The sequence below is a fragment of the Vanellus vanellus genome (genome assembly GCF_965231255.1).
Source record: "Vanellus vanellus genome assembly, chromosome: 6".
NCBI lineage: Eukaryota > Metazoa > Chordata > Aves > Charadriiformes > Charadriidae > Vanellus > Vanellus vanellus.
Window position 1 is genome coordinate 25,789,931 of NC_138911.1, and position 128,242 is coordinate 25,918,172.

The 128,242-nt window shown below is 41.7% G+C and overlaps 3 protein-coding genes across 3 annotated transcripts; all 3 read left to right on the forward strand.

Moving 5' to 3' along the window:
- Positions 1-13,181: 13,181 nt before the first annotated feature.
- LOC309673324 (uncharacterized protein) lies at positions 13,182-15,393 on the forward strand (the record flags this gene model as incomplete). The annotated part of the gene is made up of 3 exons (XM_082485067.1): positions 13,182-13,819; positions 14,959-15,248; positions 15,361-15,393. The coding sequence occupies exons 1-3, from the start codon at positions 13,183-13,185 to the stop codon at positions 15,391-15,393; spliced, it is 960 nt and encodes a 319-aa protein (XP_082341193.1). The 5' UTR covers position 13,182.
- Positions 15,394-15,423: 30 nt separating this feature from the next.
- Positions 15,424-28,127, forward strand: ACCS (1-aminocyclopropane-1-carboxylate synthase homolog (inactive)). The gene is made up of 15 exons (XM_082485068.1): positions 15,424-15,572; positions 17,078-17,137; positions 19,856-19,926; positions 20,363-20,432; positions 21,563-21,629; positions 22,046-22,143; positions 22,727-22,804; positions 23,812-23,912; positions 24,610-24,699; positions 25,457-25,467; positions 25,689-25,783; positions 25,920-26,061; positions 26,654-26,796; positions 27,179-27,332; positions 27,554-28,127. The coding sequence occupies exons 1-15, from the start codon at positions 15,426-15,428 to the stop codon at positions 27,850-27,852; spliced, it is 1,626 nt and encodes a 541-aa protein (XP_082341194.1). The 5' UTR covers positions 15,424-15,425; the 3' UTR covers positions 27,853-28,127.
- An 11,865-nt stretch (positions 28,128-39,992) lies between these two features.
- Positions 39,993-117,902, forward strand: EXT2 (exostosin glycosyltransferase 2; the record flags this gene model as incomplete). The annotated part of the gene is made up of 13 exons (XM_082485291.1): positions 39,993-40,528; positions 40,710-40,799; positions 45,814-45,930; positions 49,661-49,856; positions 52,221-52,360; positions 53,787-53,880; positions 74,663-74,794; positions 85,257-85,446; positions 99,410-99,576; positions 106,667-106,810; positions 107,308-107,436; positions 108,630-108,712; positions 115,027-117,902. The coding sequence occupies 13 exons, from the start codon at positions 39,993-39,995 to the stop codon at positions 115,163-115,165; spliced, it is 2,157 nt and encodes a 718-aa protein (XP_082341417.1). The 3' UTR covers positions 115,166-117,902.
- Between the last annotated feature and the right edge of the window lie 10,340 nt (positions 117,903-128,242).

Below are 128,242 nucleotides of genomic sequence, written 5' to 3' on the forward strand. Positions count from 1 at the left end.
AGAGGTACCCTTGTGTCTGCAAAGAGGTTCGAAGTATGCTAACAAGGAGAGCTGGTTTGGAAATCTGTACTGTCCCTCTGAACATAACTATACTCTGATTTCTCTCTTTTTGCATATTTGAGTTTAGTGAATTTTAAGGAGTTTCATGGAGATAGAGTGAATGAAATCCCATCCATCAGACTGAAGCATCCTGGGCGCAGGCAGAGCACAGTTCTATATAAGCTGCCTCTGCTTGCCAAAATATTTCTTGCTTCCAATTGGAAAGAAGCAGGTTTCCTTGTGGGACAAACAAACCGCTTCAGTCATGACCTCTGGGCCAGCAACAGACTTAATGGTTTTTCTGTGAGGTATTCATAATTTCTAAATAACTGGCTTGAAACGTAACTAATTTCCTTCATAAAAGTTACTATAATTTTGGTCACTTCTGAACCAAAGCATTTCCAGTCAGTCAAACTGAAAAATGGGAAAGCAGAGGGAAGAAAGATGGTGACAATGCACACATTTCAAGGGGAAGGTTTATGTGTGTCTTCCTTGATAATTACCCTATTCAGCTGCAATGGATCCAAACCTGCAGAGGAGAAGGAGTGAAGGGACATGAACTAAATGTGGACAGTAAGATAACTTTTTAAGGGTAGACTCAAATTTGGGTTCAATTAAAGAAAAGTCTCTTAAGTGTGAAGAAGATACTCCTGGGGTGTGCAGTCGGATGATAACAGGACAGACTAAAAGGCTGAGAAATTGGGAATGTGATGTGAAGGCTCCTGTTCGTAAGTCTTTGATAGTACTGCAGGTGAGATCATGTTTCCTCTCTCCCACCTGTCCTTGATTTACAAGGGATGGAGGCTGCTACTGCAGTCTTGGTTATAGACACCTGCTTCAAGTTCAAGCCAAGCAGCTCACGTCTTTAACACTGGTGATCTCCTTTTCTTTTCCTGTGTCAGCTAGTGTGGTGATGGTCCTGGACACGTTCCAGTAGTCTGGACAGGAGGTTTGGGTGGAACTGGCCTCTGCTCAGTTTCTGCTGCTCAATCCCATAGCACAGAAGCAGTTCCCTTTCTGAAGTCTTGCCAGATGCATTGTAGACTTAAATAGAGACTGAAAAAAATTCTTTCATCTCTTGCAGTCACCCACCAGTTTCAAGCTGTGCAACCATGGCAGGGTGACATTGGAAAAGTTTCCTTTGTCAACTGAGTATGACATGTCCCTTCTGACTGTATTCAGGGCACGAGTACCCTGACTCAGTTCACTGGCACTATACTTAACTACTATTTTTAAAAATTACTTACAAAACCAGAGCAGATTCTTTTGCTCCCACCATGTATCATATTTGGAAAATGATGCCAACATGTCAGCAGCAGAGACTGGCTTATGGCAGGCTTGAGAGACCCTGCAAGGGGTGCTGGGCCTCAATTTGCAAGAGACTTACTAGCTTTGGAAAGGGGTCTCAAGTATTCCCTCAGGCTTTGGGCTGGGAATTTGCTGTGACAGTCTCAGGTTAGGAGGTGATCTCTGCAGAAACCTTCTAGTCTTTGCAAATCTGAAGTTAGGGGTTGGAAAATGTAGTTAGCATTGACATTCTTCAAGGCACTGACATCTGATTATTATTGACATGTGGACCAGTGAGAAGCTAAACAGCCTGTCACTTGAAGATCTAAAAGTATTTTCTTAAATGTTTTTAGAACCTTTTGTGAAGTTCCCTAGAATGAATCACTGTTTAACAACAGCTCAGTAAACATCATATAGCGGAAATGACTGAACACAGTACAGTCTGAACTGTAATTGAGTTCTCAAAGAAAAGGTTTGCCAAAAAACTGCAAAACAAACTCTGTTCTTTTCCTTAATGCAATAAACCCCCTGTCAGCCCCTGAGGAATCAGATTTTCAGAAATTTCTAGCAATAGCTGTGATTTCTGAATGTTCTCTTCCACTCCAGAAGGCTCATGCCCAATGATTGATAACCAGTGCACACGCTGCTCTTTAAATACTGCAAGGAAGGCACGTGACCCTAAGCCAAGGGCGCAAGGACACAGCCTCTGATTGGGAAAAGCTTGCAAGGGGGGGGTGTGATTCTCACACATGCTTTTCTGGGAGCTCCTTGATGCAATCTGAGTCTAATGAACACACCTGACAAAGTAAACAAACATGAAAAAGAGCAATTCCTCAGCCTTTTTGCCAGAGTTATAACTGCGGCTGTGCCTAGGATCCCAAGGCAAAATCTGACTGACTGCCCACCAGCTCATTTCTATTTCTGCCAGCAAACTTCACAGGTAAGAGCAAAATTTCGGTATCTTACTCCAAATGTGTTTTACTTCAGCTGTATGATATGGGGAGATATTTTTTGTTTGCTTTAAACAATGGGTATTGCTCATTTCTGGATTACCCTCATTCTGGATAAATGATGCTGCTGTCGTTGGGGCACTGAACTGGGATGAGACAGCCAGCATCTCTTGTTGGCAATTCTCTGCACGTGTTCTTTTTGACCTGGGGCAAGTCACTGAATCGCTCCGTGCCTTTCTTTCTTGGACATAAAGCAGGAGCAAGTTACATGACTATGTTGTAAGGTTACAGTCATAAACACGCGTGAGACATTTGCCTATTATAGAGTAAAAAAGAAGATTGGAATGACCAACAGCTATATTTTTAACAGTCATTTTTTCCCTTTTCCAACTTTTTTGGAACTGGACCAGTGTAGAGGGGATGACTGTTAGTCAACTCACCCTTATTTGGCTGATAGGGGAGATTATGCTGGGTATTGGGATGGAGGAGCTGCCTGTTGGACCAAACCAGCTCAGGACCAGCAGATCTGATTAGCTTTGTGGCAACCTTCTGGACAGGTCTGCAGCACTGTGATGCACTGTAGTGCAAAGAGTGAGAAGAAACAGTGGGGTCTGGAGGAGATAATAAGGTCAGACCCAGTGCTACACGGACGTGGCTGTTCAGCTTTGAGGACTGGGCTGGCTCAGGACCAATGTTGGAGGGAATGGACCTCTGACAGATTGGAGCTGGCTTCGTGTAGCACTGCTGAGATTCCTGCACACAGCGCAGTCCTAGGATTGCTCAGGCACTGCTTAGATGCATGCCTTCGTGTTCACTTGATGAAGCCCAGGGTTGAGGGAACTGGCTGAGACAGCTACAGGAGTCTTAGGAATTATTTCTGAGGTATGATGGGAAATGGATGAGATCCCACAATGTAGGGAAAGGATGCACGTAATGATGGTCTTTGAAGACAGGAGAGGGAGAAAGAGGTGAAAGAACTGCATAGTAGTCACCCCAGTTCCGATTCCTGGAAAAAGTGGAACAAATGAGCCATGCGTAAGCATCTAGAAGATAACAAGGTGATAAGTTGCAGGCATGCAGCCCTGTCAGGAAGAAATCCTATCAGAGCAGCCTGCCCTCTTTTTTCTGATAGAGTAACCAACTGGGGAAGAAAAAGGAGATGTCCTATATTCTGAGGTGGGTAAGGTTTTCCATGCTCCTTCACATGATACTCATAAGTCAGATACGGACACACGCGCCAGGTGAAACTTGCAGAATACGGGTGCACAGCCTCATGGAAAAGCCCATTCACTGAACAGCCCTGGGTGCTTTGCATCAAATGGGAAGGGAGCAATGAGGGGACTGCAGCGTCTCTCCCTGGTCAGTCAGTCTTGTCATTAATGGCTTTATAGGTGCAATAGAGATAATGCTTATCAAATGTGATGGCGGTGTCATGCCAGGAGGCATGCAAGCACGCAGCAGAACAGGGTCAGAATTCAATGGGGTTTTCAAGTGCTGGAGGACCAAATGGAAAAATGTTTGATATGGACGGGCTCAAAATAGGAATGAATAACCCACTGAACAAAGACAAGGTAGGCGATGGCTTGCAAGACAGCAGGTAGGGAAGGTTTTACTGGTTATAATCGGTCACAAAATGAATGTGTTTCAAATGCCTTGCTACTGTTAAGAGACTGACATTATCCCAGGACAAACAGACACGAGTATAGTGTCTTTTCTCTGCTTAGCACTGGCTGGAGTGTTATGCCTTAACAGTGAGTACCACACTTCCCAAAAGCTGTAGATCGGTTTGAGTTGAGAGAAGAAAAGCAAAAATAATCACAAGTCTAGAGAAGACATTCTCTAAGTTTTTTGAGTTTGTTGAGAAGTCTGTATGCTAACATCTCAGCTTGCTGCAAAAGAAAGAAGGCAAACAGTTTTCCTTGTCAGGGGTAGGTAGGTCAATAAGTCTCCCTTACAACTTATACTGTAGCCGGGGAGAAATGGGTTAGACATTAGGAAACCCTTCTCATGAGAAATGCAGTAAAGCACTGAATAGGTTGCTTAGGGAAGCTGGGAGTCTCTTACAGGAGATTTCAAAAACTTTGCATCTTCCAGGAATTATGTCACAGTAGAGCTGCCACAAGTAGAGACAGGAATAACAGAAGAGGACAACAGAGAACACAGATGGCATAGCTGCGAAAACCAGGCAAACCTTTGGGCAAATAAGTTTCTCTTCCAGTCTCAAGCTACTGGTGTAACCTTGTTGTGGAATGGACCAGACAGTGTTGCTGCCAGCTGGTGCCAGACAAGCGGCAGAGGCAGGAGAAATCGCTCAATAAGAAAAGAGATGCTTGGCAGTCCTTTTAGAAACAAAGGTAGCAGAAGCACCCACATGCTTTTGTTGACTGTTTCTGCTTTATTTTATTTTCCAAGTACTAATGACAGGTTGCACAACTGTCAGGACGTGAGGATCCTCTCCTGGGCTTCAATTTAAGTGTCTGGGGACCACCGGCTTTAAAGGGATTTGAGGTTCTGGTTTAGGGTCCATGTGGGAAATTGGAAGGCTTTCAAGTCTTGGGAGACCTGACTTCAATCCCAAACACCTCCATGTTTCTTTCCCTGACCAATTTATTTTCATCCATACACTACTCTGAAGGGAAGGTAGACTCTTAGCAGCACTGACAAATACCTACTTAAAGGTATCAGACCCTTGTGCTATTGTAACTTCTGATTATGTCTCCTTTCCAGGCAGCAATCAATCCAATGTGCTTGGTTGAATTTAAATGCTAGCATAAAATTTCTGCTGGCCTTACTTAAATATTTATTTCAGGCAGCTCAAAAACCTCCCTGTCATTCACTCCCTTGCACGGACAGACAGCGATGATTTCCCCAGCCTGTTCTCAGGAAGTTTGCATTAGAATACTATTTAAAAATTGGAATTTCTTTTCTGGGCCACATCAAGTTCAGATAAACACAGCTTATCTGGATGAGGCACCAAAAAGCTGTACAGCTCAGGCAGCTAACGTTACGCAGTTCAGCAGGACTGACGTTGTCCCACAGAGTCCCAGGCTGTTTCCTGAATATGCTGGTAGTTACACAAGGACAATCAATGTTCCTGGGAGCAATTACTGACTTTTTAAGGGCAACATCACTGAAACTTTTGCACAAGATGGGGAGAATGAGCGAAGGAGAAGAGAAAGGTCTCCACCCCTCATGAACTGACTGTAAAGGAAAGCTTTTTTTTTTTTTTAAAAAAAAGGAGTATTTATTAGCAGTTACTAAGAAAAGATAGATACCACTGACGACATGTGAGGGGAACAGTCCCTTTTGAGGATTATACTTGGTTCAGGAAAGCAGAAGCTGAGCACAGCTGAGCTGGATGGGTACACCGATGCTGCCTTTGTAGCACTCTGTTCGAGGCAAGCAGTGATAGGAGTTTTGTGGCCTCAGCCTCAGATACAAGGCTACCAGTGAATGTTAGCATCATTTGCTACTCTCAGGCCTGGCAGAGCAGAAAAGAAGGTCAGGATGGGGACGATGATCCGCTGTCACTGCAGCGAGGCTAGAGCAGAATAGCCGCGGGGCTCTGGCACGTCAGGATTGAGTCTCACTGGCAGAGCCCGGTGAAAACCAGGGATACCCGTAGCAGTGGGTACTGCAGGCCAGCATTACAGCTCTGTGGGAAGGTCTTCTTTACATACATGGTTGGCCACTGTATATGCATATGCAAATATGTGTATCCCACTGTATATGTATAAGCAAAGAACTACACTGATGCCCCCCTGGTTAGAAAAGACTCAGTGTGAATGAACAGGTCTTGCTGGGGGCACATTAAAAGTAACCTGCTTGGCTTTTAGTCATGCTACAGGAAACAAGATCCCAATTTCACCTCATGTAGTTGTTTCAGGCAGAAGCGGTGTAAACTCCTTACTATTATAAATGAAAATACAGAAGAATTCTCACCCATGGTTTTATCTAGAAATTTAATCCCAACTGTTTTCTATATCAGACCAAACATGGAGGTCTCTGTGTCTATCTTTAGCATCAGATAAGGGCCAGTTAGCATGCTCTTTTCCTTGCCTTTGGCTTTTCTCTTTTAAGGCAGATGGTGACAGATCCTGAATATGCCTTACTTAAAACTAGAGGGATTAAAAAAACTTATGGCAACTGAAGGGCACAGTCCAGCCAGCCACGGAGAGGGAAATGGGTTGATACTTGGTTTTGTCGTGTCATTACTTGGGGAATTTTATCTCTTGTATTTACCTCAGTGATGCAATTTTGGTGTTAGCAATTTTGGTGTTATCATGTCCTGATTTTGCAGAGCAATATAGCAACACATATATCCCTGCAGGTTGTTGCTGTGTTCCCGAGCATATTAGCTACTCTTTTAATATCTCTTTCAGGATAAGGGATACTACCATTGAAACGTGTAATTTTCTGTGATAAACACAGTGACATCTTATTGAGCTGAGATTTTTGTGACCTGCAGATGTGAGTTTGGAGGCCACAAAAGGGGCTGAGGCGTTCTTGGCTTGGTGTCTGTGGGTTCTGAAATGACCCATGTTGTTTCCTGGCAGCAGAGAGGGAGAAAACATTTGCATGTCTCCTTGCAAAGAACTCACAGTACAGACCAGAGCCAGCCCAAGAAGCAGCAATGGCCAAAAAAGAAAGAAACCAGACAAATAAAAATGCATGACTGGCTAATATAAACAGCATGTCAAGAGGGAAGCAACTTTGAGTGCTCATTTTCCAGCTAGACCTAGTACCTCTTCTTTTCCTCTACTCTCTTCAACGTGGCTTTTCCCTGCAGTCCCCTTTCAATATCAGTGACCATGAAGAAGCTACAAACAGAGGTCAGTCACTTTGTCAGCTGCCGCACCATGTGTCCTTCATGGAGAAGCCTCTCAGGGTTTCCTTCTCTAGGGCAATGCGCAATCTCTGCATTTAGTAAGGGAAAGTTTCAACCAGCCCTGCAAGGAGATTAAATGTACATGTGAATCTGCAAGTGAGCAGTGCCTTTGGTTGCCTGGGCCACGACGTGCCTGGCAAACCTTAGCAGAGGGATGCCCAGGACGTGAAGCACTACAAGAACTTTCTCTACATCTAGTATGACAAGTGTCAGTGTCATATGGAAAGCTAAATTTATTTGTTCTAATAGACATGTTTGGTTTGTTTTCTTCCCCGGAGCATCAGCCACTGTTACTTCACCCTGAAGAAGAAAACACAGACCCTGTCGCTCCCCAGTTAACTGTGGTGTGCTCATCCGTTTAGCAGAAATGCAATCTGCTCCTGCCCTGAAATTTGTCACCATTCCATCTGTAGCGTAGACACTTACTCAGTCACAACTTACAGAAATTGTATTATGGCAGCTGAATCTACAGGAATTTAGATATCTTTGACGAGAATTCGTATCCTTTCATTTTAGCCCCGTCTGGACCCGAAATTGCAGAAATAGGCTTGGTCCTAGGAATCTGGAACCACTTCCTTTCTTGAATCCATCTAATGTATGAATGTAGACACTCAGATTCAGTTTATTTCTGTTTGGTTTTAGTCACGGGATTAGTCAGTACTTAAAACGCCCCCAACCCAATCCCTGCTTCCTGCTCCAGGGAATACCATTAACTGGTTGCATAGGATGAGTAAGGAGGCCTGGCTCTTATCAAAGTAACTTGCACAGAAAGTAGGAGAAACAGTTTCTTAGTTGTTTGTGTGGATGTTATGCTGACTGTGAGGGTGGAAAACACTCAGCACTTCCAATAGCTCCCTCTGCCCTCAATGGGACAGGTCCTGTGGGTCTGCCCAGGGTTTCACAGAAAATGCAACGTGCTGTTTAAGCAGTTACAAAACAGACAATTGGAAAAATAAAATAAAATAAAATAAAGGTCCCAGAAAATCTAAGTGCTTAACAACCAAACTCTTCTTTTCTTCTGCAGTTTTCCTTGTCCAGCTCTGCTTCGCAATAGGTTTTTAAAGACTGTCCTACTGCCCTCTGTGGGCTTTACTGTAAAGTACCTTAAGTAACCTTTAGGGCATGAGTTGGGAGCACGAGTCCCCCAGAAACTTTTGCTTCTCTTCTTTCATGTCCATGTAGTGAAGCTGCTTATTAAAATGATGTCTTAATTTAACAAGACTAACTGTACCCGTGCTGTGCCTGCCAGTGCAATAAGGAGCCTAAGAGAAGGCATCTGTAGTGGTTGTTGGGGCTTGCTTGCTCTGAAAGCCAGTGAGATATAAACTCATCTCCAAAGAAACAGGCAGAGATGGAAGAATTAGTAATGAGTTAGAAAGGAAGATTGTAGTACATATAAGATCCTGCCTTAGTTTTGGTTTAAGTAAGTGATTTAGTCATTATTTTGTGGTTTTCAGGGCTTGGGCTGAGGGTTTTTGCAGGAGGATTGAGTGGATAATCAATACTACTAATAAGATTTATTCATCAAAAACTCTTTGTGAAGCAGAAGAGGTGTTTTCCAGCAGTTCTCTACAATGGCCAGTTTTTAAAGAATGTAAAAATAAATGCTGTGTGATGGTTTCAGCTGCGTAGTGCCCCTTGGAAATGTGGGGAATGAGATGCAGGACAGTGCCTGGGGGTGGTCTTCCGCACCATCTCTGGCCAGGGCATCCGCTCACATCCAGAGAAACCAACAGAATTGAGAGAGTTTCCATTTGTTGTGGTTTGTCCAACAACATGGCAAAATCTTCTATTTATTTATACTACCTACTAAACTAAGGAGATGTAAGGATGGTTTGGTCTCAACGGTCTATTTGGACTTTAATTTCTAAACTGCAATTATTGCAAAGAATTTTTACCAGTGTCATCGCTTAGGAACTAGACCTGAGTCTGCTCAACTCATCTCACTCCAAGTCAGTATGGAAACAGACGGTTGTGGTTGTGGTAGTGGTTTTGGTCATGGACTTCAAGCAAAGCGCTGCCAGCAGCCAGTACGCATCCCAGGGAACTAACCTTCCTCTGCTCTACAGCATTGTAAGAGCCAAACCAGCATCCTTTTCCATGTCAGAAGCTGTTGAAGAGTAGTATTTCTCTCAACTGCAGCAGAAGCTTCCTTTTCACCGTAGAGAGCCATGTACCAAACTGGAAAACAGGCCCGCCGGGCAGCTAACCCTCCGCTTCAATCTCTCCCCGATGCATTCCCGCCCTGCCAAGGTGCTCCTTCCCACCCGTGGGTTTCCACCAACACCCGAAGCAGGTTGCAGACCCTGGAGGAAGGTAGCCGGGGCTGGAGCACCCTCTGCAGGGACCTTGTCCCCATCGCTGCGCCGGCCGCCCAGCTGCCAGCCCGGGCAGGGACCGGCCAGAAACACCCTCTCGGTCCCCCCCCAACCACGTCCCACCTCGGGTCCTCCCGCAGAGAGGAGATGGGGATGAGCCAAAAGGCCAGAGAGCTTGGCTTTGCTTTGCGAAGCTTCGGCTGCAGGTGTGACAGCAGTGGGAACTGCCAAGCGCCCACTCTGCTGGGAGGGGACGCGAGTGACTTTCTTTGGGAGAGGGGTAGAGAGCAGGATGACTGCAGCGATGCTAACCCAAACTGCTGCTCGTTATTAGACATCCTCTTTGCAGCACGAAGGCCTCTAATTTTAAGGCTTTTTAAAAAATTATTATTATTATTAAAAAAATAAAAGCTACAGTAGTTACGACAAATGAATTTGTTGTTACCATCTGACACCTAACCGAGCTGCAAGGCCTCCAGTTGCTTTTGTGAAAGTTTTCCCTACCAAACCCACTGTGATGGTTGTCACATTTCCCAGCTGAAGGCCTAACGTTCAGCGGGCCCACTTCCGCTCAGCTTGCAAATGTGCTGTAAATAAACAGAAATTTCGGCTTCCAGGGCTTTCACTTCAGTGCTGTCTGTGACCATGCCATTGAGCTAGACTCCAAATTTAATGAAAATTTATTTTGAATTCAGTGCTTATGGGCACTGGCAGAAGAGCACAGCCCTCTGCTCTGATAGCCTGCAAGGGTCTGATGGCAAACGCTGCTGATCGTCGACTAGTTGCATCAATGACTTGGAGACCTATAATAAACTAAACAGAATAGTGGAGCTAATGCCATTTTTAAAGGGGGTATTTTCAGGATCACGTGTCCCGGCTTGTTAGAAGAGGGGAGGTGGTATGCAGTTTGTTCAGGGAAGGAATGCCCTGTGACTGCGGCACTCGGCTGTCGTCTGCTGAGATGAAACTGAGGCATGAAATTCTCTGAGAATAAGGAAGGTACTCTATGATAGCATTCAGTTTGCACTCCTGAGCTTACTGCATGAAAAGGAAAGGTAGAGAGGGGCTTTTGTCAAACAAGCGTTAAAAGAATTAGCCTGTCTTGGATACATAAAATTAGGTGGCACCTACACTTTTGTCACTAATATAGGTATACAAACCAGTTCAGAAAATAAAATCTTGTGGCTTGCACTGTGCATATTTCAACACCATCACTTGTTGCGCTTTGTGAACACAGCCCCTGTTACTCTTCTTTTCCATCTGAATTGGAAAAGCAGCTGAAAGAACTGGCAGCTCAAACAATTATCTCAGCAATATAACACCATGTTTGTTCTCAATGCCATAAGCGCCCGACTTATGTGATTGCAAGGGAAGCTCTCAATTTCATTTAAAAAATCAAGTTTCCGCTTCATGTGACATAAAAAGGTGGAAACAACTGAACCATGAACAATAGTTCAAGGTTTATTATTATTGTTTTATATCACAAATCTAGGTTCCATCCCTTTTTATTGCTTGCATTTTGAAAATAGCGTCTCTTTCTGAAGCCAGGGCATATGTCGAGTTACTTTTGAGAATGTTCTACTGCTGCCTGCCTAAGTTATGGCCCTCGGGTATAACAGGCTGCAGCCAGGCTCTCGGGCTTTCTTTGAAAAGCTTTTTAAAAAGACTATTCCATGCTGCCTTTAATCTATTTATATTTACTATTAAACTTCTATCATCAATGGCTCTATTCATTGTTGCCCTGGTCTTTGTGTACTGCAGTACACAGGCAATGTAAATGTCCTTATGTAATTAAGTCTGTATTTGTAGAACATAGAGTGCCGTTCCCATGAAGAACCCTAGGAAAGTAAAAGCACATCTCTTTTTATGGCGGTGTGGAAGTACAAACTCCAGTTAAGCAGACCACTGGAAAAAATCCAAACTACAATCTGATCAGAAGTTATTAGGAAAGGTAGTATCATGTTTAAAGCTGTCTTATGTCTTCCTCCCCACCCCGAGACAGCATTCAAAGTATGTCACAAAATATCACGCAGACCAAGATTTTTATTTCCATTTCACAGACTGAGAATGACTCGAGTCTGTGAATGACTTATTAAAACCCAGAGGGAAGTTAATAAGAGTTGGATAAAAAACCCACAGTGCTGCGATGAAGCTATCTTTTGATCTAAAAGGCAAATCACGAAGCTGGTGTGTGCTTCCCAACCTGTACACTTGCTGTGAGACCTGCGATACGGGCTACGGACACGGTTGTGTTTTGTTCCGTTTTTCCCAGAAATTACTGTTTTTATGTTCCTGCTCGCTGCCTTAGCGCTCAGCCCTTCTCCTGCCGGGATCAGGTCCTGAAATTTCCAAACCGATGCGCCACGGTGCAGCACAAGAGCATCCGCCCTGCGGCGCGGCTTGGGGCCACCTTCGTGGCCGATGCGGCAGGACAGCTCTTGCGGAGACTCCAGTTCTGCAGCTACAGACACCCCCCCCCGGGATTTCACTTGGTGGCGCGGAGGGGAAAGTTAAGGAATTCCGCGTTCGCCCTCTGCCGTCCTCCGCCCCATCCAGGGAGGTGGCAGAGGACGGGGGGTACTTGGAAGGGTTTGAAGCCCGCAGCTAACCGACGGGGCGGGCAAATGGAAGCGTCTGGTCCCTCCGTCCCCGCTGCTCGCCAAGCGCTCCGGCTCTGGGAGAAGGCAGACAAACTGGACGCTGTTGTCTGGAGACGGCAGGCAGTGACCTGTCCCCCAAACCCTGCCCGGGTGACCCAGGGGGGCGGCCGGGCACAGCCGCTATCACCGGCTGATGCCGTACACGCCGCAGCCCCGGCCGAGCCGGTCCCGCCTCCCGCCCCGCCGCTAAACCGGGCCGGGGGGACCGGCTCCGCGGGGGCAGCCTGAGGGGGGGTGTCGCCCCCTCCACCGCCGACTATCGCCTATGGAGGGGGGGGGGGGGCTGCCCCCCGCCAGCTCAGCTCCCGAGGGCGGGCGAGGCCGTGCCGTGCCGAGCCGTGCCTGGCAGCGCCGGGCGGGGCGGGGACGGGACGGGACGGGGCAGCGGGCGCCTCCCCCGGGCGGCGCGGCTGCGGCCCGTCCCGTCCCGGCGTGGTACGGCGCTGCCTGCCGGCGGGGCGGGGGAGGGACCCCGCGGGGCCCGTCACGGCCCCCCGGGGGGGCGGCGAGCGCCTGGCACGGACTAAAGTTATCCCGGAATAAGGCCGCACGCATGTGCGTCACCCCGGATGTGAACATGCCGGCCCGGCTCGCCGCTAGCTCGCTCCGCCCGGCTCCAGCGGACGGGCTAAGCCGAGCCGTGCCCAGCCGAGCCGTGCCCAGCCGTGCCGGCGGCCGCCCAGCCCGCTAGGGGCCGGGGGGAGGCAGGCCCGCCCGGGCGCCCTCCAGGGCCGAGGTGCGAGAGCCCCCTCCCGGCGGGGGGCGCGGCCCCCCGGGCGGGGCGGGGGCCGGGGCCGGGGCAGGTGCGGGTGCGGGTGCGCCGCCCGGGCGGGGCCGGGCCGGGCCGAGCGGCGGGCGGGACCCCCGGCGCAGCCCGCCCCGGGCGCCCCCGCGGTGCCGCCTCCCCGGCCCCCCTCGGCGCCCCTTCCCGCCGCTGGCCCGGCGGGGCTCGGCCCGGGGGGGCTGGGCAGGGCGGGGGCCGAGCCCCCGGCACCCCCCGACCCCGGCCCGGCCCGCCCCGCCGCCGGGGCCCGGGAGCGATGGATTTTCGGGGGAAGAAGTACGAGCGCGGCAGTAACTGGTCGGACCCCGAGGTGGTGGAGCTGCTGCAGCTCTGGGCCGACGAGTCGGTGCAGATGGAGCTGGAGAGCTGCCTGCGCAACCAGCACGTCTTCAACCGCATCGCCGAGGTGCTGCGGGAGAAGGGCATCCACCGGACGGGCGATCAGTGCCGGGAGAAGATCAAGAAGATGAAGCTGGAGTACCGGCGCATCAAGGACAACAGCAAGGCCCCGAGGGGCGGCCGGACGTGGAAGTTCTACGAGGTGATGGACCGGGTGCTGACCAGCCGGCCGGCCCTGGCCTACGGCTCCCTGAGCGGCAGCATGATGGCTCAGCAGGTGCTGCAGGGCAGCATGGTGGAGAGCTACCATCACCAGTTCGCCCCCTCCGCCCTGCCCTTTGGACACTCCCAGCACCCCGAACTGATGGAAATCAAATGTGAGGAGGTGAACTCTGATGAGCACTGCTTGACCCCAGAGCCCCCACCATCCATGTCTTACCAGCAGGGCTCCCCTGAAGAACATGAGATGGAGAGAGCCTTCTTGGAGAGGGCCCAGAACGACTCTCCCATCTCCAGGGTGGAGGTTCCCATTGAAACCAGTGTTTCACCTTCAGGTAGGGATAGCCTTTTACATTCCAGCATAAGGTTTCTGCCCGGTTTCACAGAAAGAGTGATTATTTCTGGTGCAGAGATAGACACCTGGTTTTCGCACTGACGTTTGGATCCTTGTTTTTCCACATCCCAAAAAGCTTTAAAGTGGAAGGCTGGTATCTGCATTCATAGTCTTCTGGTCATTCCCGAAACGTATCTTGCTGCAGATAAATAAAATCTAAAATTACTGCGCTAGGCTAAATATTGTGTGTGGAATCCAAAGGGCTGACATGGCTGCCATAAGCCGGGCTAGGCATTTGTGCTAGATTTCTGCATATAATGCAGACAGAACTTACCTTATTGAAAAAAAAAATTGCATGCTTTTTGGTATTGTTTGAACATCACCAGGGCTGTCTGCGGTCCTCATGCTGAATTGTATCAGGAGACCCTCGTCTGCCATGGCTACACTATAAACCTGCAGGTGAAACTTTCCTTGCGTTCTTTTAAAATATTTTCTGGATCTAATCTTTTAGGACACTCAACAATGAAGAATACTTGGGAATAGTCGTTGCCTGGCTTTCTAAGCTATCCATTAGGACTTGGAAAGAAGATAGTTTTGAAAGTCACTGGCAGAAACAGCTCATGGGTTTGCAGGAGATGAGACTTCTACACTGAAAGTGCAGTTGGTTGTTGCTTGGCTGCTGCAAAGGGTACAGTGTGGAAATTGGAGGGATTTCAAACCAGTCGAGAACAGGTTGATGGAAGAGCACAGCATGACTGAAAAAAAGGAGACGATAACCAGTGTGAGGTTAATGTCAGAGATCAGGAAAAACTGCTATGTTCTCTTCATCATGGTGGTTGCTTAGTTAGGGCAGCGGAGGGAATTGATGATCATTAAGTTTAATTCAGAGGCTGAGAACGGAGCTAGGGCTGGGGCTGGCAGCCTAATGGGGTGCCCAATGTATGAAGTTAAAAACAAACTTCAAACAAACTCGCAAATCTCAAGATGTACCTGACAGCTTTTACTTTGGTTTTCCCGTAAAACCCTACAGTAGGTCAAAGGGTGTTTACGAGGAAGGGTAGAGGAAGTCAGCAAAGCGCGTCCACACCACTTTTGTTGATGTGTGTTTAATTTTTCTTCCTTGTTTTTACATATTCACAGGTTTCAGTGAACCCAACATGGCAAACTCATCACGGATCCAGAATGTGGTTCCCCGGCCCAGCTTCTCTGCCTTGCATCGGCTGAGAAAAAAGCGGAAAGGCCAACGTGTGAAGGACCCGCTCGATGACCTCTTGCTGAAGACCCTGACCTCTCAGCGGGCCATGGAAGAGCGCTTTTTGCAGATGGAAGAACGCCGATTTCAGCGAGATTTGGATGTGGAGGAGCGTCGGATGCAACTGGAGCAGCGCCGGTTTGAACTGGAGCGGGAGCACGAGTTTCGCATGTTCAATGTCTTTGCTCAGATGCTCAGCATCCTAAAGCAGAGCCATAGCGGCTCCTCCTCTTCCGTTGCGATGCCTCGGGGCTTGGACTTCAGCCAGGCACTGTCCGAAATTGCGGGAGTGGGAGGAGGAGGGGGCGACCTGCAAGAGATGAGGGCTCGTCCGCTTGCTGAGAGGAGGGTTGACATGCACGGCTTCTGTAAACCCAGTGACTTCCAGAGAAGCCCCTACCTCTCTGCTCGCGGCAACTTTGCCAACATTTTTCGTGGCTCCACTGAGGAAGGGTACAAAGCTTATCATGCCGACAAGTATGATGAAGACAAGAACCCCAATGTGAGTGAGAACCTCAAAGCGTTTTCCTGGCGTCCTTGCTAGGAAAAAAAACTTTCTTAGAGGTTTGCTGACAGATACGCTAGAAGTGTGGAGTTTTTCTTGATCTCGCTAATACGTGGTGGGTCAAGCTGTTTGTTTGAGGAAAAGAAATAAAAAGTAGCTTTGCAAATCATCTGCATATCAAAGATGAGTGACATGTTCAGCTCAGGTTTGCATGCTCTGATTTCCCTATTGGGGAAATAATAGCGGTAGTAGAGCTTGAAAGGTGTAAGAAATATGCAGGAACAGACCTTCTGTTCCTCCTTTCATTTCACCATCTCTGTTGCCCACTGAAGACCATCTCTGATTATCTGATTATATCTGATTATTGCAGGTCATGGGTGCAGGAGATACAACAACTAACTAGTAGACTTTTTTTAAAAAATGACTTTAAACTAACACTCAGCACTTTTTCTGCCTGTTTACGCTCGGCTGCTCGGTTGTAAGTAGCTCATCATACCCCCCTTGTGGCACAACAGCTCAGTGTTAATACTTCGTGGCGAATTATTACTGAGTTACAAGTATAATGAATATAATGATTTATATGTGGATGAGTTTTAAATAGATTCCGAATTCACATGCTGACTTATTTGAAACTTTAAAAACATTTTATTATTAGCCCTCACTTTAGTCACATTGTGTTGGTAGGCCAAAACTAGATTTTTAAGGTACAAAAACACAGTGAAGTTTTGAGACAAGGTGCATTATGAGGCACAGATTGCCTCTTCTACCAGCTGTTGTCTATATAGGAGGTAGCTTTTTAAACAAATACCTAAAATTGGACTTCTACTTTGGTAACATCATAAACGTACAATTGCTTAGATTTTCTTTAGCATTTTTTAAATTTTATTTACCCAGCCTCTTCTAATAATGAAAATGTGCTAGTAGATTTGAACTCTTCAAGATCTAATGTAGTGCTAACTAAGCAGGGCCAAATCCTAAACCTGGAACTGTAGGGTCATCTCTCCAGAGGGGAAAATTTAGTGTTTTAATCACTTTTCATGACTACATGTTTATGTGGTTTCTGAGCAAATCAGTGGAGTGGAATGGTAATGACTGATAAACAAATGCTTTTAGATAAAGAAGTGTATCCAAAACCTTGTTTAAAACTGCTGCTGAAGGGTAAATCTGTTTTCTCAGAATTGGTTTAGGGTTTCTTTTGTTGTTAGATATATACCAGTGAGTGAATTCAAAATTAAGTTAAACATATTCTGTAAAGAAGTATAAACTGTTAGTACATATTCATTTACAGACAGTTTAATGCCTAAGAAGCTGAGTGCCTGTGATATGTATGTAAACATACACAGATAAATACGTGTCTCGAGTTATATATGGTGAAGTTTGTGAAGTGTGTTTTGACTTTTCCTTGGTAAGTTTTTTGGAGGCAATTTAGTGAAGTGGTAGCTAAGGTGATGTATGCATGTGTTTTTTTGTGTCTATAAACAATAAATTATTTCTTTTTCTAGGGTATAATAAACTTTGGCACCAGTGAGAATAAACTCTGCTTTGACCTGATGTCTAAGCGGGTAAGTCCTATTCTAGAAAGAAATACTGAATTTGTTGTGTAGTTCCTCTTTAGTGCTTGCACTTTCCTAGAGTTATTGCTGTTCCTCAGGTTTCTCTGGCAAAGTTTTTCATCATGAATTTTTTTATTTGTGGGAAGTCACTTTTGTGACTTCTAGTCACCAGCTATTTGTACATTTATTTATGCTCTTTTTCCAGGAGGATAGGAACAAGGGTGTTTTTCTGTTCCTCTTCATGATGGGTTTCCCTTTGGGGATGTACTTGGCTCAGAAAACTAAATGAAAATAAGATGCATTTTATCTTCTCCTGCTGACAGTAGTTGACTTTATACAGAGGTTTTGAAATTAGTTTTGAACTCTATTTAATGTCAAGGATCTTCACACCTGTCCGTTATAAAGTCACGCAATTTGGACACCCGGTTCTGAATTCACCCGAAATGTGTGAGGGTGGCAGGAGTAAACGGTGGCAGCTTTTGAAATCTCTCAAAATCAGACTGGGTCAGCTGCTGCCTGCTTACTTTGTTCAGTTGCACCAGGGAGAGGTGTGAAACACGTGGTCGCACTCAAAAATTACAAAAAGTCAAAAGAAAACAGCAAAACCGTGCTGTAGAGGAATGTTTCTCAGTTCCCATTAAAGTCACTGCCCAGGTGCAGCCTGCGAGGCGGGCAGGTGTTGGTTTCTCCTACTTGAAGTTGTCTGCGGGGAGGGAAGGTGACTCAGGGACGGACAGTTGGCCTCGGTGGTTTGAAGTTCATGGTTGCTCCCGTTCCACCAATTCCCACCCTCAAAATGTTCCTTGTTTTATTTCTGCCTGCCACTCCACTGACTCGGGGGGACGCTACCCCACCACTGCGCCTTCCAGCTAAAAGAACAGGTAAGGCAGAGCTGCTGCCTGCACGAAAAAGGTGCCTTCTAGGATGCATAGGTGGTACCTTCCTTCCTCCGCTGTCCTTTCCCCTTAAAACTAACACCAAGCCTGCAGTAAGTAGTGCAGAGGGAGATGGTAGTCAGCCGCATCTTAATTAGCCTTATTATGAAAATGAGCTAAGACTTCGTCGGCTCTATTGAGATGAGCCATCTCGCTTGTGGCAGAAAGCTGAACAAAGATATTGTTGCCAGCTTCTCAGTCGTCGCAGCCTGGAGTTACAGTATGGATTCACTGAATGCAGCACCAGCTGGCATTGTAGGCAAATAATTTGTTGCTATTTGGGACAACAACTTACTGTTTCCACTGAATAAAGTAATGTATCAGATTTCTGTCTTCAACTTTTGACCCTTAAATTAGAGACTATTCCGTGGTGTGACATCTTGGATGGTCTTCCTTCCAGTTGGCCCATCTGGTTTCCTTGGCCCTTAATGCATTACCTTTAAGGGTTCTCCTCTTTATTGTTGCATAGTGATTTTTGGCCAAGTCTGCTGATATGTTCTATGTTGCATTCTCCAGATAAGTTTAGGAGAGAGATCTAAGGAGGCACAGTTCTGTGCTACATAGGCTTCAAGAACATCTACAGATGAATAAAGGAACTTTAATCCTATAATATCAGGTTGTAATTCTGCATGGGATAAGGACAGTGTCTTTAAACTCCAGAGCTTGGCACCAGTTATTAAAACACCAATACGGAATGTTGTGGTTTTGTTATTATGTGAGAAACTTTCACACTGCATGTTGAATTTCGCTCCTCCCTTGCACTATCACTTACTTGTGCCTACCCACCCTCACCTTTTTTAATATTAACTCATAGATTTGGTTGCCATTAAATATTTGGAAGGTACGTTGTACATAATATTAGTTTATTCCCTTTTTGTTTATGTAAAATGTCCTCTTCTCTCTGCCTGTATCACCGCTGTGCTTTCCTTTGCAACTTCATAGAACTGGATTATGTGAAACCCTGATATTTACAACCTTGAAAATATTTAGATAAAAGCAGTGTGCATACTTTATCTAAATATAAACATTAAAAAGGGCTCAACAGTTCAGGTGAATCTGTCTTTGAGATCAGAATTAACTCCTAATAAGGAACAAAGTGCCTGCCCCAGGGAAGATTTATCAAGAAGATAATTTCATTTTTCTCCTGTCTTTTGAAAGTTCTCGTTATGCTTCAGCTCTTATCAAAACTTATCAGAATTCTAGATCTGAAGGAGCTGCAGTAACTTGGAACCGAGGAATAAATGAAAGCTAGAATTCATTAAAAAAATAACATATTGAAACTTTATTAAAGAAAATAGGTACCTGACTGTGATTCAAAATCCTTTCTATCTCTTTCTGACAGTCTAGACCTGAGCTTTCACAATTGGGACTTACTTCCCAGCTGAAAGCTGTTGTCCTCCCAAAACACGCTTTGGGACTCTTTGGGTTGCTTCATTTGCCGAGAAAGTCTTCTGCAGGCATCTTGGTTATGGGCATCCTGTGTATTGCCCGTTCTGCATCCTTTTTGTAGATTGCTGTGCAGCGAAGTTTTGGCTGCAGTAACTTAGCAGAAGCCCGTACTTCACATAACCTGAGGTTAGTGCTGATCAGTTTGCTGGTCCTTCCTTCTCCAAGCTGCGTTAATTTTGATCGTCAGTGGCTTTCTCAATCCAGTTTTAGAGCTGTTGAAGTTGCACGTGTGTGTGTGTGTGTGTGTGTTTATGCAGGTATGTGCCTGTACATGGATCCCTTCTATCTCCATGTTTCCCATAGCAGTGATTGTGCTTTTAATGGTTCTTCTCCTTGCTCCCAGCTGACGCAGACTGATATGAATCTGATGGAGCCTCCGCTGCTTCAGTATCCTGACTGGAAGGGACATATGTTGTAAGTCTTCCCTTTTCTGTTATGTGTCACTTTTTGACTACTTGTCTGATAAGCAGAATGGATGAATATAAACCGCTTCTGCTACACTTGCTAGTTAAAACTTTTCTAAGTCATTTAATCACTGTATACATTAACAAATTAGGTAACTCCAAACAGTTCTTTGAAACATAGTGAACACTTGAGGACTTTAATCCTTCTCTTCTGTGCCTTAATTAAAGCTCATCAGAAATGTATGCACCATTATAGACATTACCTGTGACACCTTTGCCATGTGTAAAAGTCATGTCTGTGTCATGGGCCTGAGCTATCCTGTTTTCTAGGTATTTTCACCAGGCTTTACTTTGCCCTGGATTTATTTTTCTGAGATGTGGACCTGGGGAAACCCAGCTTCTTGGAGAATAAGCTGAATCAATATTTGCTTTTGTGTCTTTCTCAGTTTACGGGAGGAAGTGGCTCGATTTTTGACCTATTACTGCAAGGCCCCTGCACCTCTTAAGGCAGAAAATGTGGGTAACCCACTTTCCATTGGTGTCTATTCTAATGTATTGCCATTTGTTGTCAAACAGTTTCATCTTCTTTTTTTTAAACAAATGATTTGGTAAGATGAAAGCCTTTTATCATGTAAATGAGATTGATTCGTAGCCATTTCAGCAGCTTTTGATGCACACTTCAGCCAAAACACTTCGGGTCTACTGTATATTTGTGTCATGCTTTACTTTTGTGTGCCAGCTCTTCATGCTAGTTTTCATCTCCTCATTCACCTCTGGGACCTACTGTGCCTGTATCCCTCAGCCTTGACAAAGAGTGCCCATTGTTTCAGTCGAGTTTAATTTCATCCCATTCTGCTGTTACACCCCAGGACAAAAGTCTGTAATTGAGCCAAGAGTCATTTTAGCCTGTAAAAACAGACCTTTTCAGACTTTGCAGCCGCGTTGGAAGGAAGGCATCAAGACCCAAGTATCTGCAGGATTTGCTGACTTGGGAGAGATGCATGTTGGGCACAGGCGCCCGTGGAGATCAGGGACTCCTGCCTCTGCTGAGTGCTGGAGGCAGCAGGAGCTGGTGCAGCTGTTGCTTTTCTGGCTGCAATAATTCAGCAGAAGCCCATATTTCACGTGAAGTGAAGTTACCACTGATCAGTGTGCTCATCACTGCTTCTCCGAGGCAGCAGATTCTGCCTGATACTTGGATGGAAACTCATGGGACCTGTGAGCATGAGTCTTGTAGGAGTCAAATCTGCTCCTGTACGAGACACTGTTTTCCTCTTTTGTACAAATTTGGTAGGAGGTCGGAGCTGCTGTTACCACAAAGAGATGATAACACATATTAGCTGATGAAAAGTAGTTTGGTTTTCTAGTAGTTCAGAATTGGTCCCCAATTTTTTCCCTACTTCAACCCTACTCTTTTTCTAAATTGCTTATTAGAATCAAGAATGGCACTGGAACAAAGCGTCTCTGAAGCAAAGAACAGGATTAAAGTTATTTCTGGTAGAAGTGGGATTTCAGCAGGGAAATTCTGGGAACATCCATGCTAGATAATTGGGGAGAAAACATATTTCAGTGATTTGGTCAGAAATTATTATTTTATAGTGTTGTCATGGATGGATTTATCACTACCCTCTCTCTTTCTTCTGTAGGTGATTGTTTTAAATGGCTGTGGCTCTTTATTTTCTGCATTAGCTACAGTCCTTTGTGATCCAGGGGGTAAGTGGATGTTTGGAAGATGTTTTTAATGTTTATTTTTGCTGGAAGATAATGTGTTACTCTAAATACTGTTTGACGGGAGTGAAATAGTGGCATTGGCATTGGCGTACTGCAACGTTCTTGTTTCCTGCAAGATTGTCCTGTGAAATTCATCATCTCCATGGTCTGCAGTTGTCATGCACCCACACTTGGTGTCTTGCCCTGTCTGCCTTCCCTTTCAGGGTGTCCTATTTACCTGGATACTTGCAGAAGATTAAAGAATTAATGTAAAAATAAAGTGGAGGGAAAGGCAGTAACATTACAGTGTTTCCAGAGGGCACAGCTGTAAAAAAGCTTTCACGTTTAGCTGAAGTACATAGGAAGAGAGAGAAGGACCTTGATATGTTGGTAACCAATTTTTGTTTTCTCGGTTCCAGAAGCTGTTCTGATTGCTACTCCCTTTTACGGTGGTATCACCCAGAGTGTCTTCCTCTATGGTAATGTCAAGCTGGTGTATGCCTATTTAGACAGTAAGGTAAGATCTGAGGGAAGGGAATACCAACCTCTGTAGTTAAAAAATAATTGATACTGGAAAGTGCTGAGCTTTGGGAATCTCTGAAAGCAGTCTTCAGAACAAGGGTAGGCTGCAGCCCGTGGACATTTCCCCAATTTATTGCTGGGAAACTGGGCACACAATTTGCAAGGAAGTTGTTCGAGACCATAAATCTGTATTCCAGTCTTGTCCTTTTCTTGTATCTTACTCCCAATAATGGCCCTTGAGAGGAAAAAAAATGGCCATTTTGAGCTTTGGAGACAGAAGTATGTACTGTCCTACTAAAGATGGTCCCAGGGGTGGAAGAGCAGATGGAGATCTTGCATTGTTTCAGTTATTCAAGAATAACCAGAGAATTCTGTGTGTGTGGCCAGTCTGTGATGAACATTTCTTTGATTTTTTTTATTTTTTTTTCCTCTCTCTAGTATAAAAGGATAAGAAGATGGATGCTAGGTCACTATTGTTAGGTTTTTATTTTCTTTTGGGGAACATTCCTGAGGGGATTGGCTCAAGGCAGACTCTATTGAAATAACTTGGCCTCTTTTACCTTTGTGATGTCTTTCAGATTACTGGAACAAGCACTCGGCCTTTTCAGCTTACAGTGGAAAAACTGGAAAAGGCCTTGCAGGATGCCCGGGCAGAGGTGAGTGTAGCTGAGTTTCATATTGCCAGTTAAGTCTACAATATGTTTGAGACAGCAGGTACCAGAAGGGGCCTAAAGATCAAAACTTTTTCAAAACCTAGCACCTGGCTTTCTGGTTGTCCTTGTAGACCACCTGAGATTAGATTGCTTGCAAACTCAGAGGCAGTCTTAGGGGGAATCCCCCGGTGTTGTGTCTGTCCAATTTTGGCCACAGCAGAAAGGATAAACCAGGAGTACCAGACCATTCACAGAGCACTGGAACCCATTCATATCAATCAAAAAAAATGTACTTGGGTATGAACTAAAAAGTAGGTACTACCCAGGGTTTCTCCTTCAGGATGGCCAGCTGAGTTACCCCCAAAATGATTGCTCTACACAGTAGTGCAGATGAACCCACTAAGACCACCGAGAGTTTTTGCAGGAGGGAGAGAGGTGCAAATCTAGAGAATAAGTGCAGATGAGTGCGACCTTTCTGAAGAGTTAGTCTGTAAGCCCTATATATGTTTAGCTGCATCTTTAGATCATTACTGGCTCTGACATCTCCAGCCAAGTGTGCTCTAAATGAGAACAGTTTGCATCCATGTAGCTCAAATTCCTATCTTTCTTGCCTCATTCATGGGCAATCTTCAGTGATTTGTTACTTCCCAATTACTGATACAGCTCAGAGAAAGTTCTCTTCCATGCTGAGAACGTGTGAGAGCACCTTTCTCATTAATTGGTTGCTCAGATGGCAACAGTTGTGGCAGACTCCCTCTTTTGAAAATCATGGATTCAGTCTGTAATCTTTTCCTCAGTTCACTTTGCAAGTAATATAATGTAAAAAAAAAAAAAAAAAAGGTGTTAATTTGTGGCTAAAAGTTTTCTCAAACAAATCTAACCTTTGAGGTGAAAAGTCATGGTTGAAGTTTAAGGGGAATCTTGTGTCACACTCACTGCTCAGGCAGAGGGACTGAAAATTTATCCCATGATGGGCGCTTTCTTAATACTGTGTTATTTGTGTTCTGCAGGGTGTTACTGTAAGGGCCTTAATTCTTCTGAATCCCCAAAATCCCCTCGGGGACATCTACTCCTTGTCAGAGCTACGGGATTACCTGGAATTTGCTAAAAGGTATGTCAGTTTGGAAGGCTGAGGCATCCTGAGTCGGATACGGCTTCCAGAATCTGGTGGAATACTCGCTGTCCCTGAATTTATCTGTGAATATCTTTTAAGTCAGGCAGACAGTCTATTATTCACACACAGTGGTGGGCTTAAGAGAGGAGAGAGGAGTGGTGGGGACAAGGGAACGTGGACCATGCAGTCATCTGGACTTGCATCAAGGAATGCAAGTTTTATTTGTTTGTAGTCCTAACAAACACTATGGTGCTGTGCTTCTCCGGTAGGGAGCCAAGTTCCTTTCCTCTCAATTTCTCTGTATGTGCAAAGACAAAGAAATACATGAATACAGGTTCCCAGCTTCATCATGGATCACAGATACTCTCTGAGATTCAGAATCCATGAGGTTCTGAGTGGATAATGATACAGCTTATTCTAGACGGGTAGTACATACAGGAGTTAATTTTCACCAGTGCATTGGAAATGACTGAATTTTTATCTCATTATATGGTTGCAGTGGGTGACAGGCAGATATATCTCAAATCGCTTCAATGTACACATAGTAGACCTTCTGAGTTGTGAAAAAAATGCTTTACTTCTGCAAATTTGGTGTCCTTCTTTGTATAAAGCAAGTCTTTGCAGGCCTGAATTTCTCTCTGCTTCTAAACCAGGAGCAGCCTTCTTTCATAATCTCCATTTTGTCCTTTTGCAGACATGAATTGCATGTGATAGTAGATGAGATCTACATGCTGTCAGTTTTTGATGAATCAGCCACGTTTCACAGTGTCCTAGGCATGGACAGGTAAAATCAGCTCCTACTTCCCTGGCCATCTTCCAGTGACAGTTCAACATGATGCCTTGCTGAGAACTTGTGACTGGAAGTTAAGTCATGAGCTAGCAAATTCTGAATCTGCCTTACACTGATTTCTATTTTTTTGTGATTTCTGAATGGCAAATGCATTTTGTCAAGTGCAATCTAGCAAGTAAAAACGGTAGTTAGTTTTCTGTTCTGGTACACTTTTCAATGTGTGCTTTAGTATTTGCTTGTGGCGGTCCCCAAAATGGGAAACATGTTTCATTTGTTGAGAGTGAGGCTTTTCTTCCTACCTAAACATTGTTACCTCTTTCCCACATTTCTGTTGATGCCTGTAAAGACTTTCTGTTGCTGTTTACTTTCTTTTTCTTTTTTTCATACAGTAGTCATGGATCACAGTGTTAGTACAGACTGCAGAATGAGTTTTATTAGGTATCAATTTAATAAGATGAAAAACTTTTCAAATCTCACCTTTTAAAAATATGGTGTGTTTTTGGTTTGTTGTTTATTTAAAAAAAAAAAAATCTAGTTTTTACCAGTGGTGCTATCTTTCTTTTTGTGCTCAGTTGCAAGGAAGTAGAATACACTTGGTTAAGTGTTAGCGCAGCGTTGCTGGGCTTGGATGTACAACATTGCAAAAGAAGAACTTTATCTCCTTCTGCAAAATATTTGGGTTTGAAAGAAAGCAAATTACTTTTAGTTCCTGGAAAATACATTGGCACAGTCCTGATTTCTAGCATTATAGGTACAAGCTTGGTAGGTACAGGAAATCTGCACATGAAATACAGCACTTGCAAGTATCTGTATATCTGAAATATTTAAAAATTGTGTCTAAAATGAGTTCCAGGGAGTTCCTAGCTTCTAAAGTTAGGTCAGATTTGAATTTTCCCTAGTTGACTGATGTTCCATGCTGCACTGTTTGTCATTGTGTAATGCTGCCTCTCTGTTTCTGCAATGCTGCACTGGTGATCCAAAAGCTTCAGCACCTATGACACTAACTGCCCATCTGCATCCTTCTACATACAGATTGCCTGATCCACAGCGGACTCATGTGATGTGGGGAATAAGCAAGGTGAGTGCTGGTTGCCATCATGGCTGGTAGGGTTGGCCTGGTGTCCTCAGGTTCTTCATGCTGGAAAGAACAAAGCAGTAGTAATAGGATCCCGGTCTTCCTGTGTAATAAAGTAGTCTCTCTGTGTCTTCTGCAGGATTTTGCTGTCTCTGGGATTCGTTTTGGTACTTTATATACAGAGAACCAAGATGTTGCTAATGCAGTGGCTTCTTTGTGTTATTTCCACGGGGTTTGTGGACCTGTCCAGCACAAGGTTGCACAGCTGCTTAGAGACAGAGGTGAGTTAGTAGCTCCATGTATGATCTTCTGCTGTTCTGTTTGTCTTGGTAGCTGGGTGATCCCCTCCCCTTACTTTCCCAAGTGGTGTCCTGTTTGTGCAGCTTAATTGACAGTCTTCTGTAATCCTGAAGCTGCCCATGTAACATGAGGCTGACAGTTCTGCAGAAAAGGACCATTTCTGGAGCCCCTGATCAGCAGAATTAGAGGAGCAGCTTTGAAGAAGTGTGATAGGTATTTGTACAGAAATAGCCAGTGTTGTGTAGAACCAGCTGAGCAGAATATAGGCTTGTGGGATGAGGGAAACGGAACTGGATTTCTAGCTTTGCCCTGGATGGAGTGCTAACAGTCCACAATAACTAAGAGCTATGAATGCGGGGAAACTTCCTCCAGAAGGTGAAGAAGATACTCTTCTGCACAGACATGAAACTTAAATAATTCTTGCCCCTCTGTTTGCTGTTTGAGGAAACAGAAAACAGAAGAAGGAGGTGAAGGGTGAAATGGAAAAAGGGAATGTAGTGTTTTGGAAACTTGAACAGATCTGAATTCTTTCTCGGTTTGTGATTTTTTTCTTTTTGTTCTCCTTCTGGTCAGACTGGATCAACCAGGTGTACCTGAGGGCCAACCATGCCCGCCTAAAAGCTGCCCATACGTTTGTGACAGATGAGTTGAAGACTCTTGGGGTTCCTTTTCTCAACCGCAATGCAGGCTTCTTTGTCTGGATTGATTTCCGAAAGGTTGGTAGTCTTAGGAAGGGAGGCTTCTCCGGGAATGAGGGCAGGCACATGGTGCAACTGCGTCTAGAGGAAAGTTTAAAATTGTGATAGGCATTTTGTTTTAACAATTCTGTTCTCCGATGAGCAGAGGAAAGGGCTGCCTGGTATTTCTGTCCGTTCTTTTCCTTTCGTCTGTCTGTGCATTTCCCTCCTTGCAGGAATCTTACTGCTCTCAAGCCACTTTCCTCCCCATTTCTTCCTTTATATCACAACTGCTGTACTTCAGAGGTAAAAGGTGTCTCCCCTGGCCTTTGCAGACCTCATGGGAATCACAAATTCATGAGGATCTGAGTGAGTTAGCCTACATGTTACTAACCTCTGGCTATTCTGCTGACTCTCCTAGTACCTTAAGACAGGCACATTTGAGGAGGAGATGCTACTCTGGAGGCGTTTTCTGGATAACAAGGTCCTCCTGTCCTGCGGTAAAGCCTTTGAATGCAGTGAACCTGGATGGTTCCGCATCATCTTTGCTGACAAGACCCACCGGCTACAGTTAGGTGAGTAATGTTTTCTTCTCCTTTTCTTCCCACCAGAATTTCTGCAGCACTGTGTCCTTCTCAATCCTAAACTTATTCTATTATTATTATTATCCTCTTGTCTTCTCCGTTCTTCCTCCCTTTTCTTCCATCCTCCAAATTTTTCTGGATCGGACCAATTTGGGGACGCTTGTGGTTAAGCTAATCCACTAGTATTTCTCCTTCTGCTTATACCACTGCAGGTATGCAACGGATCCGCAAGGTTTTGGAAGAGCGGGAGCAGGAGATACTGGCTGAGGAGAAGGAGCAGCCTTGTCAGTCAGATCAGGATGGCAAAGCAGATAGCACAGATGAAGTCATTTTTGTGTCCCGCCACCAGGAGCCTACCTGTGCTGGTAGCTCCAATCTTGGTGACCTCATTGGCCTGCTGCAGCAACAGATGCGTTCATCTGACTGGCTACAGAAAAATACAGCCGAGCAGTTTGCCCAGGAAAAGCCAGAGATCTACGATGTGTTCACCAAACTGGTGGGGAAACAGTAGGGGTCAGTGTGCCTTCAGGGGGTTTCCTGAGCAGTGACTGACCCTGGGCCCCTAACAGCTCAGCAGTGACTTCCAGCAAATAATATATTTTCTGTATAGCAAGAAAATCACTTTGTAAAACCCCTCCTCTCCCCCCTGTTTGAGATCTCTAATTTGTATTATATAGGTACATTCCTTGGATTGGGGTGAGGGTAGGGAATGGTGCGGGTCTTGTTCGCCTGCTGCCCCCTATCCTGCAGCATCATTGTATTTTGTATTTCATTTCTAATGAATATGCTCTAAATTCTCTTAAAAGATCCTGTGGTGTCATTTTTTTATGCTGCTTATTTCATGCTTTCCAGGAAGACAGAGACTTGAGATTAAAATGTGTAAAGGTTCCCTTTTCCTGAATGATGAGCAGATGTAACTATTTCAGAACCAGGTGACTGCTTTCACAAAGTGGTGTTTTTGGGAGATAGAACCCAGTGTCAGCCCTAACTTAGCCTCAGCTAAGGGTAAATAAGCATGTGTATGCATTCATCTGCATGGATGAGGCTCTTAGGACTGTGGTCATCTAGTCTGAGCTCTGTAAAGCTTTTCATTTTGAGTTGGTTTCCAGTCTAACCATAGATCAGACAGTACCCAACACTCTTGCTTGATGAAATGCCCGTTTTTGTTTCTATCCTTCTTTTTTGTATTCATATAAATAAACAGCATCCATTGGCCTCTTAGCACAGTATCCACAAACCAGCTAGGAACCGAGAGCCGATTGAAAGTAGATGTTCTTTCTGCAGCCTTCCTATTCCTGGAAGTCCCTCGCTTCTGGTTAGCAGTGAGGTATATTGGCAGGACAATACAGATAATGCTTCTGCCACCATGCTAGATGTACCTACTTTAAGCCCACAGGCTTCCAAGGTGGCACCTTCCACCATTATCAGGGTAATTAAGGCAATTTTTTAACTATGTTTGTCAATTTGCACAGTAACTTTTTAACTAAACAGTATTTTTCAGTCTCCTTCCTCTTTTTTTTTTTTTTCCATTTTAAAAGGCACTGTTTCCTGTATGATAGTGATAAAGCGTTTCAGTTGGAAAGCTTCTTTCACACATACAAAGTTCTTTAATTTCTGGTACTATACAATTTTATGTATCTTAAAGGAATTTAAGCTGGGTTTTTTGCATACATATTAATCCAGAGTTCAAGAAAATTGCCCATGAAAACTGAATGCAAGCGTGCCTTTCTCCTCTTGTAATTTGTTCTAATAGTAAACAAGTTTCATCCTGGTGGCATTATGGAATCTGTTTATATAATGAGTTGGAGAGGTGGAAGATGAAATTTAGGCTAAATTCTGTGCTGTCAAAGCAGTTGGAATTTGCTGATCCCAAGTGAAGAACCATCTTCTGCTCTTCTGATCAAACCCCCAATATGAAATTGGACAGGCAGGAAAAAAAATTCCTTGGTCCCATGAAATGCATGCATCTTGCTTAGATTTCTTCTCTGTAGGTCATTGAGGAGAAGGGTAGTATTGAGAATTAACAGGAAATTCATATTATTCTTTGGTTCAATATTCAAGTAAAACAGCTTTTATTTTAAAGTTAGTTTGTGAGGTGGGATGTTGCTGATTGATGGCTCACAGCAGTACCAGTGTAGCTCTGCTGGTTTTGTTCTTGGGCATGTCATAATGAGTGACAAAAGCATATGTCTATACCATAAACCAAATTACCAAGGCATAGGTAGCAAAGAATTAATGTTACTGCACTTTGGTGAGGTGACAGTGGAGAATTGCCTGGACAGTGAGAAGGAGAGTCTGACCAGTGGCTGAGGAGAAGACTGTGCTGCATGTGGCAGCTGTTAAAAGTAACTGGTCCCTCTCTCAGATGCCAGTGATGACGCAGGGTTGGTGAGGTGATAGCTGTAAGTGTCATATTTGCTTATTAGTTTGGCATTTGTCCATCTACAGTATTTTAAGTATGTACTTTGATTATTATAACTTATTTTCCATTTGATGTTGGGTGTCCACAAAGAAAGCTATAGCACGGGACAGGTCTCCTTAATGGAATGGGAGGTGAGATGTACAGCCAAAACACAAATAGATGTACTGGTTTGCACCTTCTTATTTATGTATTCCAAGGAGGGTCTCGGGAACAAAAATTTAGGGACAAACCTCTTTGAAATGAAGAACCAGGTAAGAGCGTGTAGGTGTTAGTTGAAGTGGTCCACTCTCCTGAGACCCCACTTGGAGTACTGCATCCAGCTCTGGAGTCCCCAGCATAAGAAGGACATGGACCTGCTGGAGCATGTCCAGAGGAGAGCCACGAGGATGATCTGAGGGCTGGAGCACCTCTCCTATGAGGAGAGGCTGAAAGAGTTGGGGCTGTTCAGCCTGGAGAAGAGAAGGCTCTGGGGAGATCTTATTGTGGCCTTCCAGTACCTAAAGGGGGCCTACAGGAGAGCCGGGGAAGGACTTTTTACTAGGGCATGTAGCGATAGGACGAGGGGGAATGGCTTTAAACTGGAAGAGGGCAGGTTTAGATTGAACATTAGGAAGGAATAGCTTAAACATTAGGAAGAAGTTTTTCACTTTGAGGGTGGTGAGGCACTGGAACATGTTGCCCAGAGAGGTTGTTGAGGCCCCATCCCTGGAGGTGTTCAAGGCCAGGCTGGACGTGGCCTTGGGCAACCTGGTCTAGTGGGAGGTGTCCCTGTCTACGGCAGGGGGGTTGGAACTCGATGATCTTCCGGGTCCTTTCCAACCTAAACCGTTCTATGATTCTATGATTCAGGGGATTCGTATAACAAACTCAATGCCTTAATTACTCCCGATTTTCTTTCCTTGTGGTGTTCTGGTCACTCCTGTGGTTGGAGTATGTTAATATATAATAGTAACAATTAATATAAGATGATGTTTTTCACACGTAGGCATTTACTGCTCAGAAAGCAGGTTTATCGTCCTGTCTCTGTGTGGAAGCAGCTAGTAACGTACGTCTCTGTAGGAGAGAGGGTATAATACACTTTCAAAATCCTCACAGCTTGCTGTAACTCAAAATAACAGGACAGACACACACTTTGTCGCAAGGAATATTTTTCCATGTTTTTTTCAGGTTTAACACTTGCCTGAGGAGCTCTCCACTGAGAGATGTTAGCTCGGTCACAGAAACTCAAAATATAAGTGGCAATGAGGCTAGAGAGAAATGTGATGTTATGTGTCTGCTGTTGGAATAAGCAACAATTGTTTTGACTGTGCAAGCCCCATAAATTTTGAAAATGGCCTTTCCTGGCTGAAAAGAATTGGTAAACATTTAGAAAGTCCTGTGTGTACCTATATAGAAGTTAAATCGACTCTTATTTGCTGTAAGAATACCCTGACAGAAAAAACACAGTCTCTGCCTGTACAAATTGTTTGTTCCTTCTGCTACCTCCATGTTAGATGTTCCCTCTGCTCACTGTTTCTCATCCGTATTATTAATGGCCTTTTTTTTTTTTCTGTGTGGCAAATCTCTACAGGAAAAAAAAAAAAAAAAGATAGAGAAATGATTAAGGACTGTCCCCCTCCCACATTTCTTTCTTTTACCAGTTTGTCAAGCAATAGGCAAACAGAGCAGTACCTGAAATGATGAAGCCAGTCAGATCTATATTTTTAAAAATTGCTGCATTTTGCCTAAAATAAGAAATGCCATCACGATAACACTGTGCCTTCATTGCTTGTGTCCACTGTAATTAAACAAGATGATAAAATCCACTTTGCGTACAGTTTTTGTGTTCAGATTATCATTCATTTGAGCACAGAGAGGATCCTAAATGGCTTCATGGTCCTTGCCATGTGCCAGTATCTCTGTCTTCCACCACCCCTACCACCCACTCCCCCCTCTTTCTCTCTCTACTGCAGTGAGATGTTCAGCATTTTCAGGCTAGAGACAGCAATTTCCCATCCAGCACAGCTCTTGGTCATAGAAACTTCCCTACCATCCATTTCAGGTCTACCCTTGATGTGCCCATGTTTGTAGGAGGGGAGAATCTGTGAATCTCCAAATTATTAACCTGTGTTACACTATAGTTAAGTGAACAGCATAGGTGGGACCCATTCGAGATAAATATTTATGAAGGATCATGCATGTTTAAGGAACGAATCTGTGAAGATGAGTTTTCCCTTACAGAATTGAATAGATCCCAAGAAAAATATCTATAAGGGAAAATACTCACTAAAAACTTAATAGTCCTCTACCTTAACTGAAGAAGGGCAGCTGCTTAAATGCACTTTATGATAGATTTTTTTTTCTAAATAAATGCTAATACCTTAATTGTTGTCTTTCTCTATTAGAATGCATCCAACAGAGCATACAGCTGGGCTGACTGCTGTGTGCTCCCCCCATCCTTAAAACCACCCCGTTCCTTAAAACCTGCCTTGGGGTCAAATTAACATTTATATTGACAATTTCTCTGCAGTCCTTCTCCAGTTACTTGGTTACAGAATTCCTCTGCCGCTCTCGTGCTGCTGGCAGAGCGGTGATTTCATTTCGTCAGAGAGATGGTGGCACACAAGGGCTGGATAAAAAACCTTCTCATGGAGGAAGCTACATGAATCACCCCCTGAAAATTTCTGTGTCTAAAGTATCAGGCGTGCAACAGGGTAAAGACGCTTTTGCGCTTGTAATTGCATATACAGCTTTTTTTGTAAGATTGGCTGACCTAACAGGGGACTAGTTTGGTTCTTTCTGAAGCAATTCAGACCGCATCATGAAGAACAGGGCAAGGTAACCTACAAGGATATATGTGCAAAGAGATGTGTGTTCCATCTGAGAAAATCACAGTGGGAAGATACACTCGTTCTTCATTCCAATTAATGCTTTATTTATTACTGACTTACATAAAACACTGGCAACCGACCGATGACAAGATCCTAGATTATCTGCAGCCGACAAATGTACTAAAGAGTCTGAGATGGTTATAAATACTCTACTTTTTGTCCTCAGTTTGCCGGGATTGGTTATTTTTAGCAAATAGCCAGTCGACCTTATCAAAATGAAGAATCAAAAATAGTCTGGAAAAACACTGCAAGGAAAGGCTATTTTTAGCTCTCTGTCTATTCGCTGCTGCTATCCAGCAAGGTCTGATGGCACAGCTCATGCACGAGCGCTTAGTTATTCTAGGCGAACGCTTGTCATGACCTGTTCTTTCCCTGAATACCTCACTGCAGAAAGCATTCAATTGATTAAAGATTAATGCATCTGCAAACCGTGACAGCTGAAAGCTTTAGGGAGGGGGGAATGTACACTGACAGAGCATTTCTATCTGCATGTTTCTGCCATATTATAGTTTCTTTGACGGGAACACTTGCCTAACTGAATATCCTCATGTCTCACACCCTTCAGTGGGAGCTGTAGCAGCAGACCTCCAAAGTATATTTACATTTCTTTTTCCTTTCAATTCTGGAAAGCAGTAGAGGACATAGAGTTACAGACATCAGGCAGATCGCTGTATTGACCAGCACCATCAGTCACAAACCAGCAGCACTGGAGATGTACGATGGACTGGCTCAAAGATAGAACTGTGCAATTGGTTGATAGATACAGTTTATTGATGAGACTAATTATAAACTCAACTGATATAAATGAGGGTATCATTTGGTTATAAGACTTACTTAAACCAAAGTAGCAAACCAAGGCAATGACCTGGCTGTTACAATATGCTGCTTTCTTTTATATTAGAGACTCTCTCATTTAGTCCAATGCCTTATATATTGGTAGTAGCCATTAAGAATTTTTTCAGAAGAAACAACTGAGCTATGATTTTTTTGAGTTATGCTATGCCATAGGGTGAAAATAAGGTGGAAAAGATATCCCCAAGCCATTAGTTTCCCTTCTTCATATCTGCCTTTTAAAATTATCTCCTTTTATTATAAGGGTGTTTTCAGAACATGCTGCTTCCAGCACTGACTGCAGAAGATGCACCATGATCTTACGTGCAGCTGCTTTACGTGTGTGGAGACACAGTAGCATTTCTTTCTCTTCTGTATACTGATCATCCCAGCAGAAAATACAGGATGCGGTATGCGACAGTAGGCAAATGTATGGCGTGATGGTAAAGCCCTTAAAAACAAATTCCCAGATGATCCCTGAAGAGTCATATAAGGCAGGACATAAAAGGGCAAAGCAAAGAGAGATAAAATATCTGATTTCTCCTGTGCATTTATAAAAATTGATAGCCCGTTATCCAGATGCTGATGAATATTTTTACAAGCTATAAATGGCAACCTGGAGTCTAAAAATAGACGCTGTGCTGCAGACTTGTCTGGCTTAGCTACATCACTAGAATATAAACAGGCTCCCTGATGTGGTTTCAGGGAAACCTCTATCAAAACAGACTACATCCTCCATTTTTCTTGCTATTTTGAAATAAAATAGCTGATGCTGCTTGCATTTCTTTAATTCTAGCTTTTAATAAAATTGCATTGCTTTCCAAATTTTCCTACAGGGATGAAACAATCCTCAAGCCCCTACGAATATTTCAGCTACAATTGATTCGATGCACTTTCTTCTCCCTGGCAGAGCAAGGAGGCAGAGGAAGCGCCCGTGGGCACTGCAGGGGCTGATGCAGGCTGCGTTCAGCAGCCCCTGGCCCCCCCAGCCGCACGTGGACCAGCCAGTGTCCCTGTCACGCGACAGGGCTCTGGATCCCCCTCCCCGGTGCAGTAACATCCAGGCTCATGCTGATGTGTTCTATTGCTGCAGAGATCCCCGTGCTCGTCCCAGGAGCCCCAGCACATGAATGGTGCCCCTTCCAATTCACAAAATCAGACACAGCCCATTCATCCCCCAGAAGGAGAGTTCCTGCCTCTGGTTTATGAACAGGGCAGCTCACAGAAATTTCAAGCTGATGGGTTAAAACCAGAAACATCATATGCTGTAGCAAACACTAGCAACTTGCACTAGGGAGGAGGAAAAAGCCAGTACCAGCTCAGAAGAGACACTTTAAGATCTGTGTCCTTTCTGTTGTTGGCTTTGAATGTCACGGATAGTATGAAGAAGGTAGCAGTGTGTCTGAGGAGAACGCTACATCACCTGCTATGCAACGTGTGAGAGAAGAGCTTGAGAGAAAGAAGAGAAAGCACTGCAGTAGCAGCGTTTCTCCTTTCTTGTGGGAGTACTGAGCTGTCTCTGTGCGTGCATGTGGATGGCTTTGCAGAAAGCGTTTTTTCCCAAGGGCAGGTGAAGTGAAAGAGAACTAACCCATTGCTGACAGTCAAGGCTCTGTGAGGACACTGTACTCTGTGAGTGTGTGACAGAGACTCAGTTTAGAGGTTTAGAGCAGGGACAGGTACAAACCCCCCACCTTTTCACAGACACACATCATAGGATAGTACACCATCGTACCTAAGATACAAACATATAAAAATGGATAGATACAAGAAAAACTGAAGAGGGGAATAATACAATTCAGGCCAGCAAAAACTGACACTGTAGATACACAGGGTAAGAGTCTTTTAAACAGCCAGGGATTACAGGATAGGACCAGAGCTGGCCTGTCTCCCCATCCTGCACCCCTTGTATCCCAGGCAGTAGAAAGCAGGTAGCAGACTGGAGATGCTTCTGGCTCAGAAGTCAGGCAGCTGAAGGGGCTACAGCAGGAGAAGTTAGCATGGCAGGATATTGCTGAGCTCTGGTAGCTCCATGCCTGTTCCCTGGAGACCTGCAGCTTTACAAAACAGAGGACTTGCTCCTCAAACAGCCCCTATCTGTCCTCAGATTGGCAGAAGAGGGGAGCCAGTAAACAGGTGAGAACCATTTACAGGTGGGAGATGTAAAGTCATCCTTGTTTCTACCTCAGTGGCACTGAACACAATCAGGGTCTGCTGGTAGCAGCCCAGAGAGCAGGGAAAGGTAAAGAACATGGGTGCCACATGCAGGGACACTACACTGCTACTGCTGAAATGTCTCTGCTGCATGGTTGCAGTGTGTACAGTTCAGCTGCAGCATCTTACCCACTTATTCATTTCTTTTGCAAAGGGTCAGTTTGCCTACATGCCAAGTCAGCTTCTGGTTTTGGGAATGAAACCAATGACTGTGATCCTGGCACAGCCGGAATTTTTGTGCAACAAAGTTGTCCTGCCCTCTCTTCTGTCAAGAGAGGGGTTGATTCAAGTTACTCTTGGGAAGGGTTTGGGAAAGGTGTGGGTTTGATTTTTTTTCTCACTTAAGTAGTGTCATCCAGCAGGTTGGAAAGTGACAAAAAGTCATCGGTCAATGAGAAAGCCCAAAATGGTTTTGGAAAGGCACACAGAACTGGAAGAAAGTGAGCCAGGAATGCAAATGTATGGAAAAACAGGGCAGTGGTGGTACAAATGTTGTACACCCAGATAAACACTAACATTGTCCCAGTACCCTTTCTGAGCGGGGAAGTGTCCCTTCAGTTGGGAAAGGCCTTCCCGAATCCTGCAGCTGGGCTTCTGTCACTGGGGGGGGGGGGGGGGGGGGGGGGAGGAGCTAAATATGGTGCAGTGTCGGAAGGAAAGTCACCAACAGTTGAGACAACTGTCCAAAATGTACAGCAGGCTTTGGAGGGGGGCCAGGGCAAGGAGCCCGCACGGTGCGGATGGGCTGCACATGGCTGTGGTGGCTGTGGCTGTTGAGGCAGGAAGGTGAGGTAGGGGAGGAGGAGCAGGCACAGCCTTCTCCTGGAAATCATAGAATCATAGAATCATCTAGGTTGGAAGAGACCTTGTAAGATTGGAAGATCATTGAGTCCAACCATTAACCTAACACTGCCAAAACCACCACTAACCCATGTCCTTCAGCACCACATGGAGATTCCACCACTTCCCTGGGCAGCCTGTTCCAGTGCTTGACAACCCTTTCTGTGAAGTAATTTTCCTAATATCCATCCTAAACCTCCCCTGGCGTAATTTGAGGCCGTTTTCTCTTGTCTTATCTCTTGTTACTTGGAACAAGAGACCGACCCTCACCTCGCTATAACCTCCTTTAAGGTAGTTGTAAAGAGACATAAGGTCTGCCCTCAGCATCCTTTTCTCCAGGCTAAACAGCCCCAGTTCCCCCAGCCGCTCCTCATAAGACTTGTTCTCCAGACCCCTCACAGCTTTGTTGCCCTTCTCTGGACATGCTCCAGCACCTCAACGTCTTTCTTGTAGTGAGAGGCCTAAAACTGAACGCAGTACTCGAGGTGGGGCCTCACCAGTGCCGAGTACAGGGGGATGATCACTTCCCTAGTCCGGCTCACCACACCATTCCTGATACAGGCCAGGATGCTGTTGGCCTTCTTGGCCACCTGGGCACGCTGCCGGCTCATGCTCAGCCGGCTGTCCACCAACACCCCCAGGTCCTTCTCCACCAGGCAGCTTTCCAGCCACTCTTCCCCAGGTCTGTAGCGCTGCATGGGGTTGTTGTGACCCAAGTGCAGGACCCGGCACTTGGCCTTGTTGAAGCTCATACCATTGGCCTCGGCCCATCAGTCCAGCCTGTCCAGATCCCTCTGCAGAGCCTTCCTACCCTCAAGCAGGTTGACATTCCTGCCTAACTTGGTGTCATCTGCAAACTTACCGAGGGTGCACTCGATCCCCTCGTCCAGGTCACTGATAAAGACATTACACAGAACCGACCCCAGTACTGAGCCCTGGGGGACACCACATGCGACCAGCCACAAACTGGATTTAAGTCCATTCACCACCACTCTCTGGGCACGGCCACCCAGCCAGGTCTTTTGTGTTGGCAGTTTGCACAGACTGGCTTTCTTCCCCTAAAACCGGGCTACAGTCACAGGCTGTGACAGCCCCGCACCCGGCGGGCCCTGGGGCTGAGCAGCACGGCGGCCCTGGCCCGCCCCGGCCCGCCGCGGCCCGCCGCCTCCCCTGCAGCTCCGACCTCCCCGCCGTGGGGGGGCGCCCTTCCCGCTGCAGATGCCGGCCCGTGTCGCTCTTCGGCCGCGGCGGCGGCGGGCCGTGCGCCTGCGCAGGCCGCCCCTGCCAGGCCGGGAGGCGGCGGCGGCGGCTGAGGGCGGCAGGGAACGGCGGTGGCGGTGGCGGCTGCCGCCGGGCGAGCCCCGCTCCGTGGGGCCGCCAGCGAGCTGGCGGCGCGGGCGGTGGGGCCCGAGCGACTGCGGGCGGAGGTGAGTGTGGACGGCGCGGGGCACGGCCCGCCCTGGCCCCGGCGCTGTGTGGGGAGGCCGGGCCGGGCCGGGCCGGGCCGGGCCGGGCCGGGCCGGGCCGGGCCGGGCCGGGCCGGGCCGGGCCGGGCCGGGCCGGGCTGGGCCGGGCTGGGCTGGGCTGTGGCGGGCGTTGCCGGCAGCCCCGGCCGTGCCTCCTGCCCTTTGCCCGCGGCGGTTCCGTCCGCTGGGCTGCCGCGGGTGGGCAGTCAAAGCAGGAGGTGGAGGGTCTGGTCCCGGCTCCTGCCGGTTGTGATGGGGGCAGCGCGGCGCCCGGGTCAGCCCGGGCCCTCCCGAGCCTCCGGCGTCCCTCGAACGGCGGCTGTTACCGCGGCTGTTACATCCCCTAACTTTTTTTGCTACCTCGTTGTCTGCTGTGTCTTCTTCCCGTTACTTGTAATACTCCAAACGCTGGTAGGCCTTGTCTGCTGCCTGCGGGTTGCCCGAGTGGGTTGCGTGCAGGGCAAAAGTGATTAAATGGTTCCACGGAGGGACAGTTACATTGAGGTTTTCTTTCCCCCCAGGCTTAGATATAGACGGCTTTGCTGAGTGACTCAAATGCTTGCTGCAAATGTGTAATCTTCGTCACAGTGCGAGCGCTTCTGACACTATATCGGGAAGGTGGAATAACATGGTTAACCGTCAGAAGCACATGCAAAGTTTTTAGTTATAAAACTGACTGTGATGTTGCATCCTGGCATCTGTATTGATAAGCAGCATCACGTGTGTATTGTCTTGTACAGTAGGCTTTAAAAGCTGTTTACAGAATCATAATGTCAACATAAATTAACGAGAACAATTGTTAGAAGTGGGATATTTATTCGCATTTGAGATTATTTTTGTGCCGCTGTGTCTAAGTGCAGTCACTTCGTGCGTTAGGCGCCCCGTCCTAACAGTCTTTTGTTAAGAACTGCCAAATAAACATAACCCAATTTGTTATAAGGAGGATTTAATGCCTTAATGATACTTCTTTTATTCGTATTGGTTGTCTACTGTACAGTTGACTGTCAGACTTCTTTTCTTGCTCTCAAAGCAAGAAAACATCCCATATGTCCAAAAGGAAAACATATGATTATACCATCCACGTTCTTCTTCAGGAAAAACATGCTTACTGCCTTTCAAAGCTCCTGCTGCGGGGAGTTTGGGTTGCATGTATTTATTATGGAAGCTTTAGTTGAAAACCTAAACAGGTTTTTGCGTGCAACAAGTAGCTGAATCTTCAATCTGTAGTTAATATAAGTTGCCTCTTGCTGGAACCACAACTTTGTGTGTAAAAGCTTGTAAGAAACATCAAAGATGACAGTAATTGTGTAACTCTGGTTTTGATACTTTATATTACATCATGGTTTTCACTACAAGTGTTATTTGGAGTACAGTGAACTATTATTTAAATGCTTTTCTTAATGTGGCTGCAGTGGCAGCTTATGGAATGCTTTTACCCCAAAAGGCACATTGACAAAGATGAAATTCCTTTTTCTTGCCATAAGTAGTTTAGCATCATTATAGTTGGATATGGTGGGGCTCCTGTAAAATTCAGTTTGAAAGCACCTTTACATTAGAAGCAGCATCATGATCCTAAGTTCTGTGTGATGCCCCATTATAAGCCTTTTGCAGGGTATCCAGGTTGTTTCTCTCACTTAGATGTAGATGGAGCGGCACCTACAAGGACTCGCTGCTTCTGTAGCTTCTGAGATTTCTCCCTCCCCTCGCTGCCCAAGCCATGTATTTTTCTGATTTGTGGTTGTTAACTGGCCCACATCATTCCCTTCCAGCCAGGTCCAGCAGGCCAGCCTCATGTTGCGGCACTTGAGTGGCAGTCCCAGTTGGCGTCTTATGTTCTGGTGGGACATGTGAGCCTCTGAAGAAATTCTACTGTAATCTGCTGAGGCAAAGAACCTGTCTTGAAAGGGTTAACTGGATGTTTCTTTGTGTTGTGATAACTATGTATCTCTTCCAGACTTCATCCTAAAACCTCTCTCTATTGCAGAGACAAGAGATAATTGATTCCATTATGTGTGCCTCGGCCAAATATAACACCCGGGGTCCAGCCCTCATCCCAAGGATGAAAACCAAGCATCGCATCTACTACATCACTCTTTTTTCCATAGTTCTGCTTGGCTTAATTGCCACGGGAATGTTCCAGTTCTGGCCTCACTCCATTGAGTCATCCAATGACTGGACGGTTGAAAAACGCAGTGTCCATGATGTCCCTGTGGTCAAGCTTCCTGCTGATAGCCCCATTCCAGAGCGGGGAGACCTCAGCTGCAGGATGCACACCTGCTTTGATGTCTATCGATGTGGCTTCAATCCCAAAAACAAAATCAAGGTATACATCTACTCGCTGAAAAAGTATGTTGATGAATATGGGACATCGGTGAGCAACACCATTTCCAGGGAATACAATGAGCTGCTAACTGCCATCTCTGACAGCGAATTCTACACTGATGATGTCAACCGGGCCTGCCTTTTTGTGCCATCCATAGATGTCCTCAATCAGAACGCACTCCGTATCAAGGAGACAGCTCAGGCTTTGGCACAGTTATCCAGGTACTTACTGAAGCTTCAGTGTGTGAATTTAAAGAACACAAAGTGGAAAAAAAATAAGGTTAATGCTGGAGGGGAAGATGCAGTGAGTCAATGGCAGAGCTAGGCTTTGACAGAACTTAACCATCTGTGCATAGAGAACACCTTTCTAATTGTTTGTTGTCTGTTTCTTCTTTTGCCTTAGGTGGGATCGGGGCACAAATCACTTGCTCTTCAATATGCTGCCTGGAGGGCCACCAGATTATAACACTGCCCTAGATGTTCCTAGAGATAGGTATGTGTTTTTGCTGTGTTTGAATGCACAGATCTGGGTTTAAATGCCATTGAAGAAGCAACAAGCTCACAAGTGTGGCTGATAGCTAAGGACACGCTCCTTAACCTTTAAAAAGCTGGAATGTGACTTCATCCCATCTCAAAAAAGGGAAGTAGAGAAGTCCCTGCCTTGTATAGGACAAGTATTTGTTCCTGAGATCTGACAGTTTAGCCCCATCCTTAATTTTGTAAGGGATGTGGCTGGCAGTGTTTGCTCTTAACTGTTGGGCTTAACTCTTGGGTAAGGAGGGAGAATCTTGAGGTTAGACCTGTATCGTGTGTGTTACTGAACCTGAATGCTTTACAGAATGTCCCATTTGATGCAAATTAGAAGTTGAAGATTGATTGTAGCTGCAGCTTTCTGATGGAAGTCAGATGCTTCAAAGGCATTTTAATACACCTGCTCTACTTGCCAAAACTGTGGTGAATTTCAATAGTTTTTGTTATCTTAACAATTACACTGTATTAGTAATTGGACAAATGCTCTTAGTTACTCTCTGACAAGTGTGTTTTGAAAATATTTGCCAGAAATGTAAAAGGCGTGAATCCTGAGATTACTTTTCACTGGCACAATAGTTTACTTTTGGAAGAGGGAAGGAGGTTGTAAAGCAAAGAAAATTGTAATAAGAGTAAGACAAACTTATTTAGCTTAGATACTGTTACTGAATATGTTTCTGCTAGATTAGCCTATATGTGCTTAGTTCTGCTGAGTTAGGTCCCGTGTAACCGGTCCCTCTCTTGAAGGTCAAGGTTAACTTTCTTCTGCCAAGTGTCAACAAAGTCTTGCCTGAGATATGGGATCTTTGCTAAGATGATTGTGTATGGAGTATATCTTGATTTCTTTGCACCAAAGATAATTTAAAACATCCTTCAGTGCCAGAACAGAACATGGTTTTTCTGGACATGTTGGAAGAGTAAGTTTACTCATTGTAATTACATCACTGACTGTGAAGTAAGGCTTTAGTTTTTTACATCTCTGTATGAAAAATGTTATTTGCATGTGGGTTAGCCTGAAGAGGGCAGTCAAGCATCATTCTTACATAACTAAACCTGTTAATCTGTTAGTTAATACTTGTATTTACTGTCTTAAGATTTATACTTCTTAAGGGGAATTCTCATTTGACAATGCTCTGTTAAATGGAATGGACTGTGTGTTTATGGATGCATGTGTCTATCAAAGAAGTAGATTTATTAATTGAATGCAATAGATTTCTTACCCCGCACAACTTTTTTTTTCTCTTTTTTGTGTCAAATGCCGCTTTATATTTGGCCTTATGTGTCTTGGCTTAATGTGCAGGAAATGTATTATTTTGGTAGGTATTTGTTCTAAGTGTTTGTCATGCTAACATGGAAAGCCAAGTAATTTGAATTAAAAAATCAAATCTTTTTTGACATACAGCTGCTGTTGTAGCTTGCCAAACTGACTCACCCTGCAGGTGTACAATCACTGAGTGTAATACGTGAGAGGCAATAACAGTGCTTGGGATGGAGAAAAGATGGAAACTCCTTTTTATAGGCAGCCAACAGTTAGGCTGTATTCAATGTAGTACAGAACCTGTACTACAGGTCAAGGTGTGAAGACAAATGATCTGGCAAATAGTCAGTTGTGTGAACCTAGTCCTGGAAGGGCCTGAGTGGTGCGGTATGAGGTTACAGTATGGATTTGGAGACCTCTGGAGATCTTAGTTCATGTTTAACAGAACAAGTGACCTGTGTGTGTTTTCTTAATTTGAGAAGGTCCTCATGTGTTACAGAATGGGTAGTTAACAGAGCATGAAGGACAGTTGTTTGTAGCATCACAGGGTGAGAGGCTGCAGGCCAAAATAAAGGTATGTTGGCAGAGTTCAGTTGCTTTTGAATGACTGGTCCGAACTTTACCAGTATGACTCCAGGAAGACTAGATTTGTGGGATTTTGTAGATCGCTCATGAAATACCCAGGTAATACTTGTGAAGTTTGCACAGGGGGTGTGGCCTGCCTCCTCTGTTCAGCACATACCGGAGATCATACACAGTTGAACAGTAGTGGATCAGGGGGTTTAAGAGAGTTGTGTTCTGTTGATTTGCTGCAGAATATTAATCCAGGTAAAAGGCCTTATACACAAAGGGGAGTTCAGTTATGAGATATTTTTATGTCTGGAAAAGTCTTAGGCTAAGTTACCTCACTAAGGGGTTGGTTGTTTATTAAATCTTTAAATCCAATTTCCAAATACAGTGTAAAGTGTTTTATTTCATAATTTCAAAAGTGGATGTCTGCCTTGTGGGCATGGAGACTACGTTGCTAGTATTAGCTGCCATAACATATGTAAACTCCTGCTATAAAACTAAAAAAATAAGCTCTTTATTATTTGTTCATAAGTGCTATTGAATTTGGTACAATAATGATGATGAAAGGACTTCTTTTGCAAAGCTACTAAAACATATGAACTAAGATACTTTTTCGTTCTGCTTCAGTTGATGAATTGGGTTTCAGTGACTTGTGAAGTTTGGCAGAAAGCTGATGATGATGGCAGCTGGGCAGAAACAGTACAGACCAGTTGGGGCACTTCCTGGAGAGAAAGAAGGATCAATATCTGAAAAGTGGTGAAAAGTTACTCAGGAACACGGTCATTCCTCACTGATCAGTGCAATTTAAAGATTATTTGTCTTGAGTACATTAGGAATTAATATCTTTACTCCCTTCTTGCACTGTTAAATGAAAATCTGAGTGGAGTTATTTAACTGGTGTTAGTTCCCTGTGGGTTTATTTAGGTAAAAGTCTGCATGACACACACCTGTTTTCTCAAGGCTGATGAGGTGCTGTCATGTTTTCACCGGATCCAATTATAACAATCTGGTTGTAGTTTCCCAATTAGGGAGGGTTAAAAAATGAAGAGGGGGATATGAAGTGCAAGAATGGCAACACCCAAGCCAATTTTTTCTTCCTGCTTGTAACTGAGTTAATATGGGTAAGACACAGAACATGCACCTTCAAGGGTGAGACCTAGTCATAGCAGCCTTGTACATGTCACCAAAGGTGTGGCATTGGAAAGGAATCCAAAATAATCACTTGATTTGGAATATAAATTCTCACTCAGCACATACTTGATTTATCATCCTGTTCTTGAGTTGACTTCTGCTGCTACCATAGTTTGTGTTCTGAGTGAAGAGTAATAAAGGGCAAATTGTTTTGATTTTGTAATTGTCATCAAGCTGAAATGCATCTCTAATCCAGATCCTCTAATCCAGAGTTTGGGATTTTCTGAGAGCTTCTTAAACCATGCTTAGGACTACTTGCTTGAAGTCACTTTTATGGCAAAGTGTGATCGGGGTATTGAACACTGACCAACTGTGCTGCAGGTCAGAGCAGGAGGTGAAATAACCCATGGGACATCTGAGGGAGGTTAGAACAGGCAGAATATACTGGTGTTTATCTGGGGAGTCATGTTCTGATGGGAAAAAATGATAGGTCTTGGATGATACTTAGGTTTAACGATAATCTGTTGTATAACAGCTGTGGAAAAACTGCTTCTCAAACCACTATACTAAGGATTACATTCAGTGATATCTGAAAACAAGAATATCGGCTAATGGATTGTCAGTATGTCTTCCAGTCTCACGTTGACTTTTTGTTCTGATGTGTCTGTTGTGATTATTGATGAGACATGTGCCTGCTCCAGTCTGATCTGTGACAATATGCAAGCTTGTGATAAATAAGGCTTTTGGCTGTGATCATAGCTGCTACAATGGGTACAGCGCCTCAAGATCCTTTCTGTAGTGCCTAGTGTAGTGGTGTATTTGTGTTCTGCTTCTTTCCACAGAGAAGGAGAGAAACGGGAATGTTTTTCTCCAAACAACTTTGTGTGGTACCTTAAGCAAGCCCAGTATCCCCAGGGCAATTTAAATTATGGCACACCCTGCTATTTGGTGACAAAGGACCGAAACTTTGATCAGCTGTCTGAGAAGTCTCACTAAAGGAGCTGTATCTGAACTTCTTTTGGAAATAGGATGATGTGCTCATGGTGCCACCTGGTCACTGGAGATGAAATGGCAACTGAAAAGCTGATGTACTCTACTAGCATATTTCAAAGAAGCCTGATTTAGGATAGGAGATAGTAACAAGTCTGTTTTTTCTGGTATTGTGAATGATGCATTACTTTCTTCTGTACACGTTGCTCTCTTCTGTTTCTTAAAGCTCTTCTGTGTGGCAAAAGGTTTTCCCATCTAGGAAAAGCAACAGAGAATCAGGGTTGTGCTGTTGGGAGGTTGAATTACGTTACATCAGTCTTTGATTCCCATGCTCTCTAGCACATAGAGCTGCCGCAGCCTCTACTGTTGGAAGTTAGTTTCAGAACATACAGAGATCTTGTCATGTTTTCTGTTTCTGGCATTTTTTGTAGAATATAGAAGTGAAATAAATTTCACTAGTTTGTATGATCACTTTGAAAATAACAGTTGCAAGTAACTCCATTTTATTTTCTAGCCTGAGAAGTCCATAGTCGCTGTACGCTGCCAAAATACTGTTGTTGTACGTGGACTTGTATCTGAAGTATAGCTTGTCTCTAACACTTCGAGCTGTGCTAATCCCTATTTTAGTGCAAGCATCAAGGAATTTGTTAACTAATATAAATTAAGAAGGTATTTCTTTAAATTAAAATTGACTTAGGACAGGTAAGCTTGCAAAAATGCAAAGTTATTGTAATGATTGCAATAGATTAAATTTCCCTAAATTAATGCAAAAATGGTCCATTCCTCAGTGATCATATGCAATCATGAGCATTCTGTTGATGACTAGATGCAATCTGGCAGTAAGCCCGGTTCATGAAAGCTGAAGTGAACTGAAAAGCTGCATGAAAAATGCCACTGACAAAAGCTGAGGGGAAAACTTATCTCAGAGCATGCGTCTTCTTCGTGTTCTGGTAATGACAATTAGTAAATCACGCTCAGAGTTTGAATGTTAGACATACTCTGTTTAAAGTTGCTTTCTTTTATTTTTCAGAGCTTTACTGGCTGGTGGAGGCTTCTCCACATGGACTTACCGGCAAGGCTACGATGTCAGCATTCCCGTTTACAGCCCGTTGTCAGGGGAAGTGGATCTGCCAGAAAGAGGACCAGGGTAAAGCAATTCCCATGAATTGGGCAAAGTATATTCAATATTATATTTAATACTGACACTGATAAAATATAAATATAGCTACAAACTTGTTGGTGGGCTTGGGCAATTTTGGAAGAGTTGCTTTTAATAGTGCTTGCCATTAAAATATGGTTCCAATGCTAATGGCCTTGGCTTCTGCCGACATGGTTTAGCTATGAACTGAGAATTTTTTTGGAGTGATTCTGTTTTTCCCACTCCAGAAACTGAACTATGAAATATGAGAGCATGACAGTGTTTCTAGCAGAATTAGATTCAATATTTCCAGTAAGCTGACAAGATATTTTGGATATAAATAAAAGTGGTTATTAATATATTTGGTTTCTTTAAAGTGTTAGGTAAAGCAGGGCACTAATTCAAAGCAATACAGATTGCCTAATAAATGATTGCTTTAGACAATTTATTTTCAGGTACTTTAAAGCAAAGTAATGGCAAAAGTTCACTATTGCAATGATGAAAGAAGTGCACTATACCTCCATTGTGACTTTAAAGAAATAGAAGGGATCATGGGGATCAACATGAGTGCCTCAGGTACTCATACTTTGAATGAGTAACAGAAGAATAGGAGCGAGGATGTGATCTTTACCTCTGTATGTCTTATGGATAGATTCTTCATAAATCAGTTTAGATGTTGTGGTGGTTCTGAAGTCCATTCCAAAATGACATTGAGAGTTTGGAACCGGACAAGCCTGTAAATACAGCTCTGAAGGGAAGAAGTTCTTGCAGAAGGAATCTTAAGGAGGGTAGTGTGGCTAGCTCATGAAAAAGAATGAGAGCTGATTTGATTATGAGAATAGTTACATCCAGAGCTTAGAATACTCATTTTATTTTTTTCTTATTTAAAGTAATGGAGTAAGACATAAACACAAACAACTCTTCCAACCTTGTAGTTGGAAGTAAAGCAAGACAAGTAGGAAATAAAGCACTAATTTTAACAGGGAATGTAATTAGCCATTAAAATGAGCTACCCTGGAAAGTGGTGGTTTCTCTAATCCATTCATATCTTCAGAACAAGAGTAGGTAGAAGTCTGGAAGACATGTTTTAATTGATTATGGAAGACTGCTCTTTTAATATTTCATAAGCCTCTTAATTACACAGCTGAAAATGTTTCACTGTAGCAATGTCTTACCTCTGTTATGGTTTAAAAGATGGTCAGACTGAGTCAATGGGGATAAATAACGTGTCCAGTGATAGTGAAGATCAAGTTTAGAAGTGCAGAACCTTTAGGTCTTTTTTCTGAAAGTATCCTGTAGAGAATATGAATTATTAAAGTTGAAAAATGTGATTGAAAGGATGCTGCCACTTTTGGACACAAAAAGTTATTATACTTTGGCTTCAGTTGTCTCTTCTTCTGGTAAGGGCAGTGCTCTTGCTTTTGCTCTGGGCTGCTCCAAGTAAGATACCACAGTCAATTACAGGACAAACTTGTGCAGCAGTGGTTTGCTTTGCTCACACCCTTTATGTTCCTGCTTGTGATGCTCTTGGACCAGGCCAGTGTACGGCATCTGGTTGCATGCCAATTGATTCTTCATAGATCTCAAGTATTACTACAGTCCAACACAGAGTGAAAGCGTGCTTTGTATTTCTGTCTGGAGAGCATGAATGTGATGATAGGCTTCAGCACGTATAGAACCAGTTGTAAAGAGAGATGCAGTCATTGTTCACGTCCATGTAGTCAGCTAAATGCTATGTCTGGTTTTAGCTAAGGTAAGGGAAACTGTCATGTGGGGGCTGATGCAATGCATGAGTCTGTGTTCAGTGAACGTTTTGGAGTTTCCATGTTCTTAAAGTTGGGGTGTTTTGTGAGGAACATGCTGTAGTCTCAGGAGTACCATCTAGTGGCCAGTTAGCATTACTAATTAAAACGTATTCGCAGGTTCGATTGCTTTATGCAGGAGGAGTGTGACAAGGGAACGATGCTCAGAATTCAGGCTTGCTTGGGATAAATTATTACATTTCACTCACTACACTAGTGTGTATTTCCTGGGAGCTGGGACATACTTTGTTTTGTAGCAAGATTTGATAGCTAGATTTTGAGTGTCATAGGATGATGACAGTTTCAAGGCAAAATTTGGTTTTAAACATATACACAAACAAATTGCATAATTTTAAGCTGGCTATAGGCATTATCACTCATCTGCAGCAGTATTTCCTTTTTTTAAGGAAAATCCTTTTTTATTCCTCTTAACAGAGCTGAACTGAGAGGTCTTGATTTACTTTCCTTTTTAGTTGGATAGTTTAAAATATTTTAAATCCACCTCTGCTAGAAATATATATATTCCATAGAGCTGCTGGTAGCAAGTTGGTAGCAGTTGGAGGCTTGGGAAAAAAGAATGTTTAAAAAAAACTCTATGCGAGTCTCATCAGTTAATTGGAGCAACTAAAGTCACCAGCATGAAAAATGAGTAGAAGAGGTGAGAAGAGCAACAGGAGAGGTCTGACTTTATGAAGTGTGTGTTTATATGTGTTTTCAGAGCTGTAAATTAAAGATAGCATCACGTGGAGTAGAACTGGAATCCTAAGTGCAGGCCTCGTGTTTTCTGAGTTCTTTTGGCAGCATGAGGGCAGGCACTTGCTGTGTGTTCCTTTCAATGGGGAGCGGTGGAGCAGTCAGAGTTAGCTGAACTGTTTAAAAAGGAAACCAAAGTAGATGAGAATGAGTATAACAATTATATGACAGGCTATTTTCCAATGTTGACATAACTTTTTAAAGCTGTGAGCACCTAATTTGAGACTATGTTCCTGTGTGTTTTCCTCCCATGTTAATTAGTGTCTTGAAACGCATTCATAGAATCATGGAATAGTTTGGACCATAGAATGGAAGGGAGCTTTAAAGGTCATCTAGTCCAACCCCCTTGCAATAAGCAGGGACATCTTCAACTAGATCAAGTTGCTCAGAGCCCCGTCCAACCTGACCTTGAATGTTTCCAGGGATGGGGCACCTACCACCTCTCTGGGCAGCCTGTTCCAGTGTTTCACCACCCTTATCATAAAAAACTTCTTCCTCATGTGTAGTCTGAATTAGTATCTAGTAATAGGGCATATTTTAAATATTCATGGTTTTTGGAACGTAGTAGGAGTTGAGAGTGAATGGGATAATGGGCCTTCAACTTTGTCCTGGAAATGTTGCTTTATGTTGCCCAAAAGGGACAGAACTGAATCACAGCTAATGAGATAGCTTGTCCTGTTGTTGCTGTCACCATATCAAGACTAAATAAGCACAGGGCAGCTGAGTTGTCGGTTCAGCATCTTTTTTCAATTCAAATTGATGAGAAAATACATGGGAGGAGAAACAGCAGCATTCAGTGTCCTATCTACTTTGTTATAGTACACAAACACTAAACAAAAGAACAAACAATCCTGGCATCAGTAGCAAGCTGTTTTAATATGTAGCTAAATAATGTTTATTTCTTTTTATAATAGAGGTTATAATGCAAGCACCCATTCTAATGTAATAAGCGCTCTTTCCAAGTAAAAATTTATTCGAAGTTGTAAATAATGCTGAACCGCTTACTACCCAAGTTTTAATTGCATTGTATCATTACCCTTTCCAGCCTTGACTGAAAATATGGTCTTGGCAGTGTGTCCACATTTAGTCAATTTTGCTCTGTTGTGGGTTTTTTTCCATGTTTTCTAGAGCATCTTGGAAGTAAACTCACAGTGCTGTCAGGTAACCTTGCTGTGTTTTTTCAGTCCTCGCAGGTATTTCATTCTGTCATCTCAAATGGCTCTACACCCAGAATACCGGTCTGAGTTGGAAGCTCTTCAGGCTGAGAATGGGGAATCAGTCTTGATCCTAGACAAATGTACAAATCTGTCAGATGGGGTCCCTGCTGTTCGCAAACGCTGTCACAAGAATCAAGTCTTTGATTATCCTCAAGTGCTTCAGGTAAAGCTGTCTCTCCTGCAAACTTCTCTTCCCCTTGGTGACTGTCTTAGCTGTGGAGCTGTTCCTGTTTAGCACTGATAGGGTACTTCCTTGTATTCAGTTAAGTTGATGGCTATGTATTGAAACTACATAATTCATTATGTTAGCGTGGATATTATACCCTAACTTTATTCTATTTTTAAGAGGGCCAAGAACTACGTACTCAAAGTGATGTGCAGACTATGCTGCAATTTGAAAACACTGCTTGTGTATAACTTCATGAGATTGCTCATGATGGTCTTCTAGTAACACATGATGACATTGTGTGAACTTAAAATATTATATGAAGATACTGCCAAATCCAGCAGCAATGAGAGGAGAAACTTTTCGAGGCCAGACAAAATTGCTCACTTCAAAATTGGGGAAGAACATTGGAATCTACACCCTCCAGAATAATTGGCAAAATGACCTTCAGAAGGCATGAATTTGGGATTGATTTCTCACATATGACAGTCCAGGCCTTGCTAGATGAAGCTTTGAACAGAGGATGGCTTTGTCAATTGGAGGGAAGATTGACATGAACTTTAAAGAGCTTATGCATGGATTTATTTGGGGGCAAAAGGAGTGCTACATTTAAGGAGAGTTGGTCAGATTATATTTTTTGTGTGCAGTTTAGTAGTTAAATCCTAAAAAATTCTCTGTATAGATATGACAGACTGAGCTAGAAGACTTACCAGCATGCAGCTATGAAAACATTTAGGTGAAATGTGTTTCATGGCCTTGGCCCAGCTTCCAGAGGCTTTTTGATGTGTCAGTGAAGATAAAACTAGATAGCGTTCTCAGACCCCTGTGTCTCTTGGCAATTCACTAACAGAGAGGTGCTGTGGCATGCAGTGTGGTGGAGTTATGCCATAGGCCACTGTGCTCTGCCTGTGGCCACCAGCAGCAATCTGGCTTTGAACTTCAGCAAATGATGATAAAATAACAAACAAGCTGAGGAAAGGCAAAGTTTCCACCCCTCCTGTTATGTTTTGTAGGAAATATGTTTAAAATTCCTTGTGGAGGAGGGGGAGAGGGAGGAAAGGGTCACCCTGAGTCCTAAACTTTCAGCCAAAGGAAAAAAAAATTATTTGTTTGCTTTACTTCTTGAAAAACAGGCTGGATGGCTCAAGGATAGCAAGTCGGGGAGTCTATATCTATATCTTGCTATATATGATTTTATAACTCAGAAGAGAGCTGGCACATGCCGAGATCGTTAAAATACTTTCCTTTGCAGAGCCCTGCATCTCCCTTTGGAATGTCTGGCTGATAACAGTGATGATGCGAGGAGATGTATTTATAGTAACCTTTGTCTAGACAGGAAAAATGGTTATCTGGGCAGATGAGCATGTGTGTCCACATCTGGGCGGCTTTTTTTTTTTTTTTTTCCTCTCCCAGACCTTACTAGAGTCTCTTCCACCTGCTGCTATGTGATCTAGCAAGTCAGTGGTTAAAATGTGTGTCCGTTCTCTCCACTCCTTCCATTCCCCGCACCCTTCTTTTCCTTCTCTTCCTGTCTGAGAGTGGGGGAAGGGGGACTACAATCACAGTTCATCCTTTCCAGCACTGCCTTCACAGACTTCTTACTAGACAGGCTCTTGGGCTTCTGGGTTGCTAATGCTTCCTGTTTGCAGTCTTCTCTTGGATCAGATTTTCAAGGCTTTTAGTACTCTATGGATATGAACACAGGTCTTGCGATTGCATTAGGAAACAACTGAAAAGCCAGCAAACTCCCTTGTATTTCCTAGTTCCATTTTGATGTTTTGCTGCCCTACTGAGCCTCCTGGCTCCTTTTCCTCAGGCCACAGAACACAAGCTGCAAAGATGTTTTCTTATCTGTGGGAGCCCCTGTATCAACTTTATAATTTTTCTTTCTTAGACTTGGGGATAATACTGACTTGGGCTTTTTCCTTGTTTGTGTAGCTGAACTCTAGAAGCATTTATTTTGCAATCTTGAATCTGTAGCAAGATCCCTCAGTGTCAGTGAGAACTAAAGTCCCTATTTATGGTGTGAGTACAACACAGTCAAGAAGTCCTCTCTGCTACAGTTTAAACTCATGGCTTCTTGTCTTGTGTGTTGTGGACATAAGTGAATTAAATTCTTCCTTTTTGCAGCAACTATTTATATATTTGAAGCTCCCTTTAGCCATCTTTCTCCTGCCCTCCCTCCTTCAGAGTAAGTGGTATTAATATAGTCAATCTTTTTTTGTAGATTGTACTTTCACGGTAAGTAACTGTCCTGTGTTTTTCGAGGGGGAGCGCAGGAAAGCATTATGCATACACACACACACACACACACACACACTACAAATCTAACATTTCCTTTTTTTCCTCGTTTGTTGACAGGAGTCTACGTTCTGTGTTGTTCTACGTGGAGCCCGCTTGGGACAGGCTGTGCTAAGTGATGTTCTTCAAGCTGGCTGTGTCCCAGTCATCGTTGCTGACTCCTACATTTTACCTTTCTCTGAGGTTCTGGACTGGAAGAGGTCTGTACCCTCAGTATTGTACATTGAACCACTTCATAAGAGACTTCTTTGCATTCAGTGATGTGAATAAAGCCTGTGTGATGAGTCAAGTGTACTGGGGGTTACAGAGAATAGAATACAGAATAAGATACATGCAGTCATTGCCCTTGATATATTATGCATCAAAAATAGGAGAGAAAAATGAAGCAGAGATGACAGAGCATTTTGTTATCCTGTAGCCAATTATTTTTTTTCCAAAACAGACTTGCTTTATTATCTTGTGCATGAATGTAGTGAGGACTGGTCTGTATTCAGGCTCTTTTAAGAAAAGTATATGCTAAAAACTGCATTATGTAAATGTGAAATTCTCTATATTCTATCATGATTCCTAAGTTCATCTGAGACTAAACACATAATTATTTTGTAGCTGAGTACACTGTGTTAAGAGCATAGATTATTTTTCTATGCATGCACTATGGCTGGTTATGTATCTTAGGATAATACGTACAGAAATTACTAGTTTGTATATGTAGCACTGTCTATGCTATTATTGTTTGGTCACTGCAAAAATCTCAGCTGACAGCAAGTTAGTGGTAATCCAGAGATGAGAATTCAGGATTTCTGGGTCTCTCTCTCTACCATATTTATTAGATTGTCTCTACAGATCAGTCCACAGACTTTGTGGCCTTACCAGTGGGCAGACTGGCTGGTGTTGTGAAGGAACTGCTACAGAATAATTAATTACACTGAGAGAAGACTGCTTCTTTCTGCTAATGTCTTCTGAACATGTCTCATTAGAATAGTACTGCATCCAGCTCTGGAGTTCCCAACATAAGAAGGACATGGACCTGCTGGAGCGTGTCCAGAGGAGAGCCACGAGGATGATCCGAGGGCTGGAGCACCTCTCCTATGAGGAGAGGCTGAAAGAGTTGGGGCTGTTCAGCCTGGAGAAGCGAAGGCTCTGGGGAGATCTTATTGTGGCCTTCCAGTACCTAAAGGGGGCCTACAGGAGAACTGGGGAAGGACTTTTTACTAGGGAATTTTGTGATAGGATGAGGGGGAATGGCTTTAAATGGGAAGAGAGCAGGTTCAGATTAAACATTAGGAAGAAATTTTTCACTTTGAGTGTGGTGAGGCACTGGAACATGTTGCCCAGAGAGGTTGTTGAGGCCCCATCCCTGGAGGTGTTCAAGGCCAGGCTGGACGTGGCCTTGGGCAACCTGGTCTAGTGGGAGGTGTCCCTGTCTACGGCAGGGGGGTTGGAACTCGATGATCTTCCAGGTCCTTTCCAACCTAAACCATTCTATGATTCAGGGAATGGGACAAGACTCTGGGTTGAAAAAGCTGTTGACATCTCTTGATGTAGAACTTCTTTCTTCTTCTCCTCTTACCATTTGTTTTCCGTTTGTGTTTTTGTTTTGTTTGGTTGGGTTTTTTTTGCTTATAGGGCCTCTGTTGTTATCCCTGAAGAAAAGATGCCTGAAATGTACAGTATTCTGCAAAGTGTCCCCCAGCGACAGATTGAAGAGATGCAAAGACAGGTAAAATAACGTACTGTATTTAAATTATTTTCCTTTATTTATGGTTGGAGTGTAGGTTCATACACCTGCCTTACTGTGAAATCTGTTGGAATGCAGAAGCATCCATTATACTCTCGTGTTGATATTTTGCTTATTCATCCCTCTTCTTTCTTTATGCTAAACATACTCATTCACCATTACTTTTCAATGTTGTGTCTCTACCCATCACTGGTGCAGCTAAATGTGTTGAACAGCAGCTGTTGATCAGTTCTACATTACCCATAAGGTCAGGAAGTTAAGAATATTGCATATGATTGCAATTGCAGAAGAACACTTCAGTAGGCAGACTTCAGTTACTCACAGTAGATTTTCTCCAGCCTACTATGTTAATGTATATGCTGTTGTGAAATATATTGTAGGATTTTTAGCATCCACAGTGATCAAAGCCAACGCATCCTGGGTTGCAGCAGATCTCCTGAAATGTGAGACAGAAATTTTGACTCTTTGCTCTTTCATGTAAAGATCATGTATTTGCCATGCGTAGAGACTGCCAGTTGCTACCAATGTAGTCAAACTCCATTTTCATTTATTTCACATTTTCTTGTGTCCCCTCTGTTTTTTTTACTGCTCCCTCAGATGGAAGCTCTCCCTGAATGCAGGTGTACTACCTACTCTCATATATTAACATGTTTGTGATGAAATCACAGTGTATATTTACTTATTTTTTTCTACATGGTATTTAAATTGTATTAAAGTAGTTCGGGAGTCTGATTTTATCTCAAGAGAAGCTTTGGTTTGTAGATAAATTTTAAGCACTCAAAAAGCGACAGAAGCATTAAGTGCAAAATATTTTAAATATTTTAACTCAGTTGACAATTCCTCTGAGAGGGAAATTTTACTTGGTGACTGGAAAAGCTGAGATCATGAACTGTCCAAACATGTTAATGAAGTCTGCGTGGGCTGGGTATATAGTCAAAAGGAAACGTCTGCTAGTTCACTCCAGTTGATGACAGTTCCTGTTTATTAGCTCTGCTGTTAAGGATACTGTCACCATCAGTTGCTTTAATTCTAGAGCTTGCGCATAAAGTGCAAGCTCAACAGGTAAGGATTGTTAGCCGCGTGAAGATTTTCACAAAGTGTGAAGAGTTTTCTTGTCAGATTAGGGGGTAGGATTCAACCACATTGTTCTTTTGGTGGTTGGAATATATAAATTACTTTTTTGGGCCAGTGAAGAAGTAAGATGTTAACATATATTGTAAACTTGTATGTAGGATCTTTCATCCTTGTCACCTTATTGTACCTGAGCATATATTGTTATACTGTTGTCATTGCTTTTCCTGATGAGGAACTGAGGCATAGAGAAAGTAAGAGCTGGGTATGTAGGGAAAAAGTAAACTATCTGATCTCAGGTGACTTTTAATGATGCATGGGATTTCTGTAGTCAAATTTTTGCAAGAATTGTAAAGACCTGTTTTTGAAATTCCCATTACACAACCTTAGTGACAAACCCATCTTTTGTATGGTTCTTTTAAAAAGTGACCCAAGGCATGTTTTTCAGGGTGTAGCCTACAACGCTCTAGTTATTTCTCCCTAGACAATGCTAAAAGGTGCACAATGTATATTAATACTGGATATGTGTGGAGAAAACAGGCTCTCAAATGTAGTGGCGAATCTTTTCATGCCTGAATCCTGTTGCCAGTTTCACTTCATTCTCTGTACAGAGAGTCTGCAAATATCACAGCAGCCATCAGGGGTCTCCTTTCTCTTTAGTCCCTTCACACGAATGAACCATTTTGGTGGGGCCCACTGGCAGCACCAAGTTGCCACCAGGGATGGCAGGTGAAAAAGTAGCTTTGTTGTTACAGCTCCTAGAAACAGGATTTTGCTTTATTTTCTTTTTTTCTCTGACATGAACGTAGAGACGTTAACACTAGGGAGTTTTGCTGAATAAAGCTTTAAAACTGACATTAGTAGTCTGTTAAAGTGTATGTTGATTTTCCTGTTGTCAATTTTACTAGTATCATAAAATTGTTCAGGATAGTGTTCTCCTTCTACAGAGAATGCAGATGACAAAAGATTAAAACAAACAAACAAAACCCCAAACAAAACATCCCCCAAATGTTCACAATGAAACAAACCAACAAAAGCCTCCTTAATTCAGATGATTTATGTTATCTATATTATCTATAACTCCATAAAATTAATTTAAAATAGAAGATAATTTAATACCCAGAATGCAATTCTAGTCTGTGTCTGGACTGAATTTTGTTGGATTGTAGATGGTTTGCAGTAGTCATTGTCACTAGGTCCAAAGTATCACTGAACATGACGCAAAACGTGAAGCTATTGACTGAAGGTGCGAAGCATGTTCTTCTAAAGCTTCCTCGCATCTTGATGCTTTTGTTGAGGATATAATTTTGTGTTTTGAGTATCAGGATGAAATTGCAAAGTCTGTCTTCCTCTTGTCTTTGTGAATTTATTTCTGTCTGTGTATTGAGGATACTTAAACATGTTATCTCCATACATTTCTCGTCCTGTCAGCCTTATTTACAAGGTGAAGTCCCAGCATAGGCATCCGTGAAATTCCCTTGTTGATACGTGGTTCTGTGGTCTAGCTATCTGATATGGTGAAAAAGTACTTAGTGAATGATATTGTGGGGGCTACCAGTAACTTGACTGCTTTTTCTCATTGATAAATATGCAGTAATATTCCACTTGTGCTACGGATTTTTGTTTCCTTCCTGCTCATCAGTCTCATCACTAGAGAGTAGTTGCACACTTTACTTACTGTCTTTTGATTTAAATGGCTTGGGAAAGCATCTTACGACCTTTTGGCTAGCCAAAATGTCTTCCCAGGTTTTTTTCAGCATCTTTACTTTAGCAGCAATGTACAGGAATTAATGAATAAAGATTCACAAAATAAAGCTAAAGTGATGATAGGAGAAGAGAGAATTTGAAGTTGGAACGAACCTTTTGAAGAGGCTGATGCTAAGAGTAGTTCAGAAGCAAAGTGAATTTGTCATAAGTGCTCTATTTTGTTTCTTGGGCAAGGAACTGCTAAAGTGAAACTCAACTAATACCCATTTATAGAATGAATCTGCAAATGAACTGGAGTGATCTATGCATGTTTTCAGATGTAATCTATAGCAGTTGTTTATTCTGCTTAGCTGTGGAAGGGCAACAAAAGCTTCAAAATATTCTGGTTTTGTAAGTAACCCATATTTCTCAATAGTACTTAAACCACTTTATTTTGCTGCTTCAACTTCAAGGGCTAATAACACTTGATATACAATATTTTGATGCTTGTTTTTTGTCAAGCGGAAGAGAACTTGACTGAAACTGGTCTTGTGGTATGTTTGTTTTTTTTCCCAGTCCATTCTGTTATTCACTGAGCATTGCTCTTGTCTAGATGGAAACAAAGATAGTTAGATCACAATGATCGTGTTCTTTCTTGTTTTTACATTGTGAAACACTTGGAGTTTGATATACGGTTACAAAAAGATTGGTCCGTAACTGATGTTAAAGTGAGGAAAAAGTGATCTTTGTAAAGAGCTTTTATTAAAATTGGTATGAAAATTGTTTTACAATATCTCACTGTTTCCTTTGCAGTTAGGATGTGCTTAGGTTTTATTTCAAAAACTGGTTTTGTGGCACATAAAATTCCACTAGGGGAGACAATATGTTTTTGATAAAGACTTGTGAAACATGCTTTGCCAGTACCTGCCAGTTAACGTGCTTTTTCAGTAAATTAAGAAACCGGTTGTCGTGTACTGACACGAGTATGGTTGAGATCATCCTCTTTTTAGACAAACAGAACAAAACCTTGATCTAACTTTCTCCTGGGTTTTAGTAGGATGAAGCATGCATTCATCATACCTATCAGACTTTCTGGGTCTGATAACCTTTGTGGGATGGAGCCTTGCTGTCCGACTACTTTGGTTTCAGTAGTTGTCTTGATTACGACATAATTCTTATCCTTAGTTGGAAAACCTCATAATTAAAAAAAAAAAACAAACAACAACCAGATTTTATTGTAAATGTTAGCTTGACAGTTTTCTTTGTTGATTAGGTACTTCTTTTGCAGTATTTTATGGTAGTTGATTCTCTGGAGTTCATGCATCAAGGTTTATATATATATATATATATATATATATATATAAACACACATATCTATAGGTGGTCTTTTTTTTCCAACATGAAATAGATTGTCTGCTTTTAATGAGTAAACTTTCCTCTATGCTTAATTTTTGCTTTGTTTCTAGCAGTACTTCCAGCCTTACATCTGCTGGAGAAGAGAGGAAGGCTCTTGAAGACAAGTTATTACATTTAAAATACATAAGAACATGTATTTGAAAATATTTTCTTATAGTTTGTACGCTGATCATGAGCATCACACAATACTGTCATGAAGAGGACAAAATATAGGTGCTTTAGCTTCGGAGTGGCTGGGCTGTGATTTCCTATAATGCAACTTTGTTTTGCTCAATTGTTTTGTCAGACAGTACACAGTATAAACCAGGAAAGAGGTTTATTGGTTTGAACAGAGCTGGAATGTGGGAAATCAGAATGAATTTCTACTGTCCTGCATTATACCTGATTGTGCTGAGATCTCTGGAGATTAGCCATATTAACATAAACTTTTATTGTTCAAACTTGCAGAACATTTTGCCCTCAACAATTCCTCGTTCAGTTTCCTGTCTTTCGTCACAAAGGGGAATAGTTTCTGTGCTCACAGCCTAATCTACACTGTGGTGAAAAATTGTTACATTTTCACTATATGTATTGCCTATGTCCATGAGAACTGGAGACTAGCATATGATAGCTCTTATAAACTCCGACATATTGATCATCAAAAAGAGCCTCTGCTAGATGAGCTGCGAAAATTAATTGCAGTCTGGATGAAACTTCTGCATCACTGGGATTGCTGTCTTGTCTGTTTTCTACAGTAATGTTGTCATTCTCATTTTCTTTGAAGCTTCCTTGAACCATCCCCCTCACACAAATAGTTCCATATGGAGTCTGAAACACTGGCAGAAGTGCCCAGAGGCAAGTCTTACGGTAAGCAGCTCAGCTGCACAGCTACTGATCCAGCAGACTTGATGCTGCATCCTTATGGTTTCATTTTTCTCTGCACCACAAACCAGCAGCCAGGTAATAGCAAAGTTGTAGAAGTGGAGGGACAAGAAATAGAAGTCAGTGTAATAGATGTGTGTGATAGAGAGTGAAATTTGAAGTTTCCTCTTGCTCCGGAAGAACAACAAAATATGTAAAGAAAAAAAGTAAAACAAGATTTTACTGGTATCTACTTATCCCATGCCTTGTATAGCTTCCGTCCCAACTGAGTTTTTCTAGTGTTTTGGTTGAAAGCCTGTTAATCTCTAGAAACATATTTCACCACTGTAGTTAATATATAAATGTCTTTAACTTGTATGAAGGTTTTCCACAACCTACATCTGAGCTTCTGTGCCTTTTTTCCCTCCTTTTTATGAGATGAATCTGTCTATCTGAATATACAGACATTTCGTAAATGTTTTTCCTCGCTAAATGTCAACAACTTGGAAGTCGTTTAACACAGGCTGATTAAGGCATAGGATCAGAATATGAATGTACTCTGCAGTGGGAATAGAAGAGTTGTTCATCTGTTTATTTAGGCATTCTTTCTCACTGAGCGGATTTTAGGTAAGGAGTTTATTTTCAAAAGAAGGCTTTGTGTGCCTGTTCTTTTTTGACTTTATAACACACCCCATGTCCCCAAAATAAAAATTTTGAATTAATTTCTAGTCTGGAAGACTGGGTGACTTTGTGAGCTCTAATGGTACAAGAATGAAGAGCCAGTGTTCTTGAGTGCAGGAATTCTTTTCATCCTGGTTTCCTAGGGAAACAAGGGTATGATCACATACAATATGCATGCTGATTTCTCTTTTGATTTCTGTTATTGTGGAGTTTCAACCAAGCTTAGAGACGTGGAGATCTTGGAGGTAGGAAATTCCATAAAATTAGGTAGCAGTGTAGAAGATGAGCACCCCAGAAGAGCATGGCCTTTAAGGAAAAACTTGCAGCTCAAGCTAACAGTAATAGAAAAAACCCTTGCAGCTACCCCTTATGAATGATTCTGCTTTGGGAAGGGTTTTATTTGGAACTGGTACATCTTAGGCCAAAGACATTCAGGTATAGCATGATCAAATGATAAAGTGACAAACAAAATTCACTATAGATTAAAGAAATGGGATACGTGAAAGGAAAAACAGCCTTCCATAGGCAGTGATGGCCTGTCAGCTACCTGCAGTCACTCGGAAAAGAGTTCTTAGAGCTATAGTAAATAGCTACATGAAAATAGAAATTTCATGGTTAGTTGTGGGCAAAAAAAATAATGTAAAGAATTTTTAGAAAAGAGGTGGAAAAAAAAATGGAAAATACTATGCCGCTGCATAAATCTGATGTATGTCTGCACCAGTCCATAGTTATGGTTCTCCCCTCTTAAAAAGGATATAATAGAACAAGGGTGATCAAAGGTTTCAAGAGAAGAGTGGTTAAACATGAACCCTGTTCATCTTGAAGATGAATGATCGGGGATAAGATGAGGAGCAAGAATAAAATATAAGAACTATAAAATAAGAGTCGTGAAGTGAGTGGACATGACTGTACGTTGTTTGATACAATTTCATTTGATGTTCCCTGGGACTTGTATTATTGGGAATCTGGTCTAAAAAATAAAAAATATGATCTTTTCCCAGAACTAGTAGGTAGTCCATGGGATTCACTGCTTCAGCATTGGGTGTGGGTGAATGGTTTTTATTGGTATCAAGGGTGAATGAAGAAATCCAGAGAAGGAAAATCTGTCAGATATGACTGCAAAGGTATACCCTGTGGCTTAGGGTGTTCCTGAGTTGCGGACTTCTGGAGGCCGGAGAGTAGTTTGGGGGAGTGATGGCTTATGCTTGCCATGTCTGTGTGGGGAAGGTACCTGCTATGAACCATTGTCAGAGACAGAGTATAGGAGCAGAAGGCCATTTGGTCAGACCTGGCCCGGTCGCAGTGATGCAAGTTCAGGACTCAGGTTTGCAGGAGACCTTGGTTTTATAATGACTTGTGGAATAAGCTTGTCAGATCGTCTGTGTTTTTTTTTTTTTTTTAAATGTATCTTAACTTCACTGGCTGCCAAAAAGTGCAGTGAGAGAATATTGACCGTGATGTATAGTTTCCTCCTTTGTATGAATGGATAATTCACTTTCCTGAAGTTCCACAAAACGTACTCTCACATAGTCGCCACACAGCATTCTTGATTTTTATTAATTAAAGTTTTAGATAATCACAACCTCTTGTCTTTTCAGCCCATGTGGACAATTAAAAGCTAAAAAGGGATGTAAGTTCAGTTTAAAAAATGTGGATAGAAAGCATTTAGTTTGCAATATTTGTTCCCACAGTCGGAATACCTGGACAAGCTATTGTGGTTTCTCTAGTGCACATCCCATGTGCCTCAGTCCTGACCTGAAGAAAAGTTCAGACTCCAGGTCAAACAGGGCTGAAGACACATGCATAAATCAATGACTTGTTTTAGTGCCACGTTAAAACAACATGAGTGGCTGGCTTTTCTGACCCCTCCTCCCTTTCATTTAATGTGCTGCTTTGGCTCTTCTTTAAAGAGGGCTCTGTAGAGTAATTTCGACTCTTATCAGCTTGCTGACAGCTATATGAGCCTTTCTGCTGGCTCCAGGCAATCACTGCCGGCGTGTGAAACATCCCATTCTTACAGTGAAACGGTCCTGGATAGAGTTAAAGCAAATGAGCGGTGGAGTTTTCCTGTGGGTGGTGCAGCTCACATAAAAAGAGATGGGATTTAGTTCTTGTTAGCCAATTAAACAGAACTTCATTTCAATATCTGGACACTGGAACCTCTTTGAGCATAGTTTGATTTTTACAAGTCCTTTTAATGAGAATATTCAACTTCCAGCTTCAGTTCTTTCCCTGACAGGGGCAGCTTCTGTCTCAGGGTTCTTTGGACTCATCATTATCAAATTTAAACGAACTTTCATCTGTCTGCCATTTGTAGCATTTTAAGGAGTGCGATTGGAGAGGCTAACCCTGCTTTAATCCTCCCAGAGTGCTTCAGTGGAGCTCCGGGTCCCCCATAAATGTCAGGCCTGGACAATTTGCCATCTTATCAGATGCAGTGAAGTTAGTTCCAGCACTCTCACCCCTCCCCCAGAGGAAAGATTTGTTGCTGCAAACAGCAAAGGAAAGAGAAAACTTCTTCCTGGCTTATTGCCAGGATCACCAGGGGAGTTGTAGAATCCTTGGCATTTATATGTGAGACTTTCATTGCTTCCCCCTCCCCTCTTCATTTGTTGCGGAGAATATCCTTACCCTAGATTTTATTTTTTTTTTTCCTGTTGTCTGTCGTGCCCTGTTGCTTTCCAGAATGAAGAAAACTGCTTTCGTGCTTGTTATATTACAGAGTGGTCTTCATGGCATCTCTGAGAAAGAGCTCAGAAATATGAGAGCAATCAACACCTCAACGAATAATTTTTATGGGATGTAGTTGTGCTGCCTTTGTATCGAGGTTTGCAGCCTCGAAACAACAAAAGGTTAAACTTCAACTGCAAGAGGGAAATTATGCTATTTTAAGACAGTATTATATTTTTTTTTAAATTAGACTTTTAGAGTCTGTATTTTAAGAGTGTGTATGTTGTTGCAAAGTGGACTTCTGGTACTTATCCTTTGCAGATTGCTGTACACAGCTTAGACTACGGATAAACCAAGATGATCCAAAAATTGGAAAGGCATGTACTTCTTTTAGAAAGAATATTTGAAAATATTTTGTCATGCACGTGAAGCAGCTGCAGATAAATGGATGATTAAGCATCTCTCCTGGTGTTTCACTCATTCTTTGTTATTCTGTGCTCTCCCTCTGCTGCTGCTTAGTCTGTACCATATCACATTTATTTATCAAATTCACTTGCTCCACTTACCCTTTCGTTATTGAAAGTGTTACAACTTTAGCATTTACCTATATAGTATAAATACACTGCATTGTTGTAGTAATTTGCATGTCAATATATTAAATAGTAGTAAGTACACCTTGTTCTTGTATCCATTTTACTGATGAGTGGATAGGGCATAAATAACTTGTACAAGGTCAAATCATAATATTAGTAATGGAATTTAGTCCTGGATCCTGTTTTAATGACTAAATCAAACGTATATTACAACATAGTAGGAACTTTTAAGTTAAAGGTTTTTATATGTTCTATAGAAACAATCTGCTGCCGGATAACCTTTAGATGGCTTTTCCTTTAATCTTTGTCTGTAAATTGGGCAGATATCTAACAGTTTCTTAAATGCCTGTATATATGAAAATTATGTATCTTTGTTACAAATGGAAAAGTGGACTGTGCTAGCAATATATTGTAATGCCCTTTGGCTTGCAAATGGTGTAACTTGTATCTGGGGGCTGCCTCCTTCCCTTTCCCCTCTGCTCCTCTTTTATTTATTTATTTTAATCGTTTTGGTTTTTTTTTTTTTTTTTCCTATTTCCATTAGTAGGCAATTTTGAATGCTCTTTAGAAATGAAAATGGCACCTGGCATTAGTTGACTTTGAATACATATTCTATCCTGGTGGCTTAAATCTGTACAGGTGCTTTGGAGAGGAGGATTATAGAGGGTGTGCGTATTCCAGGATACTAATAGTGGAGTAGGGAATTATCAATGGAAGTTGTTAGATTATGGTTAAGCTTAAGAAAGACCATTTCCTGCAAACACACTCAGCTGGTAATGGAATTCTGGTCCCAGGGGGTCCACAAAATACTTCATCTCAGTTCCCTCACACAGCACAGTCTACCATAAAATGCTTCCCAACACTGTAGCAAACAAAAGCAAAAAATATCAATGGTGCCTGTTGAGGCATTGGGAAAGGCTTTCCTGATCTTGAATTTGGTGATTAGGTTAAGACTGAGCATAAGTACAACACCCGTGAAACAACTGTCAGAAATGCTTCAGTAAGCTAAAAACTTATTGCTGCTAGCAACAAGCCCAGGCTCTGCGCTCTTCCTCTTACTGCTTGTTCTGTTTCTGGTCTGTTACTACCTGTGTTTAGTATCCAGTGCTTCAGGGAATCTCCTGCGTTCTGCCTGTTGCAGAGGCCATGTTATATATGTATCAAGGGGAGAGGGAAAAGAACTCCTATCTCACATTTTTTTTTTTTAATTATTATTCAGGTGAAGCAAAAGTTTAATACAGAATAAATGTGCAAACGCTGGTCAGTGGTGTACTTTCCATATTTTTGGGGGTAGCAAGGACTTCTGTAATAAGCTTTAATGTTTATCTTAGAGTTTACTTTTCTTTTTTTACAAAATTTGGCTTCATGCAGTAAAGAATATTCCTCTTTAGCATGCTGTTTGAGATGTTTGCCCAGAAGAAATAAATAACACTTGTTGATGTCTATAAGTTATTTTGTCCATGTAAAATTATTTTCAACCCTGTTCCTTTGCAGTGTTACCATCACATAGTATGACAACAACCAGCAATTATGAATCAACTTACCTATTTCATCAGGCAGCTATGCACAGTTTGAGTCATGAAGGATGAGGTACTACCTAGCTTGAGCTAACATCAGTTGTTTTTAAGGTTCAAGGGAAAAAAGCAGCCTCATGTCCCAAACTGATTTTTTTCCATAGATACGAAGAAAACCCAGTGACTGCCAGTCCTTCAGCTTTTGTCCTTATAGACATCGGTAAGATGTATCTGTTTTCAAACTATGCTGGCAGTAATGTCTGTGGTTCAAGTTGTCCGATGTTGAGAACTGTGTGTATGGGAGTATGTGTAAGTTTGGCTTATATAAAATAGAACCATATAGCTTACAGGAAATTGAGCAAAATATAACTTCAATCAAAAGGGCAAGTTCTTCCTGGTATAGAGCTTAAGTTCTGAAATTGAGGTATGTGCTGATTTTTGACCGCTATAGTATGGTGGTAACCCTACCTAGGTTTTTTTTTCCCTTGCTTCAAAAAGCTGTCCTTTCATGTGTGTGATTGGCACTAGGCTTGCTTTGTGTTTAACTTCTCTAATCAAGGGAATTTAAGCTTCTATTCTCCCAGCATTAGTACAGGAGTCATGGGAAATCTCAAACAAGCCAGATCTTGTTGCAGTAGTTGACACAAATAAAAGCAATTGTGCTTTTATTTATTTATTTTTGATGCTGGATGCTGATTAAAAGTTTCCAAGCATCCTTTAGCCATGTTATAAAGCCAACCAGCAGAGAGCAGGGCAGCTGTTGAGGAGGGGAGATGCTAGTGGACGTAGGACAAGATCACAGTGGGAAGCATCAGTCTGTGTAACTCAAAAAGCTGGGAAAGGTGTAAACAGATCCCCAATTTATCTGTAGAGTGGGCTCTCCAAACACTGTTTTATTGGCCAGTGGCTCCTGCTTTACTAACCTCTAACCTCTGCAATACTCAGAGGTGCTGCCCACCAGCCAGCCTTGTCTTTGAACCTCCCTTGGCTCCTGCCACCTCAAAGGCTTGCAGTCAGATTCCTGTGTTTTGCTTGGGACCTCACCTCTCAGCAGGATGCCTGCAGCAGGGAAAACCGATCTACCCTGAGAACATAGACATATTTGAAGGCAATACCCCTGGGACTAGAAACCTATTGCTTTCAGTTTCAGGAGCTGTCCATCATTTGTCAAGAAATGTGGCTAAAACGTCCCCCACCCCACCCCAACTTGTGGTCATACAGTAGTTGAATGTTCCCTGCAATTACATATATGTATTTGTTTTCTGTTATTTTCTAGACTGCTGTTGAATCAATGATAGCGTAAGTCTAGCTCACTGTAGGTCTGGTTTCACGTTGTTAACAGGGAGTGTGCAAACGACAAACTTACTGTAAATAGGATGATACAGATCCAAGTAATTTTGACTACTCCTCAGGTTAGGTGTATCTGCCCCTTCACCGTAACAGCCTGGTGAAATTGGAGTAATTAGGGAGCCCTGTAAACTGGACAGAAGAGAGTGGGCTATTTTTTGTGTCTTTACATCATTATCAATGATTATTAAGTAGATTAAGTAGATATGACTATGTGGAAGCCAGAGTAGGATCTATATTACTCACAGCACTGTGGTGTCAAGACATGTCATTCTTCATAGGAAGACAGATCTGAAAGCTCTTTGGGAGCAAAGGGAGTTCAGTAAATGGTAGCCATTTTTACATTATATGTTTTTAAAGCTGTAAATACTTTATGAAACTTTTATTATTTTTTTTTCTCATCCTACTGCTTTCTTTGCTGGCTTTGTCTCCGTGCTTTGTGACTGTATTCCCAGGCATGTCAGAGAACAGGGTGGTGGTTCCTTGCTGCTCATCGTGCTGATGCCTTTTTGTTGGCTCCATAACTGAAATGTATTTTGGCAATGGATTTGTAGGGTACCAGGGTGGTAAGTCAGGTTTCCTGGCTGGTGCAATGTTGCCTTCTGCAACTGAGTTATGAAGTTGTCACACTCATTAGTCAAAGAAGTGAGTTTGAGGTGCAGAAGTATATAGAGGAAGGGGAGAATGCCAGTGCGAAGCAGTATTTTTATCTGTTCATCTTGTGTTCTTGCTATTTTTAAAACTAAGTTACTATCACTAGGACAAGAAAGAGCAGAAATCTGTGGTTTAGGGATCAAGATAATGCAGGACTTCAAAACCATATAAAATGTTACCATTTCATGAGAGAGAATGAGAACTGTTCTGTTAAAAATAGCTTCTTCTGTGTCATATATTTGAGACAGATTTTAAGCAGAACAAGGCTCTTGTTTATAACAGAAGATGAAAACTTTTAAAAAAACAAACAAAACACCCCTCCCCCTCCTGAAACAAATGAAAAACCAAAACCCCCACAAATTATCTGAAAGTATGGAAGCGAGACTCAAAACGTTAACTTCAACAGATATGTTTCAAAGAACCATTTTCACATGTGCATAGTATATCTTGTTGTATGTATGGATTACTATAATTGATATAAGTGATTCCTTTCAAAGCACCAAAGAGGAGAATTTGAGGAAGAGTGCAGTGCAAGAAGCTTAAGATTACTATCTGACCTTGCACTAACATTTTGCTTTACCCTTAGCTCTTATGAGTCAGCATTTATCAAGTAGTTTACAGCAGTAAAACTGAGAGCCAGAAGAAGTGAGTTACTCCCAAGTGGCCGGTGTCTGAAGAGTAAGACTAGCATTCTGAACTCTGACCTCTGTCCGCTTATGAATCGGCAGCTTCAAAAAGAAAAAAGAAACTTGTATAGTGGAAAGATTTAGTTTTCACTCTCCATTGTATCTGAAGTAGGCAAATGTGCTTGTTTCATGGCTGAAATTACTACAGTGGAGAATATTGAGCCAGGTGATTAAATCCGCCTACTGCTTCACTTTTGAAGAGAGGTTTTTTTGAGACTGAATTACAATAAAATCCAGCACCACAAAATTTCTATGTAGAATCTCTTTGTTAAAATGTAGGACTGTAGCAATACAAATTATTGTTTTGCTTGCTCATCCTGCTGAAGAGTCTTGTAATTAAGGAATAATCCTCTATAGGCCACTCATATAAGTTGTGTAAGTTAAATAGATGAGTATTTTCAGGGCTTTATTTGGGAATCATGCATAGCTCAGAAACAAAAGTTAAAAGATGCAATGAAAATTCAGAAAGAATATTAAAAGAATATTGTTGTGTTCCGTTAGAAGCAAACCGTAGCTAAACTGGAAACAACTATATGTGCCCTGCATTGTTCTACTGCTCATTCCTCTTTTTCCCTTCTGGAGAAACTTCTGGTTTGAGCTTTGGGAAAACAGTATTGAATTATGGATTAGTCTTTGTCTCAAGTGATCAGACCACCCACAAAAGTGCAATTCCTTGCTACCCCCGTTTGTTAGGCTTAAAAATGGCACGCTGATGTTATGAGCACTCTTTATACAATGCTTGCGCTATGGCTTTTCTTGGACAGGTCCTTGCTGACGAATGGACACGACACAATCAGCTTAGGTAAAGTTTGAAAGGTGCTTTTGATCTGATCTTCGTAAAACATGAAAATAATTCAGGAAGCTTTTCAGTTTTAGGCAAGTTAGCATGATTTTACCAGTATTGCATCGATTTAGTGGATTAACTCTTAAAAGTCCTACATAGTAGTCTGTGTATGGGGACAAGAATCTAATTTTTACTTTCAGATTGCGATTTCTAAACAGGTTACCTCCTGTTTTGCGTAGTTGTACTGGCACCCCAAAAGTGAGCCAACTTTCAGAGCACGGCTATCACGTTTTTCTATAGCCTGAAACATGTGAATTATTTTTAAAAAAATATACCCTACACTCTTGTTTGTTCTCATTTCAAATCTTTGTACCTCTCTGGGGCAATGAGAGGGCCCTCAGAGCATTTTCGAAGGTAGCGCTTTAAGGTGAAGAAGGATCATGGCCCACAGCTGGTCGCTTACTCTGTCCTGTCATGCTCCCTTAATAAGAGGAGGATGGAGTGTTCAGGGGGTATTTAAGGTACCAGAGCTTTAAATTTCTGTCTGAATGACCCTATTTTTTTCCCCCCACTGATTACAGAGAGAAGATTGAGCCAGCCAGCTTTAGGTGTGTTGAACTTGATTGTGTGATATTGCTAAGGGTCCTAAGCCAAATAAGCACTTCTTTAACCCAGATTCTTACCACTTTCTGGAAACAACAAAGTACTGTCTAATTCTTCATAGTAGAAAGTCTTCTGGGGGTTTCTCACAAGCCTGTGTAGAGAAACAAAGATGGCACTGGTTTTAGCTGGCCCAGGTGGTATCATCTTTGCTGAAGAAGTGCATACTAAAAGTGATATGTGTCATCAGCAAGGAAGTTGTTGGAATTGGGAACCAGCTGTAGGAAGAGTAAGGCAGCCCAGAAAGAGGGGGAAGATTACAATTCACAGGCAGAAAAACGTGGGAATTTGGGGTTATAGGGTCCTCAGTCTGAACCCAAAATTTGTCTTGGGAAACTTTTTGTAAAATGCTTGTTCCTCTCTCTTCAGTCCCATTTATCTTGCGGGGGGAGGAGGGGACTTGAGAGCTCAAGTTTGCTATCTGATTATTATGTATCATCAGCTATCCTCATACACATCTTTAGTATGGGGTAAATATATAATAATTCAGTTTGTCGTGAACCTCAGTAGCCTATCTAATCCTACTGCACAATGGAAAGAGGTTATTGGGGGGGTGGAGTTGCCTGTGACCAATTATAGTAGCTTGCTTGATGGGCAACAACTTGTTAGGTCTCAGTAACTTAAAAAAACATTTGATTATATTACAATATCACATGTAACTTAAGAGCCTGAAGGTCTTAGTGGACGAACTTCCGTGCCCAGAGCTATAGATACACAGCAAAACTGTAGGTATTTCTTGTAATATCTTTTATATCTCTGTTGAAGGTACACATTTTAGCAAAAGGTTGCCACAGTCAGTTACTTGGGTAGCATTGGTTAGCTAAATATTAGTTTTATTAGTTTAAGGTTTCTTTTTACAAATAATAAGAAAGGATAAAGGTTTTGGTTTGGGGTTTTTTTTCTGCTTCTTCTATCCACCCCCGAATTTGAAAGGTCTAGAATGGTTAAGTCTCACAACTTCTCTGCGTGGTGAATATTACACATATTGCTGAGAGGCTGAAGTAGAAGCAAGAAATCAAATGAATGTCAAGTATTTATCTGTAAATAAGTAACAGAACCAGCATTGAAATAAGATCACCAAGCTTCCAGGCCAGTGGTGCTGCAGGAGCTAGGCCATGCTCTTTTCTTCGGCCAGACTTCCCTAACCCAGCTGGTCAGGGAATAAAAACCAGGAACACTGGGAGCCATCGAGAAGGGAAAGCATTTGAGTCACCTCAGCCAGTGTGAAAATAGTTACATTTCAAGTCCTCATAAACCCTTTCAAGACATTTTGGAAACACTGAACTCCCGCAGTGGGGCAAAATCTTACAGCATCGTGGTGCCTGACCTAAAAGCTGAGAGAAGTGGTGGTTTATGGGCAGTTAACTTTTACTGCTCTTTTGCAAATCTTGTTTTTTCCCCTTTTGCTAACTTTACCGATTCCCACCAAATCATGGGCTGTGAAAAGGCAGGAGGTTAGAAAGTTCCTTTCATGGCCTGTTTTTCTGCTTGATCTAAATGTTACAGAAAGTATTCCTTTCCTTGACTCACGCCCAGTGTTTTTCTTTTCACAAACTAATCAAAAGATTTACATTGATCTGTCTTGCAGTCTCCACTGGAGCACCATTAGCGGCATTAACACTAGAACTTATAAACATTATATGAATGGACTTTGTAACCTGATGCTATGCTGGCTTGTAAAGAGCTTATAAAGAGATGCTAGGCCTCCAAGTGTGTTTATTTCTAAGGAAAATAACACCTTACCTAAATAAATTTTACTTTCTGTGAGTGGGCTACCCTATTGCTTCATGCTGCTGCCTGTTGTCTCCTATGAAAATAACTGCAAATGCTTCCATCCCAAGCTCTTGCCTGTACCAGTATGTGCTGAATATTGTCAGTTTAGTTTCTTCATAGTCCACCTGAACAAAATCCTGGAACTGAAAACAAGTGGAATTGAACTTCTGGTTTGGATGCTGGCTTATTTGGTTGAAGGAACACAAAATTTCTCATACCATCTACAGTTTTGAGGAGGAAAACTGAACAAAGCTTCTAACCTTTTTCTTCTTAGAGATATTTCTAGTGTTCCTCAAAGTGTGCATATGTATTTGTAGAGATAAACTAATACTTCTACGTTACATTAAGCAATTTTAGCCTTTACAGAAAGTGGTGGGTTTTCATGGCTAATCATTAGAACTACTTACTTGCATGCCCGTGTTTGACCTTTGTCTGCAGAACTCACCCCTTGGAGAGAGGGGAGAGTTTGGATTCCAGTTCCTTCTGTCTTTGGCTTCCATGGTAAAGCTGTCTTGGCTTTGTAAAATTTTCTGCCAAAATTGAATTCAGGTGAATTAATTTCATCGGGAATCTATTGTTTTATAAGAGATTCTAGTCACTTCCACCCATTGGGCAACCCAATAATATCATGTATTTCTCATTCTCAGTCAAGTCATTCAGTACTCTGAACTTGACTCTTCCACACATTGATAAAACTGTTATAGAAATTAATGCTTTTCTGTCTTTCATTTTGGATCTATGCTCGATTTTCTATTTATCTAGAAGTTTGGAAGTGGAAGAGAAGCTGTGCTTCTTAAATACCTGTTAGCAATTCCTGGTAAGCCTTATACCCAGAACAAGATCCCTTAGCTTAACATACATTCATCTGTGTCATTTTGGCAGTTGTACAAAGCACACGTTTGATCTCTATTTCCAATTTAGATTGCCCGTGACCTAAGTGATATTTAGGTGTATACAAAGTTAGCTTTCTTTACAAGTCTGTGGTCCGCTTAGTGTGTTTCCTTAGAAAATTCTGAAACCTCATCAAGCAGACTGCTAGAGTACTAGAAGTTAATTTCAGTTCAAGTTGAAAGGAATAGAAGCCTGACCCTATCGTAGTTATAGACTGTATATAATCAGCGCTACATGGAAGACAATATCTATAATTATGGGTCATTTATTTCAAGATCCTGAAAGGCTTTCAGGTAGCTCTAATTAGTATGTTACAACTGCAATACCTTACAAGGATTACCCACTGTATTAAAGCTACTCTTGAGACCACTGGTCTTCTGAATTTATAGGTACAGAAAAGAGAAATGGACAGCTCAGAATACTGTGTAAGAATACTAAGAAAGTTGGCATAGGAGTTGGGAACAGCGCTCTCTTTTTTTTTTTTTTTTTTTTTTTTTTTTTTTTTCTCCCTGTTATTGCTGTTATTTTTCTCTCCTGTATCCCAAACGTGTTTGTGGGATTTTCATCCCCCCTAGATATTCGTTATATTCCTGCGTAAGCTTTTCAACCTCACCAGGTAGAGCAGAAAATACGTTTCAAATGGAATCAACATACATCGTCCCAGTAGAAAACTCTCCCCAAATGTTCGGTAACTTAGCATGCTGAGAGCAGACACTAGCAAGCCATGTTAATCAGTTCTGCTTTATAAAAGCAAACAAGGTGGGGAGGAAGTAATGAGACCCTGAAACATCTGTTTGGAGACTTCGAATCCCCTTAGAAGGTTTTGAGTTCTGCCTTAAAGAAATACAGCTCCAAAAAATTACAGCCGACTGTGGGAACATTTTCTAGCTCTTTACAAAAAATTAATTACGTAAATATTAGTCTATAAAAAGTAAATTCCTCCTGCCCTCTTCTCCAGTTTTGCTTCTGTTAAAAAGGTGTAAACTTGCCTGACATTGCAAACGTTCTTTCAGCAAAGAGAAACTAGATCAGATCCATCCTAGTTTTGCTGAAGGTGGAAAACCAGCTTTGATTGTTACAAAGCTAGATAATCAGATGTTACAGTATTAATAAACAATCTTAGACTTTGAACAGTATAAAAATGCAGTCACTTAATAACCATGAAATACACAGTCCTGTGTGTATTTCACACAATAGCTGCTTAATTGCTTTATAAATTTAAAAGGCTACGTAAAATAATTTCTCTTTACTTAGTACTGCTTATAGCAGGGGTTCTAAACTGTTATCTAATGTGAAAATGAAATTTGAAATCTGTGTTCTTACTCTTGTTCATTGAGGATACTTTAATAGAGAGGTTCACTGTTCTGGTCAGTTTTAATTCTTAACCTACTTCTGGTTTTCTTTTTAAATCTGTTGCTGCTGAGTTCTGGATAATATGTTTTTCTTAAGAAATGGGGCACAGGGAAAGGAATACTTAAGTCTTTGCTTAGCATGTGGTGTTTGCTTTATTTAGTGCCTTTTTGGTATTTTAGGAAGGCATACATTATTTATTCTTACCTGTTTATATAATTCTTCTGCTTTTATAGTTGGATGTAAATATTCATTTTGTTCGATGTTGTTGGTAATTGGCCTGTTACCCAGCTGTTAAGTCGTACCAGGGAAAGAAATAAGGAGAGGGAAGTGATTCCATTCTAGAGTGAAATTGCGTTTGCACTCTCTGGATGACAAGCTCCAGAGAAATGTAATTTTTGGACATGCTCATCAGTCTCTAGTTTGCTTTTTTAATTGTGGCATGGATTTTTTCATCTTAAATATTTAACAGAACTGTTCTGAAGAACCTGTTCTACAGACTACCCACAGAGTAGAGTTTTAGGGCCAGTGTTTTGGTAGTAGGTCTTTAGTTCTGAATCCCATAGCTTATGTTCATAGTAAAGTACAGGGTAGCATATGCATGAATACATGAAGTTAGCTTGTGAACTTGCGTTTTCCCTACTTGTAATCTTTCCTGTACACTGTTATTTAGCCTAGGAATGCTCCAGCACAAAGTGTACACGTAGGAATCACTCTTTGTCGTCCATAAAAAAACCTAATGATCTGCAGAGTGATAAACGCTGGCAACTTGATAACAACAGCTAAACGAGAGTTATTTTTGGTTCGTCTTAAAGTCTGTACCTCCAAAAGCTTGGTATTCCTTCAGTAACGTAATATTCTAAGTAATATTATTTAATATTCTCATAGCACGTGTTTAAAACTGGCCTGTCTGCAGAGCCTTTTTGCTATTTAAGGAATCCATAGCAAGAGTAAAATAGCATTTGCCCAAATTTGTATGTTGTCTTCAGCTGTTGTGTTCTGGCTCTGAAAGCTTCTTAAGCTTCCAATTACTGAAAAAATGTCTTTTGTTTTAATTGTTCTACAACCTAGATGCAAAAATGTACTCTTATAGTTGATACTGAACCATAGGGAGACTGCAAATTAAATTACCTTCTGGACACTTCAAGGTGCTGGAGTTTCCTGAAGAAAAACTAGGTTGACAAAATTCACATCTCTTGGACCAAACCACTTGAACTACATTTATTGGCAAAGCGTGTTTCCTTGTGGGTTGGATGGGGTCCTACAGGATCATTTGATGGTTCTAGGCATTTAAAAAGTATGTTTATGTGTCTAAGAGACAATCAGATAAGTCAGCATTTTCATCTCCAAAATCCTTCTTTTCTTCCAGCATGTCTGTCTTACATAGAAACTGGAACAAGATTAAAACTTGCCATACAGGACCTTAGCTTGAAAATGCCTCATATGTGAAATTAAGTGCATCTGTGTATAAGAAAATCACATGCTTCATTTCGGCAGTTTTACACTGCCTGTGTTGAAAATTAGCCTAGGTTAATGATTGTAACAAATAGGCATGTGCATGTACTTTTATGTAAAAAACAATATTTACTTGTATAAATAATATTTGGGGTTTGGAAGACTTAGGAAGATGTTAATTTGGTAGGGTTCATGAGTACTGAAGTTCTCTAGCTGATCAGCTGTCTCTAATATTGATGTTAAAAGGTGACTTTTAAGTGCCACCTTTTAGGCTGCATGCTTTTATTTGGCTATTTAGCTGCACTGTGGATTCTTCTGTCTTGGAAAAACTGAGTTATAACAGCAGTTTCTTCTGTTCTATAGTCAAACTGCTTTTGGCATTTTTCAAGAGGAAAACATGATAAAAGTGTGAAAGTAACTGAATCCTTCAAGTATTCTCATTCTGTTTAATCACTTGCAAAGTAATGCTGCTGCTTCTTTTTATTGACTGTAAAGCCTGTTTTTTTGGGGGATGGGGTTGAGTTTGAAGCCTTCAGGCTCTATGGAAATATCCTAGCTATAATAAACATGCCTCCTAATTTAATTTCCACCTGACTTGTAGACTGCATGGAACAGATTGTGCGTGGCAAGGCACAATTGATTATTAAGCACTGGATCTGTGCAGTGTGAACGTGAACTTTATTCTCTTTACAGGCAAGGTGGTTCTGGGAAGCATATTTTCGGTCGATGAAAGCAATTGCTCTTGCCACTCTTCAGATTATCAATGATAGAATTTACCCATATGCTGCTATTTCTTATGAAGAATGGAATGATCCTCCAGCTGTGGTAAGTAAATTCATTTGATTGATTCATAAAACAAATTGTGTGTTTGGTTTTTTTCTCTTATAAAAGGTATGTGCTATGAAACTTGGTAATAATTCTGTGTATGTGTGTTTGTGTGTTTGTGTGTTGTGTTGGTAACTTGGACAGAAGAAGCTAATATATTTTATGACGACTGGCAAAATAACTAGCAGTTCATTTTATGTCCTGGTAGTGAAATGTGAACTTTTAACTTTTGCTTGCATGCATGAAATTGCTTGCTTGTTTATATATTTATTTATTTTTCATGTATGCATACACACACACTTCTTTTTCTGTTGAATTTAGTATGAGTTGAGTGCTCTTAAAAATAATTAACTGCAGTGGAAATAGTTGGTGGAAATACTGAAGATCTTAAACAATCTGCAAGGCTCTTTCATGTAATTCTGATGAAATGGCTAATTATTCCTATGCCTACAATTTTTTCCATGTTATTTCTATGTAATTTCTCTTATACAGAAACTGGTGATCAAAGTTTTGCTGTGGTATTTTTTTTCTTAACAAAAAAGTTCCACTGGTTGAGTCCACCTCTGTTAAGAAGAAACACTGGAGTGTTAATTAACCTTCTGCACCAAGCAGCTGGTTCTGATTTTTTTACCATATAAAAGCCTGTGGATGATTTTCACTCATAATCAGTTAATTTTCTCTGTGTCAAAATATAAAAAATAGTTTTGTTTTACTAACAAAACCAAACTTGTTAACTCTCTCACTTTACGATGTTTTAGAGAGAGTTTCTCTGAAAGCTTTGTAGGAGTGCTCAGAAGTAGAGTATGTTTTACTTCAAACTCTTCAGGCCGGTAGAGTGTGAACAGTTGCTGACAAAGAGTTAGAAGCTCTTTGCTGGGTTCGGTAAGATGATTTTTCCATTGCTTAGCCAAAGGCATTAGTAATCTACTGTTGTCATCGCCTAGAGAGCAAACATAGCACTTGTCAATATTTAAAGAAGAAATTAAGCTGCACAGGAAGTAAGTATATACTCTGCAAGAAAGGGATCAGAACATCTTAACACCTTTAGATTATGCTAGCAAAACAAGCACCTTGACACACCTAGTAAAATGAAGAAAATGGCTTTCGGATTACTCAGTCTTTAAAAAGGACAATAGAACATCTCTTGGGTTCTCACCTATACTGGAAACCCATCTATTTCTGGAGAAGCTAATCTTCCTCTGAGCAACAACCAGGCTCCCCCTTTTTTTTTTTTTTTTTTTTTTTTAATAAATGCTTGGAAAAATTATTTCTATTAGTCATTCAACCTAAAGGTTCTTAAGCAGTAGGTTTATGACCACAGACATGGCAACGTGCGGAACAGAACTCTGAAACTGTGGGGGAACACGTAACAACAGTACTGTGCTAGGGCAGTACAAGGAGTAGGCAGGAATATTGTATCAATGTGCAATTGCAAAGAAAATTTAGAAGGCTGACTGCCATTAGACAGGCTGGAATTTGTCCAGGACGTTGGAGTTAACACCTCGTATCGTGCCGCTCTCATGCCACGAATGGTCGGTTCCTTGGTGGTTTTATGTCTCAGTTGAAAGAATTTGATGTTTATCCTAGTCTATGAAAATTGCTTAATATGTGCATGAATTCATTTCTTGCTTCAATATGAAACAGAAATGTCATTAAAAATTCCTTTATGGGCTGTGTAAGCTCTATGTTAGACAGCAACACAGAGTGCTTGTGACCCTTTCTCAGAGGGTCAGTTAAAGAAAATAGAATTCAGATCAGGAATTGTTCAAGAGCAGTTAAATTTGTAGAACAGCAGTACGCAGTCCTGTGATATCTTTAACTGGGAATTTTGATAGCTACTCTGAGCATTTATGAACATTTCCTTCCACAGGCTCTTTTTTCTTTTTCCTTTTTTTTTTTTTTTTAGCCAGCTAATATTGTTTGATTTTGACCCTTGTTCTTTCATTCAAAGCAAATAACTGGACCCTTCTACAATTTTCTTTGAGGTATTTTTTCCTTGAATATATTTTACCTCTTTGAGGTGAGAGCATATTACAGTTGCGGTCTATAGGGGAGCATATTTTTCAGGACCCAGCTAATTTCTAACTTCAGACAATTTAGAAGGTGATGATATATACAATATCTGCTAGTAAATTCAGTGAGTAAATAAATAAATTTGATAATAGTTATTGTAATTTCTTAAAAAATGATTGTTCTAGCCAGAATTCCACAGTCGGTGCCTGCTTGTCAGGAGAATAACGATCCACTTAAGCCTGAGTGTTTCTCATCTAAGCTGGTGCCTAATGTCCACTCGTGGCACTGTTACAATTTCCAGTAAGTCTGGATGAAACATTATAGTTGGAAAGCAGGTACATATGTACATTGGAGGTAGCAGAAGATGGGAACTGTATCTTCTAACTCTGATAAGAAGATAAAATAACTAAAGACGAGTTGAATGCGTTCCTCATTTACAAGCAAATTGCCATATTCTGCTCTAAATAAACTCCAAGACTTCAGCATTTAAAGAAAATTATTTCAGGTTGGCCCCAGGGCCAGGATATAGGTAACTGTTGAAATGAAGCACCTGTGAGTTAACATTAATAACACAATGAAATGTGCGAGTAACTGGGTGTCATAAATACTTGCATTACTGGCCAGAACTGTACCTCCAGAACTTGCTGCGTGTATTCTACCTTCAAACGTGGCTGGCCCAGGATTCAGTTCCTCTAGCTCTGCTTGTTGTTCCTTGTGATGGTGTGGGCAGTAAGGATTACATGCGGTGCTCTTCTATGTGCTCTTGTTCCCGTACCTAAGGGGCTGGCTGTTACCTTGGACAGTCAGCATGAAAGTGATATTCACGCACTTAAAATCAGTGAGGCACGCTTGTGGCTAGATCTGCATGCACATAAGCTTTATTCCTGTTCCCCATATATTTCTTGTCTCAACGCAAAGAAACAGCAGCCCACCTTGTGTTGAGTCTGTAGTTTCCCAAAGACTTTAAACCACTATAAGCAAAAGAGGCAGTCCTGCACTCTTCTACAGTTGGATGACGATTTCTCTCTCTACATGCTGCCTTCTTTTTGAATTCTTCAATTTTAACTGAAATAATTTTCATCACATAAAACTCACCCAGCAAAAGAAAAAAAGAGGCAGGGGGGCAAGGGAGGTACAGGGTGTCTGGAAGCCTGGTTTTTTGGCATTGGTTTGGCTTATATTGGCTCACAATATTAGTGAGACTGTTGCCTTCACCACAGTGTAGATACAGCAGCAGTGCAGGAGGATGTTTTTCCAGCAGGAGGGAGTATAAGGTACACAGAAGATAAATGCATATGCAGTTAGTTCCATACTTAGTACATTACATTGAGGAAGTGATCCAAGAGTTTTATTTGTTTGTATGGGTTGACTGAAGACTGTTGGCCTGTCCTAAAGAAAAAAAAACCAAAACGTTATATAGGGTATTATTTTCCTACTCATCCACTATCCTGTTGAGGAAGTGGAAGACAAGTAACATATAAGATGCTAATATGTTATGGAATAGTACTTTCAATAAAAATGCACTACAAGATATTTTCTCCTTTTAATGAAGAGGGGCAAATGATGGTTTTGGGCCCTGAAGTTCATTCCTGGACCACTTGAGTCCTTTATGTCTCAGACAGTCTGTTGCTGCAAGCGTGGCAGTTTAACGCCTTTTGTATTTCTTGGCCCAGCCATTATCCATTAGGCAGGGGCCATCAGATATGTTCAAGTAAGCTTCTACAGTGTGCGTTCTGATGGTTACTAGTTTGGGCTGGACTGGAACTAATGACTTGGGTTTGAGATGTGATCTGTTACCTTTGATTAAGTACTTTGTTATGCTCTAATAGAGGTAAATTGAGCTCACTTGTGCTTCATCATAGATTATTTAAATTCTTCTCTTACTTTGCCTCATACCTTGCTAACATATACAGGTTTCTGAAAAATTACTAAGACAGGGTTTTTCCAGATTTCTTTAGTTGCTTTTGTTGAAATTCTTTCAAGCCTTTTATAATGTAGACCTATAAAACATTAGAGGGTTTTTTTTTGTCAGGGGCTGCTTTTGAGCTTTGACCTTGAATGATACAAACCATAGTTTAATAATCACTTGAGAATATCACTATGCTGAACAATAAACATACCAGATTTCATTTCTCCCAGTGAGGCAGAAAACGGCACCATCATTTGGTTCAAACCAAAATAGCCAAATTAACTCAGTGCAAAAAGTTCCATTCATTTAGCAAAGCCTAAGTAGGATGTTAATTTACAGACTACTTTGTGGGCATCTGCCAGTTACTAGGCAGTTGACACCTGTGAAACAAACTATTTGTTAGCTCTTTGGCTAGTATTTTACAGCCCTCAGTCTCCAGGTAATGCCACTGTTATAACTGTACTTCCATCCTAGTGCCATTCCTCATCTTCAAAGCATTAAGCAAATACTAGCATACGCTTTTTTATTTACCTGTAAATGAGAACAATCTAGCATTTTTTGGGGCAATGCACATCTGGTATTTTTTCCATTGAACAATATTAGTTTCTGTTCCTGCTGTATTTCCTGCTGCCTTGTGTGATGGTTGGAGTCAGCTGGGTGAAATTTTGCTTTATTTACCGTGTTAGAAGTTAGATATTCTTTCTTATACCAAATAAATTTCAGTTTATCAATATGTTTATCCAGTGTTGATACTATGGACAAGTTGAGTATACCACATGTATTCAGCTATAAATATTGATATTTTTGTGTGTGTGAAACATGATTTAACAGTTGGCTATTTACTTTGTCTGCTCAGAGGTTAGGATTCTTTTCTTACACAGTGATAGATAACCTCACAGTTATCCTGTGTTGTGTGGATAGTACCTAGTGTGTAGTTTTATTTCCATTCTAAATTATATCCTTTGAGGCATGAACAGCAAATTTGGTTGCCAGAATCGGAAACTGGATTTCATATATTTCACTTGAATGACATTTTAATTCTTAAGACTACACCTAACCATTTAATACTTTGGGTTTTATTTTCTCCAAGAGCTTTTTGCTGTGTCTTTAGCTTTGAAGTAGACACATAAACATACAACTAAGACACATGTTTTTAACCTTAGCAAAGCTGGTTTTGAGATAAACCCAAAGAAACTGTACAATTTTGCTGGCCAAAAGTGAGGGTCTCCTTGTTCTTACCTTATTTGTTGCACTGCCTTGTGCCTCCTGGGGCTTCATAACTGTGCAGCTTTATTTTATGTAATGACACTCTAAAAAAAAAAAAAAAAAAAAAAAAATTGGGACTTTGTTGCTTTGAATTCCACAAGCCATCTTTTCAGTATTCCCTGTCTTTTCGGGCTTTGGGAGCATGAAAGCTATGTTACGCTCCATTTTCCCAATTCAGATTATGTCATACCCTGTGTTTTTTGCGTCAGGAGCTGCTATGCTGACTTACACCGGGGAAAAAAAAAACCACAGAAAACCATGAATCCTTTTCCTGGTTCTCCTTAAATATTCTTATTAAGACTATAATGTTGCCATATTATTCTTATATTCTTATTCTTACAAAAGAATGGCAATAAAATTTATGGAGGGATTCCAAAAAGCATAAGTATTATGGCAGCTATAAACATGAACTCAGTTGTTGATAATTTTCCTCACTGGAAATCTATTCCTTTGACACATTATTGAAATTAGGGAGTTGAAGACAGGAGCCTGAAGATGAGTTTTGATATCAAAGTATGTGTTCAGCCAATAGATTCTGTCAGAAGGGCTCAGACAGCTGATTAGACTAAAGTGGCTAAACAAACAAACAAAAAAAGATGCTGAATAACTTAGTGTTACAGTTACATGATGTATTTTGGCGACCAAAATTCATGATTCGTGACGGTATCAGATTTCATCACTCAAGAAGGAATAGGTAGAAACTCCTGTGTTTCTTATGGCTAAAATGTTTTTGAGGAGGGTTTATAATCTTCATCAAAACATGAAATGGTGGCACTGCAACTGGGCTTGTGATTCTGCGGAGTGTAAGCACTGTAGTTGGCTCTGGAGAAATAGAGAGGGTTAATTCCTTTGGTTTTGCCCTATGACCACTTGAGGATGGGAAACATGATGAAATACTTTCTCAAAGTATTTGATAGAAACTTATCATGAATAATTGGAGCAAAATAGAATAAATCAAGGCTTTTTTTGGTCTGGTAATTCATAATTGAAACCACATTGAGGTTAGATTGATATTCAGAACAACCCAGCTGAAAAAGCCTTACCCACAGAGGCAGGGGATTTATATCCCTGCTTTCTTTAGATGTATAGAAGAACTGCTTAGCTACTGTTTAAGTTTATCACGCTGTTATCCTTACCTCTGTGCTTTTAAAAGAGTCGTTCAAACTGTGGTTTCACTAATATGTTGGTTACAACAAGAAGTGAGTCCAGTTGTTGAAATAAAATACACAGGGAGGAAAACCCACTGTCTTATTCATGGGAGCAATGAAATTTTATTCTTCTAAAGTGTTGTTGCTGAGTTTTCCCACTAAATGATAGCTGGCAAGTACTCTACCCTCTTCTGTAATATGGGACATCTTATTACACAGCTTTGTTTTCCTAGAGACCATTCTGTGATGCAGTTTGTAGTGTGTCTGCGGTGTCTTTCTTCAGGTCTTGTTCAATGGTACTTAGTGTACACCTAAATAAACTTTGGGGTAGGACCCTGTCTTAGTTACGTCTGGTATTTTGCCAATATGTTTGAGGCTCTGTAACATTTATAAAGGTTGGCCAGTTCTCAGTCCAGTTGTGTTCATTGACGTCCTGAGGCTTCTATCTATCTCACTTCTGTACCCTGCTAAGAACGGTCTGTTTAAAAGTTCTCTGCTAACGTGAGCCGGCAAGACTCCACATTGAGTCCAACCTTGAACTTCCCTCATAATGAGAATTCAAGTCCCTTGATACCTTGTCCTTAATGTATTAACTTTCCTAAAAATCGCATCAGGTTGTTTTTAATGACCAAGAGGGAGAGCAATATTTGTATCTATAGTAAAGGAAGGTGCCTTATTTCTAAGGCATTATTACCCATGCACGCTTGCAGAAAGCATGCACAGGACAGCTGCAACAGTCTTAATCCTTCCCTGTATACGTACCTGTTCCTGAATTCTCTCTCCTCAGCTTCAGGCCATCCCCAAGTTCTCACTGTCATTGAGGTCCCACTGCTTTGGCTTTTCATGTGAACTGCAAAGAGCTGTCAGACAACTGAGGCTGCGAGACTTAAGTGACGTTACTCTTAGGAAACTGGCATTTGAACTTGATACTTTTTGCCCATAAAAATGTTTCACAGCAAACAACCTATTAATCTTAGGTCAATTCTCCTGGCTCCTCTAATGATTTTAGCTGGGAGGGCAAGAGTGAAGTCTCATCCATAGCTGAGTGTCAGTCAAAGAAAGGTGATGGATGATCAGTCCGATGTTGCTGTTTGCTCTTCTCTCTGAGAGTGAAAGTTCCAGTGACTTTCTGTCAAGAATGTTAATAAAGATGGGACTAGAGCAAATGTTCCTTCACCACTTGGTTTCTTGAGCAGTGACTGGGAGAACCCATCCCTATGTCATTATCCATTTCATGCTTTGCTGCCATAATGGGGATTTAATTAGGTTGCTGTTGAATTAATTGCCTGTATGGTTTGCTTTTCCCAAGCAGAAATCTGGAAGACTTTAGCAAATTATGGAGGCTTGAATTTGCCTGATTTCCTGCAGAAAGTGGGGTCAATAGGTCTCAGACTGTAGACACACTCTTCAGGCAGGCAGCAGGGGGTTGGCTCTTAATGGCACTTGAGAGATGCTTAATTGCCTTTTTGAAATGTTTTTCTCAAATGAGAGGCTTGGTTCTCCCATCCATTAGTATGTGTCTACAGGCTTTTCCCTCCCTCCGTCATCCTTTAGTAGATGCATGAGCAAAAACACCTCAAAGTTTGCCTTATTTTTCCTATGTTACAAGCAGCAGGGGAGAATTTTCATGCCTTTCTGAAAGTAGTAAAAGTTGGAATTTAGGTATTGTACCTAAAACTTAGTTTTTTAAGAGAAAGCATCATACTTTTTCATAATAATCCTAAGTTTCATCATAATAATGCTTGCACACATGCATTTGTATTTTTTCTGTAAGTACCTAAAATGGTCTTAGAAGAAGAATAATCATTTTGCAAGAATATTATAGCAAGTAATTTGTCAGGAAATGCTGTGGCCAGAGAGAAAAAGTTGCTAGGTAAACTTCAAGCGGGAGCCATTAATTTAGGTGGCAATGCTCACCCGTAAGTAGTGAATACAGCATTGTCCATAGATTACTTTACCCGTTATTTTTTCTTGTAGGGCCGAAACATAAGATTTTCTTGGCACTCTGCTGAGTATGATGTTAAACCTCTGCTTCAAGTATTAATGAAAAGAGGTTTCTGAAAGTTGTTTTAAGAAGCTGCTCGACATTACAAGGGTCATTTAGGTAATAGCAGTCTTGGGGTGGGGGTTGTGTGGAAACGAGTCTGTAAAGCTTTAATGAGATGGATTATGCTCTGGTAACATTTAGATTGTGATTTGCTGTAGGAATTATTGAAGCTGGAGGAAAATCAGATGGCTGTCCCCATCTGCCACCGGTCTTCTAGTAAAATTAGCAAAAGTATGTATAAAAGCTTTAATTTTAGAAAATGTAATAATCTGAAAGCAGATTTGTCTTTGCACGTATCAGTTGCTAAAGTAATGGATATATATTTTCTGAATTACTGAGTGTAGTCCTCTGTTATCACAGGTAGCCACATCCCTTTTATGAACCAAAGTTCCATATTATGCTGTTACTATTTCTACATTATCCTGTTACTCCTCTTGGGTAAAAACTAGAATTTCACGCTTTCCATTAGGAACTTCAGTTTATGTTGAATGCTACCTGTACCAGACTTGATAAAGTACGTGTAGCTGAAGATTAGTCCTTCTTTCCAACTGTTTCAGGAAGTCTACTAAAGGGTATTACTCCTGCTTGACAGAACCTTGCCTGGAACGCACCCGTAGACTGTCTTGGATAAAACAGTGTGCCAATGCTGTGCTTAACTTTGTTTCTCTTTTTCACCTCACATATTTATCCCCCCCCCTTCAGTGTTGATGTGTTTGTAGAAGTAAATCATATTCATATCATATTTTTTCCTCCTTTGCCAAAATGGTCAAAATGTTATGATTTCTTTTAGTAAATAGGCTCCCTATTCTCCTCATCCTTGAAGTTATTCTAGTTAGAGGTGTCTAACCACTAAACATGAGGAGGGTAATTGTTGGGTGCATAAAGTAACCCAAAGACTAAATAAGGAAACCGAAAATTGCAAAGTTTATTTCCTGCAAATATGAGCTGATAACTTTCAGGCTGTAAAACTTGCTTTCCTCCTGATAGAAGCAGGCTTATGGTACGAGTTTAGCTGGAGATTCTCACAGTATTTCTGTTAACTGCCGGCAGTTACTAACCTCTTATGAGTGCTCATAGTTTTTACAGGCTGGGATTCAAGACTTCCCTGCAAAACAGCATCACTCAGTTGCTGCTTTCCCAACTCCCCTTTCCACCTTGTCCCGAAAGGTCTTGTTTTTCCCTTTGCTTCTCTGTTCAACCCCTGACTGGAATGTCAGCTGGAATGGAAAAATTGAAACTGAAATGCTGGTGCTTTCATTCCTGTCGAATGGTCCCTTCACTGCTTTCTCCCCCACGTTGTCGGCTCCAAAGGAGGTTGGCACATTCACTGAGAATTTAGTTGTCTGTCTTGTCTTTTGCCAGCTAAGCTGACTTCCTTATGCTGGCAGTATATTGAAGTAAGACCTTTAAAGTCTTAAAAGGGATGCCCTAGTTAAAATTCACGAGGAGTAGATAACTCTCTGAAATTCATCTTTGCATCTCATGCCTTTTTTTTTTTTTAAATTCAATAGGTAGTTTTTTTCACCATTGAACAAACACGGTTTTGTGGAAGCTAGTACATTATTCCTCTTAGTGCCTGCTTTTGACTTTTTTGCTTTGGTACACATTTTATGCCAGGTTTAAGTTTTTGCTGCTTTGGTTTTATTGTTAATTCTTTTTCACTTCTGTAATCGTAGTGCTGATTAAGTTTCTATTTGTTTATTGAGTCCTGACTACAAATATAAATGTCTTGAAATAGTGATTAGTAAATGAGAATTGAGTCATGCTAGCTGGGTTCAAAATTCACCATGGTTTTCATTTTCCACAAATCTAGCTGCCTCTTCCACATTATTTTTTACCTAAAACCTCTCGTTTGCAATGTTACAGCTAGGCAAAAATGAAAATTGAATTAAGAAAGAGATTGGAATAAAGGTTTTGAGAAATTGCTGAAGTCCACTTTTGCCAGAATTGGAGAGTCAACCTGCCTGATCTGAGCAAATTCCAAACCTGATGGTTAGGTTCTGGCTATGTGAATTACTCCCTACTGTAATAATTCATGTTAATCAAGTTGTTATCCTGTTCTCTTATTTTCCTTCACAGAAATGGAGCAGTGTGAGCAACCCACTCTTCCTTCCACTGATCCCACCTCAGTCCCAAGGTTTCACAGCCATAGTTCTCACCTATGACAGGGTGGAGAGCCTTTTCCGAGTCATCACAGAGGTGTCTAAAGTGCCTAGTCTATCCAAATTGTTAGTTGTCTGGAACAACCAGAATAAGAATCCACCAGAAGGTAAGACGCCATGGTAGGTGTGGTGGAGGAGGGTGAAACTGGGAGTAGTATGCCTTCTTGCACCTGTTACAGAAGCTCTCTTCTACTTCATTAATATGTCTTTAAAAACTATTCCATGGTTACTTTCAAAATAATAACTTTGGGTTGGTTTTTTTTTTTGTGGCAATGTTTTTGAAAATGAAATAAGAAAAGCCAAAGTAGATTCAAAGGAAAAAGCGTACCAGTGGTTGTGCTGCTAAATTTTGAATCAAAGGTAACGGATGCCATAGTTATAGAAACATTTCTGTCCTTAACTTTATTTTGGGGAGTGGTAAGGAGACACCCATCTTTGATTTGTCAACGCTTGGTTTTATTTCTCTGTAGACAGTGTCTCATCGTAGTGAATACTACTTCAGCTAGACAATTTTCTAGGGCAAATGGGTTCAGAGCAGCAAAGTAGTTTGAATGCTTGGAGCTATGAAATAAGTGAATATTTTCATTCATGAAATGAAAACTTAGGACATTTTGGGTGTCTGAAAGAAGTTCCCACACCACCAGAATATCTTGTGAAAATGCTACAGCTAGCCCAGTAAGACAAGACAGATGTGCCTTTGTTTAAATGTTTCTGTTTCCAACACATATGATAACTATGTTGCTTTTTGTAGTCTTTATTTATGAATGTGGTGAAATCTGCATGGTATTTTAAATTTTTCAATTCATGGTTATTGTAAAATAATTCACGCACCTTGTGTTAAATACACCCCCACATTCACAGACCTTTTCCCAAATGATGTAAATGTGTAGATTTTTGGAAGACGATTTGGTTTCAGAAGTATATTAATGACTCCAGTGTGAAGTCAGTGCTGTAAATCTCTGGATTAATTTGTTTCACTTAGAGTAGCTGTGGTGTGCTTTGCTGCCATGGTTATCTGCTGGCCTGGCATGCATCCCCTAGCATCCCCTCATGCTAGGACTTCAGTCTCAGGCTGCCCAGTCCTCACAGCTTGCTGCCTGTGTTTTCAAACCCAAGATCCTAATCCTGTGTTTCTCCATCTCCTTCCACGTAACACCACTGCATGTGCAGTGGCTGCTCTGCCTCCCACCAGCTCCCTTGTATCCCAGACCAGGGCTGTCTGCCTCGTGAGACCATGCTGCTCTTACTCTTCTCCCAGATCCTCAGCTGGAAGTGTAGGTCCTGATGTTGGTAAATTCCTTTACAAAATCACCATGGAGTAAATGGGAGAGCCAGGAGGCATTGCCCCATGTAAAGGAAGGTAGCGAGGCTCAGCCTGTGGTAATCCTCTCCAGTGCCAGACAACCGCTCCAGCACTGCTCGTTTTATTTCCATGCCTATTGCTTCCGAGGGTGAGCTGCTTCCAAGTCCCAAACACTCATGCTAAAATCCTGAGTATTGTTCTGGGCAATTAAAGCCTCCGGTTCTCATTCTTGATTAAATACTGTAAATATAGTAGCAGTAAATGAGTTTGTTTCCTGTACGCTGTACATATGAATCTGTCATTGTTATCTGAAAATGGCCACCCCATTTTGTGGGAGAATAAATGCTGCCTTCTAGGAATAATAGTTCCAAAAAATGCTTTATTTGGTGGTACAGAACCTTGCGGATTCTTCTGTCTTCTACAGTGAATGATGAGTGTCGTTAGGACTCCTTGCTTTGTAATTCTCTTTTCAGAGGCTTCAGCTGCTGCTGTTTTCCACTGTTCTGTATAGCAGCAAGATTAAAATGTAAAAATTAATCCCTGACCACTTGTCTCAATTTACCATCTTCTAAAGCTTCTCAGAGCCAAGCTATTGCTACCGTTCACTTGGCTCATTTGCCATTTTGGCAAGTTGCTCCAGTTTAAATCAGAGTAGCTTAATTGTTTGCTTTAAAAAGTGTTCTGTAATACTGCTGTGTTAAACACTTCAAGCTTAGTGGTTTATTAAATGTTTTGTAGTCCTTTAGAGTGAGAAGTGTTGTGTATAAATTGATGGTAACTGGAATTTTTGCAGTAAGAATTTTTTTTCTAAAAGCAAAAATGCTTGGTGTTACATTCAGTTACATGAACACTGAATGTGAGTGGGTTTAACACAAATGAATTCTTTTCACATTTCCCTTGAGTCTGAGATACAGGAGAATTGAAGCAAATAAATCATTACAGTGATCTTTTTTCTTAAATCATTCTATTAATCTTGCATTTAGAAATTCTTGAAAATTAAAGCATGCTTAATTTTTTTCTGCCTCAATTACCACTAAGTCATCAACTAGCTTCCAAAAAAAAAAAAAGCCTTTGCCTGTAGAACTTAAAATTGTGGATTTGAGAGCACAGTTGAAAGCAAGACAGTTTTGCGCTTACATTAGCCTAAGCATTGCATTGAAGCAAATAACTATTTGTTTCTAGTGTCCCTTTATTGCTGTTATAACCATTGTAATCTCTTGGCCTATGGCTAGAGAGAGGTCGGTTTGATTAAATTAACTTGTTTTATTCCAGATCCATGCAGGGCATTCCACTTGGCTCTTCAGCCAGTCTCTCGTTCAGTCTGTCTATTAGTGATCCTAATCCTTGGACTTCAAAGCTTCTGCTGTTTATAGCCTGTTAAAGCCAGGAAGTTTCTGATGGATTAGAGCAAGGAATGAGTTTGAAGTTTGTAATGTGCACCACTGTCACTGATAAAGTCTGGTTTATTACCCTACAGTAGTATCTGCACTTTTATGGCTATTCGCTTTTAATTGGTTATAGTAAAGCTGAGGTGCTTAACCTCCTAGAGCATCAAGTGCTGTCTTTCCTGGTCCTTTCCATGTAAGGGACACGTTTCGGTACAGAAGCAAATATTGGCTTTTGTTGTTGCAACCCTTTGTGTGTTTGTTTTGTTTTGCATGTGTAAGTGGGAGGGCTGGGTGAAGGACATCCGAGTTGTCTTCCTTAGTGATTATGTGGAGTAAATTGAGAATTGGATTTAGGTTTCCTGAGATGTAGCTGGTGTAGTGCCACATGAATATGACATGTGGCTGCTCCTTTCTCTCTTTCCTCTGTCAACACCAGAAAAGTACTATAATTGAAACTTACATTGTTGTCAAAGCAATATGTATTAGAAATAGAGGGGAATCTGTGCCTAAGAATGGAAAGTTTTGAAGTACATGCAAATTCTAAAATTAGTGTTGGGCTTTGGGTTTTTTGTTTGGTGTGGGTTTTTTTTTGTTTTTTTTTTTTTTTTTTAAATGAATGCTTATGTACTTGTAATAATGCCTTTATGTAATGAAGATAAGAAACTCAGGACTTAAGAGGAAAACAGAATAAAACTGAAGTATTTTCTTCTAAATATTATACAAAATTTAAGATGCTGCACCCCTCAACAAGTGTGACATTGCATAAGATAAAAATCCTTTTTTGCCTGTCCTCAGCATTTAGTAAAGTTTGTGTGAAAAGATATATTTGTCGGCAGGATCTGAAAATGAATTAATGGTGAATTTTGTCAGACAATTCACAAGACTGAATTGTGGTCATTCTGCCATCAGTACTGCTGAGCATTCCTCAGTGCAGGTACGAGGCTGTAGCTGATCTCGTCTCCTGCCCTGTGGAATGGTAACATGTATGGGGAGTGTGCAAAATGTATGGAAAACAAACTCCTTGCAAATCCAGGTCTGCCAGGGCAGATGCAGCTCTGATACAACTGGCATTTTTTGTGTTACATTGGCTGATAATCGGTTGCCCTGCTTATTTATTAGTTGAACACCTGACTGGAAAGCATACAAAGTTGGAGAAAAAGTAGCTACATGTATATGGTCTAGAAATCAGTAACAATTTAAAGAATGTTTTTACCTTTGTCCTATGTGTTTGCGAGGACCACTCTCGTACTTTAAAATGTTTGAGCGCTATGTGTGCAAGTCTGAGCTCATCACTCTGCGTTTCCTTTAGTGAAAACAAACAAGCGCCTCCATCTAGCCTCCGTTAGGTATTTATTTTAGAATTTTATTAAATCATCCCTCCAGAAGTAACCCTTTTTTCCTTCACCGAGTCTGAAGGAAGCACAAGGTGACTAGTACAAGCTTAAATGACTAAACTGTAGTCACCTAACTGTGTGCCGTGAGTTTTGGTATACTGGTACCTGAATGCAGAGAAGGACAGATAGGCTGTGTCACAAGGTTCTTGAGAAATAAACAAAAATTAATGAGCACTAAAAAACCCAATGTTTCCATTATTTTTCTTGGGCCAATAGTTCTTGTAGCTGGAACACTGACCAGACACAACTTCTGCCTGCTGAATGGGAGCAGCTCATTTCTTACTGTGCCTCAGTTGCCACGTCTATAAAATGAATACAACAATATTGTCTTAGATAAAATGCTTTGAGACCTATAGTTTAAAACTGCTATTTAAGTGGCATTATTTGTGTCATTATTATTAGGTAGATGACGAGATTTCTAATTAGAAAGTTAGCATCTGCTTTGAAATCAAAGTAAAATATGAATAATGAAGGAAACTGCTTTTTATAGGTTTAATTTAATCTGAGTACCTTCAAAACATTTACAAATATGTATGTATCCTGGCTATATAACCAGTAGATTAACTGGTTATTCCCATTTTACAGCTTTAGAAGCAGGTACACAGAGTTGAAGTCTTCACCATCATTAAGTAATTCAGCGTCAGGGCAAGGAAGTGATTCAAGAAGGTCTTGTGCTTTAGCCTTTATTTCACTTAGTTGAACACACTGCCTTCCCACAGTTTCTATTTGGGAGATATCATAAACATAGGAATGTGTAAAGAGGTGGAAGCTTTACTTTGTCTTTTGAGGTCACTGCTGAATCTATGCACCAAAGTCAGAAAATGCTGTGCTTTGGCTGAGATTGGAAACCAAGAGTCTAATCTTTTGGTTTTGAACTCAAAATATGAGCAGTGTCTTAGCAAAAAAATACAACTACAACAGATGAATGTATGAGCAACACAGATGTCCTGTGCAAACGTTAAGTTTTCAGAGTGCTTATGATGGTAAAAACATTGGATCTTACATGTGAAATAGCAGAGAGAAAATACCACATATGATGATGATGATGATGATTTTAATCTGGAACCTTAAAGCTTTATAGAATCATTTTGCTGATCTTAAGTGCTCTCTGGGTTTAGAGGATGTGATCTCTTCTATGTGTCTTTGCCTGAGTTTTGCATATATTCTCAGCCACACATGGTATGCAAGAAGCCTGTCAGACCAACAGTAATGTCAGCAGGCCCATGACTTTATGTATAGTATTAATATTTCAAAGCTTTTAGTCTTTTTATTATAGGAAAAAAAAAAAAAAGATTTTTTTTTTCACTCTGCATCCATTAAAATAAACATTGTGGTCCAAGTGTCTGCTGCTGGGAATATTTGTGTAGACAGGATATGTTTTGGTTTTCTCCATCAGCCAAATACGTTTGCCCTTTCATTTGTATTTGTCTAAATTGCTAGTTCTGAAATTCAAGAAAATAGTCTGTGATAGAATTTTCCATTGATGTTTCATCACGTTTGTTTCAGACAACTGAATAAACCCTTTTGTCTACCACATAAACAGTATAAAAGTGTATAAATGCATTACTGTTAGTAAATACACAACAAGCTACAAATTGTGTGTGGTAGCTTGATTCCTTTTTTTGCTTCAGTTTTATAAAAATGGAAAGTGTATTTGAAGGAACATGTACTTTCTGTGTAGTTGTATTGGTAGTGGTTTCTGGAGCGAAGTTGCTGATGAACTTGGAATAAGATACAGACTATAAAGCTTATGGGTATTACTGCAATAATCATCCTTGTATTTCAGTTTGATACTGTTAATGGACATATTAATATAAAACACTGGGGATAGGAACCTGAATTTCCTGTGGATTACAGTATCTTAAGAAAGTGCTAACTTTAAAAAAAAATAGTAAGCAAGCCTTCAGTGGCAGGTTTTTTGCATGCTGTGCCTTTAATAGTCAGCACTGGTGGGAATGGGTTGTTTTAACTTCTCTTTAGGGTTTGAATTAATTTGGCTTTTTGGCGATGGACTTAATGCCATTTTCCTCGATTAGGTACAGAACTAATTCATAATGGTTTTAGTCTTCCATGAATCATCTTATGAACATTTTGCAATGTTATTTCCCAAGAAAGTCTAGAAATTTAGCTAAATAAACTCGGCTTCACAAAACTGGGCTCTAAATAATGTCCTAGAAAACAATATTCTGTTTTGTTTTATGTAAGAGGAATTCTGTGCATTACTGTGGACCAATATAAAAATCGTAATGTAAGTAGAAAGCACCTGTTCTGAACAGATAGTTCTAAGTTGAAGCAGTTGAGGTGCCTGGACAGACTTTTTCAGTCAGCTGTTATTGAAGGAATTCTGGCAATAGACATATGTAACATACTTGATGTTGTAGTTTCTGACAGTTTTTTTTGAAACTTCAGATTCCAGCTAAGTTCTGCCGTTCGGTCTTTGAGACTGAAAAAGCACTTGTTAGGCTTTCATCATCCATGTTCAATTAGTTGAATTCATACAGACTACTGTAGACCAATTAGAATGAGCATCAAATAAAAGATTTTATAAAAGATCAGGTATGAGAGTTGCGCGTGGTGTACCGGATTCTGTGCAACTGCAGGGGCGTACCGAGGAGCACGCTTAGAGATGTTTTCTGCTAGTTCCTATTGATCTTAGCCTACCTTCCACAACTTCAGGGTTTTCCTTTTTACAGTTCCAAGTGGGCTCCGTAGAAGTTGTGGGAAGCCTAAACTTAATATGAATCAATATTCTAGTGCCAGCTTATCAGCAATGAGGTATTCGTGGCTGTTATTACTGAGCAAGTAAAACAGGAAAAGCATGTTTCAGTGAGCGTCTTTGTATGAATCATCAAAATGCCGTTATTTTAGCCAATAAAAGAATCTTATTTTAATTTGTCATATTGCCCTTAGTGCTGGCAAACATTCAGTTCTTGCTATCAAGTGTATACTGTATTTCCAGCTCCTCCTCGTTATCCTTACCTGCTGCTTCCATTTGCAAATGCAACAAACCATCTGCATTCAAGTGTCACGTGCTATTTTTTGAACTTGATACTACTTAGAATGGGTGTCCCAAGAATATTGGCTAGCTCTGTACAGCAGCTGTATTGATTCTTACTTTCCCTAGGTTGAGTGTTGAAGCTGGAAATGGATGATTGATAATTAGAGCAAGTAACTTCCTGTATAAATACACTTCTGTTTGCTGACTAGATAGATAATAATGCATCTGCCGCTAAAGGACTCCTTTAGATGCTGTTAACTTCCCAGTTTCTGGGAAGCAAGGATACTGAGAGTGATGCTATTTAACAACATGACAGTGCCTTTTCTCTTTGAAAAGAGATCATACGCTCCATAGAAATATTGCTCTCTTTAATGATCCATGTTTTAGATATGATGTAACTGTTTAAAGCTGAGAAACAGGGCTGCATTTCAGACTAAAAATTCATTTTTATCCATAAGCATTTTGCAAGCTTGTGTTACTTACATTTTTGTTACAAACATCTGATGGCAGGCCCAAGGAGGTGTGGAAAGTGGCAGGGTTTTTTTGGTGTGAGAGGTTATTCCTTTAGGTGGTTGTTGCGTTAAAGGGCAAAGTAATTTGGCAGAAAATAAACCCCCTTGCATGCCGGTTTGTCCTCAGATGTCAGAGGGGCTGGGGGTGGCTAGGATTAGATTCTGAGTGATGCCCAATTTGGTGTTATAAGTCCAGTTGCGTTCCATATATTGAACTACCACGATTACGGATGCACTAATAATACCATACATCTTCAATCTAGTCATGTTCCATGAACTAGCATGGCCACACTTAAGGAGTTTGATTGCGTTCAATGAGAACTCTCATGGCTGGATTAATGAATAGTGTAGTTTATTGAAGCAACAGATGCACAAGTTCTTTTGGATTGCCGGTGATAAAGTCACTGTCTGCAAAGCACATGCAAATACCAAGAATGTTAGTAATATAGCGTGGCTACAAATGTGTTAAGTCATAAAGCAACTCTATAGAGATTTCTAAGTTTCCCAAGGAAGCACTCGGTATAACCAAGTGTGGTCAGTGATGGTATCTTCCTGACTGCGGTGGTATCTTCCCTGACAATCACCTCTCTCTCATGATTGTCCTCCCTTCTCTTCCTTATGTCTTACATGTAATTCACTGGGAGTTGTAGCTGAGAAATGCATATTTAGAGGATGGGAGGCTTTGCTGCTCTTCTATATATGAGTGTTTTAAATGGGAATGTAATTAACGGCACTTTTTTGACCCTGCAGTTTGTGGAAATCATCTTGAAATCATGCTTGAAAAATTTGCTGTGAGATGTGGACTTGCAGGACTTAATGGTGTCATTGTGGGCTGGCCAGAAATACAGCCATGTATGTGGTTGATAGGGATTGCAAGCCCATTAGAAGGAGAAGCTGCATTTGGAAAAGTTGGGAAACTGCTGATTTTGTGTTTAGAAGACCACATGCTGTTTTCTGTGGGCAGCTCCTGCAATCAGTGCATCAGTAGTAGCACAAAGTGCCAAGAATGCCCTAAGTCTTGTTGCCAAAGAGCAAGTGTAAGTGTTATTCAAATACTCTTCTCTCGTAATTATTTCAGTACCATGTGCAATAGGAGGTGCCTGTCATTCTCTTCAGACTCCGTGTATACGTAGACTTGTATACACTCCAGAGAGCTCTCTTTTCATATTTTACCTCTGTCTTCTGCTGCATCACAGAAAGTCCTCACTGGTTTTAAAAGAAGTGAGAATAATTCCTAGTCCAAACATGCTTTTTTACTTTTGTATACTTTGAGATTTTTATGCCTTCTTGTAGGACTTCATCTGCCTCCTTGTCTTGGGCTACTTTTCTCTTTGTCGTACTCTGTTAAAAGATGCAGTGCCCTCTTACTGTAGGAATAAAGCATGTGCTTTTACCTTGGTGTTCTAATAAAGTCTAATCAACTGAGAATTTCCCCCATATATGTTTTGCTAGTGCTGAGGTTTCTCATAACTTTCCAAACAGTATCTGAAAATTCAGAGCGTGGTATTACAGAAGTGGCAGACACTGTCTCTGACTTTTCTAAGCCACATTCCTCCTATGCGTAAAAAAGAAAAGTACAAATACTCTTCTTTTGTGGTCTTTTAAAATAAATATAGACAGTTTTAACCTTTCTGATGGATTCTAAAACTTTGACTTCTGAAGTAGCTGTTGCCTTTTTTTTTTTATTGACTGTATATTTCTTTTGTAGTTTCTGCAGCAGGGCTAATTTTGAACACTCGTGTCACTGAGTGGAGCCTGCTGTCCTCTGTGATAGTCGTTTTTGCCCAGGCTGCCAAAAGTGGTTACTCAGGTGTCGTTGTGTCATGACATCTCCCATGTGCTTCCACCTGAGGCTGTAGGTACAGCAGCCTTCAGTATCAGGTCAGCCTCTAGGCAGCAAGTGGTCTTACACTTTCTTTCATTTTGCGTGCTGCGGAGTAACTAGTACCCTAATGTCTTATTCAGAGTTTCTCCAAAATGGTAATATTTTCCATTCATTAATTTAAGTCCAAATTCAGAAACTATGTATTATGTTTCTTAAAGCACAAATTTTTTACAGTAACATACCTCTTTTGAGAATTGGTCATTTTGAGAGACTTCCAAGACCTTAGTAAATCACGTGGATTTAACAAGATTTACTGACATCTGAGATGCATGCTGATTATAATTAGATTACATCTTAATTTTTCATACACTCTTCATTGCTTTTCTTCTGTTACCATATTTTTATGTAAGTGGCATGTCTGTTATTAAGCTATCAAACAGTTGACTTTCCAAAGAGCTAGAAATTTAAAGTGTGCATGCTTGCTTACTTCTCTGAAGTATTATTTTTCAATTCTAGTGACTTTTCAGTTTCAATTTTTGTTTCAGTGTGTTTCTGTGCTGAAATAAGATCTTTGTTGCAATTTGGTTGTCTTTTTTTTTGTGTGTGTAGCAGACATGAAAGGAAGAAAAGCCTGAATAAAAGAGAACTTCACATGTATAAAGTATAAACTTTGATACTTATAAATACAAACTTACAAATGCACACATACCTATGGCAATTCTGATTGCTACTGAAACACTTGTGACAGTGGAGTCTTTTGGGGATCTAGCAGGCTGCTTAAAATTATTTGATGCTGATTTGGGGATTATAATGGGATAATTACAGGCAATTAGCCTACGGTCTTTAAGTAGCTTGCAAATGTTGAACAGTCTACAGTCTTTATAAGGCCATGATATATGTCTTTGTGAAGTATCTGTAACTGTCTTATAAATATGGATACTTCCATGACGTGTGATAAACCAGTAAGCATGCAGTGAGTTGACTTGAAAGTACTAATTTGCAATAAACGTTTCTAGTCATTCAGTGTTACTGCCTCCTGAGGTTAGGATTGCTAGTAAGATGAAAATTTTGGAATTTTGGTGGTGCCTTAATGGAATCACTGTTTCAGATTATGGGTCAAGCAAGGGATTTCAAAGACCTTATAATGCTGAGAATAAAATGAGCTCATTGCACTGTAATTGGAATCCACGGCTCGTGAACACTTTTGTTGGGGCCCCAAGGCACTTGATGTATCTCCCCAACTGCTGCCTGACTGTGGCTTTCATTGGAGCTCATCGGTAGCATGGTTGAATCCTTCTGACTGGCTACTAATCAATATTATGAGCCACTGAAGTGAGCATCAGTGTTTGGGGTGATGCCCCTTGCCTTCTACTAGAAGCAAAAGGGGTGAGTAAAACTGGACAAGAACTTGCATGTTTGTCAAATACAGGCCATGGTCTACAAGACTTTTAGATTTTAGAATCTATTGTAGACTGTCGATTTTACAGTCACTTTTTCAATCTCTCAGTAAAAACCTCGAGGTAGGAAAACAAATATAAATTTTGCCAGTAAATATTACAGTATTTCTTCTGCTTTTTTTTTTTTTTTTTTTGTCACTCATGCATGCCAATCGTTCTTTCTAAAACACAGCTCCAAGAAAAACTGGCTTTTGAAGACTCTAGGTGTGATTTGGAAAGACAGCTTTGTTGTCCATGTTAAGTCGTGTTTGGACTCTAGTGTCTTTAAGCAATGTGCAGTTCTGTGTTTTATTTCAGTGTTGTGTGAGCTGAGAAGCATAGTGGCAGTGAGGACGTGGACACCTGTTCCTGGGAGCAAGTTTTACTTGTACGCATTCATAGGTTCATAGAGTTTGAGGCAGAAGGGACGGTAAGATCATGTGGGTTGACCTGTAAGTCACGAGTCACCACATTACCTTTATTTTCAATTCAGTGACTTCTATCTAACTTGAGCGCATCTTCTATAATAATACCCAGTCTTGTTCAAAGACAAGATGCACAGAATCAGCTGCTGTCCTTGTTAACTTCTTCCAGAGGTTAACCACTGTTACTGTTAAAAATCTCTGCCTTATTTATACTGGCTTCAGATTCCAGCCATTGTTTTTTGTTATGTCTTTCGTTGGTTGAAGATATGTGGCATTTTTCTTCCTGTGTAGATTCTTGTACATGTTTATCAAAACCACTTTTCATTCCTTCTTTTTATAAGCTAAACAGATTGATCTCCAAGTTTCATCCAAAAGGCATTTTCTCTTGCCCTGAAATAACTTAAGTGATTCTTTCCTACATGATTTCCAGTGTTTTAACATGCTTTGAAAAATACAAACACCAGAATCAAACAGCGTTTTAGCATCTGTTTGACTATGTCTGCGTACAGGGAAAATTGCCCTCCACTCCCCCCACCCCATTTCTTACTACTTTCCCATCTACGTATGCAAGAATTGCATTAATTCTTTTTGCTCCAGCAGCATGCTGAGAACTAAGGTTCACTCTGACCCCTTAATCCTTTTTCAGCAACTGCTTTTAGGGAAAAAGTTGCTTTGGTCTCAGTGTTTAACTGTGTTGAGTTGTGTCAGTCTGTTTTTTTGTTCAAATGCATCAAGTTTACTAATCAGTCCAGAGTGCGCTGTGTAACCTCATTGTCCTCACTATTTTTCATGTCTCCAGGCTCTGTGTCACTTGCAGGTTGCACTGGGGATTTATGCATATTTCAGATCACTGATGAAAATGTCAGTGGCTTCAGGCCCGGTGTCAGTTCTTATAGAGTTCACTTACCACAGAATCACAGAATGGGTGAGTTTGGAAGTCATCTCTGGAGATCATCCTGCCCAACCCCCCTGCTCAAGCAGAGTCACCTAGAGTGGGTTGCACAGGACCATCTCCAGATGGGTTTTGAATATCTCCAAGGATGGAAACTCTGCCACCTCCCTGGGCATCCTGTGCCAGTGCTCAGTCACCCTTACAGTGCAAAAGTATTTCCTCATGTTCAGAGGGAACCGCCTGTGTTTTGGTTTGCACCCATTGCATCTGGGCTTGTGCCTGGGCATCAGGGAAAAGAGCCTGGCTCTGTTGTCTTTACATCTTCCCTTCAGGTATTTGGATGTATTGATGAGAGCCTCCATGAGCCTTCTCTTCTCTAGGCTAAACAGTCCCAGCTCTCTCTGCCTTTCCTCATAGGACAGGTGCTCCAGTCCCTTCATCAGCTCTTTGCTGGACTCTCCAGTATGTCCATAACTCTCATGTACTGAGGAGCCCAGAACTGGACACAGTTCCCCAGGTATGGCCTCACTGATGCTGAGTAGATGGAAAGGATCACCTCCCTCGAGGTGTATCCTTTAAACAAGTTTTCATTTGACACAAAGAACAACTTAGAGATTCTCTGAGCAGTCACTTTGTAGTTGATTTAAAGTATTTTTGCTTTTTTTTTTTCTTATCATATACCATTGTCATCCTCTCCATTTCACCAGTGTAAGAAACTCGTGTTCGTCTATCCACTGTTCACAAGGTACTTGGACTCATCTTACAAGGCTCTCTTTTCCCTCAAATTTTCACTAAAATATGTTTATTGTGAAAGCTGGAAGAAACCAACAAATCACGTTTGTGGTTGTTTCGTTCTTAATTAAACTACTTTTGATGAATTTGTGCTTTTGGGATGCATCATACTGTAATAATGTCTACTGTTAAGCTTTGTGCTACAAAATGTATATGTTAAATATGTGCATTTAGAATTAATGTTTAATATTCAGTCCTTAGTTGTGTTTCTTTTAGCTTGGTGCTCTTGCCTGCAGTTATACTTTTGTAGGAATAGGATAGGATTTCCAAAATTTTTTTAATATATGCAAAAGCCTGCAGAAACTGTTAATGTGACCCTGAAGGTGCCTACATTTTAAATACATGGCAAGAAATGGAAATCTAGTCTCATTGTAGAGTGACTTGGATCCAGTTTTGCATCTACAGGCTTTTTTGTTACTAGTTAAATCATCATTTGACTTGTGAATTTTCATGTTTACGTACTCCAGTGCTCTATTCTACTTGTAAGGGTGCTGTAGGGCACAAGTAGTATCCTTTTGCATTTATCTAGCCTAATTTATCGCTGTCACTTAGGACTTTGAAGATGAAAGAAATTACTCATACACAGAATCTACTCCTTAACTGTCAATACAAACTAACGTTTTAGGTGTATCTAGATTTTTAATTGATATAATAAAATTTAGTTTTCTCAGCACTTGGTAGAACTAACATTCTTTTTCAAATTCTTTATGACCCTAGACTTGCAATCGGTGCTTCAAATTCTTTTAAATAGTAGCAGTTGAATAAAATATCTTTTCTTGCTGTGTGTCCTAAACCAATACACAGTATTACTGAGTCTTGTTATGTGATTATTCCAGACTGCTCTTCTGGACAAGCTGTCCCCCCCATATAGCTGTCTGTGCAGCTCTCTAGAGAGCAAAAGAAGGAAATGTAGCTGACTTCTGTCTCTTGCCTTCACATGCTTACGTGTTTGCCTAACTGAAAGTCAGGTGTAAACTGGCCATTAAGAAGCTTTTGTTTAAGATGTGAAGAAAAAACGAGTGAAGAGAAGCTAAGACAGATGTGAAGACTTGTTGAGAAGTAAAGTATAATATTGAATTCCATTTGTTTTAATTTTTCTCTCTAGATTCCCTTTGGCCAAAGATTCGTGTTCCCCTGAAAGTTGTTAGGACTGCAGAAAACAAACTTAGTAACCGCTTCTTCCCCTATGATGAGATTGAAACAGAAGCAGTGTTGGCTATTGATGATGATATCATTATGCTAACCTCAGATGAACTCCAGTTTGGCTATGAGGTAAGAGAATTGTTTTTTTTTTCCTGTCTCTTAGGCTGTCTGCTTCAACATTGCATATGTATGTAAAGTGGAGGAATCACTGCACAGTCTGCTGATTCAGATTGTTGTATCTCTCTTTACTGTAACAGTTCAATACTGACTGAAGTATTTTTATAGGTAGTCATTACTTTATGGAAAAAACTGCCAGCTAACCGAAAATTTTCGGTAACTGGCAGAGTAAAGCCAAGAGACTCCAGAAAACGTTGTGTAATTGGGGTAATGGAAGCAGTCTGGAGACTGTGAATTGCATTCTTCTTAACAGTTTCAAAGAGTTTTCAGACAAATCAGAAGTGCTATCCAAGTTAATGTGTCTTGATGGACAAGACAAGTTTCGGAGATTAAGCGTTGAGAACAGAGGAGGCCTCCTGAGGACATGCCGGAGTAAGGTGGAGTGCAATGAAAAGAGGAACTGAAGAATGTCAAGGAGGGGATGCATGTATCACATGCTTGAAACGGCAAAGCTTCAACAGCTGCCGTTGTAATGAGGGTATCAACAAAAAGAAAGTTTGTCCAAATCAGTTACCTCGGGGCAGTACAAAGAGGTGAAAGTCTTCATAGGCATTTGAGTTGTTTGTTAAAAAGTTCACTTACTTAAAGCAACACTGTTGTCTTCCTTCCAAAACTTTGGTTTGAATGAGTTAATTTTTGTCTTCCATTTGTATTTGAGTATATGACACAGGGCATAATCTGACGTTACTGTTATATGTGTGTATTTAAGACAAACATGCTATATTTGTAAATAAATCAGAAATATTAGAAAGTGTAATATCGTATATTAAGAAAGGTTTAGATCATTTAGTCACACTTGTACCTGCAATATCAAGAGCGAAACAACACCAGGCTTCATGCATGAGAGCTAGAACACAAAACTATTACCTAAATTGAGTGAAAAAATGAAAACTGCTTTTCTAAAGGGTAGAATGCAAACTAAATGTGATAGGTGTCTCATTTTTAACAATCTTAAGTGTGGTTGTTAACAGAAGAAGATTTTTTTTTTTTTAAGAAATGTTGGGAGTTTTTCTTTAATGTGAATACATATGTGGTAAAATATGACTCTTACTCCCCCTCAAGTGAAAGAGACTGTTAGCAAGTAATGAGCTTTTGGACTCAAGAAATGACTTGTGGTAATGTAGGTATGCTGATGTAATAACAAAGATGTTAAGTAGTGGAGACAGAGGTTTAATCTATCATGTGTGTCTCCAGAAAGGAAATACTTCCCTTGCCAGGCTAAGGGTAACGGGTTAGTACATGAAGTGTGAAAGATGGAATGAAGAGAAGACAACTGAAGGAAGGGGTTTTTTTGGCCACATATGCCTTCTCTATACTTCGTTGTCTACACTGAATGTTTTAAGTGCTGCACTACAACTGCAGAGCAATCAAGTGTTGGCAGTTCTGCAAGCTGACTTACTTTTGCCTGTTGGTGCTATAACTACTAGTTTTGAGGGTGAACTGATGGAATGAAAGACAGTAAATCCATAAAGTGCCTGCTGTGTAAATCCTGGCTCTGTTTGCAGTTTGATTTTCATTTTCATCAAGCTGTCTCAAAATAAATAAAAATAAGTTTTAGAAAAACCTAAGTGAATGCGGAAGTAATTCCAAATGAATCTCTGCTACTGGCAAAGCAGGCTTGGAGAGCTTCGAAGCTGAGTTTCAGCTGTGTCAGCCAGAAGTCGTGAGAAGGAGAACTGAGGTGCTGGTGTGTCTGAAGTGTTAATTTAAACATCCTCAGTGGAGAATATGTGTAACTTCACATATATTAAGTCTCACCACTTAGGCAGGAAAGGGTTATCCTCATGAAAAAAAATTGAGGCAAAGTAAAGTTGATGTGAATTCCCCTGTAATCAGTGTGATTAGGTGGCAGTTGGGACTCTTCATCCTCATGTCTAGCTGTTGGACTGTGCTGGCTAATTTATTGGCCTTCTGTGGACCATATGCATTTGTTGCAGGGACTATCTGAGTAACAGTCCTTATATTCAGTATGTGAATATTGCTGTTTGGACACAAGATTGTTTAGTCTGGCAGACTAAAAACTATTACTTTTGCAGTTTTTTGCATTTTATTATAAATCCTATTCCTTTTTGATTCTGGGAATTCAGCTTACTACGCAGCCACATCGATGGAAAATTAGAATGCCTTATTGAGCAGATAGTTGAGACAAACCCGTAGGTAGTTTGAATCTTTACATTTTGAGATTGCTTTTTATTTTCCCCTCTAAAATAAATGAATAGAAATGTCTTTGAATACAGAAGAACAGCATACTTTTATAAATACACAATTTTCCTCGTATAGAGGGTGGGTGATGTAGTTCCTACTCTCTGGCACAGAAATTGGGGGCTGAAGATTGATCTTTCCTGTCCTTGAGTGTCTATGACTTGCTTGACAGGCATGAGCTGGCTCCCAGATGTTTAAATTGTCCGCAGCCTGTGATAATTTATTTATCTGTTTATGTGTGTTACCAGGAAAGTATCTCTCAAGCTCCTGACTCATTTGCAGGGGAATCCAGAGGGAACAGTAGCAGCATATAATGTTACTAGAAAGTTTTCTTTTAAAAGTATGTCTGCTTCTGCTTTGGTCATAAGAAGGGCTGGAAACGTGACATTCGGTAATTTTCTTTTCTCCTCCTGACATCCTTGAGACTTTACATTTAAACATGTGGCAAAACCCCCTCTGTCACAGACTTGTCTGAATGTATAGAGCAAGCCTAAAAAAAAACAGAAAACTTTGATCTCTGTACACTTTCAGCCATAAAAAATTATAGTAACACTCCAAGTGTCAGACATTTTTTACTTGTTAAAAGCGAACTATTATGGTACAGTGATTTACGACATTGCGTAAATCTATTGTAGCAAGCAGAAAAATGGTCCCTGTGTGCTGCTGTATTAAGGTAGCAGAAGAATACTCATGACATTCTGACTTTGAAAAAAGTATTTCTGTTAAGTTACCTGATGAAATCACAGGCGTGACTTGGAGTGCTGGAAAAAAACCTGTTAGGGCTAGACAACTTTTTCTGCACTTACCAGTCTTTGTTGTTCCAGAGGGAATATCAGAGAGACCCAAAAAAGGAGCGAGTATTTAGATTAAGATAATATTAAAAAAATCAAAGCAGAACCATTGGCTGCTCCTGAAGTGTTTGGTGTTTGAATGCGAGACTGAAAGCATGGGTTACAGTGTTCCCACCTCTGCATCTCAGCTGGCCTTGGGGCAGATGGCTTGACATTCCCACCACCCTGAAAAGTGGGGATAAGTTTCCAAGTATGAAGTTTATAAAGATTTCTTGTTATGTACTTATGCAGCACTTTGTCCTTAACAAAGACAAAGTATTTTTATTACAGCAATAGTAGAATAATCTAAATGGGAATTATTGCTCTGAGTCTGCGTTTTTTGTCCATAGAAAATAGTTTGGTGCTTTGCTAAGTGTGTGTTTTATCTGTTGGAAGCTTTTTGCCTTCTGCTAGTAGATGATCCTATTCTATCTCAGAGCTGTTTTTCAGTGCTTCATGTCTCTGGCATTCTTTTAAAAAAATCAGCTCTCTGATAGATCGCATATTTCACTAGGCTAAAATCATCATAAAGTTTGAATGCCTTCTTTAGAAGACTTCTTCCATACCCATTTTGACTGTTAAAAATGTATTTTTCAGCATTCCTTTGTATAAGGAATAATATAACTCTGCTTACCAAAAGATTTATCCATGGGTAACTGCTGGCCACATTCAAAGCTGCTCTTCAAATTGAAGTAATTTTACAAATTGTGTGCATGTAAAGCATCGCTTGTTTTTTAATGGACTTTGTGTTTACAGTTTAATTTGTTTTCTAATAATACCACAAGCCATCCTTTTGAGGACCAGGGGAGAGCTAAGAGTGGATGGGGCTCTGGGAGGAGAGAAGGAATACTGATTGATTGGGTTTTCTTTCATTTGTGGAGGATAGTCAGTGTTTCATTCTTACAACATTGCTGTGGTAGCTTTGGAAATGCTGATTATTTTTCTGTTTCTTAAACTAAAACATTTTCTAGTTGTAATTAGCCAGTTCCTGGAGTTGCATGTGACTTAATATAGTCTAATAAATTTAATGCATAAATGTTGGAGTGTATTCCAGAAAAGGAAGTGCTTCTCTGCCCTCTGGCTACGTGGAGAATGAACTGTGGCAGCTGTTCTGATGGTACAACGAAACAGCACAGAATAGTTGAGGCTGAGAGGTAAAGAGGACTGTGGAGAGGTGAGATTGGAGGGTGTTTTAGCTAGGCTGTTTATGTCACTTAAGGAACTCTACTTGGAAACTAAATTACTACCGTTTTCTCTTTGTGTCTTTTATAAGATTTTTAGTAAAACTAGCAAGTCAGAACTTCTGTTTGACTTTTCATCTGGGAGATGCTTTGTCCAAAACTATATATCTTCAGGGTTGTCCAGCAGAGTCATTGGAATAGTGTTGTCTGCAAAGAGGCATACCTCCTCTTCACTTGGCAATATGTTTTTCCTTGGATGTGTCCCTTAGCAGTACTAAATCAGGCTATCTTTCTTTAGTCTGAGAAAGCTAATAAGATCACTGACTAAAATCAGATGAATTCCTAACAGACTAATAAATTATAGGCAACCATGAAAAAGGAAAATGGACAGTAGTACAAAATAGAGAGTAGTATAAGAATCATTACCACTATTTTTATTCTGAAAGCTTCCTTATAAGCAGGGGCTGTATATATTAATTTTGGCACAAAACATATGTATGGATTTGGGCAATGAGCTGGATGCAGATATTTGGAGCCTTTCCAGGATTTACCATTGAATGAGCTAGTGATGAACATTATGAAAAAGCCAAGCTTTTCCACTGACTTTGATAGCATTACTTTTAAATGGAATCTTTGTTTAAAGCAACCAAGTTATTTTTTAGATGCATCAAACTGAAAATTTTCAGAGGCCAGAATCAGGGTAGGATTGAGCTTTACAGTGATACAAAGAAATCTGTACGAGTAACATGCATTATAGTTGGTTTTTATTTTATGTCATTTGGACATAAAAGATGAAGATGACGCCAAGGGCAAAAGCTATAATGGATATGAATCTATGGTTGAGTGCTGTGAAGGCACTGAAGTCCCTTGGGAAGCAGTAGCTGAGTTTAATCTTTCTTTCAGCTGCCTTTAATACGCATGCCATTCCCTCTACAAGAATTCTTAGCCCAGTATGGTGCAGATCTGTAGTGCTCTTTCAAATCCTTTGTTGAACCTCAGTAGCTTATGTGGTGCTACCTTCCAACAGCTGGGAGATGGGCATTTTAATAGTCAGGTTTTTTAAAATAGTAAAATTCAATTACTGATTTTTTGAGTCCTAGCAAGTGAGGAATAAAGTTTTGGAAGAGGGAGTAGCCATACTTCTGGGGTTTTGTTCTTTATTAATGCTTTTGACATCATGTCAAAATAGGTATCTCAAGCCCTCATTGGCTTGCCTGCCAAAAATCTGTATTTTTTTCATTACCTGATGGCACCAACTTGTAACAACGTCCTATGAATTCTCTTCCTTGAGTTCCAAATCATCTCTGCTTTCAAGAGCCTTCTGTGTTAGTGTGTTGTCCTATCTAAATATTATCCCAGTACTTGTGCCCTAGAACTGTCTAGAAAGATTGATTTCCGGAGAAAGTACAAGTCGGGGGTGAGGGGAGTCAGAAGATCTGGTTCCCATTCTTGTTTCCTGTATGATTTTTGGCAGGTTTCCTCATCTGTACATTTGAAATAATAACTGTTCTCATCATGGGATTCTGAAGCTATATTAACTGACAGCAATAAAATGTGTTGAGATGTATAGATGAAAAGGTATATAGTAGTGCAAAATCACAGAAATGTAGATGCAGAAGCAGTAACGTAAAGCTGATTATTTTATCATATTTACTTTGATAAAAATACTCACACTGAGTCCTTATAGTCCAGGCCTCCCAGCTGAAACATACTGGCACATAAAAAGTGCCCAAAGTGAACTGCTGATGAGGTGAGGTTTGTGGGATGGTGGAATTCCTGATAAACACTTTCTTTACTGGAAATTCAACTGTAGGGTTCCCTTGCCTTTTGTACAGCGAAAAGAAGTTTGCTAATGAAGTGACCATTGGGGATTTATGAGATATTTTGTTGTTATTGATCTTGCATGCGCAAAATATGTGGATATGTGCTTGTTTATTTTCACACTGCCAACCTAAACCAGAAACTCTTGTGACCTAATACTGTGTGTCAGAGAGTCAAGACGTGTATTCTTCGAGCAAACCTAGCAGTTATTTGGATTAAAGAACACGTTTTGAGTAGTTTGTCTGCAGATCATGCAGATAAACACTAACTTTGTTATTGATCAGCAGAGACATACTGTATTTTGCAAGCAAATAGCGTTCAGACCCATCTACATAATTATAATCCTTTCTCCCTTTTTTCCTACACAAAAATTGTCCATTATTTAATGTGGCCAGCAGTGTGGAGAACTGGGGTTGCGTTAATGATGCCCTTCTCCGTGTTCTTGTCTACTGTGTTTGATCCTGTAGTCAGCTACAAAATAATGTATGGAGTGACAAGGATGGTATCTTGATTGAATCCAGCTGTCTGGAACAAGTCAAGGGCAAAGAGGCTTTCCATGTAGCAGTAGATCCATCCAAGCACCCACTAAAGAATACCAGAAATATTAAAATATAAGCCTGTTTTAAGCCTGTTCCTATCAAAGGAAGCAGGTTGGTTAGATCCAAAGCCAGCTGCGAAAGTAGTTAGGTTGTAGCCGTATCTACTGAAGTTAACATCAAAAGTTCCATTTTAATCGTGCTTGGTTTTAGTTAGTGTTAAAATCTTCTCGAATAGTCGGTTGTATTTCCCTACAAGGAAGTTAGTATTGCTTTAGTGGCCTTTTGCTCTGGGGTATGGCTTCCCTGAGTTGTAGGGTCCAAGCAAGCTTGGGATTTTTTGTACTTCCAGGCAGTTTGCCATTTCAAAAATTGGCACTTAGAAGAACTGAAGGGGTCTTTGCATCCGCCCATTTGTGTTTGCTTGCTGTGCGTGCCTGGTTACCACGGCATCATGTCTTTTTCTCCTCAGGTTTGGCGTGAGTTCCCTGATAGGTTGGTTGGATATCCAGGCCGCCTGCATCTTTGGGACCATGAAATGAACAAATGGAAATATGAATCAGAATGGACCAATGAAGTCTCAATGGTGCTCACTGGGGCAGCATTTTATCACAAGGTAATATACAACTTGTAGTATACTAATGTACAACGTGAAGCTTTATTTAAAGAGCTGTATGTGTTTCTGTCGTTGTTCTGTGATTGTTTTGTGGTGCCATGATTGTTTTCTACAACAGAGAGCCAATTGCAAACTTTCCGTAAGCCGCCTTCTCTGTTACCACCATGAACTTAGAGAAGAACTCTTGCCAGTTTGCATGCCCTGTAACTATATAGCGAATTTTACAGTGAATGTAGCTTTGTAGTTAGCAGTTTAAGAAAAGAAAACCGATTGTAAAGAAGTTTGTGTGCTGGTGAGGAAGGGAGTAATTATGCAATTAAGCACCCAAAAATTATTTTCTCTCTGCCAAAGTAGTTCTTGGCTGAAGGCAGCATCACAGTTTGCCCATAATCCATCATTGGCTGCCTGCTGTTCATTGACTGAAATATTTAGAGTCTTATAGTTACTGTATCTGTATTTAAAATTATCTTCTCTCTCTCTCTCCCTCTGTCCTGCAGTATTTCAACTATCTTTACACCTACAAAATGCCTGGAGACATCAAGAACTGGGTGGATGCTCACATGAACTGTGAAGATATTGCCATGAATTTTCTAGTGGCAAATGTCACTGGCAAATCAGTCATTAAGGTGGGACTTCTCTGCAGTTTAGCTTCACAAAGTTTAAAAACATGATGTACATACTCATATAAATTTATTTAGTAGGCTTCAATATATTACTTCGTCTGCCTTTTTCTCTCATTTACCCCTGGTACGGTGTCTTGTTCTCCTTCTGTAGTAGAAAAGCCCTTTTACTAAAACTTCTGTGCTAACTGGGAACAGAGAATTGTTTTTTACCAGTTGTTTCTGGTGGTTATTTTAGCTATCTAGATGAGGCATGAAAAAGGTAAATTAAATGATAGTTATATATATGTGTGTATATACACGCCCACGTACATATATTTTAACTATTTGAGATCACTAGAGGAAAGAAATTGCCAACTGTCTACAGCTCACTCTGTCATGGCCAGGCAACAGCTGATTTATAGGAATGTTAATTGCAGGAATGTTAATTGCAAGATCAGCTTTAAATGAACTTTTTATCCCTGAATTAATTTCCTGACATGTTTCGACACGTTTTCAGGTCTGGACATTCACTCTGTACATTCATTTCAAAGTGTGTCAACTTGGAATGAGATTTAGAGGCCACCAGGCGTTACTTCAATTAGCAGGGTCCATTTTCCCATCTGTCCATCATCATTTACTGGGACTGTGGCTGCGTTTCCTAGAAAAGTCTTTAGAAGATAAAGTGTGTGTTTTTGCTGAAAAAGTTCTTGAGCTGTATGAGGGCACAGCAGAGTAATTTGGCACCTCTGTGCAATTCGGAGAGTCTTGCAGAGTTTGCCAGTCAGCTATTAACTGGAGTGAGCAAAAGAGCGTCTGTTGGATTAACGTTACGGTGAAGTATGGGAAGCTATATTTCATCGCTGTTATGGCTGCAAGAACAAATGGTGTTTATACAGGGACCTTGGCAGTGAGAAAACAGTCATTAAACAGGAATTAAGGAGCTTGTCATCGCCACTTCTTTTCAGTTACAGAAGGAAAAACCCCTCCAAGCCGTTTTTATTGGGCCCCTGTGAATTTTGCAGTCAGCCGGGCCAGATGGAGCTGAATGGAGGAATGGAGTGGCTTTTTTTTTTTTTTTTTTTAAACTTTCCCCCCCCTTTTTGAGACAGCTCAGCTTACACTGCAGGCGTGTTCAGAGGTATTGCTCTGCTCTCTGTGCAAGGAGATTAATGTCCCTTCTGTTGATATTTGATGATATCTGGCATGCTTTTCTGCAGGTGACCCCACGAAAGAAGTTCAAATGTCCAGAATGCACGGCAATTGATGGGTTATCACTGGACCAGACACACATGGTAGAAAGGTGAGTGACCACCCTTTATTCCTCTGATTGCCTTGTTCTGATCCCTAGAATCTATTCCTGTGTCTCGTTAAATTAGGATCAAAAATGCTTACTGATTGTATTTCTGTAAATTACTAATTTTGAAAGAATGTCGCATGGATTTGATCAGCCTAAGTCATTCCTACAATGGATGACGTGACGCTGAAAAGTGGACTACGACTAAAAAGGACTTTAGAAGGGCACATTTTTTAGCAGTTTTGCTGTAAAACCTATAGGACACATACATGAAATTCAAGTTGTTGGCAGTACTTTCAATAATACCACATTTCTGTTTTACCATGGAACGTCAACTAATGAGTATGAGATTTATTTTTTTTTAAACTAGACAGTTGCCAGCTTACCAAGGAGCAACAAGGATATGAATTATTAATAATATTATTTGAATTGATGTTTGTACATTGTCTTTCCTCCAGATCGTGAAGCGCACGTTACTCCCACTAATGAAGGGCATTTGCCTGCACAATTGCATATCACATTGTTTAACAAGAGCAGCATTATTATATTTTTGTGAGAACTTAATTTTGAAATGGAGTATGTATTTGGAAAAGCAGTGAATGATTAGACTGAAATACTGAAAGTTGCTAAAAATAAGAATTGTATTCCCTGTTTTACAGTAAAATGGCTTCCCAGCCTTGACCAAGACACTAAAGTTCCCTCTGTCTTGGCTTCTGCATGTGTAAAATAAGGGGAAGCTTCTTCACTTTTACAAAGCTGTTCAACACCCATGGTTGAAAAGGGCTGTCTGACAATAAATGTACATACTAGTTACTTGGTGGAATTAACCTGAGATCTAGGACTGGCAAAGGCATTTCACGTTAGGCTTCTTGGGCTGTTGCATCTCTCCTGCAAACTTTGGGGAAAAATAATTTGCAGGCGGGGTAGGTAAGTAGGGGTAGCCATGGTGCTGGAAGAGACCAGCAGAAGAGGTGACAAAATAAAAAAAAAAAAAAATCTGACCTGCATTTAAAATAGGCCGTTTCAGATTTGCACTGAGAGACATACCGTGATTATCTTACCAGTTACCATGGTTATCATCTTAACAGGGAGCTTTTTTCTGTCCTTCTCTGCATTACTCAGCAAACGTAAACTGTTGTATACATTTACTGGCCTTTAGTAATGTAAATTATATATTATATCTACGTATTGTAATATATGCAGTGAACTAATGCAAAGATGGGTAGTAGGCTGGGGGCTTATTTACAAGAAGAGCGCATATGTGCGTCTGATATGTAAACACACATTACACAACACACAGAAACACATATATAGTTTGGCTTATTGGCCAGGCATTGAAGAGCATAACCACCAAGGTTAGTGACAAAGTATTTGGACTGGATGTATAATAAGGATGGATTGAAAAAAGGAGTAGGCAAATCAGATGTAAAACATACCCCATGAAGATGGTAAAAATTACTCTGCAGAAATCTTCTTAAGGGGCGGGAAGCTTTGTAGATCTTAAATGTTAGCTGAAGGGGAAGCACAAGAGTTTTTCCTATGTCTAGCAGTTTGGCACTGGCTTACAGGATGGACTACCTGAAGCCAGTTGATCTTTCGTGTAATCATACTAGCAGCATTACAACAGCACATAGGAATTTTGGTCATGAACTAGATTCTCATTAAGGTAAACACTGTAAAAACAGAAGATGAAAAAGTGCTTTTTGCTCCAAAGTGCATTATGATGCAGGGTAAAGGTCATGTTTCCATGTCTATAGCAATTCTTGTATCCTCGGAGTAAAATATCATTGACAGTTTATTAAGAACATCTTTAAGCTGTTGCTTTGCTTCTCTGTAATTTCCAACATTGGAGATAACAGGGTTGTGGGAAATGTTACTTTGACTGCAAATCCACATACTTTTATTTGCCCAGCCAAAGGAGTACATGCTGGGATAGAGTGTGGGTACAGGAGAAAATCTGGGGGGATATACAGTTTGAGTGTATTCAGGCTTTATTTTGAAGATCATACTGAAACTGGATGCTACACCTAATACCTTCTTGCCCTGTGTTGTTATTATCTACCTTCAATATAAGGGAGTTATTTGAAAACCTGAAAGGGTTTCTTTTTTTGAATCTTCTAATCTAGCTATTCATTTTAAGTGGATAACAAATGATAGCAACTCCTAGAGCAAATTTTCCTAATTTAGCAGTGACTAAGGCCCTTGTGGCTCATATAAATATATATATATATATATGTATACACGCACTAGCTATTTTCAGGGACAGGAGAGAAGCTGAATGGAAAAAGTGTGTGCATCAGGGAATCCTTGTCATATTATAAAAGAATAACATTGTACAGATAACTTTACAGCATTGGGCACCAAGAATAATACTTGGTGTATCAGGCAAAAAGCCGTTATCAATTTCTCGAGCAACTTCCCAAAGTGCCTGAATCCTTGTTTTTTTTAAGCATTCATAAATAGCGAGCAGGTAGTCTTGAGCTAATTACTTGCCCGGATATCCAGGGATCAACCTACTGTTTGTGAAACAAACAGTTTATCAGGGTTGTCATGGGCATGCACAACATTTAGTGTTAGGTTTCTGGTTCAGAAATAGCAGACAGATGCCCAGCAACTGCTTCATGATTGTTTTGTAAGTGTAAAAGGTTTGAGAAGTCAGTTGTGGAGACCTGTCCAGGAGAGACATGTAACTAACCAGTTCTGTTGGGCCTTTTGACTCTCTCAGCAGAGACAAAGGAAAGGTGGGTACGGTTGAACACTGTCTCTTATTAAGGGATTATTTTTTTTTTACCAATACTGAAGGATATTTACAGCAAATCATGGGAAAGCCAACACTGCTATTTTTCCTGCTGTGTAATTTCTCTGAGATAAATAAAGACTTTAGTCCCTAGGGTAATCAAGCTCCATCATTAAAATACATTAACTAAAGAAAGCTTTGAACCAAGAAATCCCCTTCTTGCCCTAGGTTAGTCTTTACATCAGGTCACAGAAGAAGCTGTAGGAGGATCTCATAACCCCTGCATTTACAGGTGCTGTTTAAGTAGCAACAAGTTTTCTGCCTTTAGCATCTTTGCATCTGGCTCTCAAAAATGGAGAACTCTGTAAAATGCAGCCTAGAGGGCAACTGCCTGTACAGTAAATACAACAAAGGGCTGAGCTGCTTCTGCAGCAACATTAACATTAGTCTGTTATTTAGGACACTTAAATATTTGTTAGAGTCAAAATAGGAAGCCATTCCCTTAAGAGGCAAACTGACCAGGTAACAGTTGGCCAAAGGTTGCAGGTGCAGAGTTACCCTGACAAAAAATATTTGGGTTATAAGGGAGAGGAAACTCATTAAGAGAGTCCTTGACAGATGTGAAGTTCACCCAGTCTGCCAGGGGCAACAGGGCTCTCAATTTCTCAGTTCATACAATCTTAATTCCTTGCTGAGCACAACTGCGTGTTGTCGGCAGAGCAAGGAAAAAAATGAATAGTTCTTGGATGCAAACTTGCCTCTGTTAGTACAAATTTGCAAAACTATCGACACAGCCAAGAAAAACACCTTCCCTCTATGTTAAGATGACATGTTACGTTCTCTTGGCTAACTAGCTTTGAATGTTTAATGTTCTAGATAACCTTTCTGATTTATATTGTCCAAAAGTGGCAGAGGCTTTGGAATTCAAGTGATTTAGTTCAGTGCAGGAGATGAAATTTTTGGAAAGAGGCGACTTTCCTTCAAACACACTTTGTGACTTGTGTATGACATTTCTTTCATCTCAAAAAGCCTGTTTCTGATCTTTGAATTTGATATTTCCTGAGGACTAACTTTTCTGATTCAGCCAGAATGATTAGAACACATTGATTTTTTCCATTTTTCATTTTTTCATTTCTTTAACAATGAAGTGGTTTCTTGGTGGTTAAATATATTGTACCAGTATGCTTGAATGGTCTTTCCGCCAGAATATGTTTGGCTGTAGAAGGATTCCATCTTGATATTTTCTCATAAGACCTCATCTTTGATTTGGGAATATGACCTCTGGAGGGAAGAGGTCAATTTTGTCTCCACTATCCATTTAGTTTTGTCTTTTGCTCGGAGGGTGCCGCTTAGTTCCGGTTGTGACAATGGCTGATCTGATGTGGACACCTGCCTACCAGGCAGCAGGCTGAGATAACTAATTCATTTCACACCGGCCACCAAGCAGCTGTTACATTACAATGTCTTTCAGTCATTACTGACAGAGGCAGGATTTGAACCAGTAGACTAGAAGTATTCTTGTATTCCAGAAACCAGTGAGGGCCAGCAGCTGTGCAAACTTCTCACATGCACGTATCCCAGTGCATCTACCTCCTCGCCTGTGAGGTCTGTGCTTTTCCTGCCGCGAGACTTCTCCAATACGCGCAACTTGGACTGTAGTTAGCCATGTTTTCTCAGAAGTGACAGATGATTTGGAAGTCGGACCTTATCAGAGAATCACACGGCTTTAAGGTATCTCTTGTTGGGCATCTCCTGGAGGCAACAGAAACTACTTAGTGTACCTGGAGAAAACACTCAGTTCCTGCTCTGCCAGTTACTGTAACCTCTCTGTGCCCAGGCCCCAAAGCTCACCCTCTCGATGGTTCACCTTGTTAGTGCAGACATTGAACAGCTACGTGGGTCTCTTGCTGCAGACCTGACCGACAGCTCCTTTGCTGTTTCAGATCTGTGCTACCCTGGAGCGAAGAGCGCTTGTGCCCGCTCGAGAGGTTGCTTGTCACTGCACACAGGTTTCTCTTACACTCGGAATTCCTGGTCATTTGCTTCCTAGTCCAAAGATTTGAATGTGGAGGTAGGAAGAAGTATGAGGGAATGAGAAGGTAGTAGAAAGTGAAATACCTGCGTTTACTTGCATTAAATATTTCATTCAAGTATGACCTATATGAAGTAGTTTTCTGACACTTTTCTCGGGCCACAAAACGGCCTGAGATATGTCCATTATAGCTTGAAACAGCTACGTGGAGATGTAGCACTTTAACAGCCTAGGCTTTGTGTTTTCCAGTCATTTAGTCTAGTTAGGGAGGGAGCCATGGGATGGCTCAGAGGCTGAGGAATTAATTTTGAAAACCAGTCTTGCTGTCCCATCTACTTCAAAAGAGTGTTTGGGGCAGTGTTGAGCAGTCCCCATCACAAAACTGTCACACTCGGTTGGTGTGATTGACCGGGTCTGTTGAGGAAAATTATCCTGGAGCCGTAGTGACCCCCTAACCCTTCGAAGGGGTCGGGAGAGGGTGCAGTGGTTGGAAAGCGAGAGACCTGCTCTGGGACCGCCTGCAGCACGTCAGTCTCTGTAACCGAGTCGGAGCACTCATTTCTTTTTTATTTTCCCTTTCGAACAGCAAAAGAAATGTGACCCGTTTTCTTGTAGTCGTCTCTGTTATGTGTTGGGCACTGTTGTCACGATTCTTGGTATCTGAAGTTCTTAAAAGATGTTTTACAAAGCACACAGCTAATGTTAGCTGAGTGCTGGCTGAGGTGAGATGAGCCAAGTTTTCCCTGCCTTGCTTCCACAGGTACCGTGCCTTTCCGTGAAAGAGTTAAAGGAGCGATGTAAGGTTAAACATCTGCTTGCTTGGTTTTTGAAGCACATGGCTGTTTCCTTCCACAGCATTACTGACACCTGAGATTATTAAAACTGAAAGTCATCAATGGTCTGATCTTTTTTTGTGCTGATGTGATAGCTTACTGCTCAGTATCTCTTTATTTGGACAAGGAAAATAAACTAGTTGGTTTCATTTTATAGTTTTTATTCAGCTTCACTTTTAATTTACAGTACAATCAGCACTGCCTGTGCACTGAGGCATGTTTATTTTTGTGGGAAAAGATAGAGCTTCTGAAGAAGCCTGAAAAAAAGAGACTTTTTTTTTTTTTTTTTTTTTTTTGAACTGCATTTTCACAAAGGCTTGGCTTTTGCAAAACCTTCGTTATGAGCCAAATTGACCCAACAGTGGCCCTTTAAGAGACATGTTGGCAGTTAATCTGTTCTGGTTTACAGCATGTACATTGCTTTAAGAATGACTGGAATTCTAGGGGGAGGGAGAAGGGAAGCTTTGACCTCCATGTGCACATGTGCTGCTGCCAGCATCCCCTTGCTCGTCTTTGTGATTAAATGGATAAATCAAAGAACACCAGCTTCTTTTCAGTTCTCTCTGCAGTGAGGGTTTCTTTTTATTTACTAGTAACCAGCATGGCTGAAATACTTCCAAGTGCAAGAGGGAAGGTTTCTAGCAGTTATGTTGGTGTGGGAGCTGGTAGCCAGCCCAGTTGCTGGGGTTCTTAATTACACTGCTTTCCCTTTCACCAGATCTGAATGCATCAATAAGTTTGCCTCTGTCTTTGGGACTATGCCTCTGAAAGTGGTGGAGCACCGTGCTGACCCTGTCCTCTACAAAGATGACTTTCCTGAGAAACTGAAGAGCTTTCCCAATATTGGCAGCTTGTAAAGGCAGCTGTGAGACAAACCTGAGTGATGAAAAAGATGGCCAAAAAGGTGCTATGAGGAATATAAGGCCCTGAAGAAAAAAAATCACTGAAGAGTGGGTTACATCTGGGGCAGATGGGAATTAATGTTTTATTCTGGTATGTTATCTTCCCTTTACATTGGACAAAGATGTAACAGAAAGCTGAAAAACTGCTTTTCTGTTGCTCACAGAGGATTGAATCTATTCATGGGTCCTCCCAGAAGTGTCAAACACACACTTTTCTCCAAAGGAGGCTATGCACTTGGAAGAATAAAACAGACTCTCACTCTCTGTGGTCTTACTGGCATGACTGACCTCTTCTATCAAATGTGCTGCAGTTCTCTGATTTGTAAGCATCCATCCATTCAAAGCAAATGTCTGCAATGTATAGCTGCTCTCTTTTGGGAGGAGCTATTTGCCTGTGCGGTTGGTGGGCCTCTGTCTTTTGAGCTTAATTGTTGTCTTAAGTAACTGTGTAACAAACTTTTTTTTTCTGCGTAGGGAGACAAATGTTTATTTTTTTACAACATCAGCAACAAAAATTTGTGTGTTGTCATGTGGTTTAAAGGGCAAAGCATTTTGTGTTACTTAAATTATTTTAAAACAAACTGAGACACAGCAGCTGGGAGGATGGTCTCCTTCAAAGCAGAGAGACCTGCAGGACAGAACTCCAACTGCTCCTCCTCTTCCTGTGTAAATCTCAGGTTTTCTGCTGCGTCCATGCAAAAGACTGACTCTGTCAAAACTGGTTGTATTATACAGAAAAAGATGTATCTTTCACTCTTGCTGTATTTTTAAAATTTTCATTATCAAAACAGTGGTCAAGTTACAGTTTTACATCGTAGGCATACATAGGAAGAAGGGCTATGAAGTATGGTTTTTACATCTGAATCCTCTTCAGCAAGCAGCCTGTTGTACTGATTTGTAAAACACTCAGTGTACAGAAATTCCTAGTTACAGCTTCAACGTGCAGGGATATGTGTACATGCAAGACACTATTAATGCACACTTTCAAACTCCAATAAATTGCCATTGTTGGAAAAACTACTGCATCTTTGCTTGAAATTTAACTAAGGAGCCCATTGGCACAGGCTGCCACTGAAACATGCAGCTTAGGAAAGCTTTTGGAGAAGCTCTGCGTTTCGTAAGAGCATTGTTTCTCAATACTGAAATTAACCTGAAATAAAAAATTTAACACAGCAAACTAGAAATAGAATTGCCCGGACGGTTACCTTTTGCCCTTCAGTATTAAAGATGATCCCAAGTCGGTCTGAGAAAGGAATCTCTGTTCCAGCTCCACTGATAAAATGTTTGTTACCAGGTAAGGGCAATTTCACTGTCTTTTGAAACCTCCCTTGCTGCCAGTTGCAGAGACATCCTACTTAATGGGCTGTTTTTCTGTTACACTGCGAGCCACCTTATTCCTCGGATTTTGCCAAACCCCAAACAATAGGACAAGTGTTAGGCATCACGGTTCACCCCCTCTCCTAAGCTGGATAGGCAGCAATGACAGAAACCAAATGAAAGTCAGGCTAGAAACAGGAAACATCTGCTCCTATTTGTCTCGCCCCTACTAAGACTTATCTTATTGCCCAATGCAGTGGATGTGCTGTGAATGAAAATCATATTGGAACAATAGCTCTGAGGGGATGCTTCACTTCATAACTCCCCTGGGATGTGCCTGTAAACTGTATCGTCCGATTCTCTGGGAACGTTTAATTACTAGTAAATGTTTTTTTTCGCTGCAGTCTTTGTTTCATTCCTAACTTGCTGTGGGGAGGAGGTATTGGGGTGCTAGGAGGATAGCTGTTGCAGTGACAACTGCTGTCTGCACAGTGGGTATCACAAGATAAAGGAAGGTTTGTCACTCGTTACTTCTCCTTTGCAGCCTCTCAGGTTCATTCACGTTGAACTTTCTTTCTGAGTCTTCCTGTTGATTTATGTCCTGGAGCTCGAGCAGCAGGAGATACCAGCATATTTGCCTTGAGAATTTTGCTTTAAAAGGGTAGCTGTGACAGTGTAGTAGTCACTTCAGTTTTGGCTCTTCTTTTGGGGCTGATCTCAGACTGGCAGGCCTTAGCAGTTTAACCGAGTTTAACATCTTCCTTACGGAGAGTTGTGAAGCTGCTGTGATTTCTCGATTCTTTTTCAGTAAGTCAGTAAAAAGTACGTGTTTTGCACAGAGTCTTAAAAGACAGAGGATCTGAAATAGTTGGTGGAATGTTTTTGGGTGGAGACAGCCTAACCAACCGTCCGAAACTGATCTATAGTCTCAGGTCTCTAAAAAGGCAACAGTTCCTTGTGCCTGTATCCCAAAGCATCTGAGTGGATTCCCCTTCCATAAAATACCCAGTGACCCCTATCAATCATGGTTTGTCCTTTGGCATTTTACAGTTGCTTTTATAGGGCCTTCTCATTTAGATGGTAATTTGTCTCTGGTTTGTGCTATGGAGAATATTGGGCAATTGACTGTAAAAAAAAAAAAAAAAAAAAAAAAACCAACCAAACCAATAAAAATAAAAAATAAAAAAACTGTAAAATGGCCTACTTCCCCTCTACATTTATAATTTTGATGTTCTTGATGAAAAATCTGTAAAGGTAAGATGTACCTGTATGTCTGATTTGGAATGAGTTTGTTGTCAATCTTTAAGATCAATGTTAACTTTCCATTGTATATATGTTATCAAAAAAAGGTTAATATTGGTATATTAAAAAGTAAATTCAAGGAGTCTTTGTTGTATTTCACTTCTGGAGCTGCACAAGCAAACGTGGATGCATTCAGAAAGGAGAATTGCAGTGACGGGCTGTTTTGCTACATAAATCTGTGTTAAACTTAAATGTCCACAGTATACTTTAGAAAGACCCGTCAATATTTTGTCTTTCCCATAACTGGAGTTGGACGGTTGTCTCTAGAAGTTTGGTCTGCACGTATTCATCCCAGTCACCTTTTTGGAGAGAGTAGTTGTTACTCTAGTTTTCTGCCAAGGTTTGACAGTAGCATTTATCTTGGGGGAATAGGGAATAGATCCTTTCTCCGTTTGAGAAGAGAGACAGCAAATGTTGAAGAACCGTGCATTTGAGGGAAGAGCTTTGTCTTTGGCCATTGAGATGGTGGACTTCAGTGTGGTGGCAGCTCTCTGTTTCCAGCAGCGCTGCAGCATGGTCCCTCTGGAGCGTGGTGCAAAAGGGCAGCATGTGTGCGCGGTGCACCTTGCTACTTGTGCTCAGCGAGGGCTGTGATGTACTGCAGTGCTTGCCCTGCCACTCACGGAGAGTCTTAAGCATAAATTTTTAGCCTCACCAACACTCACTACTCTGTGTTGGCTCCTTGCTGCCTCACAGCTCCACTATCTCATTACAGGACGTGCTAGTTCAAGCCCTGATGTTCTGCCTCCTGCCATCTCCAGCTCCTGCTCTTGAACCTCCTGGCGTCTATTGTGCTTCCACTGGTGCTGTTCAAATATGCTTTACTGCAGCAACTGGTTTATCTCTGCCAATTATCAATTCAAGGGCCTTTTAAACTCAAGGGTCTTGGAGGCACAAGAATCAAAATAATTGCAAGGTGGGATTTAAGAGATGCTTCTGACTCATTTTGCTTTTAGGTTGTATTGGTGAATGTTGAGCACTCTGGAAAAATGCTATATTGAGAGACGTGAAAATGGATTTAGGGGAGCGATTTTAATGTTAAATTACTTTCAAAATTTGCCATGAATGCCCTCCATAATGAATGTCTGGTACCCTGGGTACTTCTCACAGGTAGAGCACCTTTTGATAGGGAAAGATCTCAGAATCAGGTTAATTAGTACTGCATAAATCTTCTGTCCAGACCTTCCACATGGGAGCTGCTGTTGTAACACGGCTACAGCACAACACAGGAAAGAAAAGCTAAAATTGATAGCACTGCTGAGAAATGGAATTTGAATGTCCTAGCCCGGGGTCAGACAGAGTATGATTTTTTTCATCACTCTTCTTAAAGACTTGCGTGTTTAAATTTTACTAAGACTGCTGCAAAGCATGTTCTTTTGTAAACTAAAATGTAAACTACAGGTATTTCTTGCAATCATGGATAGTCTCCTCCGTGTGCTTAAAGCAAGAAAAAAAACATTCTGCAAAGTTGTGTTAGATTATGCTAAAAAGCGAGCTGGTCCAACTGCTAACTTCAGTCTGGTCCTGAAGAGTTGGGAAGATCAGAGCAAATGCTAGGCAAATGTTCCACCTATATTTTCTTGTAGGTTTTATTATTATTTTTAGGCTGAAAGAAAGAATTTCTGTCAAACTGCCAGAAAACTCTGAACACGGTATCCTTTACATCTTTCTGTAGGATCTGGAAGTTATCCCATAACCAAATAGTCACTTCAAACCTCTTGCTAGCATTGGTTTGTAGCGAGAGATGGCATTTGCTTAGCAGAAAAATGGGCTGGAACACTTTTGCTTTCCTGTTGGGTCCTGGATCCTTCGGTTGTATCTCATGCTGTTGGGGGAGTGCATGTAGGACCGTGCAAGTTCTTTTTACGATGCTTGCCACTGCTGTATCTGAGCACAATACATTGAACTTCACAGTCCTTCTGCTTGAGTAAGATCAGCCTCTTACCTGTGACGGCAGATAGGCAAACGGAGAGAAGCTGTGATATACCCAAGGCCTTAGGGGTTGTGTGGGTAAACCCAGGATTTAACACCAATATCCCAAGCCTGCGTTTTAGCGGAATGGCCATACTTTATCTGTACTGCTGGTTTTCTGGAGTTTTGGGTAGCTCAGTACCCAGGTAGAGTGTTAGCCTTGACTTTCACTGTCGATGTGCTTCAGCCTGCCCTGGCTTGACGCCATTTAGAGACATTCCTGGAGCACTCTGTGTAATTTCAGCCTGATGGAAATGGCTGTAATGCAGTCCCACCTCTGCTGATCTTCAGGATTCCCCTGTCTGCAGCTTCTTGTGGTTGCTTTGAAAGCGAGTTATGTTTCCCATTAAGGGATAACAGCGACAATTGAGGCAATTAAGTGGAGTGGCATGGAGTTAGCAGCACGCAGGGAGTTTTCCGACTGAAAACAGTGCAGCTCAAAGGTTCTCCCTGCAAGGCTGCCTGTTTGCTGTCTTCATTTGTCTGGAAAAGGATCCAGTAATTCTCCTTCAGATTTCCTTTACTTGTTCTAAATGCCTGTTTACTTGCATAAGTAGGAAGTGCTCCTGCTCCAGACAAGCATGACAGCTCTGCAGGGACTGTGGACTGAGATCAATGCAACTTGGTCATGATTTCATTAGGTCTATGAGCTTGAATCGGTGCTCAGTACCAGGGGGGTACTGAGCAGGGGGGCGAAGACAACAGATAAGATGGGCAAGGGGAGAACCAGGTTTCTGTAAATAGAAATAATCCATGTTGTGACTGTTTCTACAGAGTCATAAGAAAAAGAAAATACCAGTTTAATTATTAAGTCACATCTATTGGATTTTTAACCTAAATTTTACTTGACGGAGGACCAGAAAAAGGTGAAAGCTGGACCATTTGACCAACAAAGGTGTGAAGAACTTGGGCTATACAGACCCACGTGAGGTTTTTCAAGTGTGATTATGAGATGTGGGTTGTCGTTGTACCCTGTGCTTTTAAGGATGAAGCTTATCTCTTCTAACCCCCAGCCCCATTCTGTGCAGCAGTGGGAACCTGTAAAACTAAATGCCAAAGCTTGGGACTGACTGAAAAGTGCCACTTACGGATATCCACCTGAACATCTCATGCTCATCCGGTAGATAAGCCCATAGTCCCTTGGAAAGATACCTGAGGTTTTCGGGCCAAAGGCTCTATGTTACGTCCATACAGCCATACACTCAAGAAAAACACCGGTTCTCACCTGCTGGTCTGTCCGTTTGAATACTTACAGGTCTTTGTTTTGTGAAACTTCTTTCAAAGGGAGGATCAGGTCTCAGCTGGGTGCTAGGGGCAGTTAATGCTGGGTGCCTTCAGCTGAGGACTGACGGAAACAATACCCCCTTTGCCACACTTCATACAAACAGGCAAGGGAAAAGATTCGCAGCAGAAAGGACCGTAAAATGAGATCCAGGAATTCAGCAAGGCTACAGCAAAAGGAGCAGATTGCTAACTCGGAGCATCTGTCTCTGCCCTGTGAGTAAGTTACGAACTGAAAAGCAAGAGAAAGTGGAAGATCCTTTCACAAATAATAAACACTTGTTTGTTTCAGATTAAATGCAACACCTTTACATGTGGGCTCCAGCTGGCCGTAAGTAGATGCACCTTGCGTGGCTGTTACCTTTCTTGCCAATGAGAAGGTTATTGTACATCCATCTGCTTAAAGGTTAATAACCCGCTTTTAAAAAGAGGACGAAAAAAGGAAAATCTGTTTAGTTTACAGGAAGAAAAAATTGTTTTTCATTAAAACTGCCCGAACTTTGCCCTGCCTCAAAGTCGTATTCACCAGCGGAGAAGGAACACGTTAACCTAGGTGCTGTAGCCACATCTCCTAGAGAGAAGTTTTTCCATGTGTTTTAAACAACTCCTGTAATGCCAGTAGGAAAGCATAGCTTCGAGAAAAGAATGCACATTTCTAATCTGGGTCCTGCCACTATCTGAAGTTTACAGAGAGACTTTTTAGTTCTTCGGCAACGTTCAGGCCAGGACCAATTTCTGATGTAAACTCGTACAACCAAGATGTTACTGAAACTGGCTTTAGGCTCTCGACAGCCTGAACTCCTCCAACATCTGGAGAATCTGGCTTTGAGTGCTTGGGGAGGGAAGGAATTTTTCTCCTACAAGTGAGAGGAACGGATAAGCGTGCAACAGCACCTGCATTATCCGTTTCTTTGTGAGATGGAAAACAGCCATGCTCCATCTGAACCGAGCTGATGCTCCCAGCCAACTGATGGAGAGGCCGGAGGGGCTCAGTGGGTTGTTGACAGCTGCTGGGCACCTTCTCAGCTCTGTCTGAATACGCAGGGCACTTTCCAGTTCACCCAGCAGGGGCCTGGGCTCCTACTGGTGCCTGTGCTGGTGGGTCTGTGAAGTCTGAAGGAAAAAGGGTCACAGCTGGGTTTATTCATGGAGTGAAAGCGGCAGAAAGGGCCCTCCCAGAAACCAGTTTTCCCCAGGTTGAGATGGGGCAAGAGACATGCCCTGGGCACCTGTGGGGTGGAGACAAGCCCTCCCCTCGGGGCGGGGAGAGGTCTGCCCCGCAGCCCAGTGGGCAGCATCTGACTGCCAGCAGGCGCCTCTGGGGAACCCAGTGGAGGAGAGGGTGGTGAGCCTTGGAGGCCTCTGCCAAAGTGGAGCTGGGAGGGGAGGGAGTGAGACTGGACCTGTGGGAATGGGGGAGAAAGGAGTGATTTTTGGGGGAAGGTCCCCCCACTGGCAGCCCCAGGTGTCTTCTTTTTGGGCCTCAGAAGACCTCACACCTTCGTGCTCAGAGCATGACTGTGCTGTGTAAAAACAGTGATGCTGTCGCACGGGGAACCGAGTGGCTGAGGCTCCCCGGCATCTTGTTGCCAAGTCACTCACTTCTCCGTGTGTCAGCCGTGATGGATTACATGCTGCCTCGTTACGGACCGCTCGGGAAGGGCTGGGAGACCCACAGGAGCCCTGCGAGGCTTAAGCTCCGCCAGAAGCAGCAGCTCCTGAGCAGTAAGCAAGGTAGACCATCCTCCCCTCTTCCCTGTGGCCACGGTTCCCTCTGCGCCGGCTAGTAGGGATGCTGAACAGCTCTCTCGGAGGTGGCGAGGCCCTCGTTAGCGGGGAGCTGGCTGGCAGGATGCTCCCGCGCCCGGCTGCTGGCTGTTAACCATCTCTTTGTACCGGGAGAGGCAGCGGCCCGTGAGCTGCCACCTGTTGTTAATCTACCCCCGGCTAATCCATTCTGCACTGTGTCAGCAGTTCAAAAGGGCACTGTTAGTATTTTTTGCCAACTTCAATTAACGTGAGATTTTGGAGGCCCCTCTGATCACATTTCATCTGTCATGAGTCAGGAACAAACCAGCCAGATTGCAGTTGAGAGGAGAGAAGAGAAAGAGTTTATTGCAAACCAAAACAACAACAACGACAGTGTTTGTGCCCTCCTCGGCTGGGGCGGCTGGGAAGCGGGGGTCCTTCCCGGCAATGCCGCTCCTTTCAAAAAATGGAAAAATAAAAATTGGCACCCAGAAACCCAGCCCCACCCACCTCCCCCCCCCCAAAAAAAAAGAAAAAAGAAAAGAAAAGAAAAGAAAAGAAAAGAAAAGAAAAGAAAAGAAAAGAAAAGAAAGCCACAAGTGCAATAACTTACTTGAAAAAAAAGAAAAAGTTAAAAAGAACCAAGCTGAAAGACTGTTTGTTCTTTTTTAATATTCCACTGTAATGAACTGGTAATACATGGCTGCATAGGCAATAACATTGCATGGCACAAACCTCGCATGGCAACATTTTAAATGATTTTTTTTAATTCTTTTTTTTTCCTGAACTTTTTAAAAACTTTTTTTATTTTTTTTAGTATGTTCTACCCCAGGCTGTTAAGCTAAAGAAAAAAAAAAAAAAAAAAAAAGGCTGCGTTTATACAAGGTTACAATATTTTACAACAAAAAAACAATAATATTGATTGAGGTTTGTTTTCTTTCTTTCTCCCAGTCTCTCTTTCAAACACTGCACACCTAAACTGATATATTATTATACATTGAAAACTGTCCTTCAAAATCAGTAGTATAAAAGTCCTAGCTCTACCTACCTACCTAGCTATGTGGGGGCAGTGGGGAACCGTGTTACCAGCAAAGAGTTAAGGGGGTGCAAGGCCGCTCCATCACCTCCTCCCAGCTCCCTTCGGGAAGCTGCAAAGGGCTGAATGACTTTCCATCCATCCGATTCCGTCCCCCTTCCCATTTGGGTTTAATTTCTCCTTCGGTCTGTTTGCTTTTTGCTGTGTCAGTCAGAGCAGCAAAATAAACACGGGGCTCTGCCTCTGCCTGATTATTTTTCAAACCTTCTCCAGGAAACTACCTTTTTGCCTTTGTTTGTTTGCAGAGTGTTTTACAACGTGCTGCCCACTCTGGGAAACAGGGAAACACACCTCCCATCCCTGAAACACCTCCGCCACCGGAGAAACCCAGCGGGCAGCCCTGCTCGGGCAGCACGCTCGTGTACACCTGGCCCGGGTTGGCGCTGCGTCCCCACGGCTGATGGGGCAGGTAGAGCCTAAAGCCACGTGTGCTGCAGCTCTGCGACCTCACGTGTGATGTGCTGTCACTACACGTGGCCTTCCCCTTACGCCCTGCCCACGCTCATGGCTCAGGCCAGGCGTGCTCCAGCAGGGATGTGCGCTCGGGCAGGGATGTGTTCTCCGGTAGGGATGTGCTCTCCAGCAGGGACGCGCGTTTCATCAGGGATGCACGCTCACATGCTGCCGTGGGCTCTTGAGGAGAGGAAGGCTGGTTCTCCTTCACCTTGCTGTCTCAGTCCTCTTCCCCGTGGGCTCTACCCGGGCAGGTGCTGGGGCAGTGAGACCTGAACTGAGTAGCATGTTCAGGAGGAGGCAGCAGGAGCCTGGCCACCGGCTGGAGAACCTGTGCGGGCGCGCGGCAGCGCTGGTGGTGGGTGATGCGCCAAGGGGGCTGATCTGGCCCCCATCTTGCTCCTCTCCATAAGCTTGTTGAGACACAGCAGCCCTTGGAGTTTGGACCCCACAGGGCCCAGCAAGCCCCAAGCCTGTCTCACCACTGGTTTGCACTAACTACTGCTCGTAGGCGAGAAGTGCCTCTGAGTACTTGGCAGTGAGTGGTACCTGACTGCCTTTAAGCCGGTGCTGGGAACCTGTGCTGCTCTTGCTATTTACATCCTCCTAATCTCAAAGCTCTGTGCCATCTCTGGTGTTTCTAACCATGAGTAACGTAAGACAGCCCCCTTGTAGGGTACCCGCTGCACAGCCAGGGCCAGGACTGCTTGGGAGAAACATTTTGGTACCTCCGTGAGGCCAGAGAGGGCAGCTGGGAGAGCCCAGCTAGCCGGGTGCTGCAGGTGCTGCACCCACAGAGGATGCCACCGCGAACGTGGCGGGAGTTGGGGTGTTTGGGGCTTGTGAGACATTTTGGTGGTGGCTGGGGACAAAGCTTGCAGCTTCAAAAGCAAGCCCAAGCCAGGATATCGCAACTCAATGTGTGGACAGGAGTAAAATTCTAAATAAGAAATAAATAGAGAAGAAAGTCATAAATAGAATTGAAAGGTATTAAAATAATAATAATAATAATATAATAATTAAAAAAAGCATCATCGTGGTAACTTGAAATTGCAAGAACAGCACTGACCCTGTGACCCTTAAGAAATGCAGTAGCCGCAGGTTGGCTAGATTAAGATACATATATATATAAGTGTATATATATATATATTTATACAGTTTTTCTTGTTAATTTAACAGCTAGTTTAAAAAAACCTTTTAAATTAATTTAAAAAACCGTGTGTAAATACAGATGCACGTAGCTTAAAAACTGCCTGAATAGCTGCATTCGGAGGCTTCGTGGGGGAGCGCCTTCCAGCGTGACCCACCGGCGTGGGCGCGAGGGGCCGTGCCGGTGCGGCGGCAGCACTCGGAGCGGCGAGGCAGAGCCCGGCGAACGCAGGGGCCGCCCGCGCCAGCAGTGGGAAGGAAGCCCTGCGGCGAGGGGCTCCCAGGAACGACATGCCCCCTCGCCTCGTGATGCTTTCGTGCAGGCTCAGGGCCGGGCACGTGTGGTGGCGTTTAAAATAGATTGAGTGAGTCCAACATGTGCTTGGCACATGGATTTTAAGGTGAGAGAAAGTTTTGGGGGGGGGGAGGGAGGGGGGCAAGCCTCTGTAAATGCCAAGTCTGCTGCCAGGAGACTCTCTCTCTAACAAGACAAGGGATACAGCGCTTAATCCGCTGGGCTGTTAAACAGCTCGGGTGAAATCCTGGCCCCGTGGAAGTCCGTGAGGAAGAGCTACCCTTTAACTTCAGTAGGGAATGCAGCTAACCTCTTGAATGGCTATGGCCCTCCGTCAGAGCCGCCTTCCCTACCTGCAGGCCATGTGGGACCCGTCCCTGTGTGCCCACCTGCCCCACCACCCGCTCCTCGGCTCTGCCTGTTGTTGCTCATTTGCCCTGTCAGTAATGCTGCTGGGCTCTTCGGGCAGTGGCCCTTCGCAGGATTGCCTGCTGGCCGTGGGAAGCATCACGCTCCCGGGCGTACCTTGGAAAATGCTCTCAGCACTGAGCTCAGCTGCCTGCACAAAGTCTGCTGGAGGCATCGCCTCCTGCCGCCGGTTCCTGGGTGGCCCAGGACCCTCGGAGGCTTCTGGGGTGCCCGGTGGGGCTGACGTACACCTCCGACCGGTCAGCGTGACCCTGTCTGGTTCAGCCATCAGCATCACTTTTAGGACCTTAGCCATCATGCCCGGTTGCTCAGCTGGATGTTTAGGCTGAGACTTAAGCCCTGGCTGCTTGTGTTGGGAGAGGCCCTGGTCGTACACACGGTGCGGTTAATTGCGTGCTGGTTCCCTGTGAGTGCCAAGGGAGGCGTCTCTTAGCATTTCCGAGGAGAAGAAAGAGACAGTGCTACTGGTCTTTTCTTATTCCAATAAATATATATTACATTTGATCTAGCAATGGTGTGTCATTTTTGTAGCATGTGGCAGTCTAAGCACTATAGAAATACTTGTATACCTTGTTAACCTGAAACCTGACATTTGGTTGTAGCTTATTTGGAGACTTTTCCTAGACCACTAAATATTCCTGGACCTAGAACTACAAGGTCCCCGAAAACTGGGCAGGAGGAGTGGGGGGCAGGGTGACAAACAAATGTTTATGGGAGTAAAATCCCGTAATTCCTTTGTGGTATCTCGGAGACAGCTGCCCCAGCTCAGCCTGAGCCTGCATAGCCATACTGTACGGGTGATAGTGCTCAGCTGACCTTCAGCTTCTCCTTGGTGATAATTCAGTGGGGTAAAAGGATGTTCCAAAGTTATTCCTAGCACTACGAGATCATTGAAAAGCTTGTGGAAAATGTAGCCTCGCAAAGGAGATCTTACTTAACGGTTAGCGCTGTGCAGGTAAGAGCACTGGGAGGGAAAATCAGGGAGGCACATTGGCTCAGACACACCGGGCAAGTTCTGGGGTCTCCTGCTTACTCTGCAAGCTGAAGGGGATCCGAGGTGGCTGGACATGGGTCAGTGTCACCTCGTCCAGCCTTGGGTCCCATCCCAGCCTGCTCCCTGTGCCATCCCCTCCACGGAGATGCCCGCAGCCGCTGTGTGTGGCAGAGCCCTGGGGTGAAGGGCTGCAGGTAGGGGCTGTCATTGCACGTATCTGACCCCAGGACAAGGTGTATGAGGAACTTGATGGTCTCACGCAACCATGGCTCTGTGCTAGTGCTTGAGCTGTTTCTCAGAGCAGTCTCTTTGGGGACCTGTGGATTTACACAGCAACTGTACTCCCCTCCCACGGCTGCTGTCTCTAAAGTGAGGATAGTAGTTCCCAACCCAGTGAAAACCAGAGGAAACATTTTGCTGCCCCACCATGCACGTGAGCCTCAACATTGACCACGACTGCAGCAAAGCCAAACCCAGGCGCTTCCTGGGGCAGCCAGCCGTGCTGGGAAGCTATTGTCTGCCAAGGTGCACCTCCAGCCAGGTGACCAGAGACCCGGCAAAGACTCCCAGCGTGGTGGCACCGTGCCATGTTGGGAAGAGAGGCATCCCCTTCACAGGCCTCTATGGCTCCATGCTTCACCTCAGATTGGAAGATGGAGAGGAAGCAGGGTAGAAGGAGATGGGATAATGTTGCCTTCTTTCTAGCCTCAGGTATCTTCCCAGCCCTGTTCCCCATTCAGCTGTGGGAAGTTGTGGCTCCTGCTAAGAGGACGGGAGCAGCCTGAGAGGTGTCTCTTTGCTGGTGCCAGAGTCCCCATCCAGTCCCCTGCCCAGGGCGGAACAGATCTGAGCAACTTTGTCGACAAATTGGAAGGAGAAGTAGTGTGTGTGTGTGTGTGTGTGTACGGGGCTGAGGGAAGCCACTGGAATGCCAGCGGGCTCTTGCTCTTTGGAAAGGCAGATCTGGTGTCAGAAAAAGGAGTGGGGAGAAAAAAT

Bases quoted from the DNA above. Each gene is read 5' to 3' on its own strand.
- ACCS (XM_082485068.1), top strand. From the start codon at position 15,426: ATGCACGGCTTCTGTAAACCCAGTGACTTCCAGAGAAGCCCCTACCTC. The intron at 23,913-24,609 runs GTATGTCAGTTT...GTCCTTTTGCAG, and splicing joins TACCTGGAATTTGCTAAAAG to ACATGAATTGCATGTGATAG. The intron at 26,062-26,653 runs GTGAGTTAGTAG...CCTTCTGGTCAG, and splicing joins ACAGCTGCTTAGAGACAGAG to ACTGGATCAACCAGGTGTAC.